The 122,379-nt window shown below is 43.7% G+C and overlaps 3 protein-coding genes, 2 long non-coding RNA genes and 2 other non-coding genes across 16 annotated transcripts; 3 read left to right on the forward strand and 4 right to left on the reverse strand.

Annotated features, from left to right (window-relative positions):
- Nucleotides 1–6,901: 6,901 nt before the first annotated feature.
- On the reverse strand, nt 6,902–48,736 carry LOC140689425 (uncharacterized). Its single transcript, XR_012064358.1, has 2 exons — nt 48,657–48,736; nt 6,902–7,421 (listed from the first exon to the last, which is right to left on the reverse strand). It is a non-coding gene; the product is annotated as an uncharacterized lncRNA (long non-coding RNA).
- LOC140689424 (uncharacterized) lies at nt 21,592–24,257 on the forward strand. Its single transcript, XR_012064356.1, has 2 exons — nt 21,592–21,686; nt 23,910–24,257. It is a non-coding gene; the product is annotated as an uncharacterized lncRNA (long non-coding RNA).
- A 10,293-nt stretch (nt 48,737–59,029) lies between the features above and the next one.
- GNPDA1 (glucosamine-6-phosphate deaminase 1) lies at nt 59,030–69,914 on the forward strand. 4 transcript variants are annotated; one of them, XM_072955870.1, is made up of 8 exons: nt 59,199–59,609; nt 59,677–59,716; nt 60,021–60,150; nt 63,091–63,192; nt 64,555–64,737; nt 65,721–65,905; nt 67,591–67,765; nt 68,420–69,914. In XM_072955870.1, exons 2-8 carry the CDS (start codon nt 59,708–59,710, stop codon nt 68,518–68,520), a joined length of 885 nt encoding a protein of 294 aa, XP_072811971.1. In that variant the 5' UTR covers nt 59,199–59,609; nt 59,677–59,707; the 3' UTR covers nt 68,521–69,914. The 4 variants fall into 4 exon arrangements, with proteins under 4 accessions (XP_072811976.1, XP_072811971.1, XP_072811979.1 ...); XM_072955875.1 differs by lacking the exons at nt 59,199–59,609; nt 59,677–59,716 and adding an exon at nt 59,030–59,172; XM_072955878.1 differs by lacking the exon at nt 59,677–59,716 and having other exon boundaries at nt 59,199–59,595.
- Nucleotides 63,761–63,832, reverse strand: TRNAT-GGU (transfer RNA threonine (anticodon GGU)). Its single transcript has one exon. It is a non-coding gene; the product is annotated as a tRNA-Thr (tRNA).
- A 1,772-nt stretch (nt 69,915–71,686) lies between the features above and the next one.
- Nucleotides 71,687–71,759, reverse strand: TRNAD-AUC (transfer RNA aspartic acid (anticodon AUC)). The gene has a single exon. It is a non-coding gene; the product is annotated as a tRNA-Asp (tRNA).
- Nucleotides 71,760–78,394: 6,635 nt separating this feature from the next.
- On the reverse strand, nt 78,395–95,225 carry RNF14 (ring finger protein 14). Of its 7 annotated transcripts, none has more exons than XM_015239447.3 (10): nt 95,114–95,225; nt 94,440–94,498; nt 92,381–92,556; nt 90,963–91,124; nt 89,763–89,914; nt 86,451–86,978; nt 85,570–85,798; nt 82,526–82,698; nt 81,428–81,558; nt 78,395–79,843 (listed from the first exon to the last, which is right to left on the reverse strand). In XM_015239447.3, the coding sequence occupies exons 4-10, from the start codon at nt 91,114–91,116 to the stop codon at nt 79,786–79,788; spliced, it is 1,425 nt and encodes a 474-aa protein (XP_015094933.1). In that variant the 5' UTR covers nt 91,117–91,124; nt 92,381–92,556; nt 94,440–94,498; nt 95,114–95,225; the 3' UTR covers nt 78,395–79,785. The 7 variants fall into 7 exon arrangements, with proteins under 7 accessions (XP_015094933.1, XP_031527880.1, XP_006204575.1 ...); XM_031672020.2 differs by lacking the exon at nt 95,114–95,225 and adding an exon at nt 94,812–95,107; XM_006204513.4 differs by lacking the exon at nt 94,440–94,498 and having other exon boundaries at nt 95,114–95,223.
- Nucleotides 95,226–107,357: 12,132 nt separating this feature from the next.
- PCDH12 (protocadherin 12) lies at nt 107,358–120,424 on the forward strand. The gene is made up of 4 exons (XM_006204514.4): nt 107,358–110,819; nt 114,147–114,244; nt 116,183–116,334; nt 119,589–120,424. The coding sequence occupies exons 1-4, from the start codon at nt 107,940–107,942 to the stop codon at nt 120,059–120,061; spliced, it is 3,603 nt and encodes a 1,200-aa protein (XP_006204576.1). The 5' UTR covers nt 107,358–107,939; the 3' UTR covers nt 120,062–120,424.
- Nucleotides 120,425–122,379: the final 1,955 nt, after the last annotated feature.

Here is a 122,379-nt window from a genome sequence, read left to right on the forward strand (position 1 = left end):
ATCAAGGGTCTGTCCACTACATGGCAGAGGCCAAAGCTGGGCCAGTGGCCATAGAAAGTATGTGATATTAAAATTTCTGTGTCCAAAACTTAAGTTTTATTGGAACATAGCAGCTCCTATTTGTTTAGTATGGCGTGCAAACCCTATATTACTTGTTCTCTGACCCTTTAGAGAAAAAGTTTGCTGACCTTATATCCTAGTGAACCCCTTGAACTCAACGCCTATTTAGAGTGGCTGATAATACTAGAACCGTCATTTTCATGCAGTCCTTTTATAGTTTTAACAACCTCATCCGTGGATACAGACACGGTATTTTATGAACCAAAGCTCTCTGAGGAGGTGACATGAAAGGCGAAACTTCAAAAGACATAGCCATGCTAAGAGCTTTCCAGGTGACAGGAACATGTATGCAAAGAGGGTGAGGAAAGTGAGAGCTTGCCTTGTGGAAGGAAAGAGAGGCAGCATTAAGAGCCATATAGGAGATACAATTATTGATGTTTCACAGATGAGGAAGTTATGCCTGAAGAGATGAAATATCTTACCCGAGAACACAGAGCTTTAAGGGGGAAAGCTGGAATGTAAACTCATCAAGCTGGCTTTCTTAACCATTATCATGCAACTAAATTATCCACTTTGTGAAGATGAGAGTAATTGTCTTTAAAATATTTTGATATCTCCCATTGCATCTAGCACAGTCTAGCTATCTGCACTGTAGCAGGCTTTTGAGGTCTGCTGTTTCTTTCTGTCATACCCAGCCATCTGTAATTGCTTCTACCCACATGGCCAATACAGGAAAAAAAAAAAAAAAAAAACCTTGATCTCTGAAGCTTGTCGCCATTCCCATTTCTTGATTGCCATTCCAAGTTGGTAGTCTAGAGTTGGCGTTAATACGATGATTGTTTTATCTTCTAAATTTCAAGTTTAGTTCACTATATCTTTTAAACCTTAGCTGTGTTTTGAACTTACCCTGAGGTTTCTGTATATAGGAGCCAATTGTAATCAACAAGAATTCTGTATGTTTCTCTTCCTCACTTCGAGTTCTCTACCAGTATCCAAACTCCAACATGTCTGTCCCTATTGCCAAGCACTGGGCTCATGTATTTCCCCTGTAGGAGAGTGAACAAATCCAGCCACGTGCCCATCTGAGCGTTTCTAAGTGGTCTGCTCCTTAGTCGGTCCTGCAGTTGTTCTTTTTAATCCAAAAAAACAAACTTTACATTTAATAAGGTACAGCGAGTCACTCCAAACATATTATCCTCCCGTGTGGTCTTATATAAGGGGGAAAAAAGTCTAATTTCAAATGTTAAGAAAATCTCATCAATGGAAAGTAGAAATCCAGACTCCTTTGCCCAGATTATCTAAATTTACGGGTAAGAAAGAATAAAAAAAGAAGACGTCTGTGCTGAAACATACGGCTCTTGGAGCAACAGCTGCTGCCTTCATGCATGTCTGCAGCACTTCTGTGGCTTTTGTGGAAAAGAAGTTGCTGTCTTTCCCATCTACTTCTTTCCTAAATTGCTTTCTCCCTCAATAGCTACTCCCTGCATGTGGACATACATATTAATCATAATATAAATACGGGGCTTTCTCATAGGAATATTTTCTCTCAAAAGAAAAAAAAAAAGTTGATCTCCAGTTTCTAATCTCCCTTTCCTATTCCTTTTCTGATGTCCTGAATAAGAATGTTTTGTGTTAATAGTAAAGATTTGTTCTTTTTTTTTTCCCCTTTGAGTTCTCCCAAAGCCTTAAATAAGTAAATCGAAATGGTTTGTGTTGATTCAATGGCTGGGTAAACTGGAGAACTGAGAAACTGAGTCACTGTGGCAAAAGGTGTCCGGATGGCAAGCAAATTGTACAGTGAAGGGGAAACCTCTGAATTTCTGGCTCACAGATCCATGCCTGCTGCAAGCCAAGCAGACAGAGAAGATAATCCAAGCCTATAAAAATTGCACTCTTTGGCTTCATCTTGAGATGTTGTCAAGAGAGTTTCCACAGAGAAAGTTATTAATTTCAGATTGCTACACTTAGAAGCTTATTTCCCCACAGAACAGCAGTAATACTTTCCATGTGCAATACTTTTTATGAGAATTGCTGACTCTGAATCATCCATCCTGAGAAGAGAAAGATTATGGACAAGTAAGAGCATAGCTCATATCTGCTTCCCCATCCCTTCCCCCAATTTAGACAAAAGTCTCCTCCAGGATAGGTGTGGTCTTCTGTCTTTCACATCACCCAAGGCCTGTCCTAGGCAGTACTGAGCTCAATAAGTAACCAAGAAGGGTTGGTTAAATTTTAAACAAAGCCTCATTGGTCTGATATCTCATTTCAGGCCTTGAATGTCTCCAGCTAACCTTTACAGGGCTCCAGCTGAACCACGCATTTCCGTTTCTACTGACTTACTATTTCTTAAATTCCCCTTACATTACTAGGACTTTCATTAAGGGCAAAGGTTATGTCTTCCTATGGCAAAGAAAGAAATTATCCACTGATAATTACTACTGTTTGTAGAGCACCTCCCGGGTCTTGGACTCTCATATATCATCTCCTTAATCTTCATAACAAAACCATTCTGCAGATGAAGAGATTCAGGAAATGTATATCACTTGCTCAGCTAGTGAGTGGTGGAACCAACATACAAACTTAGATCTGTCTGACAACTTTGTGTGGAGGGAAATAGAGGGCACAGAAGAAATATGGAGACTTCACACCGAAATGGAGACGATAATAAACACAGATTCCGGACATACTTTTAAATATAAAAATTGTAAGTTAATTATAATTGTGTTGGGTTATATTAAATAATACCAAGAGGTGGTGAAGAGAATTCTGTGGCCAGGTGTGATAATCAGGTGAGGATAGAGGAGGAAGGGTTTTGAATGAGAAAAAAGCTCTGTCACGATGGGAAGAGAGGAAGGCATAGCAAGTCATGAATATGCTTGTATCAAAGCTTAGAAGAGGGATCCACAAACTCTTATATAAGGGGATAGATAGCAAATATTTGGTGCTTTGTGGGCCACAAGCTTTCTGTCATAGATACTCCACTCTGTCATTGTATCATGAACACAGCCATGGACAATACCAGACAAACTGGCACAGCTGTGTTCCAATTATTTATGGACACTAAAATTTGAACTTCTTGTCATTTTCACATTATGAAATAATACTCTTTTAATGTTTTTCATCTCTTTAAAAATGTAAAAACTATTCTTAATGCAGATCGTACAAAAACAGGTGGTGGGCTGGATTTGGCCCCCAGGCAGTAGTTTGCCAATCCCTAGTTTCACAGAGGAACAAAAAAAGTTTATATGCTAAGAGCCTGAGTAGGAAGTTTAAACCACAGAATAATGAAGAAGGCCTGCCTAATGGGGAGGGAAGGAAAAGAGTGAAGAGGATGGGAATTTATAAAAGCTCTTAAAACATAAATGGCTTGTGCGAAAAAGTATGTCAGAGGAAAAGGATTAGTCAAGTAGGAATCCAGCATGAGGTTCTTGACTCCTTGGTTTGCCTTCTTGCCACCAGAATGCAGCTGATTCTTTAATTGAGCACATATTAATTTAGCACAATCAAATATGTGCTAAATTGTGGCTTTCTGCCTAGAAGCTGAAACTATGAAAGAATAATTTCTCATTTATTCTCCAAAATGAAATTGAGAAATGCTAAGGGTGGTTACTTGTTTTAGTTAACATATCTAAAGGTTTTGTGTTATGGCTTTATTTTCATAAATTTCTAAGGATTTTCTAATTTCCTATATGAGTTTTTGGACCCATTGGTTACTGAGCAGGGTGTGGTTTAACTTCCTCATACGTGTTCACGTTCCCAATTTCTTTCAATTGATTGCTAATTTCATTCCATTGTAGTTGGAGAACATACTCTGTATTATTTCAATCCTTTTAAATTTATTAAGTTTGCTTTATGGTCCAGCATATGGTCTATCCTGGAGAATGCTCCATGTCTACTTGAAAAGAATGTATATTCTGCTGTTGTTCGGTGGAGTGTTCTGTGGGTGTCTATTATATCTAGTTGGCTTATGGTGTGACTCAGATCTTCTGTTTCCTTGTTGATCTTCTGCCCAGTTGTTCTAGCCATTATTGAAAGTGTATTGTTGAAGCCTCCAATTATTATTGTTGAACTGTCTATTTCTCTCTTTAGTTATGTCAGTTTTGCTTCATGTATTATAGTGCTTTACTTTTAGATGCATATGTTAACAGTATTTGCTTATCCTATACACTGTCTTCATCCAAAAAGGATTTAAGTGGTTACAGTATAGCCAGAAATCACAGCTTAAAGTAGATGAGAAAGAAAAAGCAAAAACAAGAGTAGCAACGAACATGAAACAGACTTTGTCTTCTTGTTCACTATCATCTCTGTGCGAAGAGCCTGACACATAGCCGGCCCTTGTAGGATTGCAATAACATTAGGAATGAGGTTAACACAAAAATGAAGTTACACATATTTCAAGTGCATCATAAATTTGGCATCCAATTAAAGTAAAGACCTGTTTGGTTATAAAACTGATAGTGAACCCGAGCTAAGTAAAACAAGAGAAGATACCAAAACCAATGGAGAAATTTCTTCCAAGAGTCTTCGGCAATATTTAATTATAAAGATGCTAAACTGACCCCTCTCTCCTAAACAGAATATATGCTTTAAGTTTTGGGAATCCTCGCTGTCAGGAGTGATGCTACAGCTGGTCCATTTACTGCCATATTTGATTGTGCAAATTACACATTGCCCCACTCCAGGAACAGCCATGACACATGACACCCACCCCCTGCATCTGGGCAATATATGATCTGTGTGACCATAGGAGGTGACCCCGTAATACCTTTGAGTGATTGCTCCCTTAAAAAAATGGCTCATAATTTATTTAGGGGCATTATGGGTGGCAAAGAACAGCAAAACGTCCACAAGGAAATCGAATGACTGACCCTCATCATTGGACACTATGTACCAGCCAACTGCATTAACTAGTTCCTTGAAAAAAAGAACGAGGTGATTAGAGAAAAATACTTAAATCTCCAACCCTCAGGCTGATTAGAAGGGTAAGAAAAGGGTTTCTCACATTTCCCAGGAGGGTAGTTTTCTTACTGTGTTTAGGGAGAATCATAAGGAACACAATTACACGCGGGAAATACTAAAGCTCGGAGCTTGCACTGCCGTGGTGTGTCAGGGGAGAAACAATTTGTGCTAATTATGACACAAAAGAGAAGCGACCCTCAGGGGCCCTCCCAGTGGAAGAAGCTGATGTTGGCTTAAACTCAGCAGCAGCTTGTGGGCATGCATGCTGGCTCCTATAGGTCTTCAGGGAACCGTTCCCAGATGACTCAGAGCAGGCCTCAGGCAAAGTATAAGAGAGAATCTCTAGTTCTCAATGAGATTCCATACCTGGAAATAATACCTTAGTTTTTAAGCAGTGCTGACACCCTGGCCAAATCATTCAGGAACTCCTCTCTCACAGGTCTCACCCTCATCACCACATCTTCAGTAACTAAAGGCCATAGATGGAGCAAAGACAAGCCCCTCCCCCTCCCGGGTGCCAGTTCCTTCCCTCGAGTCAGCGGTGCTGTAACAGGGCGGGGATACTAGGTGAGAAAGCATCCTGGGAACACTGGCCTTTCCCAGAGTTGGTTGTGACAAAATAGGATGCAAAACCCCAGATTTTGATTTTAAATTGTGTAACTGGGTACTCACGTGGTGGTGGGCTGAGTGGAAGCTGCGTTGTTGAAACACCAAACATCCTCTTGCCTTGTTTTTCCTTTACCTGTTAAGCCTTTGTCACTCTGTACGCAAGGATGGACAGTATCCTCATCTACACATCATCCAGAATACCAGCTTAAAATCCCACTGATGTTTGTCACCATAAAAAGTTTGAAGGCACACCTTTCATTGTCCACTGCCCCAACAAAGGTGCCTCTGATGGCACTGGCCCCAAGAACAGTGCTTTAATAACTCACACACACTGAGCACTTACTTTATGCGGGGGGCTGTGCCAAGTAATTTACATTTATTATCTTTTTTTGTTTTACCACTCACAGTAGATACACGAGACAGAGTCCATTTCGATCTCTGTTCTATGGATGAGGGAACAAGTGACATGAAAGTTAAGTATCTCGCCTGTGTGTATGTGTCATAGAAAATTGGGGCTAAAAGGACTTTAGAAATCATTTTATTTGATCCTTCGCTTTACAGATGAGGTAAGTGAGCTCAGAGAGTTTAAGTCCCAAGCCAATGATCTCACAGCCAGGAAGTGGCAGAGCTGACACCTAACACAAGGTTCCTTCCATCCTTGAAGTACGCCATCTGCAATTTTGGGTTAACACATCACCCTGGCCTCCTGTTCTCTGTGAATCTGCAGCCCAGTCTTTTATGACTTGAGAATTCATGCCGTCCCCTAGTGTACTGTCATCACGCAACCAAATATGATTCAAAACAAGGCCGGGGGCGGGGTGGGGGTGGGGGCATATTGTGTCCTCTCTGCATCAGTGATGACGAAGTCAAACTTCATGACTCAGAACACGCAGAAGCCCTCCAGACCTGAACAACTTTCCCCACAGGAAACCCGCCAGGTGCTTAGTTACCTTTTGAGCTCTTTGTGGGTGGCAGAGAACGCTTCCAAAAATAGATCTGTCCTCAGCTCTCCCAGAAGAGGCTTGCAGCCTAAAAATGTCACTCCCTTCTCCCTTCCAAAACACAGACATCACTGCCCAGGGTGTAGTCCTTCCTTACTAACCTAGCCAGCAGCCTAAAGATAAGCCTTCCTCCCACCTGGAGTCCTTATCAGGGTAGGGAGAAAAGTGTCTCTTGCCAGCAGGAAAAAAAAAAAAAAAAAAAAACCCTTCCGTATGAATTTTGGCAAAAATTGCTCTTCCAAAGCAGATAGATTTCAAGGAAAAAGATGTGGTCTCTGGCTTACTTTTATTTCCTGAAGATCAACTAAATGGGACTGGGTGTGTAAAAGGACTTTGTAAACTGCAAATACCAGGAACTATCACACGCCTCTGTGCACGTGTTCCCCGCATTTCAAAATTGCAGCAAGTGCGAGGGATGACTTCTCCAGCGATACCTCTGCAGACACAGATCTTCCAACCACAGAGACCCAGGGAGTTTTCCTGGCCTGGGCTTTCCGTGGGTGAGCTGAGACGAAATGAGCACCACTGCTAAAAGGAGTCCTCAGGCAGGGATGCAGTGTGCTGGAATGAGTAGGCATGAGTTTCAACTTGAAGACAGAACTGAGGAGACTGGGAGAGAGCCTTGTTCAGCTGTGAGTGGACCTCCAAACTGAGTCTCAGCCGCTGTGTTAACCTGGAGTTGGTTTTAATATAAAGACACGACTGCTAGCTTCTTGCCAGGGGCATGTGATGCTTGAGCTCCATGGAACACCTCGTCTTGTTAGAGCTGTTTTCAGTTCTTTTATTTTATTCCTGTGTTCATTCATTCAGTAAATAGATTGTTAATTCTAACTCCATGGCCAGCTTTCTCTGTCCCAACAAACCCCTCCATTTTCTACCCACGAACAAAGCCCACACACAGTGAGTATAGTTTGAAGGTAAACAGGTTTTGTTTCAATAAGAAAAGTAAAGATGTGCCTGTTTCCAGGGCACCCAGTCCCTGCCACCCACCTGGCCCCACACCGTAAACTAGAGGTCACTTCGGGGATATTTTCTGTGTTTGGGAACCATTCTGCTCCTGGGAAGCACTAGTTTCAGAATGCCATCGTTCTGTTTTTAGAGTATTTTTATAGCACCATTACCGTATTTATTGGGCACTCTTGTACATAGCTCCACAAGAGATTCTGGGGGAATATAAAAGCAGTAACGACAGTAGCAACACAAACATATCATTAAGAACAAGAAGTGCAAGACGTGGTCCCTGGGCTTCAGGTACTTATAAAGGGATGCCCATAGGCAGAGGAAACCCATATAACTCGTGCTACCTCCCCCAGGCCTCGGACAGACAGCAATAATCCAGCACAACCCTCCCACTGAGGTCAACGCAGCTCAGCATCCTTCTCAACACAGTGCTCTGAGTCACCACTGCCAGTTGTCTGGGATCGGTGGGTAAAATGCAATCCATCCACCTCCTCTTTCCATCCCTGTATTTTTGACTAAGTCCAGCAGAAGTTCGAGAAAGGAAGAAATGGTCATATGTGTTGGGGTGGTTGGGAAAGATGCCACAGGGGAGGGCAATTTTAGCTCTACCCTGAAAAAATGATCAAATTTGAGTAGAATGAGTAGAGGAGAGAGGAAGGATATTTACTGTATTGAAGTTTTTTACATTAAAAAAATTTAGTCAAATATATGGCTGTGTCTTTTTTTTTTTTTAACTTCTTGCTTTAATTTAGGAAGATCTTTCTCATCCTGCAGATCATTAAAACACTCGCCTATATTTTCTTCAAGTAGTGTTATGGCTTTCTTTTTTTTACAAAAAAGACATTTTTGATCCAGTTCAATTTACTTGGGGACAAAGAGTATGGTAGGAATTCAGGTTTTTGGGTTTTTTTTTTTAATAACTAACTTCATCTCATACCATTTGCTGAATAATCATTTTAAAAGTCTCCTTTATACACAATATCACCTTAAATACATGTGCTTATTTCTGGATCCCTGATTCTTTTTCACTTTTCTGTTCATTTATCGTGAGTCCTGCATTGCAGAAAATTTAATTCACAAAATCCTCAGCATACAAATCAGATAAACTAAGGAGATAGGATTCTTCAAGAGACAGATAGCAAGCTGCCCCAACCATCCCTGAAATGACTCAATTTTTCATAAGCTTAAATGTATGCATGTCTTTTTTTTTAATAGAACACCTTTATTGGCATACAACTCTCATATAATTCATCAATTTAATATGCACAATTCAGTGGCCTTCAGGATACTTGCAGTGTGGAACAATTTTAGAACATTTTCATCACTCCAAAAAGAAAGCCTGTATCCATTAGCAGTTACTCCCCATTCCCCCTAAATCTCCAGTCCTATGCAACCATTATCTATTTTCTGTCTCTATGGATTTGTCTATTCTGGATATTTCATTATAAATGGAATCCATACAATATGTGTCAAGCTCTTTTCACTTAGCATAATGTTTTCAAAGTTCATCCATATTATAGCGTGTGTATCCACACTTCATTTCTTGTTGTTGAATATTCCATGGCACGGCTCTACTACACTTGGTTTATCCATTCATCAGTTATGGACATTTTGGTCATTTCCACTTTTTGGCTATTACGAATAATGTTGCCATGAACAACCATGTATATATTTTTGTGTGAACAATACATTTCCTTTAAATAGAGCATTTTTTTAACATCTTTATTGTGGTATGATTCCTGTACAGTAAACCACACATATTTCAGATGTACAATCTGATGAATTTTGGTGGATGTATACTCCAGGGAAATCACCACCACAATCAAGAGAGCTAACATTTCCATCATCCCCAAGAGGTGCAAAATTTGAATTCCCAATTTATCCCTTCTCACCAAAAGATAAAAGGAACATTATCTTTTGTATAAAGTCATGTACTTCTTTGCAATACCAATCCTGTGAGCCATCTTTTCCAAGGATTAAAAAGTTTATTTGTTCACAGCCTTGCTTCTTTTATTTATTTACTTTATTTATTTTAACAGAGGTACGGGAGGTTGAACCCAGGACCTCGTGCATGCTAAGCACATGCTCTACCACTGAGCTGTACCCTCCCCCTAGCCTTGTTTCTTTAAAGGCAAATGTAATTTCATTTGTGGAGGCCTTAGGCTTATCCTCTCAGTCTATGCTAATTTGAACCACCGCTAAGTAGAGTAAATTAGGAAATTAATTACTTAAGAAACCTGCAGCCTGGTGAAGGACATGGCTAGCTAGGTGGGTGCTCAAAGGAATCCAGTGAGGATCCACGGCAGGCAGGCCCTAAGCAGAATTAGCTGGACGCTGAAGGAGTGGACTTGAGTTTTTGATGTGTCCAGACCAACATTTTTACTACCGGGTATAGGTTTTTAATCTATGGATGGCTTGCTTGGGGTGCAGATTTCGGAGACCTTTTGTATAAAGGTGGGAAGAGATGGGTTGCTATGAGGCATGAAATAAGGAATTTTAAGCAAAGGCAGACCTTCTGTAACTGTAAGATTTCCAGGGCATTTACGACAGCAGCTGGTCATGCAGCTTCCCAGTTGAGGGGCAGCTGAATGGATGCTCATAGGACAGCGAGCAAACAACTTTCCATTCTAACAAATATTTATAAACCATCAAAAAAAAAAAGAAGACAGTGATAAAAAGGTGGGTGGTCTTGAAGCACAGTGTACAAACTCACCAATGCTAACTTTTTAAGCTTTTTTCTTTGCAAGAATAGGATGCAGGTAACTTCACTCATTCATTTATGTACCAGAGGTTCAAATTTTAAACTAGCTTAAACCCTTAATAGGTTTTGCCCATTAATCCTGCCCTTAACAGGATTGCCACAGTCAAGGTTCAATAAAAGAAATCAAAGAAGCCAAACAAAGGCGGATAGTTTTTTAACAGACCGAAGTCCCCTAGGAGACTCGAAGGTCTTCAAAACGAGACTGGCATCTTTGTGGTAGGAGCACCGTAAGTATACTGCATTTGTTAAATAAAAGAATGCCAGCAAGTGTGTCTAGAATCAGATTTCTAGCCTCTGCCCCTACTCACCTACCCCCATTCTGTTGTTTATAAGACCCCAGTTTCACCCAATTCTAAGGGACAAATCATGGTTTATCTAAGGTAGAGTAGTCAGAAGACTGTCTTCAGCATTTTAGGGAGGAGAGAGGGCATCCACAGCAGAAAACCAAATGTTCCTGTTCGGTCATATCCTTCACCTGCCAGCTTTGAAAGGAGAGCCATTGCTTTATACCTGGCAGTTTGTACTGAGAAACAAAAATAGAAACAAAAGCAAAGGAAAAAGGATTGAAATACTGAATCAAATCGACTTGACCAAATCCCAAAGGTGGCCGTGGAGGGGAACAGACCTAGCACTGTAAGCCCCCAGTCCTCCTCCCACGGCTCCCTGACCCCTCGGTGTTGGCTAATTGCAGCTCTGGGAGAAACAGAATAAACAGACTGTTCAATGCTGCTATTTTAAGCAGCACCAAGTCCGATTAGTCAATGCTGGCAGCAGACAATGTGCAAGAAGCACCTTTGTGGACCAGAAGCCATGTACTTGGCCAGACACGCTGAAGACAAGCTGCAGGGAAGCCCAAAAAGGCCCTTGTGGGAAAAAGCCTCTTTGACCCTTGTTGGTTACACCTTGGCGGATGCCCCAGGCCAGAGGTGACGTCTACCTGGAAGTGCCTGAAAAATCCCATGGTGCCCAGGCTCGAAGCAGCAGTAGGTACGTGCCAGTGGCTGGCTTCTTTGTATTACTTGGCAATCAGGTCAGGTGTCACCTCCTCAGAGGGGCTACCTTGGTGCCTCACAAAGACCTGGAGACCCTAGAGATGAAATCATTGTTGCTCTCAGCCTGCACAGAGCCCTAGTTCTGTCTCTTTCTTGGCCACAGAAGCTCACTAAGGGTGAGGGGTGGCACAGCCAGCTTCTGAAAGGGTGGTGGCCCTTTTGATTAGTTGTTACGCAGTTTTTCTCTGGCTTTAGTGCCTATTCGGATGAAATAATGGTGATTTCCCCCTTGTCCCAGAACAAAGAGAGCTGTGACTTATGTCTCCCAGTATTCACTGCTAATTTCATGCATCATCAGTTTTCGTGTTCTCTCGTGTTTCCATTAAACCCGGTCTCCCCCTCTGGGATGTTGGCATCTTATGGGGAGCACACTGTGATCGGCTGGCATGTTGGGAGTTAGGAAGAAGCTGGAACTAACTTGGGGGAGAACATGTGCCTTGGCGACACCCACCCACATGAATCTTGCCCGCCATACCCCCACCCTCACCCCCAGGGCAGCCATGGCTCACCCGTCACAGCCAAGCCCGCAAGTGGCCTCTGGGTTCTTCTCCACAGCACCGCAGGCAGCCACAACCACTGAACTTAATGGACAGTGTTTGGCAGTCCTGCTTGTTATTACAATAAAATTGGAAAAGAAAAAATAAATCTGTCCCCCAAACTGAATTCAGTTACACTGCTGCCCAGATCGTGTTCCCTTGTGCTGTTTCACAAATTTTGCCATCACCAAAAGTCTATAAGGTGAGAGGGTCCCTTGTTTTTTTTAAGGAGGAAGGAAATCTCTCTGAAAACATCTTTTAAAAATAAGTTTGAGAAAGGGGTGGGTATAGCACGCACAAGGTTTTGGTTTCAATCCCCAGTACCTCCATTAAACACATAAATAAATAAACCTAATTAACTGCCCCCGCCTCAAAAAAAAAACAAAAACTTGAATATGTTTTTAAGTATGGAGAAGTACAGAGAGGAAAACATATAACGGCCCCTATTTTCATTGCCCAGATCACTCTTGTTGATATCAGATAATTATTATAACGTTAGAATAGTAATACACGCATAAGGTTTGAAATTTCAAACCTTAAAGTATAAAATAATATAAAAGTATAAAAATATAAAATAAAGCATAAAATAAGTGATAACTTCTGTTCCTGCCCTTCCTAATGGTAACAACTATTATTTGTTAATAATTTTTTATGAGTCCTTCAAGAAGAAGCCGTATACACACACACACACACACACACACACATCTTTTAAAATTTACAGAAAAACGGAGAGAGATCATGCTCTGCGTTATATTCTGTATCTTTCTTTTTTCCTTCTTACTAAATAATACATCATGGCATTCTTTCCTGATTCACCTCATTCATTTTACCAGCGCATGGTTTTCCAACATACAGATATTCTGTCATATAATCTGTACCCTATTAATGCCAAAACATCTTTTAAAGACTTCAGCGGGCTCCTTGGCAGCTGATATGCTATTCGTCAATAAGAGAGGAGGGACCCCTAGTTCATTAATTCACTCAAACTCCTATAGCTCTGAAGATTATTCAGCTTGGTTCACAACATTCGGCAAATGCAACTGCAAAGCAAAGCATCCGCAGAGCTGGGGACTGGGGAGTGGCATGAAAAAAAGCCATTTGTAATGCACCAGAGTGAATATCACTTGCACACACCACAAGCGGTAAACGTTGACAGTCTTAGAAAATTCAGTCATGGGACAAGGCCAGGTAGTCTTGCTCTGGGTGACGTCAGTGCAGCCCTGCTTCACATAGACTTCAGAATCACAATGTCTCAGAAGCCTTAGGCACTGAAAATACTTTATTTCATTCACAATGGGTTATTCACTACTGCTGCTCAGTCCACTGAGCCAGCCGTGCCTTCTTATCTCCAAGATGCCTTGATGGTAGGACTGTCTGTATGTCTGTCTGACTATTTTTTTAATTCAGGGAAGGAGACACTTGCTTTGTCAGTTCTAATTCTGCTGGGGATTTGAGGTGACAGGTTCAGGTAAAATTGAAACTAGCTTCACTTTATCACTTGTTAACTATGTGTCCTGGGGCACGTCACATAATCATTCTAAGCCTATGAAATGGAGACAATATAGCTACCCCACAGAGCTGTTGGGATGATCAGCTGGGACAATTTATGTCTACAGAAGAACATATGGTTCTTGTATGTATATCTGCTCCCACTTAGATATGTAAACATGCCCCTTATGTGTGAATCTGCAAAGAGAGATGTTTGGGAAGATGTTTACCAGTATATTAACCTTGGTTTTCTCTGGGGGGTGGGATTTCGGGGAGTTTTTTTTTCCTTCATTTTTTTCCACACTGCTAGGGCTTCTTTGTTTATGGGATTTAACATTAAAAAAAATAATGATTAGGCATGATGTATATGAAAAACATAAAGCCATTTTCAAAATGAGATAATGCATATAAAAATCACATACAGTAAATGCTTAATCAATAGTATTTGTTATTACTGTGAAAAGCTAACTGGAAAAGATGGCTTATTTGATTCCAGAAAAATCACAATTTAACTATATTTAAGTCCCAGGAAGGCCAATTTTTAAGATATCGGGCTTTGGAATCAGATAGTCCTGGGTTTAAATCTCAGTTCTATAAATTCTTCCTCCTCTCAGTCTTTTCTAGACACTGTATCTTGAGCAAAACACTTCATCACTTACAGCCTTGTTTCCTCCATCTGTAAAATAAAAAGCTTCTTCCCTATCCAATCATCTAAAATCCTGCACAACCGTCAGTGCATTCGGTGTTTCCAGTTACCCAGAATACACAGAATCCTGAGGGTACCTGTGACTTTGTCACTCTTTAGGGTGCTGGACACAATAATAGATCCTAGTCATGTCAACATAGCTAATTCCCCATGCAATCTCTACTTTCTTTCTCTTTACCAACAGAACTTGGATTTTACGCAGGGCAGCAATGTGCCCAATTGAAAATACTCACCTCCCAGACTTCCATGCAGTTAGGGATAGCCATGTGACCCAGTTTGACCAATGAGATGTAAGCAGTACTCTGATCTATTTCTTAGACATCACAAGGGGCTTCCAAGAAAATTGGCGTATACCCGACCAAAAGGGAGAGACGCAGCTGGTGTATATTCTTTGCCCTTAACTCTTCTCCCTATTCCCACCTGAAGCAAGAACATGACATTTAGAGGAGCAGTAGCCATCTTTGCCGCTATAAAAGAGCCACACACTAAGAATGACAGAGCAGAAGAAACCAGGTCCCTGATGACTTCATGGAGATGCTGTCCAAATCCTGGACTACATACTCTAGATTTCATGCTAACATGAGAAAAATAAACCTTTAGTGGGTTAAGCCACAGTTGTCAGGATTCAGTTACATGCAACCAACTGTAGTCCCGAGTGAGCTCACACCTTATAGGGTTCCTGGGAAGAGTCCAATAAGATAATGTTTGTCAAGTACTTAGCCCAGGGTCTGAAACACTGGCATCACTTAATAAATATTTGTTGATGAGTTCCAATTTTCTTCCCAGTAAGAGGGGATTAAGGATTGAATATCTGTCATAGAACATGATTTCCTAATAGCAAGTTAGGAACTTTATTTATTCATTCATTTGTAAAGTTCTTAGAATGACCCCTGCACACAAGAAGCACTTTATAAATATTTGGTAAATAAATACAATCCTAACAAATGTCTACTGAATGCCTACAATGTGCCAGGCACTGTTCTAGATGCTTGGGAATTCAGGAGTGAAGAAGACAGACAGTATTCCTGCCCTTATGGTACTTTCATTTCAGAAGGAGTAGGAGGACAGGAACACTAAGCAAATAAACAAGAAACTGTCATGAAAATAAAACAGGCTGGTGTGATAGAGATACAAGAGCTCCTCGGGGAGGGTATACAGGGAAGGCCTCTTGCAGGCGGTCACATTGAAAGTAAAACCTGATTCGTAAGAAGGAGCCCACTCTGTCAAGGTCTGGGGGAAAAACAGGTAGAGGGAGGCTTGTCAAAGCCCTAAGGTAGTTGTGAGTCTGGTGTTATGGAGGAAGAGTCTTCCCAGAATCACCCCAGGTTTGCATTTGCAACCACAGAGAGGAATGCACACTCAGGGCAAATCCACATTTTATACTGTCTACAGCAGACAATTTGGGGGTCCCTCTTTAAGAAAAAAAAATACAAAAGTAAAAACATAAAATAGGGCTTTGGAAGGGGCCTTTGCAAGTGAGTGGCTCTAAAGCTTACTTCCATGAACTTTATGGAAAATTTATTTCTGCTTAGACCTGAGGCAATAAAAGTAGATTTGAAGGATGACTTATTCAGACTCCTTTGGTAGTCAGAAAAAAAATCTGGTATTTATGATAAGGATGCAGGATGACAGAACCCAAGGATGAGAATCTCACTGGGCCAAATCTGCCTTGTAACCAGACTCAAACACCAGCAGGACTCCTGGGCCTCCCCTACCTCTCTAAACCTACACGTGCTCTTCATTCTTATCTTCTTTTGGAAGATGAGCTCCATCTGCTTTTCTGACCCAGGGAGCAGAAAACCACGGCCACCCATGTTACATGGTAACCACGTAACTACCTGTTCCTAATCCAACTTCCCAGGGAAGCTCTCTGACAGCCTAGAGTCAAGCATCCATCCTCGGGTCAAAGAACAGTACCATGGCTACTGGGAGGCCGCTCAACCCTGAGATCAAGACAAAGGCAGTCACCCGAAGAAGAAGAATCACTGTGAGCCAGGGGGCAAACCCAGGAGGCATCTGCCTCACCTGCAGAGCAGCTTTGATCAATAAAAATATAAAGGAGGACACAAATGTAAACCACATATGCCATTTCCAGTTTTCTAGCAGACCCATTCAAGTACGAAAAAAAAGGATGAGATTAATTTCGATAATATATTTTATTTAACCCAACTTATCCCAAATGTGATTACTTTAACATACACAATACAAAAATGTTTTACATTCTTTTTTACATATCAAGTCTCCAAAACCCAGTGCCCGTTTTACACTGTCAGCACACCCCAATTCAAACTAGCCATGTTGCAAATGCTCGATAGCCATTGGTGGCTGGTGGCTGTCACAGCGGACGTGCAAGTCGGGATTTCTGGGCTGAGAGCTGGTGGATGCTGCTACCCGTGTACATGACAGCAGGCCCAAGGCTGTAGTGCTCAAACACAACCTTCTCTCGCCTGGTGTGGTTGTCATGACTGCATGTCTGCTCTTGGGCTCAGGGTAAATGTGCGGGATTAATCATCACTGGCTCTCAGAGTGCACACAGCACAAGCGCATTTGCTGCCAGACTGCAATTACAGAGTTCTTTCTTTGATGGATTCAGACTTAATGTTTTTGCACTTCCTTTATTCCAGAAGTGAAATGAAAGCCACACACACACACACACACACACACACACATACACAAAGGCCCACAGCACCCTGCAGCCCCATCAGCAAATTGTTCAGCCTTGGTAGGAAGGTCATTAGACTGGTTTCAGATAGAGCCCTTAAAGCATCAGGAAAACAGATAAATGTCAGGATACTGGTTGCTCAGCTGTACGTCAGTTCAGCCTCCTAATGGTAATAAATGCATCTCTCCAAAGTGTGTCTGCTTTCTCCTCAATCTGCTGCATCTGGGCACCATAAGGTATACTCCTTCTTCAATACTTCTCCTCAAGTTTTAGCCAACACAGATGTATATAGGTCAGATTGGCTCCATGCCACTTTGACAGGGTGGTTTCTCTTCTATCTATGGATCTGTCAGGCGCGTTTAGTTGAAGAGACTGGATGTGACTTAGAAGCCTCTTATTTTTCTGCCTGGAGGCAGTTTGTAAAAGTGGCCTAATAATTAGGTAGCAAGTATTATACACCCAGTTGTATGCTAAGTATTTACAGACATGATGTCATTTAATTTCTACAACGTCACCATACGTAAGTACTGTTATTAACACACCCCCACTTTACAGAGGAGGAAACAGGTTTGAGGAAGGTTAAGTGCCTTGTCTGAAGTCATACGGCTACCGCGCAACAAAGCCAAGGTTTGTGCCCAAATTGCCTGACTCCACAGCTTCAGCTGTTGATGTCTGCACAGCACCTGAGCATGATTTTTGGAACAAAAGGCCATCAAGTCTTGCTTTCAGGGGCCAGCAGTTTCACCAAAGGGCATCTCTGAGGCAGGGTGTCTGAGAAGCGAGGACAGTCGGAATGAGGTCACCAGTGGGCAGGACTAGAAGGTGGCAAAATGAACCTCCTCTTCCGTGGGAACAATGAAGATAGATACATAACCAGAAATAGACTCACAGACGCAGAAAACAAACTGCGGTTACCAGAGGGAAACGGGGTGGGGGAATGGGATAGATTAGGAATTTGGGACTAACAGATTCACGTTACTATATATTAAATAGATAAACAACAAGGACCTACTGTATAGCACAGGGAACTATATTCAATTTCTTGTAATGAGCCATAATGGAAAAGAAACTGAAATTATATATATATGTATGTATGTATATGTATAACTGAATTGCTTTGCCGGACACCTGAAACTAACATTGTAAATCAACTATACTTCTATAAAAACTAAGAATGAAAAAAATAAATAAAAACAGATGTGCAAATGTCTGGGAAGAGGGCAGTTGACCAATCCTGCCACAGAAGGACTGGGCTCCAGTCTCCGCTGCCATTGTAAGGCAGCTCTGTACCTTACTCTGCGGCCTTGAGCAAGCCACCTGGCTCCCAGCGATGTAAAGATAATGGCGCTACCAGGCCTCCCTGAGGGCCCATTTGGATCAACTAGTTAATGGTTATATACTAGTTTGAATTGACAAAGGGCCCCAGGAAATCTCTACTCAGGCCTTTATAGCACAGTACTGAGCCCCTGTTGATAACAAATGTTAAAGGAAGGTTAAGCTCTCTTTAGTTTTATGGCTTCTATGGAGCCATTTGGCAGCACTAGGCCAGACAAGAAAATAACAGCATACCCACATTAATTAGCCCACTTGACTCTGAGACCACACCAGTCATGTTCTCCGAACCTGTATTTAATACCAGTAACTTCAGATGGAGGGCAGGCATTGGATAAATATTTGTCAAATGACTAACGGCAAGGCTCTGATGTTTATTCAAGCACCTACTATGTGTCAAAGAGTGGATTACAACATCCGGTTTTAAAAAGCCACCTCTGATGTCAGTATTGTGCCTGGAGGTTAACCTCCCCTCCCTCCTCAAAAATATATTTTGCCTGGAGGTTAGGAATATTACCACCTCAGTCTAACTGCGGATTTCTCCATCAGTAAGTGCGCAACCTAAAGTAAAGCAAAGCAGCAAACTAGAGGACAGTCTTGCTTGATAGCAAACCATCAAACAATTGCCCAGAGCAAAGAGAAATTGAAAAATTCGACAGTAGCCTTCTTGGCAGAATGGCCCTAGAAGACAGAAATCTTTATTTGCCAAACACAGGGTAAATAATAGAATTTCAGGAGCTATTTTGATAACAAATATAAATTGAAAAATATGCAGAAGAGTTTCATCCTTTAAAGGAACTTATCTACTCAGAATTCCACCAGGTAAGATTAAGTAAATTCCCAGTTAGAGGTGAAAGTCACATCTCAGCCACATAACAGCCTCCCCACCCACCGAACTCAACTGTTTGGAAAAATGTGAAATGTTCAAGTTTCCATAGAAATGAGCAGGCAATTGTCCAGCTGGTCTCAAAAGTGGCCAGACCCTGTTAATCATTTAATGCCTTACCTCATGTGAGATAAACACAAGAGAAGTCATTGCCAGGCTACCACATTTTTCTCAAACCATGATTTATTTATTCATTCATTCTTCTGTTCATTCAACTGAAATAAACTGAGGGCCTACTGTACGCCAGGCACTGTTCTAGGCATCAGTGAAACATGAATAACACAAAGCCCACCTATCTTCCTACAATTTACATGTTAGCAACTACTTTCAATTCACCACCAGAGCCCAAGGACGCTTCAGTTTGTAGTTTAACAAAACGAAATAGCCTTTTGGGCTAGTACTTGGATTATCTCATGTAGATGCATTCTTTCAGCAAATATTTACTCAGTAACTACTAGGCTACTCTGGAGCAATGCAAATGTGTATGAAGACAGAGCTCACTGTCTAGACGGAAACATAAAGCATTTACAGAAAAAAACCACTATGACAAGGTGTGAAATGTCATAAGCAAAACAGATAGAATGTTGTGAAAATTCCGAGAAGAAAATTCAGCTTCGTGGAGGAGGTAACTAGGTGGCATCTGAATTAGGATTTAAATGATGAGTATGATTTGCACGCATAAAACAAGAGGAGGGTGGGCCATACTAGGGTGAAGGACAGTCCGTAATTGACCAAAAGTAACAGCTCTTATTTTCTAATATATATGTTGGTAAAGCAAGGTATGAAAGCTGCTAGGGACTGAATGTTTGTGTCCTCCCCCACAACCACCAATTCATATGTTGAAGCTCTAATCCCCAGTGAGATGTTACCTGGAGGTGGGGCCTTTGGGAAGTAATGAGGTCATGAGGGTGGAGCCCTCATGAAGGGATTAGTGCCCTTATAAGAAGAATCATGAGAGGTACACCTCTGTCTCTGTCATATGAGAATACTGCATCTGTAAGCCAAGAAGAGAGCCGGACCATTCTGGAACCCTGGTCTTGGACTTGCAGCCTCCAGAACTGTGAGAAATGTTTGTTGTTTAAGTCACCCAGTCTACAGTATCTTAGTTTGACTAAGCAGTTGTATAGCTGCCCAAAGTGACTAAGACAAAAGCAAAGATTCCAGCCTTGCTTTAAAACTTCTTTATCCAAATGAAGTTTTAGAGCAACTGTTGTCCTCAATTCAGTTGAACACTCAAGGTCAACCTACAATGAAAAGTCAAAAAAGAGTAGAAAATTGATTTCATCTCACATGCCCACTGTGGAACCGGCTGCTAGAAGTGTTACATTACAAATACTTCTGAGGCTTTACTAAGGTTCATTAGAAACCTGTGATTGATTAGTGATGTCTGCCACAGGCAAAAGATTCTGTTATGGTGGTTGATTTATTTGCCACCCCTGGGTTAGGGCAGGTATCTGAATGCCCAATAAGAATGCTGCGCAATAGAGATTTTAAAACTGTTTTAGCACCAGAACCCTTTGGGCTGCCTTGAAACAGGGAAGGGAGAGGTCTAGAGCCCCACCTACTCTTCCTCCTCCTCACTCATCAGAGTGGCACCTGGAAAACAGCCTGAAACATCATTTTACAAGGCTGTGGCTTTCTTTGTTGCAAGAACAGCATTTCATAATTTTTCATGTTAAATTCCACAAGAGGGATGATAATCACCATTTTACAGATGCAGAAACTGAGGTCCAAAGAGGTTAAGTGCTAAGCCTCAGGCACATCCCTCTTACTCAGGCCGGGGTGTCACATGTCTGTAGCACAGCAGCTCCAGCAAAGCTTGTCTCCCGAAGAAGAGAGCTGAGCTGAGGTGAAGTAAACGCAAGGAAAAAAGGGGATGGTCCTGCCTCTCTGCATGAAATTCTGTCTCACTCTGCCTTCACCTGCGATCACTTCCACAAGCCCCTCTTCAGGGACTCATTAGAGGTCTGCACTCTGAGCAGCTCAGGGCTCCAGCACGACTCAAGTTTCCTCCTCCCATCAGGAGCCGAGGCAACGTGAGCCGCTCTTCCTCGTCTCTCCTCAGCTGTTCCTAAGGAGAGCCTGTCACCTCTGCCTGGACCAGAGTGTGGGGTGGAGCTGTAGAGGGCTGACACAGGGTGGGCACAGTGAGTCCCCGCGGAAAGCGTTTACAAATCACAAAGCACGTTTATTATCTCACCACGCCCACCCTCTCACCATCAACCGCCATCACTTCCAGCCTAGACCACTGCGGCAGCCTCCCCTCCCACCTCTTCTCCCCTCACCCACTCTGGCCTCCCTTCCATTTTCCACACTGTAGGCAGAGACCTTTTAATAATGCAAATTTGACTGGGTCACTCCTTTGCTCAAAAGCTTTTAACAGCTTCCCGTTGTCCTTGGAACCCTGTGGGAAGAGCACTTACTTATGAGAAACATGCGTGTGTGCATGTATGCATGTACACCCTTGCAAAGGAGGGTGTTTTACGATATTGAAACTGGAACACGATAGTAGTATAGGCTCCATTTGATACACAGCAGGGTATACGTATTTATTCATGTATCTTTATTTAGGTCCTGCCTCATTCCGCAAAGGCACTGGAATGGCTGGGTGTACCATACGCTTCCCGGGCAGGCAACAACAGGAAGCTACAATTTTGGAAACTTCAATCCAATGGTATAGGGGGAGAGAAATAGCCCAGTGGTAGAGCACATGCTTAGCACGCGTGAGGTCCTGGGTTCAATCCCCAGTACCTCCATTAAAAAAAAAGAAAAAGAGAAACAAAATTATTTAAAAAAATCCTGTGGTATGAACCAACTAAAGTGTAAAATATAATAAATTAGCATTTTGTTATCCTAAAAACTTCAAGAGGAAACTAAGAAACAAGATGCCTGCAGAGGTGCTCTATCACAGCACCAAGATGATTTCTGGATCACCAAAAGGGCATTCGGAGGTGCATCAAGAGAAACTGAGTCATTACCTAAGACAGTAGCCTGCATGTCAATATCATCTTAGCGGTGGCCCCTAGGTTCCCTAAGTCAAGGAGACATCCCTCAACAATGTCTCTCACAATTTGGAAAAGGGTCCTTTCTCATAGCTTTCCCCTGATGGCTATATATATATATATATATATGTACTTTAATTTTTTAAAGCGTACTTATTTTAAGTTAGGCAACACACATTTCACAAGTGTGTCTGTAAGAAAGGCTCTTTGTCACTTCTGTCTTTCAGCCACCCTGTTACCCTTTCCAGAAGCAATCACTGTTACCAGAAATAGTCTATGCATACACAAGTCTGCATAGTAGCAGTTTTTATTTTAATTCAAGCAGTGGAATTCTATTCACAACGTCCTGTGCCTTGCTTTTTGTCCCCCCACCTTGCTTTTTCACTCAACCATTTATCTTAAGGCCCAGCATCATTGCATGTGACCATCATGAACTGTGACAGGGCTGTGACCTTGGGATTTTTCATGGGCCGAAACCATCTGACTTGGGGCTGGGGAACTGGGCCCGCACTTAGGCTGATCCTGGAGCTCGTCATCTGGAGATGCTGGGGCAGGTCTGGGTACAACAGCGCCCACCGGGGTGAGGTGATCAGCACCAGCCCTCCTCTGCCCATCACTCAGGGACACTTGTTTATTTTTAGAGCTTTTTCATCATTTTTAATTACACAGGAAATACACTGTTGGGGAGGGGGAAATTTCCCTTTCTACCCTCCCTGAGTTCTCGTGGCTGGACTAATAATAAAATTGACACACGACAGGAGGAAAAGAAACACATTTTAATTCATGCACAAGGAGGTCCCATAGAAACGGGACCTCAGAAGTGGCCAAAGCAGCCATGTGAGGAGTTGACAGGACAAAGAAACCTAGGTTTTGGGTGACCAATTAGTGAGGAATCTAGAGTTTGTGCTTGGAGTAGGAAATGAAAGAAGTAACAAGATTTGTTTATATAGGCTCCTTGGTCTGAATCCCTATCTTTGGCGATAAGGGAGTCCTTCTGCCTCCAGGTGCAGGGAGGGCACCTTTCACAGGAGAGATTTACTTCCTGCTTTCAAGGAGACAGAGAGGCAGGGTGTCCCCTCTGGCTTTGGCTGTTTCTTAAGTAACTTTAATTCCAAATCATCAGTATGCCATTGAGGCACATTTGAAGGTAGCCTACCCTGGGCCCCAACAACACAAATAAATTTCTGCTGGAAAAAAGGCCAAACAATATCCACGCTCTCCTCAGAAGTACCCTCTACAGCCAATTTGGCATTTTGTGCATCCTGAGCCTTTTGCTTTGTGGGGAAGGTCGTTTCTCTTGTTTCCCTACACGGGATCACAGTCTATGGACTCTACAACTTGCTCTTCTCATTTAACACTTTGTCCTGGCCTTATTTCCATTTCAGGGTCTATAGACCTTTGTTCTCTGTAACCATATTACGGCTCCACTGTATGGATGCACCATAGTTTATGTAACAACTTTCCCCTTGATGAACGTTTAGGTTATTCATGATTTTTTGTTATTACACCCCCACGCTGTATACAAAAACTAGGCACAGGTAAAAATAATTCCTCTAAGATAGAAAAGAGGAATTTTTTTGAAGTAAAGCATATGCACGTTTAAAGTGTGAAGAGATACTCTCAAATTACCTTCCAAAAAGAAAGTTCAGGGATCTCCACTAGGCAGTGACATGGTAAGTGGTACAGGGCTGCTGTGTATGTACCCTTAGAGATTGTGACCTAAGACTGACAGAGTGTTCACAAACAAAAAGAGGCATGCAAATCCACAGGATAGTGCAAACTCTAAAAAAAACACATAAAACACCATTTGCACTGTCATCAGGGATTGGGGGCGGAGAACGGTGAGCATGAAGGACGTGTCAGGAGAGCCCTTTCCTCACTCTTCCCCCTTCTAGGTCCCTGTCCTCTTCCTCCCCAGCCTCCGGTTGAATAAAGCAGTACGGCAACACCGATGGGAGAGAGAGGGGCCTTCGGGGGAGTGATGTAGGGCAAAAACTGGCATGTGCTTTAACACAGGCTTCAGGGTGCTGCCACCACCAGCCCCCGCGAGCGAACTGCTGATGGTTAATTGCACTGACTCACATGCAAGTTTGCATCCCCTGGGCTTCTTTCTGGACAAGCTCTGCTCCTCAATTTGTGATGTTATAAAATCATGAGCGGCTTGATTTCCCCAATCTCCCACTCTTCAGATATTATCTTTTCCTTCGATAACCAAATAAAATGGCTGCTTTTCCTGCTTCACAACCTACGGCAAGGCCATCTCCCTCCCCAGGATTTCTGCAGATGCCAGGATTGCTTACGTTGTCCTGGTCACTTCCTGTCCCCATCCTGTTCCTGAATCTGCTGTTGGCCTCTCTGTTCTCACACCTCTCTCCATATTCATCACCACTGCTGTTCCTTCTTTAATTCTCCCAAACATCAACGTTTTCTGAGGTCTGTGGGTAAAGGAGAGGTGTCACAACATAGTGCCGGACAGAAAACGTCATGATGAATAGCAGGCACCACGCTTCCGAACCCCTCCTTGACCACTGTACCCTGGTGGGGAGCTGCGGGCCAAACTTCTCAGACCCTGGCCTCATGGCAACCTGCCAGGTCACCTCCCCTCTCCCAAGAGCCCTCTGCCATCTCCCCAGATTTCTTCCAATTTCACTGTCCAGGGAACAGCTCCTCAATTCCCTTTCCTTTATTCTTATTCAGCCCAGCAGTTGACCTCACTTGGTCTTGCAGAGCGCTTGACAGGCCCCATCTATTCAAATCCAGGCTCTGCTACTGCTGCCTGTGTGGCCTTTAGTATGAGACTCGGCCCCTCTCAGCTCCAGTTTCTCAATAAGTGACAGCGGTCACATCAGAAGCACTAAGCACAGTCCCTGGTACATTAGTTCTAGGTATCCGTGAGGACGCCACCGCTCACGCCAGGACATGACCTGTCAAGGCCTTCACCTCTCAAGAGAGCTGTTATTGCCCTAAGTTCTGCCACCACCCTAGGAAAGCTTCCTCTCAGCCCAGTTCCTTGGAGATGTTACTTATGAAATGCACTAGTTCTCAGGGGTCACGTGGTGATGGAGAAAGAAGTTCCGGGGCAACTTAAATGCCCTTCCTGCGGCTGTGATACTGAGATTCAGTGCAACCCTCCCCTTTGCACTCTGCCACCCCTCCCTTCACAGATGGCAGCTGCACCTCCCCCGCTCAAGGCAGACACTTGGGAGTCATCTGTGAACCCACCTTTCCATCATCCCCCACCCTCAGCCCCCCAGAAAGCCCTGCAAGTTTTCTACACAGCCACCAGGCCAAGCCCATGCGCCTGGGCCACCCCAGCAGTCTCTCTGCTGGCTGCCCTGCTTCCCCCAGTCCCTCGTCCAGCAGACTAGCAGAGCCATTTAGAAAGACAGGTCAGTTTCCTCTCCTGCGTAAAACCCATCAGTGCTTCCTATTGCCTTTAGAGTAAAATCCAGACTCCTTGGCGAGGCCGAACTCCAATGCTGCCTCTCCAGCTTCACTTCCTGCTGTCCTCACCAACTCCCCTCCTTTCTCCTCCATATCCACGTCCCTGGAACACCCCTCACACCCGCAGCAATTCCCTGGCTCCTTCTTAGCTTGCCAGTTTCGGCGCAGAAAGACCTTCCCTGACCACCCACTCTCTCCAGTTTCTCGGCATCATCCCACCCTATTTACCACCTTCCGAGTTTCTCTCTACTCATCTGTTTACTGACTTCTCCCCCCAAAACTGTGAGCTCCCTGAGGGCGGGGGCTCTGTCTATCTTGTCTGGTCCACTGTTCTGCCCCCCCCCAGTGCCTCACATAGTAGGCTCACAGTATATACTTGTTGAATGAATGAGCAAACGAATGAACACGTCAACCAGGAAAATGAAAAGGACACCTCCTGGGGAAGCTGTGATCTGGGAAGACGCTCCAAGGGAGAGGTCCCCAGGGAGCTCTCTCTCCACATAGGAGCTTGGTTCCTCACTGTGAGACAGGTGTAGACTGGAACAGGAGTGACAGCCCTGAAGCCCCAGGAGCCTCCTCCAGTTTCCCAAGATGGGAGAGGGAACGTCTCTCCATCACTCAGAAATGCCTGGACTCTCGCAGCAAAAGGGCAGAGCTGCTGCCTCCAATGCTGATTTCCACACAGCGGATGCCTTCTTCCACCCACAAGAGAGCCCACTGAGTTGCCATAGCAACAGAGGACTGCGCCAGAGTCCAAATAGGAATGTCTGCATCTCTCAGCACGTCTTCTGGGGAGGGCGGAGGGTGGGGGTCAGTCCCCAGTCACGCCCTGCCTCTGTCTGCCTCTGGCCTGTCCTAGTCTCTAAGCAAAACACCTCCTCTGCCCCTCGCCCCCACCTCCCTTGAACATCTGAGGAAGCACTCCCTTCAGAGCCTTCTCCTCTGTTTTCTCTCTCCTGCTGTGGAAGGCGAGGGGAGGGATGGCCTCATCTTTGTATCCTGTCCAGGCCCACAAATTGGCCGGAAGAACAAAGGAGAAGGGCTCTCTGATGGCTCACTGCTCTCAAGACTGCCTTAAGAATGTTTGCTTTTTAAATATCACTTTGTTGATCTAACTGGTCGCCTCCTGGGTTTTTTGGGGGTTTTTTTTTGTTTTTTTGAGGCTCTGCTGGCGGCCTTTTTCATATTCCTAAAGAAGCAACACCTGGCTTTTACTCCCCAGGAGCTAAGCACCCTTTGGGAGAGCTGCTGAGAAGCAGTTTGTGTCATTTGTTTAAAGAGTGACAGTAGTATCTACCAGTCACTAAGGGAGTGTGTGACACTCATCACTTGTCTCAATCCTTACAACCACCCTGGAGAAAAGGCAGTATAGTCCCTCTTTACAGGAAAGGACACTGAGGCTCCCTCATTCCTGAGGGTCACACGGCTGCTAAGAGGCCACACATCGATCTGTACCCTGCACCCTGAGACTCTGAAACCCAAGCCGTTGGCCACTGCTCTATATCGGGAGGTAAAAGGAGCTACAGGGAATGACCACAGTGAGCTTCTCCAGCCCCAGCCAGCCCCCTGGGGTCCTCACGTGGCCCCATCTTGACCACAGTGGTCAGCACTTGTTGGCTCAGGCCCTAAGCCGCATCACCCCCGCAGGGATCTGACGGCAACTCGCTCAGAGTGGGAACAAAGGCAGCTTTTTCAGCCTCTTCTTTAGAAACCTTGACTCATCGCCACAGAAGAGGCCCCTCGGATTGGCTGCTACCATGACAACTGGCTGCCGATCGCTGTCCAATTATGTCAGCCCCGAACTGCAGTGCCTCCGTGTCCATTTCCTGTCTGAGCGCCCCAGCCCGCCAGCCCAGCCCCTGTGACCTCCAGGCAGCTCTGAATGCCTCCGCCTTCTAATTACAGCTGCCTTTCAGTTCGCTAGTCCTGCCGGAAACCTTTGTAATCTGCATTGAATTTCTCCTCTCAAGAGCCCATTTGTCATACCCAGCCTCTGGCTCTTTATCTGTGGTTTAGGGAGCACTGATTGTGTTATCCAGCCTCGTCCCGGCACACTCACTCACCTGATGCTCAGGGAGCTTGGACACACAAATTTTCAAACATCCGGAACTTAGTGTCTGGCACAAATCTGCTGCAATTGTGACCTTGTCTGAGGTTTACCGTGGCCTGACTTCAAGCCTGATTTCTTTGTTCAGTCATTTATTCATTAAATGACTTATGAGCATCTACTTGGTTCCAAGCACTAGGGACACCACGTCAAACAAGACAGAATGGAACTTTACATTTCTCCAGGAGAGAGGGGGTATAAATAAACAGGAAAACATACAAATAAACATAATTTGCTGTAGTGGTAAGTGTGGTGCAGATAAAGGAACTGAGGGGCGCTGACCCAGGGCTGGATGTCTTCCCCTGTGCTCATCTAAGCTCCCCACTTGGAGAGGGAGGGATACACCAAATGAGGGTTGAGGAGATGGTGCTTGGTGTCCAGTGACCACTTTGGGGTGCAAGTGGCAGAGACCAAACTTAGGGAGGAGTGTTCTTAAGGCAGTGACGCAGCTGGGGAGGTGAGGCCCAAAAGTCATCAGGACTCCACCCCCATCTCGTGCCCCTCTCCTTCATCATCAGCATCCTTCTTTCTCCTTGCAGTGGCTTCTCTTTACAAGGCAGGAGGCGTGGCTGCTGACAGATCCTATGAATTCTACTTTTCACAGCCTCAGTCATTGAAGACAGCCTGATCTCAAGCACTCTCCTATTTCAAGACCAAAATGCCAAGGGAAGAGGCTCGTTGGGCCAGGTGGGAGGTTCCCAGGCCTGGACTGACCATTGAAGGTCAAGGACAGGATCAGAGTCCTGACAAGGAGACTCCCAAGTTTCCAGTGGAAGGAACAGACCACCCCAGGTCTAGACCGTTCTTACAGAGTGAGGCCCATGGCACTGGGTGCCCCTGCTATGCCCTCGTCCCCACTCCACTCCACCCCTACATCTGCTTTCTTACTTTTATGGTCTCACTTCTGTTTCAGAGAGGCAGCCTTGGGGCTTTTTCCTCAGTTCCATCCCAGCTCTTAAGGTCACCCTCTGTTCTGGGGGCTTCTCTGCCCGCCTCACCCTGTGTCGCCCTCATGTAGAGCCCCACCCATTTCATGCATGAGCCCAAATCACCACCAGCACTGGGAGATTGTGTACAGCAGGTTTACTGAAGGTCTGGGGGTGATGGATGGGGAACATTTTGTAGCTCAGAACAAGACCAACTTGTGGGCTGATTCTCACTGTCTTCTATCCTTAGAGCTCACACTAGAGATCTTATCTGGTTTCCCTCCCTCCTGACCTCATGCCCTGCCCCCAGTTCCCAGCAGCCACCGGCAAATTCTTTGTTACTTTCTGCTGCAGAGGTATTCAGCTGTCCGCCTCCACTCAAATCAGGTTCCTGTGCCAACCCCAGCATATTCTAAAAACACATTAAGGAGCTTTGCTAAACAAAAGAATCTTCATCCTGAGCCTGCAAAGGATAGGAGAAAGCCTTGGAACAGTAGTTAACTGGTTTAACTTATCCCACTCTCAAATTCTGAGGGCTCCGGTTCCCAGGGACCAGAGCAAGGACAGGAAGTTGGCTGGAGGAGTTCACGCAGAGACTCTGGTTTACCCAGGATGAAACACTGTCCTCCTCCGTGCAGAGCTCCCGTAAGGCTGACTGGGACAACTTACACACGGTACACCCCCCTACACCTACTTTGAGGTTATATGGGGGTCACGTGCTTGGATTCCTGAGACTTCCTTCAGGGGAGGGGCTCAGCAGGTCCCACACTAGCCCAACCCCCTGAGGGTGACACAGAGGAAGAACGAATGGCTCCCAGACTGCAGAGGTTGGGGACACCTCAGCAAGGGACAGCAGATTCCATTCAGGGAAGACAAAGGGTAACATGGACCTGCTCTCCCACCGGCAGTTACATATTCCAGCTGAAGAAGTTCAAGTCCGTGCTTGCCTTTCCAATGCCTGCCCTTTTCACTCGCAGCGCTGCGGGGCTCAGCAAAGGCTAGAATCCTAACTGAGTTGCCTCCTCTGGGTCTCTCTACGGGATGCGTGAAGATTAAAAGATGACAGTCATCTGGAAGCTGTGCCCTGACACATCTCCAGCTGCCTGAAGCTATTTCTGTGAATAACCAGAGCCCTCTCGATGACCTCAACCTGTATGGAGGTAGACTGCTCACACGGCCCCTCCTGTCTTCTGGTGCCTTGACTTAGAGGCCATGTTTAATCTTCTGGAGGGATGGGGGACAGGGATGGGGAAACCAGCTGTCTGTTCTAATTCTGTCCTCCTCCCCCTGAGAGATTTCACATGAGGAGAGTTACCAAGACCTTGGTGCTCGCTCCTTCCTTAGAAGGTTGGTTCCTTTCCCTTAACTCAGATTTCCTGGAGCCTGGTCCTATTACGGACTTTGTGGTCTGGGCAAACTGCAGGCGATTTCTGCAAATGCATTTGACTTTGAACCTAGGACTAGGCTACATGGCCTTGAGATCACTCTCTCTCCTTACAAGAGGGACGAGCAGGTTAGGGGAATGAGTACTGGGTCAGGAACCAGGGAACTTTGATAATCTGGTCCTGACTCTGAGGAAGTCTGACTGTGAGCAGGTGACACGCATTTCGGGGCCGTGGTTTCCTCACCTGTCAGATGCACGGTTCAACAGTTTTCTAAACCACAGTCACTCATCTCCACCTTCATACTTTTTGTCATACCTGTGGATCACCTGTCCTATTACATACTTAATACTTTTCTGAAAATTGATTTATCTTTATAACTTGGCTCCATGCTAAGCAATGTGTCCATGAAATCACATATTTAATGGCTAGTTTTATTTTTTCGACTATGTGCTAACAAATACCTAGTTTTAATCATACTCATCTGTATAATCCCTAAAACCACCCTGAGTACCAAAACACATGCACCACCCTTTGGAAACGCTGGATTAGAGCATCATGTGAGCTCCCAATGTCTTCAGCCCTACTGTGAAATTCTAATAATCCCCAAAAGGAAAAGTAGTTTCAGAAAGAAAAAATACATTATTCCTGAGCCAACAGCTTGCATGACCCCTGGAACAAAATTGTTGTGTTTGGACAACTTTTTCTCTCCCATCATAGTTTACAGCCCTCAACTCAGACTCCAGTTTCCAGAGCCTGAGGAGTAAGCGGGGTCTTGGCCCCTGCACTTCTCTTGGAGTTTCACATGCTCCACTGAAGGCCTCAGTCCCAAAATGCCCCACTTGTGTCAGGTGGAGGGACTGCTGCGGCCCAGGAGGAAAGGGTCAACCCCTTCCCACCTTCCCACCAACCCCTCAGGTGGCTGGAGTGGTGGCCTTTCAGCCTGAGTTCAGCAATCTCAAGGTTAAAGCAAGTCTTTGTTGGGCTGGCAGCCTTATCTGGTTCCCTTCACGCCCCCAATGCTTCCTGGAACTATTTGGATGATACAATCTGAGATACTCATGGGGATCCTTGGCTGGGAACTCTCTTCTCTGCTAAGAAATTGGCAAGCGAGGGAGAGGAGAGTTGAGCAGCTGCAGGGTTGGGCCGGGGGAGGGGACAAAAGATGTTTCCCTGGTGGAAGAAGTCATCCCTGACACCTGCACAGCGAAACAAAAGCTGAACAAATCACCAGCCAAATCATCAATGCTGGTCTTTCGCTACCTCAGGGGTTCCCAAATCTGGCTGATCACCAAAATCACTTGAAGGGATTTAAAAATAAAGTAAAACAGAAAGTTAAATGCTGTGATTCCAGCCCTAGGTGTTTACCCGTGATAAAGGAAAATATATTGATAGCAGCTTTATTCACAAGAGCCAGAAGCAATCCTAAAAGACCCCCCAGTAGGTGAAGAGAGAAACAAACTGAGGCAGAGCCATGTGGTGGAGTACCACTCAGCAACAGAAAGGAATGAAGGTGATGTGATATGTGCAGCAACATGGATGGAGCTGAAGAACATCATGAGAAGCAAAAAAAAAAAAAAAAACAAAAACAAAACAAAACCAGACACAAAAAAAGTGAGTACCGTACGATTCCGCGGATGTTCAAGAACAGGCAAAACCCACCTATGGTGATGGAATCAGAACACTGGCAGTCCACGCAGGGTGGGGATGGATTTAATTTTCTGGGGCTATGGAAGTGTTCTATACCTACACATTTGTCAAAACTCATCCAACTGTACCCTGAAGATCGGTGTATTTCACTGCAGGTAAATTTTACCTTAATTTAAAAACAACTGAAAAATATATCCGCTGACCCCATCCCATTCCTACTGGATCAGAATCTCCAGAGGCAGAATCTGGAAAATGGTATTTTAAAAAACTGCCCAGGTGATCCTGCTGCACAGCCAGACACAGGAACTTTTGGCCCTAGAAAGCTTTGGTTGACACTGTTTGCCAGATCTGAGAAAGTTCTAGGGCTGCTACTAGGAAGAAAGACCGTGAAAATAGCTACTGCTTACTGAGCACTTATAATCTCAAATTCTCCCAATAACCTAGCAAAGCAGGTATTATTCTCCCCATTTTACAGATTAAAAAACTGAGAGCAAGATCTTTGCCCGAATCACACAGCTGGTAAGCAGCAAAACCACTTAGCCCAAGCCTTCTTTACTACAAATAGCTCATCCTTTCCACCATTTGTTCATTCAAACAATCAAAAACAAATAAGCACTGAGTGCCTTCCCAGAACCGAGCCATCTGTGGGTCCCAATGTTGTACCAACCACCCTGAGACGACTCGAAGGAGGAGTGATGGGCGAGCGAGATGAAGTCTGTGAGGCAGCATTGCCCTTAGCTTCGTCGACTTGAGGAGGAAAAGGGATCCCGGGCCTCTTTTGATTTTAATTATTCAGGTGGTTTGGGGAAAGGCAGGAGGTTTGTGGTTATATAAGCAGAGCTAAAGGAAGCCTCTGTGTTGCTTACTTTGGGAACTTTCCAGAAGCTAACACCAACAGCAGGTCATGTTCCAAATGGGTTAAAATCATTATCAGATTATGAATAATTCACAAGGCACCCCCTGTTACCCATTACATTTTGTTCTACATAATTGCCTTCTGGAAATCTGCTCCCAGTGCAGGGAATTGGGAGCAGGCATGAAATTGAGTATTTCTGCCTTTGACAAGTAAATTTAAACAAAATTGTGAATTAGTTTCAGTCCACTGCTGCCTGTCCCCTTTGACGTGATAGGACTGGTCTTGTACCCCAGCAAAATAACTGAGCAAGAGGAAAAGGATCTAGCTTCCTTACAAGGGAAGTCAGCCTAAGCTCCTGTTCATACCAGGCAGTGTCCCAAGGGTTCTAACTATCGTGAAGGAATCAGGGTGGGATAGAGAGCTGGAGGGGGGAAGTCTAGGGGAGAATCAGAGTCAAATCACAACATGTACTCTGGACGGCATGACATAAAGATGGGAATGACCAGGATGATAAGAGTAATTTTTTAAAAATTGAGATTTAATTCACCCTTTTAAAGTATATAAGTCATTGTACCCCAGCCTCTGGCAACCATTAACCTACTTTCTGTCTATAAATTTGCCCGTTCTGAATATTTCATATAAATGGAATCACAGAATATGTGGCCTTTTGTGACAAGCTCCTTCAACTTAACATACTATTTTCAAAGTTCACCCATGTTGTAGCATGGATCAGAACTTCGGTCCTTTTTATTGCTGAATAATATTCCATTGTGTGAGTATATTATACTTTGTTTACCCATCCATCACTTAGTGGAAATTGGTTTGTTTCCCCTTTTTTGATTATTATGAGTAATGTGGCTATGAACATTCATGTACAGGTTTTTATGTGAATGTATGTTTTCAGTTCCCTTGGGCATATACATAGGAAAAGAACTGCTGGGTCGTAGGATAACATATGTTCAACTTTTCGAGGAAATGCCCAACTGTTTTCCACTATGGCCGCACCACTTTATGATACTCCCCCCAGCAATGTACAAGGTTCTGCCCTTTGCTAGCAACACCTTTCTTTCCCCAGCAATACCCTTGCTTTATCTGCCTGGTATCTGTTCTATGTACCAGTCACAGCTTCTCTGAAAACCTAATCTACATTACTGGTTTCCTGTGTCATCCCTCTGGATAACACATTCACAATTTAAGAAGAGCTTCCCGAAGATACAATAATACATTATTCAGGACACGTCCCAATTCAAAGCATCTGAAGCAGAAAGAGGATTTATTTACTTATGTAGCTGGGAAGATAGTGGGTAGCTTACAGAATCTAATGGAAGTTACAGGAATCAAAGCTTCAGCTTCAAGGTGAATCAATCTCTCTCTCTCTCTCTCTCTCTCTCTCTCTCATCACCCCCATCTTTTCTGAATCTCCCTCTTGTTTCTTTGGTTCCCTCCTCCCATGACAGTCTCTCCATATCTCATCTCTGGAGCCTCAGCTTGGCCTCATTCCACGTCAGGTTCTTTCCATGCACAAGGATGATGGCTGCCAGCAGCTCAGACTTCCATCCTCCCAGGTAAGCAGCCCCAGGGATAGTTTCAGGTCTAGGGACAGGGACCTTCTCTCTCCTAGCATCATGTATGTCATGTCCATCTGGATCAATCATGGGTCCAGGAAAATGAAGTCTAATGTTTGGCTTACACTGGCTCCTACAGCTGTGGCCAGATCAGAAGAAGGGGAATGGAGGTACTAGGGGAGGCGATGGAAGAGACATGCTGGACAACCCAAAATAACCACTGCCGAAGACCTTATTCAAAGGGGAAGCGCTCATGTTAGAAATCTCTGACATTGTGGAAATTCCAAAATCATAGACAGAGAGAAGGCTATTGTGGGGCAGGAAGGGCCTGAAAGAAAAAAAAAAAAAACCCTTAGCTTCTTCTGTCTGGGTCTGGAGCCAACCTGGTCTGGAGGTCTGCACAATCTCCCCAAGTAACAGAGGATACTAAGTCCCTGGAAACCCAACAGGCACTTTTCAAATTATAGGGCAGCAGCATCACCGCAGCACACGTGGAGACCGGAGCAGACCCACACATAACCTGATTACTGCCTCCTCAGTCATTTCACTCGGTTGCAATTTTGCTTTTTCCAAATGAGTGGAATGGAATCTTTTTTAGAAAATGGAAGGATAAACTTCAGTAATTGAAAGCATTTTCTGTTTTACTCTCAGTGGGTTCTAAAATCTCAGAAGGACTCTCAAAGGACTTCCAAAACTTCTCAAATAAGGTTAAATGGTTATTAGAGCCCACATGTTCAATAGAGAAAATGAGCTGAATCCTTAGATGTTAGAGTTGGAAGACCCTGTGGGGACCACCTAGTCCCCCCACTTGTTTGCCACAGGGAGCAGTTGAGGCCCAGAGCTGGAAGGGACGTGTCTGGTGGTGCAGATAAAAGTGGCAGAGCTGGCATTAAATCCAGCTCTCCCAGTTCATGCTCCCTCTTTTTTTTCTTTCTTTAAATTCTTATTTTCACTGAAGTGTAGTCAATTTACAATGTTAGTTTCAGATGTACAGCAAAGCAATTCAGATGTATATATATTATATTATATTATATTATATTATATTATATTATATTATATTATATACATATATATATATTATTCAGATTCTTTTCCATTACAGCTCATTACCAGAAACTGAATACAGTTCTCTGTGCTATACAGTAGGTCCTTGTTGTTTATCTATTTTATATATAGTAATGTAGATCTGTTAATCCCAAACTCCTACTAATCTATTTCCTTCTTCTTGACCAAGGCCTCTTCTTGTCTGCACTCTCCCTATGAGTACAAACTTAGATTAAAAAACAAATAAATATGGCTCCAGATACATAGTACGGGCATAAAAAGGAGGTGCTCAATGGTTGCAAAGACTTTCCGTTTTAAGTCACTCTTTGGGCATTGCAGGAACCCAGTCTATGCCTGGGGGAGGATTTCTTGCTGAAATCAGCACTGCGGGCGCCATAATCCAGCTGTGAGTCACAAACTGCACAGAAAGCATCCTAATGAGGTTTCTTTTTTCTTTTCTTTCTTTCTTTTTTTTTTTTTTTTTTTTTTGAGTGAGAGAGGAGAGTCCTTAGGGGTGAGAACGGAAAGAGGGGCAGACATTTTGGAGCTGCTGCACTGAAGAGCTGAAATCAACAGACGCCATCTGAGTACTGGCTGTGCGTAAGGTTCTGTGGGCAGAACAAAGACATTTCACATCCAATTCTAGTCCAGTCACCCAGGAGAGGAGACACGCTTCTGGGATGTGTTTTGGGGGGTCTATTTGTGTCTGTGCGCATGCGTGCATGAATTTATAAGCTCTCTTCCTGCTAAGAGATTAGTTCTTGTCTGTCTCATAAGTTGCAAATATCTCTCTGCAGCTTTCATTTGTCTTTCGGTTTGTTTTTCCCTTCTGAAGCACATTTCATATCCATATGTGACCATATCCATCAATCATTTCTTTTTTATTTTTAATACAGTGTCTTTTTTTGGCAGGGGGGAGGTAATTAGATTTATTTATTTATTTTAACTGAGGTTCTGGGGAATGAACCCAGGACATACAGCTTTCCCTTCCCTGTTCCAAGTATCTCTTCCTTGGGAAACCCAACAGCACCCGCTCTGCCCCGGAGGAACACAGTCTGCTTGTGCTTTTGCATTACGGATGACCCAGCACGCTTACGGAAGTGGTGACTTCCGCACTTCAGACCTCAGAAGGGGTAGCTCTGTGTTCTAGAGAGCATTCTCTTCCCTCTAGCCTTCAAACCAGCCTGCACTGGGAAGAGTTAGGTTTTTGTTGTCAGGGATGGGGAGGGAGCTGCTTAAGGGGACAGTTTGGCAGCCTTCAAATCCTGCATACCAACCTTTTAACAAGCAACTCCATAGTCGGAAATTTTTAAAGGCCACGAGCAAAGATTTAATAGCAAGCGGGTGTATTATTATCATTTTCAATTCAAATATAGTTGATTTACAATATTGTGTTAGTTTCAGGTTGACAGCATAGTAATTTATTGCGCTTTTTTCCTTTTTCTTTTTTGCAGATTGTATTCCATTATAGGCTATTATAAGATATTGAGTATAATTCCCTGTGCTGTACAGTAAATCCTTATTGCTTATCTATTTTATATTTTATGTATAGTAGTTTGTATCTATTAATTCCATACTCCTAATTTGTCCTTCCCCAACTCCCTCTCTCCTTTGGTAACCTTAAGTTTGTGTTTTCTATGCCTGAGAGTTAATTTCTGTTTTGTATATAAATTCATTTCTATTAATTTTTAGATTCCACAGATAAGTGATATCATATAATATTTGTCTTTCTCTGTCTTCTTTCATTAAGCATAATATTCTCTAGGCCAAAGATGCACTTATAGCATAGTTTAGGATAGTGAAAAATTGGCAATAGCCTAAATGCTCAAGAGTAATGAGACTGGTTAAATTATGGCACATCCATAAAATGGAACATTATTTAGCTTTTAAAACTTTGTAGCGGGGGCAGGGTACAGGTCAGTGTAGAGAGCATGTTTAGCATGCACAAGGTCCTGGATTCAATCCCTAGAACCTCCATTAAAAAAAATACATATTTATATATAAATTTAAAAAAATTAAAACCAAAAACCCAATTACCTCTCCCCCCCAAAAAAGGAAAAAAAAAACTGTACTGTAGATGAATACTCATAGACATGGACAGACGGTCATGGTAAATTGTTAGAAAAAATATTATTCTAGTAGGACACCATTTCTGTCAGATACACACAGATAAATGGATGGATGAATATATGTGTATCAAATTTTAACAGTAGTTGACTTAAGGTGGTAGGTATTTTTACACTCTTTATTTTGCCTATGTGTAGATTCTACACATCTTCTAGGTGGGGGTCTGTTACTTTGTAGAAAGAAGAAAATGGTAAAAATTATTTTCAATTCAAAACTTGACTACCTTTCTACTGGACTGGCTAAAATAAAAAAGACTGGCAATGCCATGTGTTGGCGAGGATGTGAAGCAATCAGGACTTTCTCTCCACTGTAACAACCACTTTGGAAAACCATTGGGCAGTATTACTAGAGCAAAACATACATCTACCCCATGCCCCAGCAGTTCCCTTTCTGGGCATATATCAAGGGAATACGAGTATTCATGCACACCCAAGTACATATACAAAACCATTCATTAGAGCTTTATTAACCACAGCCAAACTCTAGAAACAACACCAATATTCATCCGCAATAGCATAGGTAAAATAAATTGTTGCCTATTCATGTCACAGAATACTACAGAATAGTGAAAAAGAACAAACTACAACATGCTGCAGGATGGATGAATTTCACAAATTTACTGTTGAGTGAAAGAAGCCTGATGCTAAAAAATACATACTATGTTATTCCACTTACATGAAGGTCAAGAACAGGCCAACCGAATCTATGACGATAGAGATCAGAAGAGGAGTCACTTTTAGGGGTGATACTGACAAAAAAGGAACATGAGGAAGACTTCTAGGGTGCTGGGAACATTTGCTATCAGCACTGTTCAAAAGAAATATAATGCAAGCTGCATATGTAATTTAACATTTTAAGAAACGGTGAAATTAATTTTAAGGATTTCTTTTTATTTAATGTAACATCCAAGATGTTGTCATGTGGGCATTTAGTCACTATTAACAAACTATCAATGATGTATGTTCCCTTTTGTTGTACTAAGTTGTATATGTTCCCTTTTTTTGTACTAAGCTGTCGGAAGTGTATTTTACACTCACAGCACTTCTCAGTTCCAACCAGATCCACTGAACTGCTCAAAAGACACAGTGGCTGGTAGCTACCGTATCGAATGGCAAAAGACTGTATCTTGATTTGATTGGTGGCTTCATGGGTGGATAAAAATTCATCAGGCTGTAAGATATTTAAAGTACACTTCAATAAAACTAATTTTGAAATAAACTTCTTAAAAAGAGGGTTAGGAGATATATCAAGCAAGGAACGCAGGCTCTGCTTACTCAGCTGAGCTGACCAGCCCTCTGTGGGACTGAAGATACCAGTCAGAGTTCCAGGGGCCACCCCTCAAGTCAGCAATTTGCCTGCACAGCAGAGGCTCAGCCCAGGGTGTGGTGGAGTAGAGCAATACCAGCTCCACTAAAAGAAGGAAGAGCAGAAACTGGGGGAATACGCCCTAATGCTAGTAGGAGTGTGGAGTGATTCCAGAGGTTTACACACCAACGTCTAGCTGTGTTTGCCCCCAGAGATGAAGAGAATGTCCCAGGACTCATGCAGAGAAGAGAGAGGTGAGAGCCCAGCCCACTGGCCCAGAAGGTTCCCACGGCCACAGCTGAGCCACGCTCCACACAAGCCCAAGAGAACCTACCTCCACAGGTCTCCTCTAAGCACCACAGGTCAAGCCAGTGTTCCCGAGGTGGAGTACAGGCACCTGATGATTTTAGTGGTATGCCAGTAAATTTCTTTTTACTAGTTATGCATTTATTTAGAATAGAATTGTGAGCGTGTAAGTACATGTATGTGTATAATGGACCATCCATGGGTTCATAGGTAACAATTGGTTAGGGTAATGCCAAAGTTTAAAAGATGACTCTAAAGAAAAATATTAAAGTAAGCAATAACACAGATGGTACACGGATATAGCAACAACAACAACAAATCATGAAGTGGTATGCAAATATGCGCATTTTAGAAAACAGTGGTGGTTACACCACCCTCCCTCCATGAAATAATCCTGGAGACCCAGGCTTTTAGGGGTGGGGTAGGGGGAGGTGCTTAAGGGACTGGTCCATGTGGGTCCATGTGGGAGGAAAAGAAGATCAGCAATTAGCTCAGAATCCCTCCAAGAGGCATCAGAAATTGCCTGGCTGGAAGTCAAGAGGGCATTTGCTAGTGGTGTTGAGAAAGCTGGACAGCCACATGTAAATCAGTGTAGTTAGAACACTCCCTCACACCATGTACAAAAACAAACTCAAAACGGCTTAAAGACTTAACATTAGATAGGATACCATAAATCTCCTAGAAGAGAACTTAGGCAATACATTTTCTGACATAAATTGTAGCAATGTTTTCCTAGGTCAGTCTCCCAAGGCAATAGAAATAAAAGCAAAAGTAAACAAATGGGACCTAATTAAACTTACAAGCTTTTGCACAGCAGAGGAAACCATAAACAAAACGAAAAGACAATCTATGGACTGGGAGAAAACATGTGCAAATGATGCAACTGACAGGGACTCATTTCCAGAATATACAAACATCTCATACAACTCAACAACAACAAAAAAAAAACCAAACAACCGAATCCAAAAATGGGCAGAAGACCTAAACAAGCAATTCTCCAATGAAAACATACAAATGGCCAATAGGCACATAAAAAGATGCTCAATATCACTAATTATCAGAGAAATGCAAATCAAAACTACAATGAGGTATCAAATCACACTGGTCACAATGGCCATCATTAAAAAGTCCACAAACGATAAATGCTGAAGAGGGTGTGGAGAAAAGGGAACCCTCCTACACTGTTGGTGGGAATGTATTTTAGTGCAGCCACTATGGCAAATAGCACGGCGATTCCTTAAAAGAATAAAAATAGAGTTACCACATGATCCAGTAATCTCACTCTTAGGCGTATATCCAGAGAAAACTCTAATTGAAAACATACCTGCACCCCAATGTTCACAGCAGCACTATTTACAATAGCCAAGACATGGAAGCAACTTAAATGTCCATCAACAGATGATTGGATAAAGATGTGGTATTTATACTACTCAGCCATAAAAAAGAATGAAATAATGCCATTTGCAGTAAAATAGATGGACCTAGAGATTATCATAGTAAGTGAAGTAAGTCAGAGAAAGACAAATACCATATGATATTACATATATGTAGAATCTAAAAAAGTGAGACAAATGAACTTATTTACAAAATAGAAACAGACTCACAGACATAGAAAAAAACTAATGGTTACCAAAGGGGAAAGGGGAGGAGGGATAATTAGGGGTTTGGGATTAGCAGATACAAACTACTATGTACAGAACACATGAACAGCAACGTCCTACAATAGCACAGGGAACTATGTTCAATAGTTTGTAAAAAGAATATGAAAAAGAACATACATATATATGTATAACTGAATCACTATGCTGTACCAGAAACTAACATAACATTGTAAATCAACTACACTTCAATTGAAAAAAGGGGGGGCATTTGCTAAGAAAACCAAGATCTCAGCGAAAACACAATACAGGTTTCTCCAAAGGGTCTTACATATTGTGGTCACAATAGAGATGCTTCTCCTTTGCAGGCAGTCTCCTCAGAGCCATGTGCTTCCTGGTCAGCAGATCTCCACGGGGGCACATCTTATCTGTGCGGCCACAGACACATGACAGCCCGCAGGACTGACCAAAAGTTGGCACAGCTGCCAGGCTGAAGGACTGGAGAGGGAAGTCGTGGGGAGGTGCACATCCGTAAATACTGAATTTGTTGAACAAATAAAGATATGGCCCAGTCCCCTAACTTTGGGTCCCCTAACTCTTTCCTAAGTCGATGAGTAGATTCATTTTGGGAATTTATCTTTCCTATCAATATTCTGGGAATCTTTCTTCTCTTTTTTCTGTATCTGACCAGAATACTTCCCAACTCGAATAGAATGACCTTTGGATGCCAGAACTAACGGTCAGGGTCCAGCCAGGGAAGCAGGAAGTAAGGGCTTTGTCTGCCCTTGACTTCCTGGGGCCTCAGCGCCTGCGGAACAGAAGCCGTACACACCTCCCCACCCAGAAAGCACATGGGGTTTCCTACTATTTCCTCTGGGCCCTTGAAGCCTAAAGCTTTGTGTGTGGCAGCTGTGGAGGGGACACAAAGATGTCACCATCTTGTTCTTAATGCACTCAGTCCAACTGGGAGCAGAGAGGAACAAAAACACACTGAAAAGGCAGAAGGAAGCCAAGAACGGGGGATGCCTAGAAGTGGGCCGAGGGAGGAACAAGCCAGACTCACAGGACAGGGTGGGGGTGAATTATATCCCTCCTCAGAGCTCCCCGCCACATGGATGGGCCACGATGGTGCTGAGAATTGTTTCTATTGATGGACAGGTTACCGGGGGCCAGCCCGGTGCCAAACACTCTTGGTGCAAGACCTCACTGGCAGAGCAGTCGAGAGCACAGGCTCCGGAGCTCCTCATCCGGTTAGCACGTTTTAGTAAGAGTGTACTACGTGCCAGGTGCTGTTCTAGGTCCTGGAGAAACAGCAGTGCCAAGTCTAAGCCCTGCTCTAAGAAGTCACGTACTCCAGAGGCTTCACTTGGACCAGATTTGGGTTTTAAACCTACCTCTGCCTTATACTAGATGACTGACCAGTAGGCCCTGTGGACCTTAGTCTATCCAACTGTGAAATAAAATTCACGTTTTATGGCAAGAAAAGAAAAATTTAAACATAATAAACTCTTCTCTGCCCTTTGGCCTCCTCTCTCCCCACACTGTGCACTGTGTATCTGCATTCTGCATCAACCAAGCCTCCCTCACCGGCAGGAACACCTACCGGCTCAACCATAAGGAGCAACATTCTCCTAGCATCAACAAGAGACTCCTTAAAAGATAACATTCCTTCCTGAGCTTGTAAGGGGTCACGTGACCCACCAGGATGACGCTGAAATCTGGATCATGTAAACTGTCAACAATACCTCATTTGATGGACAGCCCTCTGGCTCAAAAAACTTACATAACCGTGCCTTGACTTCTAACAAGCAGAGAAGTTCTCAGAGCTTTCTGAGAGGCTCTTCCTGGGTTATAATCCTCAAATCTGGCTCAAATAAATTTTTCCATTTCTTTCTTAGACTGACTGATTTTTTGACACAGCTAGGACATTTAAAAAAATTTACCTTAAAGGTTTGTACGAGGGTTAAATGAAACAAGATGTGTAAAATTCTTAGAGCAGTGCCCAGCACCCAGTAAAGGCTTGATAAATATTGACTGTTATTTACAATGCTTGAGGGAGGTACCCGTCCTGTCCCCATTCTTTCTGTTGCATGATGGTAAAATATACATAATACAAAATTTACAATTTTAACCATTTTAGTTAAGTAGGTAGCATTAAGTACATTCATACTGGTGAGCAACCATCAGCACCTCCATCTCCAGATTTTTTTCCATCTTCTCATAGGCATTAAAATGAAATTCCATTCCCATTAAAAATAACTCTCCATTTCTCCCTTCCTCTGGCCCCTGACAACCACCATTCTACTTTCTGTCTATGAATTTGACTACTCTAAGTACCTAATATAAAGAGAGTCAGACAGTATCTAGCCTTTTGTGACTGGCTTATTTCACTTAGCGTAATATCCTCAAGGCTTACCCACATTGTAGCGTGTGTCAGAATTTCTTTCCTTTTTCGGGGTGAATAATATCCCATTGTATATCTATATTGATCTAGTTTATCAGTTGACACTTGGGTAGTTTCCACCTTTTGACCATTGTGAATAATGCTGCTACAAACATAGGTGTACAATTATCTTTTTGAGTCCCTTCATTTAAATCTTTTGGCCAGACACCCAGAAGTGGAATTGCCGGTTTGTATGGGAATACCATTTTTAATATTTTGAGGAACTGCCATACCATTTTCCATCACAATGCACCATTTTTACATTCCCAGCAGCAGTGCACAAGAGTTCCAATTTCTCCATATCTTCACCAACCCTTATTTTCTGCTTTTTTTTTTTTTATATAATAGCCATCCTAATGGGTACGAGGTGGAATCTCATGATGGTTTTGATTTGCATTTCCCTACTGGTCAGTGATACTGACCACCTTTTCATGTGCTTATTGGCCCATTGTGTATCTTCCTTGGAGAATGTATATCTAAGTCCTTTGCCCATTTTTGAATTTGAGCTGTTTGTGCTGTTGCAGCAAGGTGATTTACATACATCTATTCCTTTCTTCCCACAATGCTCCTAGAGCCTCCTCTTAATGCCCCAGCCAAGCACAACTCAGACCCTGCCTCCTCTGCTGGCATCACCAATGCACCTCATACTGATAAGTGAAACTTGCAGCAGCAGCTAGAGACCAGCAACAAACCAGTGCAGAAAGGAGGGAGGGGAAAGCCGCCCAAGAGGATAAACAGACAGGCTTCAGTTCTCTCAGTCCCGTCCTTACTAAATTGGGCACAAAGTATCAGTGCCTCAAATCCAAAAGTGAAGTGATTCCTATGAATGTCATCTTTGAACTTGTCAAAGGGGATGGGTCTTTGCACATTCTTGGAGCACCCTCCTTGCCTCCCCCACAATGGAACAGCAGCAGCAAGGACCAGAAGAAACAAGAAAAAGAGTGAGGGGCCTGGAAAGCTGTTAGGTTCTGAGCAAGCAGCCCTCAGGAAGCAGAAGCGTGTCTAGGGGGAGAAGCACGAAGAGTGGTTGCTCCCCCATCACTTCCCCAGAGGTGGCATCATACGACAAGAGTATAATAAGTAAGTTGACGTTAATGAGCCAAATGCAGCCATGATGAAAAGCTGTGTAGGGAAGTCACATGAGAGTGAAGTCAGGAGACGCTCTATAATGTCAGCCCTCCACATCCACGAGGCACTTTTTAAACATCCATCCTTGCTCCTCTGACAGTGACCCTATCCCTGGCCCAGGGTCCTTCCCCTACCTATTAGAATAAGACCATAGCTCTTCACCAGAAAACATGCTAAATGCAGTTCCCCTGGCACTACCTCCAGAGATACGGCCCCAGTGGGCCTGGGTGGGGCCTGGGAACCTGCATTGTGGCCCACTGCCCACAATGACAGCAGTGCCAATCACCGGTGCCCATACCTTGAGCCCTTCTGGCTACTCTCAGCAGCAGAGACCCGCCCTAGGGTGTCCCAGATCTGTGGGACAGCCATGATAGTCTCTGTTCCTCTGTCACTCCCTAAATCCTAGAGGGTGGATTTCTGACACGATGCACAGAAAAATCAGGGGGCGATGACTTATTTACCCCATGACAACAGGATTTTTTCCCTGCCAAAAGAATTAGCTAAGAGATGCTTTCATTTTTCAGGTGTTTGCCCTTAAGGATCTGTTTGCCAGATTAAGTGTGAGAAGTCTGGCAGATGGCATTCAGGGGAGAGGTGCAGAGCATTCAAGAGCCACGGCAAACATAGAATAGATAAACAAGATTACACTGTATAGCACAGGGAAATATACACAAAATGTTATGACAAATCACAGAGAAAAAAATGTGACAATGAGTGTGTATATGTCCATGAATGACTGAAAAATTGTGCTGAACACTGGAATTTGGACACAACACTGTAAAATGATTATGAATCAATAAAAAATGTAAAAAAAAAAAAAGCCACGGCAAACAGAACATCACTGAGTAATGAAGATAAAATGAGAATCGTAAGCTACAGCTACAGAGAGAATAGGATTTAGTTGACACACTTGTCAAAGAACACAGCCATTTGTAACTGTAATAATGATGACTCACGTGCCAGGCCCTGTGCTAGTGCTGCATTCATTCATTCATTTAAAAATACATTTACATACGAACAAGTACATACAGAAACAAGTACAAAACTATAAACAGAGGCCGCATTCACAGGGGGTCCCAGGTCAGGCAAGCAATGCAGCTGTGTGTTTTAGCACGTGGGTTCTAGACGGCCTCAGGTTCGGGTCCTGGCGCCATCATTCACCAACCACGTGACCTTAGCAAGGCCCACCTCCAGCCTCAGCATGCTCATCTGTCAGATAAGGAAGCACGTACCTCACAGGGCTGTCCAGCTGATTAAATGAGATGACACACACACAGCTCTGAACAGTCCCCGGCATGTGGTGAAACAGCTCACGAGTGTTTTGCGTGTGTGTGTGTGTGTGTGTGTGTGTGTGTTTTGGTTTTTGGGGTTTTTTGCTCATGAGTGTTTTTAAAGGTTGGTATGATCATTATCGCTGCCGGAGCGGAGTTTGAGTCCCCTGTCCTGAAGGAGGGCGGGAGTTGGGTCTATAGCCACTTTTGACTTCACACATTCCGACCAAGATGCAGAGGGATCCAGGGGACGCTGCTAGGCCACAGTCGCCGAGGTGGTACTCAGAACTAGAAGTAACCTGCCACCAGCAGCGACGCCAGGTAATTCTCCCTGCACAGAGAGTACGACCCAGAAACTGCAGAGATCTGTAAGGCTGGTGTGAGGTCACTTTAAGAATGAAATGAGGTAGTAGGCAAACAGTGGCTGGCACACAGCAGACATTCCATCATTATTAGGCCTTGTTACTATCCATAACTTTGTAAGATATTTATAACAATTAGCATTAATTGAACCTCTACTCCAAGAGCCATCTCTTGGGTCTGCATGCCCAGTACCTTCGCCTTTTCCTGATGACAACATCTCCCTTTCCTCTGGGGAATGTCCCCGCTCCAACCTATGGTCCTAGTGGCGCTGCCATCACTGAAGTCCTGTGTGCCAGCCCCTGACAGCTGTTACTAAATCATTCCAGCCTAATCAGCCAGAGGCCGACAAGAGCGAGCCTGTGGTCTGACAGAATCAGATTTCCTGGTTTCAAGCAGTGAGGTGGGGCACTCCAGAGGACCCGTGGAAGGAAGGCAGCTCACTTGTAAATTCTAGTGTCTAGCTCAAGGATTCCAAGGAGAGTCGAAGAGAAGCAGGAATCAATTCTGGGCTGGTTGCTGTTTTGGACTCAGGATTGAGAAAAGCAGAAATTAACTAGGGACAGAGTGCTGTCACTGAGGTTATCCTCAGTAACACATGAGAAGAGCAAAGCAGGCCTTTGCTTTTGCCTTTTGTCATAGGTCAGAAAGCAACGGTCACCCAAAGAGGGGTCCCTATGGCATTTCACAGCTGCTGTCTGACTGTGAGAGAAACAGTGTTTCCTGTTGGCTTTGCAGCTGGCTTTATCTCCTCTGCTGCCAGCCAGCTTTTTTTCTTTTGCAGTTCAAGCTGATTTTCACTTTCAGCTCCAACTGCGGCTCTATACAAAGATACCTTCCTGAAGACACTTTATTGTATTTGCTCAAAAATTGTCCTAATGAGAAATCAAACCTCTGATGACTATGGCATGAAGGAAGAACCCCCGCCCTCGGGCACAGCCCAACCTGCAGTGATAGGCAGCATCTTGGAGTCAGGCGCTCTCAGGTGGAGACAGAGGTCGGAGCCGGGCCATCCAAAGCAGAGCCCCAGGGGAGGCCCAGCTAGAAGCTAATGGTGCTGGGGAGCCCATCACTGCCTGGCCTCTTCACGGATCCCAGAGGACTGATTGTTTAGCTATTCTTTCAATTCCGGGAGCTATCTCAATCCTTTTCATGTAATCTTTGTTAAACCAAGCCATGGAGTTTCTGCTGCTGTACACCCCAGAACCCCAAATGACCTCTTTCTTTCTGGAGGCCCTGGGTTGGCTGCTGGGGAAAGAAAGGAAAGACACATGCGCATCTGGACTTGTTCACTGACTACTTGTGTAAAGGGAGTGATTACTCTTATGACAAAAAGATTCTTCCCTTGCAAAATTATTCCCTCCCGGGTCCTCCCTCCCTCCCAGGACGGCTTGCTCTATCCCCAGGTCCTGGCCCACAATAAGCCCTCAACAGAGTCACCGAATGATTAGATGGATGGCGTGATCGTCTCCACTTCTACAGATACGGAAAGGAGGCTTATAACTGGCTGACACAGGTGCTGTCAACAAGCGGGAGGACACAGATCCAAAACCAGGTCAGCCTGTGTCTTCCTTCCACTGTATCACACTATGCTTGTCTTATTCACGCCAAAAAGGAGCTTTCCTTTTCTTGCACAGGAGAAAGCCAAACTACCAAGGGAAGATTCTAATATTCTGATTTGGCAGATCCTCTAAAAGTTAAACGGAATTACCGTATGACCAAACAATCTACTCCTAGGTATCTACCCAAAGGACAGAAAACAGGTACGCAGGTAAGTACCTGTACAAACATGTTCACAGCCACACTATAGCCACAAGGTGGGAGGAGCCCAAACGTCCATCAGTGAATGGATGGAGAAACACGTTGTGGTTGGTGCACACAATGGAAAGTTATTCAGCCATGACCAAGAATACAGGTAACCTAATACAGCTTACAATGTGGATAAGCCTCAAAAACATTATGCTACGGGAAAGAAGCCACACACAAAAGATCACATGCTGTACAATTCGATTTATATGAAATATCCAGAAGAGGTAAATCCACAGAGACAGAACACAGATTTGGTGGTTATCAAGGGTTGAGAGGAGAGATGAATGGAGAGAAACTGCTTAATGGGCAGGGGGTTTCCTTTTGGGGTTAGGAAAATGTTTTGGAACTAAATAGAAGTGATGATTATACAACACTGTGAGTGTACTAAATGTCACTGCATTGTTCACTGTAAGATGGTTACTTTTATGGTATGTGAATTTCACCTCAGTTTAAAAAAAAATTACAGTCCAGGAGCTATGCTGGTACTCAGGAACACCACATGTTTCCATGGCAACTATGCTTGCTGCTGTTCATTGATTTTTAGGCTGTGCTGGGAGAAGCCCTCTTTCTGAGGCAGTATGATCAAATGGCCAGGAGTATAGACAGCCTTGGTTCAAACCCCAGATCAGCTACTTACGTGACCTTGGGTGAATTTCTAAACCACTGGATACTAGTTTCCTCATCAGTAAAACTGGAACAAATGTATCTACCTCATAGCATTGTTTTAAGGACTAAACGAGATTACAATGTTTGCAAAGCACTTGGGACAGTTCCTGGGACGTGATAAGTGCTCAGCAAGTATTAGCTGCTAGAATGATGATACTTTTCTGCTAGAGTGGGTTCACTGCTTCCAATCCCTCTGTTTTCAAAAGTTTTTGTCCTGCTCTCTCTGTAATACATTTTGTGCTGCAGAGATCTGTTTTTGCCAGGAAAACAAGCTATACTCCTCAAAGCAGACTAACTCCCCAATGAGGAGGCCTTCAGTGATAAATTCCAAGGATGCTTTGGAGGACCCTCCTTGGTTTTTATCTCCATCGGCAGCAGAGAGCTCCCAGGAAGTGAACTAGACGTCAGAGCTTTTTTTTGTCCCCAGTAATTGGTGCTTAAATCACTTAATGGGCATCACTAGCTAAAAAGCACATCTCCACAAATAAAGACCCAGACAGCCTCTTATGGTCTCCTGCAGGTTTGGCTGAGGGAAATAAAAGGGGAGACTGGGAATGAAAGGTACTTATTTTCATATGCAGGAAAGAAAAACATTGTTCTTTGGCCAAAGTCCCAACTCGTGAACAGGAACCACCGTAAATTAGAAGTAACTTACGTTTTTTGTTCTGAAAATCAGCCAATCAGCGATACTTTCATCCCAGTAACTATGCTTCTGAAAACCAGCACATCCTTGCCAGGCTCAAGCCTCTGAAAGTAAGCCAATCAATGACTACCCCAGACTCCTAGACGACAGCCAATCAGCAAGTGCCTCACTCCGTGGGCCACTAGAAAGCCAGCGAATGAACGGCAGCCTTGCTCCAGGGAGTCACTAACACAGCTGAAAAGTCCTTACGCCCCTGAATCTTTCCTGTTCTGGAAGTCCCCCAGCCCCTGCGCCCAGGCTCTCCAAATCTTACATAAAATAAGTTCAGGCTTTGTTGGGGAGGCTTTGCTGTAAAAGTACAGCTCTCTCTTTCAGGCTAACAGGAAGGGTTCTTTTTTTGTTTTGTTTTTTTGTTTTTGTTTTTTGGGTTTTTTTGCATCAGATGTCAAGTTCAATTTGTGTTAGTTTGCAAATTTGCAGCCCTTTTAACAGTTGGGCCCCTGTTTATAGTCAGTCATGAGTTTGAATTTGTGAATGACAGATGCACTCTTGCAGCTGTGAGATTATCACCTTCGATCTCTTTGATTCTTAGTGGTTTCTATTACCTTTTTTTTTTTTTAAACCTTCCTGCCATATTTCTTTCATTGAGGTATAACAGACATATTAGTTTCAGGTGAACAACATAATCTGTTATTTTTACCTATTGCAAAATGATCACTGCAATCAGTCCAGTTAACATCTGTCACCATAGTTACAAAATTTTTTTTCTTGCGATGTGGACTTTTCAGATCTACTCTCTTAACAGCTCTCAAAGATGCAATGTAGTTTAAGTTGCATGTACAGTCACTATGCTGTACATTACATCTCCATGACATTTATTTTATAGCTGGGAGTTTGTACCTTAGGGCTCCCTTCACCCATTTCCCCTACCCCTCATCCCTCCCACCTCTGGAAACCACCTATCTGTTCTCTGTATCTATGAACTTGTTTTTTTGTTGTTGTTTTAAATTCCACATATAAGTGAGCTCATATGCTATTTTGTCTTTCCTTTCTCTGTCTTATTTCACTTAGCACAATGGCATAATGCCCTTGAGATCCATCCAAGTTGTTGCCAATGGCAAGATTTCATTCTTTCTCATGGCTCCATAAGATGTCATTCTTTTATAGTACTCTGTTGTGTGTGTGTGTGTGTGTGTGTGTGTAGATATATATACCACACCTTCTTTATCCATTCATCCATTGATAGACAGGTTTTTTCCATATCTTAGCTATTGTAAATAATGCTGCAATAAACATGGGGGTACATACATCTTTTTGAATTAGTGCTTTTGTTTTCATCAGATAAATACGCAGAAGCGGAATTACTGGATCATACGGCAGTTCTATGATCCAGTAATTTCTTTAGGAACCTCCAAACTCTTTTCCATTGTGGCTGTACCAATTTACATTTCCACCAATGGTGCACAAGTGTTCCCTTTTCTCCACATCATCGCCAACACTTGTTATTTCCTGGGATAATACCCATTCTGACAGGTGTGAGATGATAGCTCACTGTGCTTTTGATTTGCATTTCCTGATGATTATTGATGTTGAATATCTTTTCAAGTACCTGTTGGCCATCGGTATATCTTCTTTGGAAAAAAGTCTATTCAGATCCTTTACCTACTTTCAAATGGTTTTGTTTATTTTTTGCTAATAGGTTGCAAGAGTTCCTAATATATTTTGTATTAACTCTTTATCAGATATCCATTTGTCATGTATATATGAACCCCCAAATATAAAAAGCAAGTGTAAATTTTGTGCTGAACTTTCTGAATAGTGAACATTTATTAAATAAGAAAAAATTCCCTTTGAAGGTTTCTGCAGTATGCAGTTGTTCATTTACCATTAAAAGATGATGGAGAATCAGCTGTAAACCAGCATATATTAAGGGCTAAGCATAAGAGATGTATGATTTCCTCTAGTACTAAGGAAAGAGATAAGCTAACCATTTTTTGATTAAGAAAAATTCAGATTAAGAAGATAAAATAATCGCAAGGGAAATGTAAGGGTCTTCCACAATTGTATACCATCATCACTCTTTCAGCTCAAGTAAGTCTTTGGATATACTACTACAGTTCCAAAACTGCAAGCACATTTTCAAATGCTAGGATGAAATCTACTGCCATAATAATAATATAATAGCTCCATTTGTTACTAGAGAAATTATCAAACATCTAAATGTCTCACCTTTTTATGGCAAAGCCACAATGCAGAAACCATTTTTCCCTCGTGCTGTACTTTTCTTCTGAAAAAGGCTTTCATATAATGCTATTGGAAGTAGAATCCCTTCCAGATGAGACTTCAGGAACAGTAGCAAATCTGTACACAGACTCTCTCACTGACTGAAGATTTAATCATAAACACACACACACCCCAAAAACAAAAATAAAGGCACACAGGAAACTTTTGGAGGTGAATATATCTATTACCTTGATTGTGGCGATTGTTTACCAAGGTATGCATACATCCATATTTATCCAGTTATACACATGAAATTATGTAGTTTTTGTATATGTAAACAAGACTTAATAATGCAAAACAAAACCACAATGAGTTATCATCTCACACTTATCAAAATGGCTATTACTAAAAAGACAACAAATAACAAGGCAAGGATGTTGGCAAGGATGCGGAGAAAAGGGAACACTTGTGCACTGTTGGTAGGAATGTAAGTTGGCGAAGGCACTATGAAAATTCCTCACAAAATTAAAAAGAGAACTATCAGACAATCCAGCAATTCCACTCTTAGGTATTTATCTGAAGAAAACAAAAACACTAATTTGAAAAGATCTATACACCCCCTTGTTCACTGCAGCATTATTTGCAATATCCAAGATATGAAAGCAACCTAGGTGCCCACTGATAGATGAATGGATAAAGAAGATGTGGAATTATTCATAAAAAAGAATGAAATCTTACCACTGGTGACAACATGGATGGACCTGGACGGTATTATGCTGAGTGAAATAAGTCAGACAGAGAAAGGCAAATACCGTATGATTTCAACTTATGTGGAATCTAAAAAAAGAAATGAACAAACATAACAAAACAGAAACAGAGTCATAGATACAGAGAACAAACAGGTGGTTTCCAGAGGGGAGAGTGGTGGGAGGATGAAACAGGTGAGGGAGATTGAGAGGTACAAATTTCCAGTTACAAAGTAAATGAGTCACGGGGTATGAGATGTATAGTGTGAGGAATATGGTCAATAACACTGTAATATCTTTCTATGATGACAGGTGGTAACTAGAGTTATCATGGTGATCATTTTGAAAGGTACAGGAATGCCAAATCACTATGTTGTGTACCAGGAACTAACATAGTGTTGTAGGTCAATTATACTTCAAAAACAAACTCATAGGAAAGAACTCAGTTTCTGCTTTGTGCCTACCAGAGGCGAGGGGTAGCAGGGAGAGGGAGTTGGATGAAGGCGGTCAAAAGATACAAACTTCCAGTTATAAGATAAATAAGTACTAGAGATGTAATGTATAACATGGTAAATATAACTCATACTGCTGCATGTTATAAATGGAAGCTGTTAAAGAGTGAATCCTGTGAGTTCCTATCACAGGGAAAAACATTGTTTTCTTTTATTTTGCATCTATGAGATGATGGATGGTCACTAACTTATTGTGGTAATCATTTCATGATGTATGTAAGTCAAATCATTACACTGTACACATTAAACTTAGCTGTATTATAGATAGATAGATAGATAGATAGATAGATAGATAGATAGATAGATAGATAGATAGATTTTTTTTTAATGGAGGTACTGGAGATAGAACCCAGGACCTTGTGCATGCTAAGCATGTGCTCTACCACTGAGCTATTTCCCTCCCTGCCTTTTTAAAATCAATTGTATCTTCATAAAACTGGAAAGAAAAAAATTTTTCCCATATAAGTGCACACATTTTGGTTGAGTAACTGAATGCTTATATCAGAATTTGACCAAAGTCAAGGTCAAGATGGAGTATTATCATTACCGAGGGAACTTCTTGGATATCAGAATAGAGCCAAAGTTTTATTTTTTTTTTAAAAACAGTTAATGAGAAATTTTTACTACTTCTGTTGGAGGCAATACAAATATACCTTTTGGTGGATGTCTGCATAAAGGTACAAACAATGTTTATTTCAAGTTGGAAGAAAGTGTGAACAATTCTATGGAAGGTGCTGGTGGTCCTGCTCATGTTCTGCTTGACACCCCTCAAGAGTATCTGATGTCTTTTGTGTTGGGACTGAAGTCACTGTCCTGAAGTGTTCTCCTACTTCAGCATTTATACTGTTAGATTGAAGACTTTTTGTGATTCTATTGGCCTTCCGTTACTTTTTATTTCTCCCACATTCAAAACCCACTAGCTCTCTAAACACCATAGCTGAGAGAATCCTCCACTTATTTGAAGCACTGACATTATGCTTCAATTCTCAGGAAAGGGACCCCCAAATTCTCGCTGACTCTTAAAATAATGCGTTGAATGAAGTCTATGTATTTCTTCTTCCTCCTATTCAATGTTAATTAAGCGATATGATTATGCAGTGGAAAGAGGAGTGAACCATGTTTCTGTAGTGCTTTGGTCCTTAAAGGAATGTGTTGAATGCATTGAAGAATCAATGGAAAATGTACCCCTTTTACTATCAAAGCTATTCTTAAAAGGGACAATATTATGTATGAACAGGAAAATAAATTTTAGCCCAAAGTGGATAATTATTGCAGAACTTGCTAAGCCTATCTTTTAAAATGAATTTCACCCACTGAAAAATTCAATTCTTTTACATGGATGTTACTAAATACTCTTTCGGCGTGGAAATGGGTGGAATCATCATGCGTAATGATGAAGGAAAAAAGGAATAAAAATCGATAACAATGTTCCTTTTTGTTTGTGGACATTTAGAAGAGTTATTGATCAAGAGATGCAGTGTAACCCTGAAGAGTGGGAAAAGCAAGCTATGCTAGGAAAGATGGGATTATGGGCTTCAGCCAATGAAGTCTGAAGAGCAATTCTCGGAGCAGTTAACTTTATGCCAGTATATGCTGGCGCCCAGTGCTAACGCTGAGCACCATTTCTCATTAGTGAATGCTCAATGGCCAAGAACAAAATAACTTGGATGTGACCACTAAAGAAATCATATTAAAATGTAAATTCAACATAGACTTAACTTCAAGGAATTTTATAAGCAAATTCTGTGAAACATGGAACTATTAAGAGGAGCCAAATCACCAGGGAAATATAAAGAGAGGAGTTAGACACTTACCATTTATTTCAGATAAACAAAAATATCCTTTTAGAGTATGTCTCATGCAATATTTTTCTTTCCTCTCAAAGTACCTATGCATAGGAAATTAGAAATAATTCAGATTTAACTGGGTGTCCTGTGTTTTTATTTCTTAGATCTGGAAATGACGACCCCAGCCTCTGTGCCTCCATGCCTTTGATCATCCCTGTGTGTAATGCCTCCCTCCTACTCTTCAATGACCAAATCCTAACTCAAGGACCATCTCAAAACCCTAGTAAGAATTATAACGTTCCTTCAGTGACAACTAACTCAGTGCCAGGTTGTTCTAAGTGCCTTACATATATTAAATCATTTATTCCTCCCTGAGGTAATTACTCTTGGCAGGAACAGTACACACTATAAAGAAGGTGTTATTTTTCCTATTTCATGGATGAAGCAATCAGGGCATAAAGAAATTAAGTGACTTCCCAGAAGTTACCCAATCAGTAAGTGGTAAAGCTGGGAATCAAAGCCAAACATACAGAGTGGCTCTGGCATCCGTTCCTGGATATGCCACCCAAGCTCTGATCTGTGTGGCTCTCCTAGGGCTCAGACCTGCTTTCCCATTTACTGTTTGAACCATGCAATTACACAGTTTACTGTCTTTCCCTTGTGAAGGAGCCTGAAATCCCCAAATTTGTTCACATTTCCCCTTTGAATGGGGATATGCTATAGCCAAGAGGTGGAAGCAACCCAGTGTCCATGGACAGATGAATGGATTTTAAAAATATGGTTTATATGTATTATACTGTTATATATATATAATACCATCATACATATACATATTACACATGTACAAAGACACAACGGAGTAATTTCCAACCTTTAACGCAAATTTAAGGAAAATTCCAATACATGCTATAACATGAATGGAACTTGAGGACATTATGCTAAGTGAAGCCAGTCAGTTGCAAAAAGACAGAAACCGTATGATTCCACGTATATGAGGCACCCAGAGCAATAAAATTCATAGGGTCAGAGAGTAGAACAGCAGTTGCAGGGGCTGGGGGCACGAGGAGATGAGGTGGTTGTTTAAAGGGTAGAGAGTTGCAGTTTTGCAACGAAAAAATTGTGGAGATGGGTTGCACAACAATGTGAGTGTACTCTACTGAACGGTACACTCAGAAATGGTTAAGATGGTAAACTTCATGTTACGTGTCTTTGCCGCCATGAAAATTTCTTAAAAAGAAAAAAGGAATTTCCTCTCCCCTCCCTTCTGCTCCCTAAGAAGCCAGTTTTCGGCACTACCACATCTGGGTTTTTGAATGAGAGAGAGGAAAAGAGAGACAACCAGGACAACAAACCCAGGGATCTGCATCAAAAAGGACTGGGAGAAATTCACTAAGAGGAAGAGGTGAACAAAGGCAAGTTGAAGGAAGGGCAGGCAGTCACCCACTCTGGCTGGCTATGAGAGGTGGGCTTGTTGGGGCAGAGATTTTTTTTTGTTGTTGGGAGGTTAGAATGAGTGGTAGAGAAAGGTTTCCTGGTAGCAGTAAAAGGAATGAAGGAAGAATTTTAAGATGTGCTCTGAGTTCTCATTTGGATTCTCTTTGACGTTATTCTAGAGCCATTAGTAACAATTTTGGTTGGTTACTGGACTGTTTCTTCAAATATAACTCTGGTCAAAGATACTATTACTAGGTTAAAATACATGACATTGCCAATATTTAGTTTTTTGACCCAGAAAAATGACAACTTTATATGATTCAACCTAATAACTGATATTTATGGAGTAGTTGCCATGCATCAGGCATGGTTCCAAATGCTTTACTTGTGTCAACATATTTTAATCCTCACTACAACCCTATGAAATAGTTACTATTATTTCCCCTATTTTACATTTAAGGAAACTGAGGCGCAGAGAGGTTAAGAAAGTTCTCCAGCTAATACATCAGTGATCTAGAATCGGAACCACGGAGCTCCAGAGCCAATGCTCTGACACATGCAGGACTTTGGCTTTTATGTGCAAGGTCCTGAGTGAGGTGGTACGGGAAATGCAAAGATCAGTGAGATACAGCTGTCGGTAATAGAGGTAAGACATGTCCTCAGATAATGAGAAGGCAGAAGACACCAAGTAACAGGAAGAAAGCCTCAGCAGAAGCCTGGGCAGGAGAGTCCCCCAACTCGGCAGAGGGCCGCACAATGTGGGAATGTGTGCGTGAGGATGGAGACTCTGGTGGGTCAGATGATGCATCTCCAAGCACAGGGGAGAGAAACAGGCCTTGCTTGAATCCCCTGCTCCAAACCTTCCCCACCTATGGAATTTTTCTGAATGTGTTAGGTTTCTATTGCTGCATTAACAAATTACTTCATAATTTAGCAGCTTAAAACCACAAATGTTTATTATCTCACAGCTTCTGTGGGTCAGGAATTCAGGACTGACTTAGCTGAGTGATTCTGGTTCAGGGTCTCTCAAGAGATTTCACTCAATATACTGACCAGAGTGGTATACTTGTTACTACTGATGAACCAACACGTTATAATCACCCAAAGTTCATCGCTTACATCAGAGTTCATTCTTGTACACACCACAGTTTTAGACAAATGTATAGCGACTTGTATCCACCACTATAGTATCATACACAATAGTTTCGCTATCCGGTAACCTCCATGCTCTACCTGTTCATCCCACCCTCTCCCATAACTCCTGGCAACCATCGTGGTACTGTCTCTACAGTTATGCCTTTTCTGGAATGTCATATGGTTGGAATAGTACAACGTATAGCCTTTTAAGATTGGCTTCTCTCACTCAGTAATACACATGTAAGTTTTCTCCATGTCTTTGCACGGCTTGATAGCACCTTTCTTTTTAGCCCTTATTGCAATTATTGTTGTCAGCCATTAAGTTTTGGGGTGATCTGCTATGCCACAAAAGATAACTCAGTATCCTTCCAGAGTTTCTTCTAACTAGCCTCAGGGGAAAAAAGATATTTATTTTTGTATTCACTCATTTATTCACCCAACTGTTAAACCCAACAGAGGATATTCGGCTTTGGACATGGCTAGATCTAGGCAGCTCAAATGACACCGCAGAGCTCTGTACCTCTTTTCTATTGGTTCTATTTTCTTTACTGGCAGTTCTAAGCTTTCCTAGATTTTATAGCTCAAGATTCTTGTAGAAGAAAGATATCTCTCCAAAATACCAACAAAACCCCAAGGAAGACCTGAGTCATCTGCTGTAACAGTGAGTCATGTTTTTAATCTCAAGTCACAGAAAACTCTACCAACAGTGGCTATTCATTATTTCCTTAGAGGAAGTCCAGAAGTAGGAGGACTCGCACTGGTCAAACATCAAGGACTTAAGTTCTTTCTATCCTCCACTCTATCTTCATGCTTGTTGCCCCATAGTTATAATATAGCTTCCCCAGCTCCAGCCATCACATCTGTCTTCAAGACAGGAAGGAAAGAGAATACACAGAGACTATATAGATAACTGACATACAAAAAAATTTGAGGGGAACTCAGAATTCTTTTAATTAATCAACTTTAGTTCCAAAGCAAGAGGATGGGTGGATGAGTGTGGGTAACAGTTGAAACCCAGGGATGGAGTGTGAGGAGCATGAGGAGGGCAGAAGGTTAGGGAAGAGAGCATTTCAGGGTTAGAGAGAGGCCTGTGAGGCGGATAGGAGGAAATCAGAGGTAACCAAGGCTAGCCATGAATGCCAAGCTGTGCTAATACAGTCAGCCTTCAGTATTGCCCGGGGATTGGCTCCAGGACCCCTGCAGATGCCAAAATCCACGTATGCTCAAGTCTCTTACATAAAGTAACACAGTATTTGTATAATCTACACGCATCCTCTCGTACACTTTAAATCATCACTAGATTATTAATAATACCTAATAAAACATAAATGCTATGTGAAGAGTTGCAAGAGCATAGCAAATTCAAGTTTAGGTCTTTTGGAACTTTCAGGAATGTTTTTTCGACTATTTTCCATCTGAGGTTGGTTCCTCTGTACATTCAGAACCAAGGATACGGAGGGCCCACTGTATTTCACTTACTGCTCACAACAGCCACATGAGGTCAGTATTTCTTGATTTCTACTCAATGCCCGTGTTCCAGACAAGGAAGTTAAGAGCTGGAGAAGCTGAGTAATTTGCTTGAGTCACTCACTCAAGAAGTGGATAGCGGCCAAACCAGAATTCAAACCCAGATCTTTCTGATTAGTCCCCAGGCTGACTCCAGAGCCTTCAGGCTTAACAGACACCTGCACTGATTCCCTACAGAAAGGGTAACTCAGGGGAAACAGGCCCAATTAAGGTCACATGAAGTCACTTCTGGGAAGATCTGAAGTCAACTGCTGTGGGCCAGGCCCGTGTTGTCTCATGTATCTGGAGGCTGGGGTGGGAACCTCACTGAGAAACATCTGCAATCCTCAGGCTGAGATGAGATTTCTACCTGAATTTAAAAAACAAGAAAACAAAACCCCCAAACCTACACCAACACTGAAGCCCAAGAACGTGACCCTCGAAGTGTACAGGTATTAGCTCCACGGCTGGGTCTCACCAGACGAAGCCCAGGCTCTCAAGGGGCGGGGCCGGCCGAATCGAGGGAACCGCACGGTGTGACCGCCCAGCTGACTGTAGTGTGTTCTCCTTTCTGTAAAATACGATGGAAGGATAGTCACAAAAAACTACTTTAACCTAAACTGTTAGCAATGGTTATATCTCGGGGTAGGGAGTAAGTAGAGACCAGGGACCTAGCTTTTTCTCTAGTTTATACTGCTGCAAAGATTGACCTTTTAAAAAAAAAGGTCAAGAAAAAATCCATTTTATTTAAAAGAAAAAAAGGAGTAATATCTCGGTAAATGACACGAAAATAATAATAATAATAATAAACTGAGGGCAGAGCCAAGCCCAACCCTAAAGGAAGAGATTCTGCTCTTTCTCCCCCGCCCCACCCCAAGCACTGAAAACCCGGCCTCAGCCGGCGGCCCCGAGAACTGCATTCCTGGGACCCCCAAGTCACTCTCCTCCGCCAAACCAGTCTCCCGGCCCCGCCCCCCACGGCTGCTCCCGGGCCTGCGCGGCCCCGAGCGGAGATGAGAGGGTGGGCGGCCCCTGGCCCTCCGGGCAGAGCCCTCCCCGCAGCCGCAGCCCCTCGGAGTCTGCCCCGCGGGTGGAGCGCGGCGCCGCGTGACCCGCAGCCACGTGACCCGCGCGGGGCGGGGTCGCCGGCGTAGTCGCCACAGCAGCCGCGGGAGGTGTACGTGTAAGTGGGGAGTGGGGTCCTCGGGGACCCTCCTCGCGGGCGGGGGTCCGGTGCTGCCCCAGCCTCTGGCACCCCGGGGCCGGGACCTCAGCGATCCGCTCGGATCCCGGGAGGGAGGGGCGGTGGGCAGCCATCCGGGTGGGGAGAACACTCCTTTGCCCCCCGGACCGCGAAACCGGTCAGCTCCGCCTCGGGCCTTCCCACTCTGATTTGACCGCAGTGCGGGGGAGGGGGCCGGGGGCAGCAAACGCCCACCTTCCGGGGCAGCTACCTTTACCCCGTGTTCTTCGGGGGAAACTGAAGATCCACAGAGCAAGGCCGGCAAGTGGGAGCACCTATCTGGTACTGAAAGAGAGCACACGTCTCCAGGCCCCCAGCTGCTCTAGGATGATCCCATGAGCCCTCTGTGAGGGCAAGTCGTGGGTAGAGTATCCAGCCAGGCTGGGGTAGAAGGGTGGGGAAGGGGCCCAACATATCGAATGAATACTACGTGTGGTTTACGTGCACTTTCTCAGTTAACATTCAGCGTCATGAAATGTGTCAGGTAGGTGTTGCTGTCCCCATTTTTACCTAAGAGAAAACAGACTCAGAGACCTTGGCTCCTTTAATCAAGGTCCTGCAGTTGATAAATGAAGGAACCAGAATTAGAACCCAGGTCCGTCCTACAGCGGCACCTCCCGATGGGTGGTGGAGACGCTTGGCCCAGTGTGTTAATGCTCTGTGAACTGAAGGGGGCTTTCTTTTCTCTTGGCTCAGACAGCAAGAGTCCTCTCCCCTCCACCCCAACCACCTCCACCCTTTTCTCCCCATCCTTTACCACCCATTCCTTTTGTCACCTGCCCCTGCAGGCCAAGATGAAGCTCATCATCCTGGACCACTATTCTCAGGCCAGTGAGTGGGCGGCCAAGTACATCAGGAACCGCATCATCCAGTTTAACTCAGGGCCAGACAAGTACTTCACCCTGGGGCTCCCCACCGGTGCGTTGTGGGATGGGGAGGGTGGGCATGGGCATTAGGAGCTTTTAAGGGGCCAGGTTGGTAGGCTCCTTCAGCCTGGGGACTTCAAGGAGAGCTCTGAGGTACTGGCCCTATGAGTGAACAACTCCCCTGCCCCCTGGACATAGAACTCCAAGGACGCAGTTTCCTCCGTGGGTTGGTTCCATTGCTGCTTGCTCCTAAAAAGTCCTGGAGTAGAAGGGATCTTGGTTAGGCAGGAAAGACTTTCTGAGTTTAAAGCTATATCCTAAGTCAGCCCTATCAACCAGGTTTCCTTAACACAATTAAGTCGAAATACCTGAAGGCATACATTTTGTGTAATGAACTAATTTCTCTTCTCTGCATATAGAGTGCTCCTAGCTAAGCAACATCCTTGACAGAATTGAGAAGAGAGTCACTCAAAGCATTTCTCTAAGGCTTAATTAAACACAGGACCTAAGTGAAAAACACTCCCAGTTTCTCTGGGAAAATATCAAAATGTTGCCTTCATGGGAAGATACTTTGACCCCAGCTTGTCAAGGCTAATGTTCTAATTACTTCTTTCAGAAGTGGGGTGGACTTGCCTCAGTGGCCCATCCACTACAGCAGGAGTCTTCAGACTTTCTGTATATGGCCAAACAGTAAATATTTTATGCTTTACTGGCCAGACAGCTTCTGTTGCTACTACTAAGCTCTGCCCTTGTAGCTCGAAAGCAGCCATACACAATACACAAATGGGCGTGGCTGTCTGCCTGTGAAACTTGACTGACTCTGAAATTTGAGTACACATAATTTTCACACATCATAAAATAATATTTTGAGTTTTAAAAACTTTAAAAATGTAAAAACTATTCTTAATTCATGAGCTGTACAAAAATAGGCAGCAGGCTAGATCTGGCCTGTGGGCTGAAGGTTCCTGACTTCTGCTCTGGAGGTTTGTGGGAGCAGTATCTGCACATGCCTGTGAAACCACCGTCTCAGGTTATGTCTAACACCCTGTCTACTAACTGTGGCGTGACCTTGGGTCACAGTCTAGGTGTCTGCTGAAACCCCTCCCTAGTTCCCCATCATCTGCAGAATTAGATCCAAGACCCTCAAAGTGGTATTCAGGGCCCTCCAAGAATACCTGGCCTCTTCTTGACTGTCACGCTTGAACCAGCACAGCATTTGCATGTGGGTTGCTTGGCCCATGGCTTCTGTTAGATGAAGCGCCAGTCAGGGTTCTGGGTGGAAGCCACTGAAACTGACTCTGGCTAACTTAAGCAGAAAAAGAGTTTATTGGCTAGATTCTGGGGGGCTTGCAGAATTGATGGGAATGCTGGAAGGTTGGAAAATGGACATGATGAAGCTCAGGGAAAGAACAGGAATGCTGTGTGGCTCAGGCATGGCTAAGGCTGTATTACAGGGACAGGCTGATAATTTTGTGTGGATGGGGCTGCCACTGTCATTCATTCAGCAGATACTCACTGAACACCTACAGTATGCCAACCTGCTCTAGGTGCCAGGGATATAGCAGTGAGTAAAAAGAACACACCCCCCTGCATTCCTAAAGCTTAAATTGTGGTGGGCAAGACAATAAACAAGGGAATTGGCAAAATATAGAGTATGCTAGGTGATGATAGGAGGGAAGCAGAAAAATGAAGCAGGGAAAGAGGGGAGTGTTCAGGCGGGGAGGAGGGGATTAGTGTTGGATGTGGGGGCAGGGATGGTCTCTCTGAGAAAGTGACATTTGTAAAGGCCTAAAGAGGTGAGTTAGCTGTGCAGTTCCTGAAGGAGAGCATTGCTGGCAAAGGCAACAAACACCATGTGCAAAGACCCTGAGGTAGAACTGCTTGGAGCAGGATTCCTAAGGAGGAGAGAGGTAGCCAGGGGCCAGATTATGTACGGCCTTTGTTAAGACTGTCCATTACTCAGAGTGAAATGAGAGGCCATTAGTGTGTTATGAGAAGAATGATCTGATTTGGGTGGGGCTCTTTTATTTCCATCTTTTTATTTTTAAATGTTTCAAATATTCAGAAAAGCAGAAAGAAGAGTACAGTACCATTTACCTAGATTCACCAATTGTTAACATTCTGCCACATTTGCTTTCATCTCTTGTGCTCATGTCCTGTCTGTACACACATACACACACATTTTTTTTATGAGCCACTTGAAAGTAAGTTCCAGACATCCTAACACTTTACCTCTAAATCCTTGAGCACATATCTCCTCAGAATAGACACATTCTCTTACATAATCACAGTATTATTATCATTAAGAAAATTAAAAATAATTCCACAACATCATCTAATATAAATTATATTAAAATTTTCCCTAATTGTCCACATTTATCTTTTATAGTTTTTTAAATTAATCCAGTGTCTAGTCAGGCTTTTTAAAATCTGCAGCCATCCTCCTGCCTTTTATATGGATTTTATAACTGACTTTTTAATGAGACTGAGGAGTTTGCTGCTCCACAGGGATGTCTTCCCCGGCCCAGAGGAGGACCTGTGCACAGCTGACATTACTGCTTCACGTCCCCACTCCTAGACAGTGAGCTCTCCCAAGGTAGCTGCTGTGTCCCTCAGTTCTCTGGGTGACCTTGTGCCTCTCACATACTGGTTGCTCAGGGAATATCATGTCAGTAGTTAAGTCTGATGTTCACTTGCGTGCTAATCATAGTCATTTCGATCATCAGTGTGCTGAGTGCTAGAGATTGGGCAGTGAACAAGACAGACACAGCCCCACTCTCCTGGAGCTTACAGTCTAGGAGGGGAAGAGGCATTAAACAAGCAATGGATGGCAGTTGGGATTGGAGCACTGGGTAGGACTCAAGATCTGACTTGTTTCTCTCAGATCTGACAGTTTCTCCTGGTGATGCAGCCCTGACTCATTCCTGAGTACCCTCTGGGCTTCCAGGAACTGGGGGCTGAAGGGGTTCATAGCTGTGGCCTCTCTTGGCAGGGAGCACCCCGCTTGGCTGCTACAAGAAGCTGATTGAGTACTATAAGAATGGAGACCTGTCCTTCAAATATGTGAAGACTTTCAACATGGATGAGTATGTGGGTGAGTCTTTGTATTTTGAGGTCTTACCTGGTTCCAGAAGAGTTGACTCCTCCTCTCACAGGATCAGCTCAGAAGAGGATCCAGGATGTCTCAGGAAACCAGTGACGTTGGCGGTAGGCTCAGTTGATGATACCTGTATCTTCCAGGCCTTGGTTTACCCAGCTATGATATGAGGGTAATAAAGCTGACCTCATAGGCTGCAAGCATTAAGTGATATAACAGAAGTGGAAGCTTCTTATACAGAGCAAGTGCTTAATAAATATTAGTGTATCTCCTCCTCTGCCTCCTCCCCAACTCCATGCCGTTTCTTTCTGGAACAAATGATTACAAATGGGATCTGGAGTCCTATGGCTGGGATGTGTTCCCCCCAGTGTCTGTGCTGGACTGTCTCTCCACTGTTCACCTTCCAGTTCCCCTTCCTGCCAAGTGCCCTGGGAGGGGAGCTGAGACTGGTGTCCTTTTCTATTGCTGAAAAGTGGCACCTTGGGCTTCTGTTACCCTCCCCACCTACCAGCATCATTTTGTAATGGCTTCACTTTATTCTTGTTTTTTTTTTTTTCCCGTTTTACAGAGGCACTGGGGATTGAACCCAGGACCTTGTGCATACCAAGCACATGGTCTACCACTGAGCTATACCCCCTACCCACATGGTTTCACTTTAAACATTCTTTTTTTTTTTTTTAATTGTGGTAAAATACACATAAAGTTTACCATCTTAACCATTTTTACGAGTACTGTTCAGCAGCATTAAGCAAGTTCACAGTGTTGTGCAACAAATCTCCAGAACTCTTTTCATCTTGCAAAATTGAAACTCTCTACCCGTTAAATACTTACTACCCATTTCCCCACTCCCCCAGCCCCTGAAACATGCATTTTAAACATTCTTTTTCTTCTTGACTGAAAAAAAACCTTTTGGGGAAGCCCTGAAATAATTCTCTCCAACCTCCTGGTGTTCAAGTTGGGGTTCAGGCTAAGCAGGGTATAACTAGGGGTGAGTGATGGGGTGAGAGGCACAGGGAAAGGGGCGTGCTTGCTTCTTTGCCCAGATGGGCCCAGCCTAACCGCAGGAGGCTAGCCCACCTCCAGAGGGCCAGAGTGGCCCTGGCCTCCAGTCATTCCCTGTGAAAAGGAATCAGAATGAGGGGATTCCTCAGGTCCCCGGTGTGTAGCTCCTGTGGCTCAGTTCCACGGCCGCGGGCCATGGTGGTGGGTAGACGGGCACAGCAGCCCAGCCTCTCCCGCGCGACTGAGGGTGCGAGGGCTGGCTCCCTGATGAGCACTTCCCTGGAAGTGCCTCCCAGGGTCTGGGGGTATCCCAGCTGTGCCTCTGCCTGGCCTGACCGTGCGGCCGCGGCTCCACAGGCCTTCCTCGAGACCACCCGGAGAGCTACCACTCCTTCATGTGGAACAACTTCTTCAAGCACATTGACATCCACCCAGAAAACACCCACATTCTAGACGGGAACGCAGCTGACCTGCAGGCCGAGTGTGACGCCTTTGAAGAGAAGATCAAGGCTGCGGGTGGGATTGAGCTGTTTGTTGGAGGTGAGCTCAACACTGCAGTGCCCAGCGCGGGCCCAGTGCAGCTGGGACATAGGGGAAGGAGGACAAGACCCACACCTGTCTCCACACAGCTTCCTCTCTCTGCATGGCTGACAGTGCGGGCCATTTCTTAGCCTGAGGCAGCAGGGCAGGCACAGAATAGGAGCCCTGATTTTGGGCATCTCCTCTTTCTGCATTTGTCTGTCTTATCTGTCAATTGAGGTGTTTGGATTTGGACTCAAGAGTCTATTCCCCAGTGAAGGTTTTATGATCAGTCCTGGGGCTTAGTTAAACATTCAAAATCACAGCCTCATATAGCTTCAGAAGATTCTACCATCAGCCTCTGCATGCTCTAGATAGCATTGAACCCCAGAGACATTTTGTGACTTGTCCAGGGTCAGCCGGTTAGAGCGGTGGAGAGAGGGTGGGACCTCTGGTGCCTCCCTGTCAGGTCTGTGCTGGTTCCTACCCTGAGCTGCCCTCTTACATTTCCATCTGTCACTGCCTCTGGGGTTACCCACACGGGTATGCAGTTGAACAGTCTCTCTGTTGCTCCAAATTTAACCCTTCTTTACTTCAAGGTGGGGAGGAAGAGGCTAGGAGTGCTCATGTTCTGAGATTTTATAAACTTGGCAGTCCCTTTCCAGGCCCTGTGTTTTGTTCGCTGCAACTTTATCCCAGGGGTGGGACCCCTGACTACTGGCAGGAGAGAAAGAAGTTACACTTGGATGATGTGGGGAGGCAGAAGCTTTCTGGATTGCTCCCTGCTTAGCTTTCTAAGGGTGGTAGCAAGTTAACAATGTCTATGTGTGCCTCAGATGGAAATGAGAGAAGATCATATGCTTAAAGTCTACCTGCCCATGGGGTGAATGAGGCAAGAGAGACAGTTTTTTTCAGACCCCAAGTCGGGAAGAAGAGATTATTCATTCTTGAAATCTTGGATCCCTGGGACTGACAGGGCTGCATTGACTGTCTCTCCTGGGCAGGCATTGGCCCTGATGGACACATTGCCTTCAATGAACCGGGCTCCAGTCTGGTGTCCAGGACCCGTGTGAAGACGCTGGCTATGGACACCATCCTCGCCAACGCTAGGTTCTTTGATGGAGATCTCACCAAGGTGCCCACCATGGCCCTGACAGTAGGCGTGGGCACTGTCATGGATGCTAGAGAGGTAAGGATCAGGGGATCCACAGGCCTTTACTGGGGGGCTGGACTTACCTTTTTGCTATTAAATGATACAGTTACCACCTGAATACATGTTTGTTAAAAATAAAGACATTCTAAAATAAGGCTAAAATTCCAAGTGACCCTATCACTGATCTCCTTCCTCTGTGGAGGTAACCATGGTTCCCAGTGTAAGCTGAAACCTTTCAGCACTGACTGCCCAGGAGGCCCCAGGCTCCTGGTCTCTACTTACTTACCTACCCCTTTCCAGTTGTCACAGGCAATAGGAGCCCCACTCCACTAATGTCAGAATGTGACTTGTACCTGCTCAGATACTGAGAGGAGCCCTCTGGTTCTCTGCAGTGGTGGTCACTGAAGGGAGCTCCCCTTGCAACTGCAGGAGGCTTGTGGTTGTAGCTCTGTGCTCAGATTCATAAATGTGGACAAGTGTGATAGATATGTAAGTGTCTTGAGTTGAATTTAGTGAGTCTTTCCATAGAAAGTTAGGTATTATTTGAATTTTTTGTGGTTCCAGTTTCCTTACTTGCATTAGAAGAATTTTCTCTTTATTTCTGGGATATATTCAGTGGAAAGCAGCTACAGACATTTTAGATTCAGGTTTCTTTGCCCAAGTCTGTAAATAAACATGTAAATCAGTGAAAATGATTCCCAGTCTAAAGTGACTTTTGTGAAATGAGCAATAGCACCAGATTTCTGTTGGGCGATTTTGAGTCAGTACCTAGGGAGGTCACTGTTTTTGGCCTTGCAGCCTGTAAACACTACATCTAAGGGCTTTTCCTGTTCTGTGTGGTGTACCTTGATCTGGGAAAGGACCTGGGGCTGGGAATTATGAAATTCTCTTTTCTAAAATGAGTTCTGGGGTCCTGAGCAGAATCACATTTTCTCTATGCCTCTGTTTTCTCATCTTTCAAGAAAGGAACAGCAAATCCTGCTCACAATCCATGGTACAAGTGAATTCCAGTGAAAGGGTATCTGCAGAGCTGAATTCTTTCTAATCACTTTCCAGCACTTACATGTCCTGATACTTTAACTGCTGAGACGAGTTTGTGCGTTTTGTTTAGACAAAAAGCATTACTCTAAGTCACATGAGTAGGTCTGATACTCTGAACTGAAAGTGACCAGTTTAAGGGGCAGCCTTGTTGAGGTCTGACCTTAGTAGCCACACAGGTAACTTCCAAGGCCTCCTTGTAGGTGGTGCAGATTGGGTCCCCTCTTTTATCATTTATGACTGTGAAAACTCACCTAGCCTAGGAGCCCCTGAGCCCAGGATCGGAACTGCTGGGATAAGGAGTGGGCCTTTGTATGGCGCATCTGTTATGGGGCACTTTCACAGTCATCGTCAAAGGTGCCAGGAGGCAGTAATAACGTGGCAGTCAAGAACATGGAGTCTGAGTCAGAAACAACCTGGGGCAAGTTACTTAACCCCCTGTCACAGAGCCTACTTCCTTATCCTAGGACATGGGGATAAGGGTGCTCCCCACCTCAGGCTACTTGTTTGATAAAGCACACAGAGCATGGAGCACAGTGTGCCGCATGCTAACTACTTACAGCGGTATATAAAAACAACAGTCCTTACGATCGTTTTGGGTGGCCAGACTAGAATGCAGGTGTCTGGATGCCCAGCTCCGCTGCTCCTTCTCCTCCATCACAGACTTGTTTTCCAATCCCCAGGTGATGATCCTCATCACAGGTGCTCACAAGGCCTTTGCTCTGTACAAGGCCATTGAGGAGGGGGTGAACCACATGTGGACCGTGTCTGCCTTCCAGCAGCATCCCCGCACGGTGTTTGTGTGCGACGAGGATGCCACCCTGGAGTTGAAAGTGAAGACCGTCAAGTATTTCAAAGGTGACAGAGGAGTGGGCTGGGCTGGTGGCCAAGTTCAGGTGTGCCAGGAGTGAGGCATGAGTCTAGCTTGCATGCTTTGGCCACTTTAACTAGACAGCTCTGATTTTAATAAAAATCAAACCCTACCCTCAGAACACAGCTTTCTCTTCCATCTATGACTGCAAGGGTCCATTTCTGGAGGCCTGTTTGCTCTGAAGAGAAGGGAAGAAAGTGAAATGAAAAGTCATAGTTTCAAGAGCTATTTGGTAATCTCCTTGCAGCGATACTGAGCTTCAGGTTTTTCAGTCTTTCTAGAACTCGTACGGGCCTTTTCCTTCTAGGCAAGGCACTGAACTGTCAGGAAGATTTTTTCCCTTCCCTTTAAAAGGACACTCACATTTAGTGAGCAGGCAAATTAGGGATTTGTTCTTTGGTGAAAAGATTAACCTTTTAATGGCCAACTCTTCTAGAGGCTGAATTAATAAAGGCCACATGGATTCTAGCATTCATTAGCAGTAACAACTTCTTTTCCTGTTCTTAGAGTGTTTATCATTTGGGGCCACAGAGGAAAGATGATGAGTCAGTTCTGGGACAAAATTTGAGAGCTCCTGGATGTTAGTGCTGATACTCTGCCTCTGCCTGCATTAACGACTTTTTGTTTTTAATTTTTTGTAGGTTTAATGCTTGTTCATAACAAGTTGGTGGACCCCTTGTACAGTATCAAAGAGAAAGAAACAGAGAAAAGCCAGTCTTCTAAGAAACCATACAGTGATTAGCCTGTGCTAATCCTAGTGTCAAGTACCTCATTGGGACAGGCGGGTCTTTCTGGAAATTGTCTTTGGGAGGACAGAATTATATTTCTTTAATCTAGTATGGTTACTCCAGATAAGTGGGTGAACTTACTGTTCTTAGCTCTGCAGTGTGGAGTCCAGTCCTGGAGTTTAGCTACTTGTTTGTAACTTACTCTTAATCAGAAAAAAAGAAAAAAAATCACTCCATAATTTTGATGTCGCCCCACCGACTAGGGGTTTTCAGCTTTTTATCCTGCCTCTGACACTGTTCACATGTGCAGTACTCTCCTGTTAGGACTTTCTATCATTCTGGGCACTGACTGTCAGCTGAGAGGGAGTTAGGAGCTTATGTACATTGGACAAAACCTCTTTGGAGAATCTTAAGAGCCCCCCTGAAGCAGGCTTGTCCCTTATTTGAAAATCACTGTTCCCGATTGAGGAACGAACACTCTCAATGTCTAACATCAGTGTAGGGAAGCCGTCCCTCTGGTCAGTAACAAGCGCTGTGGGAAGGAAACTGTCCCTTACTTTCTTTCCCCAGTTGTTTTTTCCTGCTGTCTCATTTGGCCTTTCCGTGAACTCAGAGGACTCCTTGGGTGGGTGGAGCTAAAGAGAAAGCTTTTGCTGATAAAACCCAGAGCCTCAAAGGGCCCAGCCAGGTCAAACTCCCCTCCCTCAGGGGCCCTCCAGCACCGGGAGGGAGGCGGAAACCTTTTTCCCACCAGAGCCCTGTGTTTTGTTCCAAGGTCTCAGTGTGGCGCCTCTGACATACTCACTCATACGTAGGCAGTCCACTGGGGCAACAGACACCGCCAGGATTCACTGTTCTGTTCAACGAGGTTATGGGGCCAGGGCAAGCAGCTCGATGATTAGTTTAGAAACTACACACAAATCACAAGTTCTCCTGTGTCCCTGAGAGTTGAGTGCCAAAAACATACCAACTGCTTCTGAGGCCGCTTACTATCCTTTCCCCACTTAAAATACCCTGCCCTCCTTACCCTCCCGGGTTCACGTGGCAAGGTCTGATGTTCCCTAGACATCAGGAAATACACTGCTTTTGCCCTTTTATTGGCCCCTCACCCTTTGTTCACAAAATGAGTTTATTGCTCTGCCTTCCTTTTACTCTTATGCCTGGATGGTGTGGATGCTGCCTCCTCCTTCCTATTTTTTGTGCCTGTTCGAAGCTGCTGCTGCTTCTATTTCTAGGAAAGACCTTTCAGAGCCTGGCTTAGGCCTCTCTGTAAGTGCTGTGTCTGGTACCAGCGTTTCATCTTTAGCTTTTATACGTGATTGTGCTATCATGCTGTTTTAAGCTAATGGATCAGTGGACTTGTTTACAATGTGATATTTTCTATTAAATCCAGTATTTTCAAGTAAAATGTGTCATTTATGGACTTCTACCCCCAAAGGTCAGAAGTTGGTTTAGGTTGATGTTTACGTATTTTGGGAAAAGCTAGTGAGCAAAGCTTCACACTCACTCCTCACAGTGGCACGGCAGAAGTCACAGTCACAGCAACTGTTGGTCTCTTCTTCAGTCACCAGAGGGGGAAATAATCAAAATATTTCATAGAAGGGAAGCGCCTGTGTGAAAAAATGGTAGGAATGAAGAGATGAGCAATAAATTGTCATGTTCTGGGTCTGCTTGGTATCCAAACAAGGATACAGCTATTAAAAAGAATAAGGCAGATTTGTGACCAGGAGGGGTCTATAAACTACAAGTTATGGAAAATAAGGGTTTTTTTTTTTAGTTAATAAAGTCAATATAGTGGAACATCTTGGATCAGTATAACCATCTGAGATTCAAGTAGAAGTTGGAAGAAGGGTTTAATTTTTTAACAATCGTATTAAGATAATTTACATGCCGATAAAATTGACCTGTTTTAAATGTAAGTTTATGATTTTGACTGGGTTTATGGAGTTGTACAATTCCTCACCACAATCCCTCTCATCCCCTACTCCGATCCCAGCCCGGGTGACCACTGATCTGCTTTGTCTCTAAAGATTTATCTTTGGTGGACAAATGGAACCATACAGCATTACATCTTTTGGGTCTGGCTTCTTTCACTAAGCATGTTTTTGAGGTTTATCCACATAACATGTAGCGAGCAGCCCATTCTTTTTTATTGCTGCAGAGTATTCCATTGTGGATGTACCTCATTTTGTTTATCCAGTAACAAAGGAATTAAACTTTAAGTAGATGTGTTGTAAGACAAAAATCGTTTTAGAATGAAGTGAGAAAGGACTTAGTGATGACAGCTAAACTGGAGATGTCTGTTAAAGGAGAGACCTTAAAGAGATTTGTCTCTTAGGCCTGTGTTTCCCTTGTAGCCCAAGAGCAGTGTCATCCTGCCACGACTAGTTCTTAATGTGAATCAAGTGGGCTGTATACTCCTGAGCCAGACTGGGCCTCTGATACTACTCAGGGCTTCTTGGAGAGGAGCAATTATATGTTTAGGGGCAGGGATAAGAGTGGGCCTAGAATATTTTGTTGCCAGAAAACAAAGATGCTTTAAGAAAATGTCCAAGCCAGTACTGAGAGGGCAAAGCATCCAGTTTAATGAGGCTCCCATTGGCCAGGCTGTGACAATTTCATCAATAAAGAAACACTAAGTACAGCTAGGTGGAACAGGTTCAATCTATCTATAAAACCTCAAGTGTGATACTCAAAAAGGTAACATTAAGTATATATGGAGTTGTATTTCAGGAAGAGTGGATGGGATGTACTTCAAGTTTCATCATTTAGTAAAAAGTAGCAGCATGTTGACATAAAAATGGACATCACCTCTCCCATTCAATACGTCTATTTATAAAGTAGACATGGATACAAGAGCCTGGCCTCCTAGCCCCACCCCAGATAAATCTATGCCTTACTCCCTTACTTCCTCAGGTCTCTGCTCAAATGTCATTTATCTGAGCTCATTCCTGACCCTCCAACATAAAGCAGCCATCCTGATTTCCCATCCCTCTTTGGGATATTTTCTGATGCCTCTTTTCTGGAAACCAGAACTGTGATGACATGCTAATAAAGCATGCTTAAATTTTCAGTAAGACATACTGTGACAGAATCCTGAGTTACGAAATAATAGGTAAATAAAACCAAACAATAATTTGTTGGGGGAGAGGTAATTATGTTTACTTATTTATTTTTTAATGGAGGTACTGGGGATTGAACCCAGGACCTCATGAATGATAAGCACGTACTCTACCACTGAGCTATACCCTCCTCCCCAAAACAAAACAGTAATTTGGACCTTGAGGGTGCCCTTAACACCAACTATTTCCCCTAGTCCATTCAATCTCCTTAAAGACTAATTTATCCCAATGTTCTACACCAGAACTATTTACAATAGTCAAGACATGGAAGCAACATAAGTGTCCATCAACAGATGACTGGATAAAGAAGTTGTGGTATACATATACAACAGAAAACTACTCAGCCATGAAAAAGAATTAAATAATGCCATTTGCAGCAACATGGATGGACCTAGAGATTATCATATGAAGTGAAGGCAGACAGAGAAAGACAAATATGGTATCACTTACATGTGACATCCACAAAAATGACACAAATGAACTTATTTACAAAACAGAAACAGACTCACAGACATAAAAAACCTATGGTTACCAAAAGGGAAAGTGGGGAGGGATAAATTAGGAGTTTGGGATTAGCAGATACAAACTACTATACACAAATTAGATAAACAACAAGATCCTACTATATAGCACAGGGAACTATATTCAACAGATTGTAATAACCTATAGTGAAAAAAATTTATATATATATATATATATGTGTGTGTGTGTATAAATGAACCACTCCATTGTATACCAGAAACTAATACCACATTGTAAACCAACTATACTTCATTAAATCAAAAAAAAAAAAAACTAATTCATAAGATCTCAAGCCTCCAATCCCTTTTTCTCCAGCTTTTCTCTCAGCTGATAGCCTTGAAAACAGAAGCAATCAGGAAAGAACTTCCACAAGTTCCCTCCCTCACATATACCTGCCTGCCAGCCCTGCCCTCGCTGTTTGCCTTCTTCCTGTCACTTGCTCCTTGGTCACTCCCTCTACTTGTGCACCAGATCCCATCTCTTCCTGCCTCCTTGAGGGCAATGCTCCAGCAAGACCCTCTCTCAACTGCAGCATCAAACTGTCCTTTCCCAGATCACCCCCGTCAGAATACAAAACAAGCTTTAAAAACACAACTCTTCACCCTGTTTGTCCCCTTCTATAATAGCCTCATTCTCTGATCCCCTTTGCAATAAGCAAAATTTCTGGAGTTACCTCTACTCTGGCTCTAATCTCTCTCCCTCCATTCTCTCTTTCTTCTGGTATTCCCCTTGTGCACATGTTAACACACCTTTTGCAACTGTCTCACAGTTCTTAGATACCCTGTACCCTTTTTCTTTCATTTCTTTTTCTCTTTACCTTTCAGTTTGGGACGTTTCCACTGACAGATCTTCAAGTTCAACAATTCTTTTCTCAGCTGTGCTTTGCCTACTGATGAGCCCATCAAAGGCATTCATTTCTGTTACGGTGTTTTTATTTCTAGCATTTCTTTTTGATTCTTTGAGTTTCCATCTTTTGCTTATACTACTCCTCTGTTCTTGCATGTTGTCCACTTTTTCCATCAGAGATCTTAGCATGTTAATCATAGTTATTTTAAATTCCCAGTGTGATAATTCTAAAATCTCTGCCCTATCTGAGTCTGATTCTGGTGCTTGCTTTATGTCTTCAGACTCTTTTCCCCTGCCTCTTAGCATCCCTGTGATTTTTTTTACTGAAAGTTGGGTATGAGGTACTGGGTAATAGGAACTGAGATAAACAGGTCGTTAATGTGAGGCTTTATGTTTATGTGGCTAGCAGCTAGGCTGTGTTTTAATGTTTGTTGGAGGTGTCAGAGGCTTCAGTTTCCTTCAGTGTCCTTTATTTTTGTCTCCCCTGTTGTCTCTGGATTTCCCTAGAAACTCCTTCTTAAAATAGAGGCTGTGACTTGCTACTCTTTCAAAAGCTGTAATCCATTGCTATGATACTGGAGCCCTGTAGATGTTAAGGTATTAGGGAGAGGCATTCTATAATCTTGTGATTAAATCTGTTTTACTTTACTGGGCTAGAATCTCTGGGCTGAGACCTACAGAAGTTTCTTAGCCTTTCTTTTTCCCCCCTCTTATGTGAGACAGGAAGGCTAAAGGGGGCTCCAGCCATTCAACTGTCCTTCCTTGAGGTCACAGAGGACTCCAGCAAAGTAGTTTTCCCTGAGGGCAGGCTCTGCCATGGAAACAGAAAGCTCTGGGTGTATTTCAGGACGGCCACTTCCCGGCTCCCCTCTGCACAAGGTGGTTTCTCTGCCATCTTCCCAGTGAGAACCTGACAGAGCTCCTGAAAGTAAAACCCCTCAGACTAGCTCCAAGGAATTTTTTTTTAAGTTGTAATAACATTGGATACTTGTTGCAGATTGCTCTCTAGAGTTTTAAACTCTCAAGTGAGTCCACATTCAGCCCCCTAGCAATTCATTTAAATCCTGATTATTGCCTCCAGCAGCTTCTACCTTGGGTGAACAGATTTGTATTTTCAGCATTTTCCTGCCTTTCTAGTTTTTGTGGACATTTGCCCTGTGACCTCAATAATCTGTTGGATCTAAGAAAGCTGATTTTCAGTTTGTTCACTTTTTTCTTGTCATAGGGTGCCCCATTCGTTCTCAAACACTCCAGACTTTCACCTCCCCTCCACTGAAACAGCACTTGTCAAAATCACCAATGACCTCTACAGTGATTGCCAAGTCAGTTCTTAGAGCTCATATTACTTGACTTATTTGCAGTATCTGACACAGCTGACCACTCCTTCTTTCAAATCTGAAGTGGCTTCCACGATATCACACTTTGCTGGTTTTCTTACCTTACTGGCCACACTCAGTCTCCTTTGCTAGTTCCTTCTCATCCCCTGAGTTCTTAGCATTTAAAAGTGTCCCAAAATTCAGTCTTTGGACCTCCTCTCATAAAACTGACTCTCTTCGTAATTTCATCCAGTCTGATGGCTTTAAATACCATCTATTCATTGACTCTCATATGTGAATCTCCAGCCCAAATCTGTCCCTTGAACTCGACTAGAATATCCAACTGCCTACAACATCTGCATTGCGACAACTATCAGACGTCTCAAAGTCACCGATCTACAACTAAAGTCCTGCTCTTCATTGGCCAGTCAGTGCTACCTATTGGGTTGTCACCGATCTACAACTAAAGTCCTGCTCTTCATTGGCCAGTCAGTGCTACCTATTGGTTTCTCCATCTCAACTACTCAAAAAGACCTAGAAATCAACTCTGATGCCTCACTTTCTCACATTATACATCCAATCTGTCAGCAAATCCTATTAGTTTTACCTTCAAGGAAAGTGCAGAATCTGACCATTTCTCAAGATTCCAAGTGCTGGCCCACTGGTCCACGCCACCTGCACTTCTCACCTCAGTTACTGCAGTAGTCTCCTAACTGATCTGTTTCTGCCCTGGCTTCCCCTGCTCACCTAAATCATAAGTCAGACCCTATCACATTCCTGCTCAAAGCCCTCCAAAGGCTGCCATCTCAGGGTAGAAGCCAAAGTTCACCCAAGGCCCAGAGCAGTCGGCAGCACTCCCTACTCCCACCCCACCTTTCAAAATTTTCCCTTCCTCAGTTTGCCTAAGTCCTTACTGGCTACCATGGAGCCTTCTAACATGCTCCAACCCCAAGAGCCTTTACCCCTGCTATTCCCTCTGCCTGGACTCCCTTCTCACAGGTGTCCACAGGTCTTCACTCCCGGGCTGCCAAGCCTTTGTTCAGGTGCCATCTTGATGAAGTCCTCTCCACTCTTTAAAATTCCAGCACCACTCTGCCTCCTCTAGCTCCCTATTCCCTCTCTCAACTTCTCTCCAAAGCACTTATCTTCTGATAAACCATACAATTTGCTCAGTGTCTGTCTCCTTCCACCAGAATTTAAGTTCCAAAAGGACAGCGAGATTTATATGTTTTAATCACTGTTACACTCTCAGCACTTCGAAAAATAGTAAGGCTCATAGTGAGGTATTCAATAAATATTTGTTAAATGAGTGAATGAATACTAGGAAATACAGTAGGTTGCAAGAAATGGAATGGGATTGAGAATAAGACAATCACTTTTTAAATTTATATGCATTTGTGTTGTATTAATATTAGTTTAGTTTGTCAACTCAATGGGGAAAAAAAAAGAGCAAAGTAAGGAAAAGAAATAACTGTGCTGACTTTCTACTTATCAACTTGGCATCAGAATCTCACTAAATTTTCAATGTGCACAATCTTCTCCAAAGCATCCTCTGGCTCAGAGACACATGGGACTACTTGGAGTGGTAAACATTCATGCTACCTGAATAACTGCAAAGTCTAGACTATGGTGCTGAAAGTTGATAATTATCATAAACAGCTTTCTGACCACAAACCCTTAACTTGGTCGGGTGGCCGATTTTGTTTTTAATTGAGCCAAAGTTCAGAGAAGAGACTGTTTGGCTACTCTTATCAGTATTAGAGGGCACCCCAGTGTTACAATTCCTTGGTCTTACTTAGTGGTTTCAGCTATAACTTCTTTTCTTTACTTCACTGGTTGCAGGCAAGTGCTATTCTCAGGAGTGACACTTCAATGTCACTTCATAATTGGACGTCAACTATGGTTCAAGAACAGTTCTGAGTGGCCTTACAGTTTTTGGTAATACTGCTGTTCTCGCCTTGGTATCATTAAATGCATAAAAGTATATAACAGACTATGATGAAACACAATGAGGAAAATTAAAATTCCAGAAATGCACCTGCTTCTGTAACAAAATACTACTGTCATAACCAGTTTTTGCATTTGTAACATGGGAATTGCTGCCACCTGCTGGTAGTGCTTATGACAAAGTTAATACTTGGACTTTCCAAAATAATAGTCCAAATTTTAAATTTTCCTTCTAAAGCAGGAAACCACATGAATGGCTTTATAATTAGCATATATCTGATTAACTCTAATTTTCTCTTAACAACAACAAAAAATAAGTATATTAATGGATTTCTAATGTAAACTAGAACCCTCTACTACAAAAAAATGACCTTGCTGCCAGTGCTATAGGTCTGGGAATATGGCTGCCAAAGGTTTTCTCCCTTATCAATCTCCTCAACAGGAAGGGATGTAGACACGAGATGCTCACTTGCTGGGTTCAGCACTGAGCTGAGGTGGCAGGCTAATCCTCTCACACAAGTGCAGAGCCTTGTGAGTCCAGATGACCCATAAGTCTGATCAACTTGTCCAGTGCTTAATGATTTCCTCGTGAAGCTGAGTAGAAAAATGACCATAACAGACACAGAGCCTACAACTCTATGTACACCCAGTGTCTTTAGAAATAACTGATTTAAAGCAACAAAAAGACCAATCAGAAAAGAATTTCACTGATTTGCTGAGCCTGCTAGGATTAGGTAATCAGTCTCCAAGAAAAGGTTTTTGGCTCCTGACCAATACAAATGCATCAAGATATAATGTTTATGCACTACTACTAATAAACATATGATGGCCAAGGGGAGCCCAAGGAGACATGATGACTGCAAGTAATATGTGGTGTCCTGGATGGGATCCTGGAACAGATAAAGGTAATTAGGGAAAAACAAAGGAAATATGAATAAAGTATAGACTCTAGTTAATAATGTATCAATGTATCAATATTTGTTCATTAACTATGACAAATGTATCACACTAACATGTTAGTAATAAGGAGATGGGTTTAGGGTGTATATGGGAACTTGCTGTTTTGCCCAAGTTTCCTGTAAATCTAACACTATTGTAAAACAAAAAGTTTACTTAAAAAAATGAATGGGACAAGATTCATCCCAATTGGCGAAGGCAGGCCCTGAAGTTAGTTCAATCCCAAGCTTAAAAAGTCACAAAACTTCTATATTGACTTCAAAAGTTATTCAGCAGGTTATTTTCATTTATCAGTTCTAGGTCCAAACCTTTCATATAAAATCAAGACATGCACCCTCTTCAAGCAGGTTTTGGCAAATTGCAAAGGGACCCTCTGCCTCTTCACTTCCACCAAAAGGACCCATAAGGTTCATGTCAATTTATGACAAATCTCAGCCTATTTGTGAAAAAAGCCTTCATGAACTTAAGCTAGATACACACAATTCTTTGTTCACTCATATACCTAGCTGATAAACCAATATTCCACAAACTCATTTATTTCACAGGTCTTATGGGGGGTTATCCCAATCTTATATTTTACTCAGAGACAAAAGTACTCTACCCAAAACTATACCACCTTAAAATTAGTTCATAACTCATGACTCAAAAATAAAACTTGACAAGCCCTATTATTTTTGTGAAAATTGAGGGGTGAAGATTTTGTATGGAAGATGAAACACAAAGTTAAGACTTCTCTCCTACTTCCACTACCTCATCAACAAAATGTGCAACAGCCTAAAATAAAATAATCTCTAACAAATATCAACTAGCCCTGAGCCAAACAGCTTCTGAGTGGTCACTAGAGAAAGATATGAACTGAACTCCTATTCAGCCACTGAGAAGAGCCACTCTTCTCAAGCAGTACTACATAATTGTCTTAATTTCCATTTCTAATCTTCAACTTATTCTTTAGGTTAACTTTAGTTCTTACATAAAGTGTGCTGAATCGAAGTCCATAAAACTATGTGGTTTAAACAAAACATTGGCCCTAAAATCTAAGTTCAGTCACAAGCCCAGGCAGAGGAGGAGGCACCATTCCATGCTTTTTTCTGCTCACTTTAAGAATATGTGTTATACACTGCATAGTTTTTAAATGTGATCAGTTGCCTTGGTGACAGAACACATAGCAGCAACTCTGCTCTCATTATAAGACAATTTTTAAATAATTTTTATTTTTAAGATTAAGCATCCTCATTAACAATCCAGAAACAGTCCGTGCTCTTTGGATACACACACATAAAATGGTTATAAGTGATTTCCCAATTTTCAATGACAAGGTAGGAAAAAAGAACATGTTCACACCTGCAACTGAATTCCTCTGTCCTTTTTCCCCCAAAATCTTATTTTGCTACCAAGCCACTCACCAAACCATAAGGAAAGACAATTTTTTTAAAAGCCAACAAAACCCAGAAACAGGGATCTAGGTATCAAGCCAAAATTATCCCCCCAAACAGTGCTGTTGCAAAAAAAAAAATGGATAGGAAGACAAATTTCCATAGCTCATTAGAGAAGAGCTTTAAAAAGAATTCAGAAAGTTAGGACGGGAACTATGGTAGTGTAGTGTTCAAAAAGCAAAGATAATGAAAGTTCAGCTGGTTTAGCTTGGGAATATATTAGGCTTTCTCCTATCTCAGCAGAGGAAATAAAAATATTAGCTGCTGGAGCTAATAGTAAAACTGTCCCTACCAATGAAAGGTAGGGTGAGCGTCAATGGAGAGAAAGGAGAACAAAAGGTAGCAAAGACAAGTTGTTTTGAATCTAGGCTCTACTGCCTAGAAGACAGAGGAAAGCTGAATACGGCTGAAATTCCTCTGAGCCAGTACCAATAAACTATAGACTTGGCTCAAAACCAGTGGACTATATGCCACGAAGAAATATATCTTGTGACCCATACTGCTTATGGTATTAAAAATAGTTTAATAATTATCTATAAATTTCTATTCTGAAAAGCAGTAGATCAAAATGACAGTGGGTCATCCAATCAGTTATAGAGAGCAAAGAGCTTCCTCCAAAGAAAACTAATGTAGCAGAAATTCAGGTTGGAAGGAATGTAACATGGAGTAAATGGGATCAGGCTCTCAGGACAGTTTAATAAGGCGCCTACCCACCCCAGCTATCAGGAGTATACTGAGGGAGCTCCCTTAGATGTCTTAGCAGGATGCTTCTCAGAATAAAAAGGTCTGTAAGTTTAACTCTTGACCCCTCTCTCCTTACCTAAAGCTTGGGGAAGAAAATAAATATTTACTTTTTAACTATTCAAAGCTTCAGCACATTATAATATTTAATATTTTCTAGTTTCCATTTTCTGAACCTTTGGCTTAATATTTCCTCAATTATGTTACAATGAAAAATGTACGAATGTGCCTTAATCAGTAGTACCACATGAAAATATAAACTTTGTTCTTCCATATCTTCTGCATAGGAAGAGTGAATGAATGGTACCCTAAATATCCTGCAAAGTTACTTTGTGTACTTGACAAAAGATTAGGGCAAACCATTCCACGTCCGTATCTTGAGCAGCAGGAGTTAACTAGTCTTCAACCTCATCTTCCCAAATATCTCCATTAACATCCACAGCATGGAACAACCTGGAAGCAGAAAATAAGGTACACTTTAATACACCTGATAGAAATGGAATAAAATTTCTTTCCTGTTTTCAAAAATACTTTCTGTACTCTTCTGATAACATCTTTGCATATCTTTCCCTCTTTAAACATTCCACTGGGGAGGGCTGAAATATGGGTCCCTCTGAATAAGCTGCCTTAAAGTTTATAAGAATAGCCCTTTTAGGATTCAGACAACTCTCCAGGGCCAAAGATAAACTATAACAGGAGACAGGTATCACAAAACTGATACTCAGTGTGGTACAATATCCGGAATAAGCCACACCTGGGATAGTCAGGCAACCTAGAACCTGAACTCCTTCAAAGCACTGTAACTCTGTTACATGCTAACCACTCCGCTCTCTCCGTCTTCACTTGCACTCTCCGTCTGTAGAACGTTTTACAGTTGCCAATGTCTTTTTTCCTTCCCTTATGTTACTTAACATTTATGCAATTTTCAACACTACATTCCCAACGGTTCATGGGCAGTGCTTGTTTCTTCAATTTATAGTCTGATAACACCAATGATTGTAGGTACTCCACAGAGGCCTGTTAGCAAAGAGTATCAACTGCTGCTGAAATTGGAGCTGCTGGAGAATAGGTTATTCATACCGTGTCAAGGCATCACCCTACAGACCACTTACTAATGACAAAAAGAAAACTTATTTTTACGATGGAGCAAATGATAGAACTGAGCATCACACCAACAGCAGAAAGCCTGACACTATGGATCTGATGTGATACTATATGAAGTACATCACCCTTCATTAAGTACTCGTGCCAAAAATGCTACTCTAAATCTAGTCAAACTTCAGTCCAGATTTAACTTCCACTGACAGGAAACAGAAAGGATACAGAAGCAAACTAAAAGACTCCATGGAGAACCAAAATCCAGAAGGTAAGAGGTTATAGAGTGTAACAGCCTGGACTCTTCAAAGTCAATGTTCCCCCTCAACACATACAAAGAAAAAGTGGACAAAACTTTTCTCTATTAAACTAAAGAGATGGAATCAAAGAAAATGGTTGAACTCAATTAGATCCTGGTTCAATGAAACAGGTTTAAAAGATATTTTTAGGGATAATGGAGAAGCTTTAAGTATTTTATTAGATGACAGTATGCCATCACTGTCAAATTTTTTAAAGCATTTTGTTATGTAGAAGAATTTTCTTATCTTAGGAAAGACCTGTGGAAATATACAGAGATGAAGCATCTTATCTCCAACTTAGGGTCAAATAGTTCAGCAATAATTTAGTAAACAAATACGGCAAAATATCACCGATCGTTCATTTGGGTGGAAGGTATCCTACTAATCATAGTCCTATCCTTTCAACTCTTCTCTATGTTTGGAAATTTTCACTATAAAAAGTTGAGGAGGATAAGAAATAAAATTCCCAGATAGTATATTTTCATCATGAAACTCATTTTCAAGAAAGTCTCATACATAGGGGAAAATACATAAGAGAATTCTCTAAATAGTCAGAGTACTTAAGTAAAATTAACTGGACTCATGGTCTGCAAATCAAGTACCAAAAATTGCTACTGAGACTAGGGGTTTTGTGTGTACGTACCGGTTAAAACATGGGGAAGCAGGATCAGTGAAATGTTTATAAGGGTTTGCTCTAGAGAGCGAACCCATGCAAATCCAGCAGAAATACTGCATACAGCCAGTACATGTCATCTTGTTACATCCGTCTAATTTCTGGTGGGAGAGACAGAAAGAGAAATGCACGTGCCAAAATGCTACAGTACAACATTCTCCTAGTCTTCCCCGCTTTCCAGGGCAGGGTTGAGATATACAGATGACACACTGATAACTGTTGAAGTCTAATTCTTTATCATTACAAGTAAAACATAGAAAATATTTAGCAGGTGTTCCTACAACTAGATACTTAGCAAAATCTCTTCCGATGAACAGCAGACTCAAGACAAACACGTACACTCCAAGTGAAACATGTAGTTAGATTAATATTAAAACGTTTGGGTTTAATACATGGGCTTTTATATTCTCTACATCAATCTAAGTAAACAGTACCAAGTCCCCCACTCTATCACAGAGCTGAGGCACGTCAGAAGTGGTTAAACAGAACGCCTGTGTCCTTAACAGAGTAACAGGCATCACCACCAGGGCCAATTCAGACATAACGGGTTGGGACAATAAATTAAATGCAAAGATACATTTTGATTTTAAAATATATTAAGATTTTGTCAAGAAGCAATAGATTTATCTGTCTATTTTGACTCAGATTGATGGGAAAATTCTCTATTTCTTAAGTAGGTACTTGTTAAATAAGTGCGCTAAATTCCAGGATAAGCAGTTCTGAGAAGTCAGGCTTGAGGTTTTTTGTTTTGTTTTGTTTTTTCAACTCACACAGATGAGTTAAGAGTTGATTGTAGCTCTAGTATGGCCTCCTCATAACCCATTCAATTTTGAAATGGCTATAATGTGAGAACAATTGTCACTGTATGAAAGCACTTTGAAAAGGGAGGTCTACATACATTTAAGGTCAATATCAGTATTTCCAGTAAACTTGCATCTTCCAAGTAAGAAGGTTTAATAAATACCAAAGTGTGTTTTCTTCATTAGTCACAAAATCAAAGGGTTTCTTGGGGAAATTATAACATGCTCGCAAGTAGGTTTGCCTCCAAGTCTGTCCCCAAACCTTTACCTCGATAGGAGTCCCACAGCACGGGCAGCTCTTCGAGTTCTTTTCTAGCCACTCCTTACTTTCCATCTCTTCCAGTGCCTTCTGAATCACCCTCTTACCATATCTCTGTTCCAAAAATCTTTTATTGGCCTCATCTGCTTGCAGGTACTCATTTCGTAAGTCTATTAATTTCTCTAGAAAGTGAAACAGAAAATTAACTTTTATACAATTTTGTAATGCTGATTAAAACCATTAAAAATGGCCATACCCTTTGACTACTCAATAATGTTATTTCTGGGACTCCATCATAAGAAATTAATCCAAAGAAAAGTTTATATGCACAGAGATGCGTGTAACAATGGCAAACAAATTAAATGACCAAGGGAATAATTATGTGCGAAAGAGCCACTTAATGACATTAATATTTAGTTATTAGGATGGTTATAACTCAATTAAAATACTCATTACAGAATCCAGAAAAAATGTGCACATTTAAGTTGTAAGTAGGTAAAAATTACACATGCACAAATGACAGAGAATGGAAAGGAATCAAAAGCTGGACTTGTTACAGGTGACAGAATAATAGCTTATATTTTTCTTTTGATCTTCACTTATTAATGTTGATATGTTTGTGCAACTAGTAGTATACAGTGAAAGATTAACTTCTCTAAATGATACAAAGGGTGAAACAGAGCTGATTTTCCACGAAATCGGCATCATCCACCATTTGATTACATGACCTACCAAATTAAACAACAGCACTTTCGGTTTAAGGGCAAAGACCAATTGTTCAATACTCCATATTAAAAAAAGCCAGTGAATAAAATTGACCACCCGTACATACTGAAAAACTCCTCCTGTCAACTTTTCCCCTTGATACTCCTCAATCTCGTTTCTACTGCTTTATCACTTAACTCAAATGGAATGGGCAGCCATTCTCAAAGGCTTTATTTACAGACAAAGGCTTTTGCTCACGATTCTATTACCTTAATTTTTCAACACAACTAATTAAAGACCTCCCTCAACAATGTTCTAGTTATTTTATTAATTTACTTTCCTCACATTATTTAGAGCTTTGTCTCCCTTTTGATGCAGTGGACATCTTCTGAGGCAGAACTCTATCTGCACTTTTCCTTCACCTGTGAATCCTTTCTCTGTTTTGCTCATTCCCATGGCTTCATCACTTCTACTTAGATGTAGCAGACATGTATTCTTTTTATCCTGTCACTTTTATCCCCTCTGCTAATTTAAAGCATTTTTTGTGTTCCTAGACATCTTAAGGACGAAGGTTACTGCTTTAATGCTCTCAAAATAATTAAACTATGTATATCACATATTTCAAATGGTCATATCCAATACAGAGATATAGACAGAGATTGCTAATTTTGCTGAAGCTCCCAAGCCTATCTTCTATTTCTTCCCCAAATACTGTGAAACATCTGAAATGTACTTCAGCCTCTCAATGATAAGGATACAGAGGTCTAAAGTAAAAGCTTATACTCTGGTGAGTTCCCCATCCTAGCTGCCTATGGACTACAAGACCTGCTCTAGGCAACTGGAAGTACTGTATTTACTCATTCTCCTCTCAGGGTACTTTCTTGGAGATAATGACACTCTGCTAACCATTAGTAACTATAGTAATACTGGTATTAACACTTACCATTTTGCATTTTACATGTATTTTGCATCCATTCTCAAACTATCTATGGTGAAGGACCAATTTTTTTTCCCCCACCCTGTCAAGGACCAATACTTTTTGGAAATATAATCAAATGAATTATTAGAAAAATGAAAACAATGTGACAATGAATATACATATATGTTCATGTATAATTGAAAAATTGTGCTCTACACTGGAATTTGACACAACATTGTAAAATGATTATAAATCAATAAAAAATGTTAAAAAAAAAAAGAAAAAAGAAAAATGAAAGTAAGCTGAAATTTTTATTAGATCTGATATAAAATTACTCTCTGAAATCATTATTAAAGTTTCAAACACTGACTCTCAGTTCCTGTATTTATCTTGTCACAGACCACTATAACAAGTATAACAACTTTAAAATAGCACTCCAACAGGTCATCTGAACCTTATAACAACCTTAAAAAGTAGCTATTGTTATCATCCTTGTTAGTGTGAGAAAGACTAAGTCACCAAAGTTTAGTTATATTGATGAAGAGGGCCTGATTTCTCAATTCTTATCAAGGTCAGAAATGGCTAACAGGTTTCACCTCCTGTGCCTACCTTAAGAGAGGGTGGCTTTCACTCTTTTTTTTTTAATTAAAAAAAAATTTTTATTGAAGTGTAGTTGATTTACAATGTTAGTTTCAGGTGTACAGCAAAGTGATTCAGTTATACATATATATATTTTTTCTTTCCAGATTCTTTTCCATTATATGTGATTACAAGAAATTGAATATAGTTCCATGTGCTATACAAGGACCTACATATATACAATGTGTGTCTATTAATCCCCACAGAGGATGGCTTTCTTAAATGCTCTGTTGAGGAAGATTCTGAGGCCTCCCTGGGCTCAAGGAGAAAGCACCTGATGATTGATCAGACATGTATACCATGGAAACGAGTGGCAGCTTAGACGCTATGATTTGCCAACCAGGATCTACCTTATTCCCTATTCACAGATGGAAATTACCTTGTCATCCCTTCCCTGGAATGCACCCCCTTGATATGTGCATGGCTTGTTTCCTGCCTTCCTTCAAGTCTTTACTCAAACCACTTTGCCAGCGAGGTCTCCCTCTGGTTTTTCTAAATAAAATCCCAAGCCCCTACCCTTTCAGAACATTTTATATCCTGTCCTTTTATTTTTTTTCTCTACAGCATTTACCATCATCTAATATTCTTACTTATTTTGTTTGCCTATCTCTCCGATTAGAATGTAAGTCCCATGAGGCCGTTTAGTCCCTGCTATGTCTCCAGAACCTAGGACAGTAACTGACAAAAATATCTGTTGAACAAACACTTCCAAGTTGAAGGACTGAAATTATAGGCTTTTTTAGGGGGTTGGGGGGCACTGGGAGACTGAGGTCACACGGTTACAACTTACCTGCAGTCACCTTACATGGAGACACCCCATGGTAGGTCAATCTGCACAAAGTACAGAAGGCAAAATTGCAGCTGGAGCAGATGCCCATTGTGCAGCCAGGCTCCTGCATCACAGGCAACTGGCAGCATGGGCGCGGGCAGTAAACCACATCTGCCATCAGGTCCAAGGTGGACTGGAGGAGAAGGCGGTCGTAACGGGCAAATAATTCTGCTTCCACTAGCTCTTTGACCTGAAGTTAAAAATATAAGATACCACAGGTTTGATGATTTCCCAACCAGTCCTAACCCTGAGGAGATCCTTAGGATGCTGGTGTAAACCAGATGCACATAAATTAAAACACTCAACCTTACTTCAAAATCAAACCCAGGAGGGGAAGTCTTTATCTTCCCTGAAATGACATGATCACATGAGCCTACCATTTATCAAAACAAAGCAAACTATAAACTTTAAATGAGTACACTTATGCCTTAATAAAGTTGATTTAAAAAAGAAAAAAAAGAAACCAAGCAGGCTGTCTTTACATTAAAGTTTGTAAACATTTGGTTAACCATTCCAAGTGATAAACCCTTCAGATTCAACCTCACACAAAGATAAGGTAGTAATTCCCCCATCTAGCAGATATACAGAGTAAATCACCAGAACTACTTAATTTTTTTAACACTCATCCTGGCCAAGGACTGCCCATTTCAAAGCCAGCAAAGGAAGCATTTATATCTGCTTAACAGGGAAAGTTAAGACCATGGCATTCTTGATGGATACAATGAAACACTTTGTGGGCTGGCTCCAAGGCTTAAGACAGCCCTGATGAGCCTTATCAAGGAAGTTCCTGAGGTGTCTCCTTTTGTGAAAGAGAATTAGGGGGCAGCACAATAAAAAGTTACCTGACCAGGAGTGGCCACTGAAGGGCACTTGGGTTCTGGGCAGTTGAGGCATTGAACTTGGCCATCTCTGATCTGGATTTCAAAGTAGTCCTTGAGACAGGCTTTGCAGTACACGTGCCTGCACTCCAAGAAGTACATGCATTCACTACCTAGCTTCTCACAGAAACAGATATTGCACAGGAACAATTTACTATTAAAGCATTTTATCTGCTGAGCTTGATCAAAGTCCAAGATCTCCTGGATCAGACTCGACAACGACTCCACATCCTGCACAGCTCTCTCGTCCACAACTTCCTCTTGGTCTGCATCAGATCCGGCAGCTCCTCCAAAATCTAGTTCTGTGTTGGGAGAGGCCTGAGCCATCCTTCTCTGTACTTTTTTCTGAGAACCCATCTTGAGTTCCAAAGGAGAGACAATATTCAAGTACGCTAAGGTCTCTTCCTTAAGAAACTGCATCCAGGCAAATAGTACCACACTGCCACGGTGTTCTTCCCACAGGTTGTCTAAGTGCTTGCAGAGAGCAGACAGCTAGGAAAAAACACATAAGGATGCTGATGAGTTTGGAAAGATGATGATGCTGTCAACTCCTGATTTCCCTTGAAATCTTTTTAACTTTTAAATTAGGCTTTTACACTTCCTAACATGATTTTTTTACTGCTGTGTTAAACTGTGCTGCAAAACAGCACCAGTCTAATCTAAGCACTTCTTAAAATACTCAGCAACACGAGCCACAGTAAAGCACAAAGTCAGAAGATATAAGTACCATGAAAACAAGAGAAATGGCAAGACCCTGCCAGATGCAGAATTAGCTTTACATATGAGCCACTGAAATGAAGGACTTTTCTATTCTTTATTTTTCTCCGTTTCAGCATTGCTATCTATCTCACGTAGGAGAAGAGCTCTAGTTCTGAAATGAACCACTTCTATTCCTTTGGAGTCCTAGCCCTGTAGGTACTCTGCAATAATGACAAGAAAAATAGTAGTTTAAAAATACCCTCCAAGTTTTAAAGTTAATTCTTTCAGTCCTAGCAAGAAGCCAACTTGTGTGAAAGAATCACAAACAGAATCTAACCTCAGGGTCCTTGTTATTCAGATTTACAAGCTGATTTTAACTAAGCAATCTGGGCTTACACCAGATCCTGACTAACAGAAGAAGGCAGACCGATCCTGAACCTGGACAAGATTACAAGCCCTCAACAATGGTTTGGCTGCCATAGGGAAAGCTTACATTTCCTAAGCTAAGGAACCAAAGTATTTCAACTTTTCCTCCTTAAAACTGGTCTGCTCAATTTGAAAGGCAAATATAAGAAGATTTGCCATTAGAAATGTGGAATACTTGTAAGTAGAGCTCAGGAATCATAAGCAGCTTTTCTTTTTAGGTAAACACCAAAAAATGAGCCTTCCAGATGCAAATAAATTTTGTAAATTTAAGTATCAAGTGAAAAAGGACCATATTCTCTCTTCCTTACGCCGCAAACTGCTGCTCACTAAATCCTCTACATACACAAACTTAAAACACTTATTGACCAGTTCAAGATTAGACAACTGATGTTTTTCTACATTTGCATGAATATGCTTATATGATCCACCAGAAACATGCTGAAATCTGTAAAATGTAATAGATACTAAAAGGGAAGGCAGCTCCGAGTGTTTCTTGAGCCACCAAGTCCAATGAAGAAGCCATTCTCCTCCATCCTTTTCTTCTCCAGCCCCTTCTCAAAAGAGGCATCTGGGATGTACATAAATGTACATCAAAAAGACTGTAAAAATATTATAAGAGAAATAGTGTAAAATACTAGAAAACTAAACCCACTTCTATCCACCAACTCAGCTCAGTCAATGCGGCAACTTCACTATCAACAGGTAAAATTCACAATGCCAAGGACTCAAGGCCCAGCAACAAACAAGAACTGAACCAAGGAACATAAGAGACTAACTAAAAATGTCAACTAGATGGGCAAAAATGTATCTGCAGACAGTCCTACGGTAATTTTAGCTGCGTCCTAACATAAAATAATGAACAACCCTCTTCTCTCCACATCCCAAAAGCCAGCATCAGGTGTATGCTATTTGGGTAGAATCTGTAATTATAACCACACACCCAGTTAATCTGTCCTTGTTTTGTGCAAGCACGTGTGTATACCGGTACACGTGTGGACATGAAGTATCAAGAGCTCTCTGGAGAAATGAGACTATAAATATCTAAATAATTCAGTCAACTCTCGGTGATCTAAACATCAAACATCCTTGATATTCTTGGGCACATAATCCACTGTCTTGCATGTATTGTCTCTGGCACAGATACTAAAACATAAGGTAAAATTCCCTCTTATTCTACATGTATTATCCTTTTTTAAAGTTTAATTTTGTTTTAAAACTGTAAGTTCAATTTTACAAAAGTACTCTCATCTAAAGATTAGACTCTCATCTAAAGATTAGCAGGGTGGAGAATGAAAATCACAAGATCAAAAAGGAAAAACTGACAAGCTGTTCCATGAGGTCAAGTAGCTCTGACAGCTTTTGTCTTAATACATCAGCCTATCAATCTCCATCCTGACTTCTAAAAAGCTGCTGCTATTGATCCATTATCTATCCTGGAATGCTTCATATTAGCTTCAAGTCATTTTCATGTCTCAATCAAGAGCTGAGGTTGTTACTAGAAAGGATCTCTAACCCAGAGGAAATGAAGGCTCATAATATAAGGTCTCAATCCTTCATGAGACAGCTACAGCAACCATATGCATTTCTACTTGTGTGTGTTTACATCAGTGAGACCAGTCAACAACTCTTTGTTATTAGTATACAGGCCTTTAAAAATAAAAGCATTTTTATGTTTTCTGAGGAAATTTGTTTATTATAACTACATTAGCTCAATTTTAGTCCTCCTAATTATAATTAAATCTTTATTTTAAGGAATGGATAAGAAACTAAAAAAAAAGAGAATAAATAAAAAGCAATAGCAACATCTAAGGAAAAAGAGAAAATGAGGAGGACGAGGACCTTAGTCTCCATTACAATCCAGACTAAATGGGAAAATAGCAAGACCAGAAAAGAAACAATACGCTTGATTAGAAATTACTCCTACGTAATTCATAATGATTAATCATTCTAATTATTGTCATTTCTTTCTGAAACACCAAACATTTTCAATTCATTAACATTAGGATTCTGTAGGCAAGGGAAAAAAAATTACAAAATCAAAGCCGTTTGTTTTTCATGCACTGAATTCAAGATCATTGAGGTAGTCTTCAATTAAAGATGATTTTTTAAGTTTCTAAAAATGGATAGGAGAAATTAAGTTTCGGGTCTAACCTGAGTTGGTGACAGCCATTTGCCACTAAGTGTGAATGAAGGTGGGGAGGAGGATGGATAATCTGGTGGCAGTTCAAAGTTCAGCACAAGTGGAGGCAGAAAGCAAATGGTGTATTCAAAGCCACTATTCTGGAGACACTCATTGGAATTGCCTGAACCAAAAACAAAGGTTAGAAAGGATCAGCTGGTCAGCACTTGAGTGTCCATTACTTTGAGCAGTGCTCAAGAAAAACTTAACGCTTTAGTTGAGGGGATAAAATCCCTCCTCCAAAGCACTTTCTGTTCCCTAATTTTACTTCATAGCCGCCACCTTAAAAAAAAAAATCCGTAAGCCCTTAAAAAATCTACTACGCAGTATGAAATTTAAAACAAAGATACACAACTTATTCTTGGATACACTTTTGAGTATAATTCCTAACACTAATGAGCAAGTAATACACAATGTTTTCTTTTGTTGTTGTTTTACAGTAGATAATTAAAGACACAATCTAGAGAAAAGGACATTTATTTCTATCAAAGAGCCATGACCTACTTAGACCGGCATGTGCCAACTACCCATGAATCATAGAGAATTTGTGCCAATCCAGTGATCTCAGGCTTAAGGGCAAGAAACAACACATAACACTCTCACAATCAACGTTTCATTTTAAATTATCACACTTACTTCCTTTACTCAAAGCTTTTATAGTAGAAACATTCTGAGAAAGAATGCATCAATCTGAATGTTTGTATCAAAGGTAACAGTTTTTAATTTTTTTCTGAAGCAAAAGGTCATAGAATAGCAGCATGTGTCATATGTTTATGGTGGCTGAAATGATTCTGGAAACTGAATAGTATTAACAACCACTATGGTACTTTAACTCTTCCCAAGGGTTTTCACATGTATTATCTCATTTTCTCTTTTATTATCCCTATTTAACAGCCAATGACTCATGGCTGATGAACTGCTTGTTAGACGATTAGGATGCATGAAATATGCAGGATAATATCCCAATTCAGAGGTCAAAAAGGCGGAATCAAATTGAAAACTGTTTACCCCCAGTCCAATTTTCAACTACAACAGAAATATGCATTAAATCTGTAATACTACCATCTATCACTACTGCCCGTAAACACAAGATGATTAATAATTTAGGGCACGCTAAGAAATTGAGAATAACCTTTATTTAGAAAAACACGTTTAAGAGAATATTAACTAACCGCTCACAAATATCTTGAAATTTTGTGGTAAGTCCAAATAGATCCTGGTTTCTCCACCTTGGACAGACTCTGCTTTTCTAAATTCGTCTCCATCATAAATACTTGCCAGGGCCAGCAATTCATCCTCCTGAGCTTCTCGGTCCTCTGACGACATTTAATTTTCTGGGAGTTGAAGATAATCATTAAAAACAGTTAAGAACAGAAAAGGCAGAGTTTGGAAAAGACTAGTGGCACTCTCCTCCCCCCAGTTCCCCCCCAAAAAGAAAGTTCCTCACCGACAACTGTAAAGAACTAGTCAGTATTCTCACTTTTCCGTCAAACTAAAAATGAAAGAAACTAAAAACTAAGAAACTAAAAAAAGATATCTAGTATTCCAGTAGCTCTGCAAGAGTAACAGCTTTTTTCAAAAAGGATGGCTGTGGTGCTTCTAATTGCCAACTTCATTAGTCACGGATGATTTAGGAATAAATGCATAATCAAAAACATTTTTTAAAAGGACAAATCACAAATTACTTTGACTTGCCTACTAAACCTAGCAATTGCCTTGCTACCAAAAGTAGTCAAAGTATATCTGATATACTACTTAAAAATAAATGAATTTTTTAAATTCACGGGAATCTCCAGGGCAGGTTTTTTCAACTTCAGCTACTGACATTTTGAAACAAACAATTCTTTGTTGTGGAAGGCAGTCCTGTGCATTATAGGATGTGTAACAGCATCCCTGGGTTCAACCTACTACATGCCAACAGTGTCCCTTTCCCTCAAGAGTTGTGACAATCAAAAATATCTCCAGATATTTAGCCAACTATCCTCTGCTGTGGAGGGGGAAGAAAACTGCTCCCAGTTGGGAACACCCTACCCTAGAGAATGTTACAGGGACAGGTATGATATCAGACAGATAACTGGGGAAGCAGCAAAATAACATTAAATTTTTGAAATAATGACAAATTCTGTCAAATCAATTTAAAGATTTACCATTACTCAGGTAATACCAACAACGAAAATATGCTGCAATTAAAGTATGAATCAATGCTCTTTAACTGCAGCAACTGAAAGATGCACCACAATATCAGATAATCTAAATGTGAAAAAAATATGTAATGCAGATCTATGAAATAATACTTTAATAAAACAAAAACCAAATATTACCATTTTGTCAATTAAAATGTTGGACTATAACTGCATTTGCAGATATGTTCCCTCTCCAGAGAAATCTTTTTTTAAATTGAAATGCACAAAACTGAAACATAAGGACATGGTTTGTCACATTATAAAAGGTGACATGTCAAAACTGACAAATTCATTTAAAATGATTTCATTTTCAAAAAGCAATTTTTTTCCCAGCAAATAATGGTTCTGCTTAAGCTGTGCTGTTATCTAAGACACAGTGATATATTCTATTTTAGGTCAGTTAGTACCTGTTAATAATAACCAGAAGAAAAGGATATTAGCACCGCAATCCGTATGTCAGCTCAGAGTTTGGAATTCATGCAAATCTCATTTATTCTCCATCTGATGGAGGTGAGACTGCTGAAGCTGGATAAGAGGCCAAGATGTGGAACTCATACTAGATATACTATAGAAATCCTGCCATCTGCAGAAAAAAATACAAAAGATGGTGTTAAGACACGCTCCAGATTGAAATTCTGAATTTTCATTACCACCACTTAAATCAAACACATCCTAACACAGTCAATCCTAATCTACAGCTGCATGTTACTCTCCTAGCACAGCCTGAGCCATGTGGTTGAAGGGACATCTGCATGTTCCCAGCAATGAGAGTGCCTTCAGCCCTGGGAGGAGCTAAGGAGAAACACCAAGGACATATGAAAGGACAGCACACCGTGCCCCTAACAAACAACTTCCTGGTGCTGTTTTTGTTTTTGTTTTTCCTTTCCTCTTCTGCTTCCTCTACTCCTTCATTTCCTATCTTCCTCCAGTTTTTCCTCTCGCCTGCTAATGAATTAATCCTGCCAGGGACACTCAACATTAGGCTAATTTAAGCATGATAGCAAGATTTTTTTTTTGTAGTTGATAAATAGTATTATATAAATTACAGGTGTACAATATAGTGATTCACAGTTTTTAAAGGTTATATTCTACTTATAGCTATTATAAAATAATGGCTATATTCTCCATGTTGTACAATATATCCCTGTAGCTGATTTTATACAAAATAGTTTGTATTTCTTAATCCCCATTGCCCCTCCCCCCTTTCCTCTCCCCAATAGCAGGATATTTAAAAACAAAACAACAAAAGCAGTCTCACACACACACACACACACACGCATTTTTAAGTCATGGTCTACATGCTTTAGAATCAGGCTTCCTAACTGGGAATGAAGAAGGGGAGGGCAGTTCATAGATAGGTTTTGGAGAATCCTACCAACACCCTTAAATTATACTCAAAAATATGATATAAAACCATAACTTTTAAACCAGATTCTCAGATGTGTGACTCCCAAGTAAGCTAAGAATGAAATACTTTTATTGAGCCCCTACTACTATGTACTGTATTGTCTTTTCACATTACCTTACTTAAACAATTTTACCAGGTGTAGTATATGGTGATAATTTAATTAAGCTTTGTGTTTCTTCCTGTTTAAACACTATAAACGGGGTGAGATGAGTTTATAGTTTCTAGTTTTAGGTTAGTGTTTCCCATCTAGTACACACGTTAGAATCACCCAAGGAGCTGCTTTTTAAAATCTCAATACCCAAGCCGTACCCCAGAGCAATTAAATTAGGCATCAGCAGTTACACAAGCTCTCCACCTGATTCTAATGCATAGCCAGGATTGAGAAGCTCTACCCCAAGCAGTGTGTGCCATCACCAACTCCTCATAATCTACCCCACCAGACTCCAGCTTCTGAAGCCGCCGCCAGGTCCCAGTCCCTTAATTCAGGTTGCTGACCTAAATTTCCTTCTGATTCTATCCATTTAGCCTTTAAGATCCGCCTCCAAAGCCCCTATTCCAACTAGACGTCATGACTTTCTTTAAAAATCCAGCAAACTTTTTTTCTGTTAACTTTCCTATGACACTGTCACCTCCCACCTTGCATTACAGTTCTTCCTCTGAACTTGCATTTCCTCTCCTACCAGACTGCATTAGTGACTTAAGGTGAGGATCAAGTCTTTTGCATCTGTGTATTTTGTTCTCAGCATCTAGCAGTACCTTGCCTTAGACACTGGAAAAAACTAGAACTGAATTGGGGTGAGATGCAGCGTGCTGAAATGGGGGACTAGAATCATAAGGCTCAGTGCCTACGCTGCCACATCCCACCAGAAGCAGGAGGTTGGGTAGGTCGTCACAATCACAGCAAGGAAAGTAACTTAGTGAGCTCTTACCGTGTGTCAGGCATTGCACTAAGCCCTTCAGATGCATTAACTCCTGTTCGTTCTCCACAACCCCATGAAGCAAGTCCTATTACTATTTCCACGACACACAGAAAAATGGCATCTTGAGTCCTTGCTTACCTAAGGTCACACAGCTAATATAGAACTAAACCTTGATGCAGACCACCCAGTTTCTTCACCTGTAACACAGGAACGAGAATAAACCCGGGGCCAGAAGACGAGAGAGAATTCAAGTTTAACATTAGTTTGGTGCAAACCGGAAACCGCTACACCAGCGGGGGAAGCCCCTCCTCTCCCGGGTTCCCCTCGGGCCTGGGAAAACCCTACTCATTCTCCCAGGCCACACCGTGCGGGCTCCGGCCCTGGGGTCAGCCCTGGCCCCGGGGTCAGCACGCCGCTGCCGGTGTCTTCACCGCTCACCGCCGGGCCTGCTGAGTCGTTGCTTGCACGACTCACCTACAACTGCGGGCAGGCCCAAGCCCTGCTACCTACCCCGGCGGCTGGACACAGAGGGCGCTGTGCGGCTGTGCGAGGTGTGGGCCGACCCCGGGCGTCCCGAACGAGCAGGGCCCGGACCTTCCCTTTCCTCCTCTGAGTGCCCGGAGGTCTTAGCCGGGCCGGGCTGGAGGCGCCCCGTCCCGGGTCTGGGGAGCTGAGGCCAGCTGAGCTGTCCCGGCCCGGCCGCCCTTCTGCGCCTCGCGCGCCCGGAGCGCTGTCCCCACCGTACCTTCCGGCCGCCCCGCCGTGCCGGGCCCGAAAGTTCCGCCCTCCACCCTAGCTCTGGGTCCCCTCACCTCCACTCGCCGGCCCTGCCTGGAAACGCCCGGCTCAACCTGCGCACCGCCTCTTCCGTCTTCGGAGCTGTCAGCTGAGCCCGGCGGATCTGGCTGGTGCAGCCCCCGGCGTGAGAAAAGCTCTGCGCAGCCGCCGTGACCGCCCCGGCCCCTTGGCCGCCCCCCGCAGGTCAAAGGCGGCGCTGCAGGTGCGACCACCGTCACCCCTACCGCGGCCCTGCACACTTAAGTTTCTGGAGAAGGTGATACAAATGCAGTTTCTGAAGGCCCCGTGCCTAGGGGGCGCCTTTCTGTAGCTCTGGGATAGGGCCCGGGAATTAGAATTTTTTACTAATCCCTAGAGGTGATCATGAGACAGCGGTCTACCTGGGGCAGACACTCCTGTAACAGTCCCAGACCTGCTTCCCCCGTAGGCTAAGCCTCTTCTCCCTCCCGGGATCCCAACAGCCGTCTCAGAAAAGCTGTCCATCTTTCTGACACCTCCACTATGAAGGCATTCACTCATTGCATTATAACAGTAATGACTACCAGGTTTATTGGGCAATTAGGATGCTTCAAGCCCTTTGCTAAGTGCTTTATGTAAAATTTCTCTTTATCTTCACTATAACCTTATTATTTAGGTTCTGTTTGTTATTCCCACTTCATAAATGAGAAAATTGAAACTTAAGTTCAAGAACTTACCAAAGAGTACACGATTATTAAGAGGCTGAATAGGAATTAAAATTACATGCCCCAACCTCATGCCTTATGCAAAATTTAACTCAAAATGGATCGAAGACCTAAATGTAAGAGTTAAAACTAAAAAACTCTTAGAACTGGAGTAAATCTTCATGAGCTTGGATTAAGGAAAAGTTCTTAGATATGACCAAAAACACAAGAACAAAAGAAAAAGTAGATAAATTGGATTCATCAATATTAAAAACCTTTGTGCTTCAAAGGACACTGTCAAGAAAGTAAAAAGACAATTCACAGAATAGGAGAACATATTTGCAAATCACATATCTGATAAAGGTTTAATATCCAGAATATTTAAAGAACTCCTACAACTCAACAACAGAAAGACCAATAATACCTCAGTTTTAAAATACGCAAAGGATCTGAATAGACATTTCGCAAAAAAGAGATATACAAATGATCAGTAAGCATGTGAAAAAATGCTCAACATCATTATTGTCATTAGGGAAATGCGAATCATGGGTGAGTTGTATCCCATTTTATATATATATATATATATATATATATATATATATATATATGCTGCATCTTCATTATCTATTCAATTATTGATGCACACTTAGGATGCTTCCATATCTTGGCAATTATAAATAATATTGCTGTTAATAGTAGGGTGTATATATCTTTTTGAATTAATTCTTGTTTTGTGGTTGGCTCTATTCCTTTGATAACTATGTAAGTTTAAAAAGCTAAAGCTCTAAAGCGTTCTCAGAAACAATGAACTGTACATATATGTAAATTAAAAAATGTATGTGCGGTAAAAAAAATGATCAAGCCATGAAAGACATGGAAGAAACTTAAAAGACATATTACTAAGTGAAAGAAGCCAGTCTGAAAAGGCTACAAACTGTATGATTCCAACCAAATGACATTCTGCAAAAGGCACAGCTACAGAAACAATAAAAAGATCGTGGTTTCCAGGGGTTTGGGGAGAGGGAGGGAGGGAGGGATGAACAGATGGAGCACAAGGGATTTTTTAGGGCAATGAAATTATTCTGTATGATACTATAGTGGCTACATGTCATTATGCCTTTGTCAAAACCCATAGAATATATAACATCACGAGTGAACCCTAATGTAAACTATGGACTTTGGTTGATAATAATGTGCCCATGTTGGTTCATCGATTCTACCAAATAAGCCACACTGATGAGGGATGTGGAGGGGAGGGGAGGGCTTTGTGCAAATTCTCGGTATTTTCTGCTCAATTCTGTTGTGAACCTGAAACTGCTCTAAGAAGAGCCACTTCACACTCACTAGGACTGCTATAATAAAAAGAAAAATTAAAGAGAAAAAAATAAGCTCATAGATGCAGTGAACAGTTTGGTGGTTGCCAGAGGTTGAGGGGAGGGGTAGCAAAATGGGTGGAGATACAAACTTTCAGTTATAAAATAAATAGGTCAAGGGAATGTTATGTACACCATGGTGACTATAGTTAATAATACTCTATTGTATATTGAAAGTTGCTAAGAGAATAAATCTTAAAATTTTTCATCACAAGAAAAAAAATCTATGTATGGTGACAGATGTTAACTAGACTTATTGTGGAAATCATTCCTCAATACATACAAATATCAAATCATTATGTTGTATACATGAAACTAATATAATGTTGTATGTCAATTATACCTCAATAAAATGTTTTAAAAAGACAGATAGTAAGTGTTGGTGCAGATTTGGAGAAATTGGAACCCTCATATATTGCCTGTGGAAATGTAAAATGGTATAGCCACTTTGGAAAACACCTTGACAGTTCCTCAAAAAGTATCTTACAAGAAGACTCAGAAATTCTACTCCCAGGTGTCTATCCGAGAGAGTTGACAACACTTGTTTGCACAAAAACTTGTACACAAATACAGTTACATTTGTATATACTTATTGGTATGCAGTGTACACAGATGTACACTACAGCAGCAGTAGTCACAATAGCCAAAAGGCACAAACAACCTAAATGTCCACCAATGGATGAATGGATAAACAAAATGTGGCATGTCCATACAATGAAATATTACTCAGCTATAAAAAGGAATGAAGTACTAATAACATGCTACAACATGGATGACCCTTGAAAACATTATGCTGAGTGAAAGGAGTCAGACACAAAAGGCCACATACTACATGATTCCATATCTATGAAATGTCCAGAACAAGCAAATCCCTAGGGACAGAAAGTAGATTAATGGCTGCCAGGGGCTCGGGCAAGAGGGAATGGGAAGTGATTGCTAATGGGTACGGAGGTTCTTTGGGAGGATATGAATATTGTGGAACCAGATGGTGGTGATGGTTGTTCAACTTTGTGAGTATATTAGACACCATTGGATTGTACACTTTTAAAGGGTGAATTTTATCTTATGTGAATTATATCTCAAGAAAAAAATTTTAGATACAAAGTACTATTCTCAGGACTTAAGTGGGATGCTGAAATGTTGGTTCCTACTCCTGGGAACCATCAAAATAGTATGACCCTAACAATCTAATAAGCTCCTGTGTCTTCATATACCTCTTCCCCCAAAAAAACAATTTGCAGAACTAGGCCTGTAACTAAAACCTATGACATTCTTAAGGTCTTAACCACTGCTGTCTCCCAAACATGATTGGCTTCATGGGCCAGCTAGCTGTGCAGTCACTCTGGACCCTGTGCTCGGGAGGGCCTCAGGCTTAGAAGACATAGAATCTTGAAATTCTTTAAAAAAGAATTATTCTTGAAATAATTTTCAGAGGCTCTGCATTTTTATTTTGCACTGGGCTTTGTAAATTACGTTGCTGGTCCTGTACCTGGCAGAGAAGAAAAGCCAAGTGGGAAAACGGTGGCACTGGAAGGGCTTACCCGACTGCCACAGGAGGTACATTTTTGAAATGCAGATAATCAGTCCTAATTTTCTGTACTGTAAATCTTGGCTGCTATGGAACAGAAACCTAACTACCCCTGTAATGGATACCAAAACCAGAACCGTACTCCTTAAAAATGCAAAGGAAGGAAGAAGAATCTCTGAAGCCATTCACTAATATCATGATTTATGTTTAGTCCAAGGAAATAAAACCAAGAGCAAAATGCATGGCAACTCTACTGCGGAGTGCTCCGAGCCGAGACCATGAACGCCACCAGAGACCTCCCAGGTGCAAAAAGGAAGGGAGCCAAAGAAACAGCTAGGGAACTTCTCACAAAGGCGGAGTGGGAGGTGAATTGTGACATCACATTGTGACCTCATGTCAGAGGTCACAGGATGGAGGGAGTAGAAGAGAGAATTTCAAAGCATCGTCAATAATTTGGATGAAGGTTTAAAGAGAACTAAGTATTCAGAGTCCAGTTTAGATGTTAGGATTGGATAAAGAGAGTTTTCTACTAAACTTTGTTTTTAAGACTCCATAAAAATAACACATTTTTGTTGGTTTTACGTGCCTGGTTAGTCTTTTACATTGAGCTTTCACCACGTGCACAGCCCTCCACCGTGCTAAGCACTTTACATGATTTATCTCTTTTAAACACCCAGGACCCCATGACTGAGGCAATTTTATCTCCCCATTTCACAGATGAGGGAATTGAGGCACTAAGAGGTGAAGTGATTTTTACCAGTGTCATTCAGTGATGACATATAGTATTAGGACCAATTCCTCATCAGCCTGACCCTCTCTTATAGTCTGCAAAAAATTAGGGTTTGTTGAAACCAATATACAGACAGAATAAAATTATTCTGGCTTTAAAAATGAAAAGGGACACAGAGTATAGGGAACCTCCTTGGTTGGGTTTATTTGTAGGGATTTGGTTGTTTTTGATGTAATGGAAATGTTTGTGCCAGTTATAAAATTCTGGTTTTTGAAGTGAAAAAAAAAGTGAATGAAGGGCCACAAAAGGCAAAATATCCTTCTTTCTTATGGGTGAGTTGTATACCACTACATATATATATATGCTGGACCTCCATTCTCTATTCAACTATTGATGTGCACTTAGGATGCTTCCATATCTTGGCAATTGTAAATAATTTTGCTGTTAATAGCAGGGTGTATGTATCTTTTTGAATTAATTCTTATTTTGTGGTTGGCTGTATTCCTTTGGTAACTATGTAAGTTTAAAAAGCTAAAGCTCTAAACATTCTTGGAAACAGTGAACAGTACATATATGTAAATTAAAAAAATGTATGTGTAGTAAAAAAAAATGATCTATCAAGCCATGAAAGACATAGAAGAAACTTAAAAGACATATTATGAAATGAAGGAAGCCAGTCTGAAAAGGCTACAAACTGTATGATTCCATCCAAATGACATTCTGCAAAAGGCACAGCTACAGAAACAATAAAAAGATCATGGTTTCCAGGGGTTTGGGGAGCAGGAGGGAGGGGGGGATGAATTGATGGAGCACAAGGACTTTTAGGACAATGAAATTATTCTGTATGATATTATAGTCGTGGTTACATGTCATTATGCATTTGTCAAAACCCACAGAATGTACAACATCAAGAGTGAACCCGAATGTAAACTATGGACTTTGGTTGATAATAATGTGCCCATGTTGGTTCATCGATTGTACCAAATATGCCACCCTGATGAGGGATGTGGAAGGTAGGGGAGTATGTATGTGTGGGTGGGAGGGCTATGTGCAAACTCTGTATTTTCTGCTTAATTCTGTTGTGAACCCAAAATTGCTCTAAAAGAATAAAGTCTATTAAAAAGAAAAAAAAGAATGAACAGGGACAGATACTAACTACTATATAGAAAATAGATAAACAACAAACTTCTTCTGTATAGCACAGGGAACTATATTCAATATCTTGTAGAAACTTGAAAAAGAATATGAAAAGGAATTATATATATACACACACATATGTATGACTGAAACATTATGCTGTACACCAGAAATTGACACAACATTATAAACTGACTGTATTTCAACTTAAAAAAATGAAGAGAAGGCCCTAGGGAAGTCAGGATTATGATTTATGATGTAATGACAGGTGAGAGTGAGAATGCAGAGAGAGAGAAAGAGACCTAACTCCATACCCCGCCCCAGGGACTCCAGATGATGGAGTCTAGGGCTAGGTGAGGATAGGGTGCGTAACCTAGACCAGAGGTCAAGACCCAAGCCATTGGGTAGAGATGCAGCAGTGAATCATATAATACGTCTGGTCCTATAGGGACCAGCAGGCTTTCCATCAGGACCTGCACTTGTTTCCATCCAGCACTGGCATCCAATGGTGTCCAGAGACTTTGCTGAGCTCATCCCACCAGCCCCGGGACAGGGGGGCAGCCTCCTTTTCAAAGGCCACTCACGAGCACCCCTGAAACAAGCCTTGACGTATAGAGGGGCAGCAGTGTGGAAGGGAAAGCCCTCCCCCAACTCTGGGACAGGACTGGACAGTGGTGAGTCCCACCCCAGTACAGAAGTATTACTGAGTTCCTGCTGGTCTCCTGTTGTATTGGCTCACACTCTGTAGAACTCAAAAATTTTACTGCTATCACTGAGGAATCTGAAAAATTGGTGTTTCTTTAAAATTGAGGCTTCGTCCTCAAAAAAAAAAAAACCTGAGAGCTACTACACTAAAGGTGTGATTATAAGCAATTAACGATTAGAACACTACTCATATCCCATGCCCCGCTACTAAGCTAAACCTGATAGCAACCCTATAACATATTACACCATCCTTATTTTAAAGTTAAAGAGACTGATCACAGAGAACTTAAGTGGCTTGCCACTGTCACATAGATGGTAAATTACAAAGCCAGTCTTTGAACCCAGGAAATTGGAGTCCTGAGCCCACATCATTTACCCTAATGCTCAGCTTAGATCAAGTTAACACTTCACTCAAGGAAAGTACTCAGTTAGGTCTGTAAGGAGAAATAGCCAGACCACCCGTGTGGCCAGCTTCCCTGGTCAGTGCAGCTTAAACAATACCTCCGGTCATCCCAGGGTTATATAAAAAAGACACTCCTAAAAAGGCTTGTGGTGGCTGACAGTATAAAATGTTTTCTGTGCTTCTGATGCAAGGTAAAATTTGATTTACAATAATAGGCACAGAATGATCATGTTTATACTTGCAACCTGGCACTTTATTATTATTCCCCTGAATAACAGTGAACAGAGTTTTGTAACCCCAAGGTAACATGGCTCTGTAAGAAGGAAAGAGGGGTGAGATTTAGCAGCAGCTGCCATCATAAATCAGTGTGTGGCTGTTTCTCTCGGAGCTCGGAGCTCCAGGCTCAACTCCTGGCTGTCATAAACTTATAAAGGGAAGCCCCATGAGAATTTATGTAATGATGGGAAGACTCATTTTCCTTCCTGCAAGAACCTTTCTGAAGCAAGGTGAGAATTAGGCTGATTAGATTCTATGTGAAGAAAGAAAACCAAACCAATGGTTTAGAGGAAGGGAAAATGTGGGTCAACTTCAGTTACTTCCCTTGCCAAAAAAAAAAAAGACCTTGTAAATGGAGAAGAATATGCTGAATTCCACCAAATAAATGAGTAAGTGGATGACCGAATAAATTAGTGAATGAGTGTGATCCCAGCTTCCTCTGGGGTGGTTCTTTCAGTGTGAGAACAGTTCGATCCTGGAGTTACCCAGAAATGCTGAATACGTAACAAGGCCAATCAACAGAGTCAGCCTCTGAATATTCATGCACAGATGATGCTCAAAGTCAATGTGTTTGATTTTTGTGTTTACTGATAGATTTTCCAATTCACTGTGTAAACCAAAATTCTAAAAATAAAAAAGAAGAGGAGAAGAGAAAACAGAAAAGAAATGTGTGTTGAGATCATACATTACTTCTGGATAGAATTCCAGATAAAAATACTTATTCTAAAATTTTTGCATTGTTTACCTGAAAGTCAAATTTAACTGAGCATTGTTTTTATCTGTTAAATCTGGCAACCTACTTCTGTACTCATAACCCCACGTAGAAGAGAGTGCTGAAGATAGTACTGGGGAATAAGCCCACAGCTGGGAGTTAAAAGGAAGGAAAACCAAAGGAGGAAGGAAAGAAGGAGACAGAAGAGTCTGCAGAAAAATGGAGGAAGAACTGGGTGTGCGCAGAGCTTCTAGGGAGCAGTGATACAGGCACGGAGGAGTGGTGGGGACCAGGAGGATGCTCAGTAAGAAAGGCCTGATGTCTGTAGAGTTTGGTCCTTACAAGGTTGTTGGTGCTTCTGAGAAGTTCTGTGTGAGTGGATCTCAGTGAGGTTGGGGTGGGAAGGGGTGGGTGGCAGAACGACCTGTAGTGCATCAGAACTGAAATCTACATGTTGGAAGTCGCCCACAGCAGACCCGGGGGAGAGACACAATGCATGTGAAACCCTTATCAACTCAGAATTGATCTGGTCCAGTTTTGGGAGCCATGTTGTGCTTACTAAAACATAAGATAAATTATAAGTCTTTTCTTGCATTTTTCCTGAGAATCGTAAAGGATCTCCATAGGTTACAACAATCCATTGGAAAGTCCCTATCTACAATCTACTTCATTCATATTCTCTGCTGTGCTCTAGGGTACCCTCCCCTGACAATTCCCTCAACCTTCAGCAGTTTCCCTCCCCCCATCTATTTTTCCTTTTGTTATGTAGATCAATTAGGCCTCTCTTTCAAGCAAAAAGGCCCAATCAACTTCCCCAACCTGGTCTCAAATGACCTGAAAGATGAAGACTTTTCAAAGAAAGGGAAATAGAGCTGGCAATTAGAAAATTCTCCTTGGCAGGCTGGGAGAGAGAAAAGTATGAATTTTCTGGCCCTGTCCCCGGTATTTTGAAAAGCCTTTCAAGTGATTGTGCTATCTGGGCCCTTTTGAGAGATACCACTCTTAATCAAGATATAAACCTTTTTTCATTTTTTGAAAAGTTCTATATCTTGGCAAATCTCTCCCTTCAAAGTACGTCTTCTTTCTGCATGGGGCTCAGAAAGAGGTGCCATTGTGTGGGAGTGGACATCTGTTGTCTGTCCCAACAAAGACCACAAAGGGCTGTGCCAGGAGTAGGTGACCCGGAACATCTACTTGAGTCTCCCAGTCAAGGTTCCTGGCTAGACTGGCTCTAACTTCAACAAGGTTTTGCTAAAAAAAAAAATTAAAAAGAGGCAGAACTTAGTCACTTCCCCAACCAAAATGATCTGGAGGATGAAGCTTCCCCGCTCTACCAAAGCTGCCTTGCTGGTTGTGACTGTGGCAGCTGCTGGGCAGATTCACAGAGGAACCCTGGGGTGGGCAGCCATCCTGCATGATATTCACAGTATGGGGTGTAACCTTAGCCTTCATCCAACGTGTCTGTGAATCCGCCAAGGGTCAGAATCCCTCCCACCCCTGCTGGTATGACTCCTCAAGGTTCCTCAGGACCCCAGGGTTTTAAAGAGATCCTCTGACTACCCTCCGCCTTCCCACTTAATCTCCCATCCCCTCCCTATAGCAACAGACTCAAGTGTGAGCAACCCCAAGGCAGGTGGTGAGCAAGGCCTCCAAGCACCAACCCCAAGTCTGCCCTCTTTTAAAAAATGGTTCAGTCTCAGCTATCTCTAATCTATTTCAGAGGACCTCTGCTCCTTCAAAGCTATTTTCAAAATTCAGGGTGATGAAGTCTTTCCAGACAAACTCCAGTTTCACCCTCTGACATATGGCTGCAAAAGATCAACAGACCCTGCAGCCAGAAAAGGGGAAAAATATGACTAAATGGGGACCTCACTCCCAGAGGTAACAGCCTTCAAAGAGTCTGATGCCTTGTTTGCTGGCTTTGGACTCGTAAAGGATTGTTTCAGCTTCATGCCCCTGGTGTGAGTAAAACAAACAACAATAATAAAACCACCTACAAAAGCCAAATTCAAACTTTTTCAGATCTGTGAATCCATTTTTGGCATCCCTGGTTCCCAGTCAAGGCCACACACACACACACACACACACACGCATCAATGCCCTTTCAAGAATATAAATGTTAACACATGTAGAATCAAGAATTTCATAATTCCTCCTGTGGGCACTGGGTCACACTAGGTTTCCCATTAAGAGAAATGATTGTCTTCTGGGTCCAGCTCTTCCCGTTGTGTTCCCCACGGCTCAGGAACACAGGCCTGGTGCTGTAGACATTTGTGAACCGCAGCCACCCACCTCCCTGCCTCAGTGCCTGTCTCTCCGCCTTTGGCCACCAGATGGCATTCTGAAAGCATTCTCAGCACCCCGGTTTCCTGCACCAAAGCTCCCCTGCATTACTCGCAACTGGCCCTCTTCCCTTCCCCTTCTCCGTTCCCTTACAATCCATTTCCCAGAATGCAGCTGCAGGGGCTTTCTGGAGGGTAAATCTGCGTTATCTTAGCCAAGTTACCCAGCCCTCTGTGCTAGGCTTCTTCACCCCCCTGGCATGGTTGTGAGGGTGGCCTGGGAAGATGAAGTAAAGCACTCAGCTGCTGTTCTCCTCATCCTGCTCAGAACCCTTCCAGAGCTCCCCATGGCCTTCAGTACAAGGTCCAAGTCCTTAGCATGGGGCCCCAGGCCTTCATTATCTGGCGGCCCCTGCTGACATTCCAGCGCACTTCCAACCCCCACTCCACAGATCCTCCTATAGGAATATAAGGAGCCAGCTCACCCACCTCCAGCCTCTGTCCATTCTGCTCCCTCCACCTGCTTTGCCACTCCCTCCCCCCACACACCCACCCTCCCGTGGCTCACTCCTTCATGTCCTTCAGGTTTATCCTCAAGCAGGAGCCCCCCAGGCCCCTGCCCCGGCCTGGACCACAGCCACTCCACTGGACCCACCTCCTTCATCCCCCTTCACCGGAGACTGCAAGTCCCTTGGGGTCACTTTGTCTTGCTCACTGCCATGCACGTAGTAGGATGAGTGAGGGCCAGACCGTGAGACCCCTATGTGGCTGATCAGAGGGCAATGAGCTTCCCGCACGTCTCTGAGCTCGGAGGGGCTACTTGGCAGCTGGGAGCCTGGGGCCTGCTCTGGCTCCCCCCAAAGCACAGGCAGCACCAGACCCACACCCCGGCTTAGGGGGCCCTGGGAAATGAGCCTTGCTGGCCAAGAAGGCAGAGAAAAAAGTGAAGGGATCAATGCAAGACCGTTATACCGTTTTCATTCAAGGTATAAAACCTGGAAAATAATCCAAGGTAAAAGTTGCACATAATGAGCGCTTTCTCTGAACCAGGTACTGTGCCGAGCCCTCGAGTACCATCTCATCAAATCCTTACCGTAAACTCTGAGACGGGGGTCAGCCACTTTCTACAGAGAAGGAAACTGAGGCACAGAGAGGTCAGGTGACTTGTGCGATGTCTCCGAGCTAGTGAGTGTTCTGTCTGTGTGTCTCCAGCGCGATGCTGTAGGAACTGGCCTGTGGATTCAGGACCCTTGCTGTGTTTCGACAGGCTTCAGCTAGATGGTTGGGAAACCTCCATGAGTAGAATATGAAAGGATAGGGTGTGGAAAAGAAAACACAGCGGGGAAGGGAGGGAGTGCAGGTGGTGCTTAGGCCAGGGAGGTCCTCAGTTGCCCCATCCTAATGGCCACAGGCCTCCAGGCCAATGGGCCTTATTGGAGTCACTTGTGTCCCAACAGGCACATCCGGCCCCAAGTACTGAGCTGCAAACACCCATCTAGGGGAAGCTGGCCCTTCATTCCCATCACTTCAAATGCTTTACAACCCTCTGGACTCAGCCTCAAGATAAAGTGCAAGTCTGGGAGAATGGTGGGGACAGCAGATGGAGCAGGAGAATGAAAAGTGGCCAGCCACCTCAAGGCCACCCACGCCAACCGCCCACTCACCCCTTCCTGGGCCTCATCACTGCGATAGGACGCTCAGTCATGAACAGCAGTGGGGAGGGAAGAATTGGAGGAAGGGAGGGCAAGGGAGAGGAAGGTGTGGGAGAGGGAAAAGTATAAAAACCCCCGAGACTGAGGAGCAGAAGGCTGGGGGATTCCCCTGGACAGGGGCTCGGGCTGGACCAGATGCAGAGAACAATGGCTGCGAGAGACTGGGGAGCCGGAAGGGAGAGGGGAGGGAGGCCACTCAGTCAGGTCAGAGAGGTCTTTGTGCTTCAGGAGCCAAGGCCAAGAGCACCCTAATGGGTCCGTGTGGGCTGGGACTGCCCAAGGGCCAGTGTAGGAGCCAGAGGCAGCCACAAGGTGGGCAGATCGTAACACTCACCGCTGGTAACAGCATCACCGCCTATGACTCTGGGCCAGGCCCTTCACGCGTGTTTCACCCCGTCCGCACCATTTCCTGCTCAGAGGGCTACTGTTCTTATTCTCACCCACACTGTAAAGATGGGGGGGTGGAGGCCCAGAGACACTGAGTGACTTGTTCCAAGAGACCCAGCTGGGAAATTGCGGAGTCAGGATTTGAACCCAGGCAGTATGGCTCTGATGGCTGCTCTCTTAATCAGCGCTGCTTCCCATGAGACAACAATGAATGATGGGGCAGAGTCAAGACTCAGAGGTAGATGAGTGTGGGAAAAAGCGGAAAGGGAGAGGAATGACGGAGAGATGACGGAAACAAGCAGACACAAGGAAGGGAAGGGAGACAGGGGGCGTGACTTGCCCAGGAGGAGCTCGGGCTCTCAGCCCACTTGGCCACAGCAGGGGCTCCCTTCCCCTCATCGGGCGCCTTGCTGCATGGACGGCACCTTCCCATCCGGCCTGTCCCCGGCCGCATCCTCCTCAGCGGCAAGCCACTCAGCTTCACGGAAACTCTCTTTCTCTAATTGGCATCGACACTCACAGCCCTCCCTTTTCCTGTAGGTGGGGTTTCCATAGGAAAAAGCTGCTTCTCTGTTTCCCCAGCCTAGCAACTGTTTGGAAGTCAGATCCCCACATCCTGCTCTCCTGGATCAAGTCCCTCTTGGAACGGCTCTACCTATCATTTGCTGACGGGGACCAACGGGTGTCCCGTGCAAGGCCTTCCCCGGCAATTTCACTTTGTCGGTCCTTGGACCTCTCCGATCTCTTCTGATGAAGATGGCCTTGCCTGGGAACTCTGCTAGTTCCATCATCTAATTATGGGACGAGGCTGTGCCAGCAGGTCTGGGGGCAGGAGAACGGGGCTAATCAAGCCCCCCAGGAAACACTGGAGGACTTGCCCAGCCTTTGAAGAACTCTAGCGGTTTCTGGATCTAGCCCACTCTGGCGGTAAGCATGATGCGACTTCTGCCACTTCTGCTGGGACTTTTGGGGCCAGGTGGCTACTTGTTCCTTTCAGGGGATGGTCAGGAGGTGGCCACTCTCACTGTGAAATACCAAGTGTCAGAGGAAGTACCACCTGGCACGGTGATAGGAAAGCTGTCTCGGGAACTGGGCCAGGAGGAGAGGCCCAGGCAAGTGGGGGCTACCTTCCAGATCCTGCAGCTGCCTCAGAAGCTCCCCATCCAGGTGGACCCTGAGGATGGCCTGCTGAGTACAGGGAGGCGGCTGGACCGAGAACAGCTTTGCCGGCAGCAGGATCCCTGCCTGGTTTCCTTTGATGTGCTTGCCACAGGGGATTTGGCTCTAATCCACGTGGAGATCCAGGTGCTGGACATCAATGACCACCAGCCACAGTTTCCCAAAGGCGAGCAGGAGCTAGAAATCTCTGAGAGTGCCTCCCTGCGCACCCGGATCCCCTTGGACAGAGCTCTGGACCCAGACACCGGCCCCAACACCCTGCACTCCTACACACTGTCTCCCAGCGAGCACTTTGCCCTGGATGTCATCGTGGGACCTGATGAAACCAAACACGCGGAACTCGTGGTGGTGAAGGAGTTGGACCGGGAAATCCATTCATTTTTTGACCTGGTGTTAACTGCCTATGACAATGGGAACCCCCCTAAGTCGGGCACCAGCTTAGTCAAGGTCAACGTCCTGGACTCCAATGACAATAGCCCCATGTTTGCTGAGAGCTCCCTGGCACTAGAAATCCAAGAAGATGCCACCCCTGGTACTCTCCTCATAAACTTGACCGCCACAGACCCTGACCAAGGCCCCAATGGGGAGGTGGAATTCTTCCTCAGTAAGCACGTGCCTCCAGAGGTGCTGGACACCTTCAGTGTTGATGCCAAGACAGGCCAGGTGATTCTGCGCCAGCCCCTAGACTATGAGAAGAACCCTGCCTACGAGGTGGATGTCCAGGCAAGGGACCTGGGTCCCAATCCCATCCCAGCCCATTGCAAAATTCTCATCAAGGTTCTGGATGTCAATGACAACATCCCAAGCATCCACATCACGTGGGCCTCCCAGCCATCACTGGTGTCAGAAGCTCTTCCCAAGGACAGTTTCATTGCTCTCATCATGGCAAATGACCTGGACTCGGGAAACAATGGCCTGGTCCACTGTTGGCTGAGCCAAGAGCTGGGTCACTTCAGGCTGAAAAGGACCAATGGCAACACATACATGCTGCTAACCAATGCCACGCTGGACAGAGAGCAGTGGCCCAAATATACCCTCACTCTATTGGCCCAAGACCAAGGACCCCAGCCCTTATCAGCCAAGCAGCAGCTCAGCATTCAGATCAGTGATGCCAATGACAACGCACCTGTGTTTGAGAAGAGCAGGTACCAGGTCTCCACTCGGGAAAACAACCTACCCTCTCTTCACCTCATTACAGTCAAGGCCCATGACGCAGACTTGGGCTTTAATGGGAAAATCTCGTACCGCATCCAGGATTCCCCGGTTTCTCACTTGGTAGCTATTGACTCAGACACTGGAGAGGTCACTGCTCAGAGGTCACTGGACTATGAACAGATGGCCAGCTTTGAGTTCCTGGTGATTGCAGAGGACAGGGGGCAGCCTCAGCTTGCATCCAGTGTCTCTGTGTGGGTCAGCCTTCTGGATGCCAATGATAATGCCCCAGAGGTGATTCACCCCATACTGAGTGATGGAAAAGCTAGCCTCTCGGTGCTTGTAAATGCCTCCACAGGTCACCTGCTGGTGCCCATTGAGACTCCCAATGGCTTGGGTCCAGCAGGCCCTGACACATCACCACAGGCCACCCCTAGCTCCTGGCCATTCCTTTTGACAACCATTGTAGCGAGAGATGCAGACTCGGGGGCAAATGGAGAGCTCCTCTACAGTATTGAGAGTGGGAACGAAGCCCACCTCTTTGTCCTCAGCTCCCACCTGGGGCAGCTTTTCATCAACGTCACCAATGCCAGCAGCCTCATTGGGAGTGAGTGGGAACTGGAGATCGTGGTGGAAGACTGTGGCAGCCCCTCCTTGCAGACCCGAGCCCTGCTAAGGGTCTTGTTCGTCACCAGTGTGGACCACTTGAGGAACTCAGCCCGTGAGCCCAGGGCCCTGAGTGCATCCATGCTCACAGTGATTTGCCTGGTCGTACTGCTGGCCATCTTTGGGTTAATCCTGGCTCTGATCATGTCCATCTGCCGGACAGAGAAGAAGGACAACAGGGCCTACAACTGTCGGGAGGCCGAGTCCACCTACCGCCATCAGCCCAAGAGGCCCCAGAAACACATTCAGAAGGCGGACATCCACCTCGTGCCTATGCTCAGGGGCCAGATGGATGAGCCTGGGGAAGTCGGGCAGTCCCCCAAGCATGTGGACAAGGAGACAATGATGGAAGCAGGCTGGGACGCCTGCCTACAGGCCCCCTATCACCTCACGCCGACTCTGTACAGGACCCTGCGTAACCAAGGCAACCAGGGAACGCTGGCCGAGAGCCGAGAGGTGCTACAGGACACTGTCAACCTCCTTTTTAACCATCCCAGGCAGAGGAACGCCTCCCGCGAGAACCTGAACCTTCCTGAGCCCCAGCCTGCCATGGGCCAGCCCCGCTCAAGGCCCCTGAAGGTTACAGGCAGCCCCACAGGGAGGATGCCTGGAGACCAGGGCAGTGAGGAGGTCCCCCTGAGCCCATCGGCCTCCTCTGCAACCCTGAGACGGCAGAGGCATCTCAACAGCAAAGTGGTCCCAGAGAAAGAGTCAGGGCCCCATCAGATCCTGCGAAGCCTGGTCCGGCTGTCTGTCGCTGCCTTTGCGGAGCGGAACCCGGTAGAGGAGCTCACTGTGGATTCACCTCCTGTTCAGGTACCTTTCTGTGGGCGGCTTTCTCTCTGGTCACCCCTGGACCACCACCAATAGCATCAGACCCCATCACCATCACATTCCTCACATTCATCCTGTGGGCACACTGAGCACTTTAGGATGCACTGGGTGCAGTGGTTCAGAACACAGCTCTGAGGTCAACAGAATTTAGCTGTGTGATCCTGGGGAAGTGACTTACTGTCTCTGAGCCTTATTTCTCTTATCTATAAAACAGGAATGACAGTAAGAGCGTCTGCCTCACAGACTTGTCCTAAGTTTTTGATCAGCTAATTCCTATATGAGTACTTACTCAAAGCGCCTGGCACAAGGAGACACTCAGCAAAGGTAGTGATTAAGAGTCCAAGCTTTGGAACAAGGCTGCCTGGGTTCAAATCCTGACTTCACTTCTTCCAAGCTGTGAACCGCAGGGAAGTTACTCAGCTGCTCTGTTGAAGGTGTCCAAGTTAACAGCACCCATCTCCCAAGTTTCCTTGAAAATAAAATGAATGTACTTAAAGCCTCCAGAACAGTGTCTGGCATGTAGTCAGTACTCAGAAAATGATTAGGATGATTTTTGCAAAGCTCTTCTCCATTTCACCTGCCCTCCTCTCATCTGGGCAACCTCTCTGGGAAGCAGGCCGGCACAGGCATCCTGGCCCCTGGGCTCAGGGGAAGCATTTAACTTGCCTGAGACCCCAGAGTTTGCCCACCGGCTGGGCCTTCAAAACAGGGCAGTGGAAACAACCTTGGAATTTGGGAGTTAGGCAGATCCAGGTTCAAATTTCAGCACAGCCTCTTAGGAACAACATTAACATCTGAACCTCATTTTCTTCATCTATAAAATGGGGTTTGTGATGCCGAACTTACCCTGTGTCTACCTCCCAGGGGGCTGAGGATTAAATGGGATGATGAATGGCCGTGTCATCTAGTGACCTAGGACTTACTGGACCCAAAGGGGAAACCTGATCTGGGATGGTGCCTGATCTCACCATATCTACTCTGAAGCCCAGATCATTTACCCTGTGCCAGGCTGCCCACCCAAGGCACACTTCTGTTTGGCCAGACCGTCAGCTTGTGCTTCCTGTGGAGCAAGGACACGGCTTCCTTCCCCCACCCCCTCCCCAGGAAGCCACCTGGAGAGGGCCCAGCTGCTCTCTTAGGAGTCCTGCCCTGGGCCTCTATGCAGCCCCAGAAATTGCCCACAGCCATTCATTCACTCATTCACTCATTCATTCATCAAATGCTTACTGAAAGAGTTCTTTGTACTAAACACTGTGCTGGCTGTTGGTGAACAGAAAGCAGAGCAGGCCTTGTGGGTGACCCCACTGGGTGAAAGAAAGAAGGGTGCCCAAGTGGGATTAACTTGAGGGTAAGAAGCAACTTGCCTAATGCTTATGTCTTTCCAGCATCTTAGGGCCACAGTGGAGTCAGATCCTGCTTCAAATTCCAGGCCTGCCACTAATTGTCGTGTAGCGCCTGTGAGCCTCAGGGGCCACATCTGCAAAGCGGGTGTAATGGTATCTCTTTCCTTGGGTTCCTGAAGAATGACACGAGATATACACCACTGGAAAGTTATTAAATGTTTATCATAAGGTCTATTACTAAGCAGTCTATATACTTTCACTCATTTAATCCTCATAACCATAACCACAACCAACTCATGACCTGGGTCTCATTATTATTTTTTACTGCTGAGGAAACTGAGGCTCAGAATGCATAAGTAATTCCTCAAGGCCACACGGATGGGAAGTGGGACGGGGAAGATTTAGGATGTGAACCCCAATCTGGCTCTAACTGTGAAATGACCCTGAATGACAGCTCACAGCTTAGGGACTGGCACTCAGGGAGTGTCCCTGAAATATCAGCTGGCACTCAGAGCAGGTGCCTTAGGAGGGCTTCTGGGCCTGGGCCAGGAGGTAGGATCTGCCCTGAGGCAGGCAATGGGACCCTGACCCTCCCAAATCACAGAGAAACCCCAGTCCTGGCCAGCACCCCTTCCAACTCTCCTCTGAGGTTGGCACTTTCTGTCTTGAGCTTCCCCAAGGGCAGAGTGGGCCTCCTCAGGGAGGGTGGGGGCTGGGCCCAGGAGGCAGAGGCAGCATTTCTACGAGTAACAACCCCAAACCCTCAAATTTGCAGGGCATTTTTAACTTTCAAACCACCTAACTAATCCTGACAACCCTGTGAAGAAGGCTGGGCGGCTATTTTTAGATCGACCTTAGAGACGAGGAAACTGAGGTCTGAGTATGTATAAAAACCTGGTGGACATCACACAAGTTGGAATGACCTTGAACTCGAACTCAGCCTCCCAAGACTTGGTCTATTGCCTTTTCTCTCACAAGGGCCTGCAGGGTCTGGCCCTGACATCTCACCTGCTCCCTGCCCCATTCACTTCTGAAACTCCACTGTCTCCTCTGGCCTTTCAGCTTGCAGTGCCTTCTGTCAGCAACTCCCTTCACCCCTCACCCAGATCCTCACTTTCTCTCCACTTGCCAAACTCCGATGGAACTTTTGGGTTTTCGCAGAGGTGCCTGACATGTAGTATGGACTCAGAAAACATTTGAGAACATAAATGAGTTGCTTCCCTCTGTACTCCACTCTCAACTGCTTCCTCGCTTCCAGTTGGGTGAGGGGCCCTCGTCTGCGTCCACAGACCCCCATCCTTTCCCAACCTCGACACGACCCCCTGTAGTAACTGCCCTGGCCCGACCTCCCAGACTGTCCACCCTGGCGGACTGCAAGCTCCGTGCAGGCAGTGACTGGTCCTCGTTCTCATTCTTACTCCCTAGCAAGCAAGGGCCGGGCACAAACAGCGCTTATTAAATACTTGTCGAGTGAATGAAAGGATGCATAAATGAATGATTCAAAGATACCCCTTTGCCTTCTCTACAGCACAGTCTTACATCTGGCCCACTAACACTGGCTGAGTGTTTGAATATTGCTGAAGCCGGGGAAATAACACTTTCAGATAATCCTTATCGAAGTAATGATACATTTGCAGTCAGGAAATGTCTTTTTCACCTCCACCCCACTGCTTCCACAAGGAGCAGGTCTCTTGGGGGAATGAGAGTGAGAGGCTGGGCCCCGAGGATCCTCATTCTCTCTCTCAGACACCCAGGTCCCAGGGTGATACGGCCGAGCAGGGAAGCTGCCTGCACACATCCCTGCCTCCGTCACTGGCACCGCTCACCATCCCCCATCTGATCCACAAACATCTGAAGCTGGAGGAAAGACTATAAAAAGAAAGCGCCGGCATTGAGGGAAACATCCGGTGAGGAAGTGTGCTGGGTCGGAATTGTGTGGAGTCAACAGATTTTTCCTGTCTTGTAGCAAATCTCCCAGCTGCTGTCCTTGCTGCATCAGGGCCAATTCCAGCCCAAACCAAACCACCGGGGAAATAAGTACTTGGCCAAGCCCGGCAGCGGCAGGTAAGCGGCACGTAGCCCCCACTGACTTCTCAAGCCCCTGCACCGGCCTGCCCTCACCCCTGCAGCCTCTGTGACACGGGGAAGGGTGAGCCCATCCCAGAGGCTACTTCCCTGGGAGACTGCAGCCACCAGCTTCCATCCCCCAACCCAGGCAGCTTGGTCCTGGAGCAACTGTATTTATAGTATTTACAGGACCCAGAGTCACTAAGGAAATGACTTCATCCCTGAGGCTCTGACTGTCTGTCCCCTCACTGCAGAGGTGCCGGGCTCTGGACTTTTAAATCTGTAACATTCAGCCTTCTTTCTCTTGACCCTTAAACATAATATGAAGTCTCCTAGCTAAGGATGCGGGTGTGTGGGTGTGTTCCTTTGAGCTGTCCTAGAATTAAAGAGACCTCAAGAGGACATCTAATTTAACTTCCTCTTTTTACAGATGGAGAAAGTGAGGCTCTAAGTGGTTTGATCCAGCCCAGTTATCTAAACGTGAGCAAGTCACATCAAGCCTCCAGGGCTGTAGTGTCTCATCTATGAAACACAGCTCCCCACACTTCCTTGTAGTGAGGGGGTAAGGATTTGATGATCACATGTATTCTAAGCCCGTGACCCAGTGCCTGGCACAAAGGAGATACACAAGCAATGCTAAGTCCTTTCCCCTTAAAGTGACTTTGCTCAAGGTCAAATAGCCAGTGAGTGGCAAAGCAGGGACCAGCTCTCAGGACTTCTGGTTTGGTACTCTTGCCGTGACAACTTAAAAAAAAAACAAAACTTTTTTTTTATTGCAAAGACAGTGAGAGGTAGTGTAGGGTAGGGGTGAGTACACACACGCTAGGGTCACATCAGCCTGGATTTGAATTTTTGCTTTATCACTTAGTCTGTGCAAACCTTGGGCAAACTGCATAATCTTTACAAGTCTTGGTCTTGTTTGTAAAATGAGGATGATAATCAGAGAACCCCTTACGGATGTGAAAGGTTTGATGAGAAGGTATATATAACTTGCAAAGCATAGGCCTGACTCAGCGTGATCACTCATTAAACATTAGTTGCTATCATTACTTGCAAACTTGCCACCTCCCTGCTGATCCCTTCATAGGAGCAATAATGGCCACAGAAGGAAAACAGCAAGGACTCCCGGGCCTCAAAGACCCTCAGGGAGCCTTCCCACCTGCTGGGATGAGGGGACAGGCCTGTCCCCACCATTCTGAGGCAGTCCCAGGAACTGACCTCCCCTAGCTGATAGGGAGGGGCCATGGGAGGGAGGGGCCAGGGTGGAGACAGCAAGAGACACATAGTAGATTCTGAGTAGCTTTTGGATGCCTCAGCTCAGCTGCATCCTCTGTTGATCTGCTCTTCTGGGGTTTAGCCTCCAGTAGGGAGGAGGGAGCATGCAGTCACTCAGTCCACAAAGTATTTCTTAGGCACCTGCCTGTGTACCAACCCTTGTTCTGAGCACTGGTGAGAGAGCAGGGACTGAAGCAGACAAAAATCCCTGCCCTCACTGGAGCTCAAACTCAGATAGAGGGATGGAAGATGGAAGGATGACTGCATTGGATCAACCGAAGTTTACTAAACTCCTACCCTGTGCCAGGTAATGAGAAGGAATGCAGAGACAATGGGCAGAAATGTCAATATATTCACAGTCCTCTGTTTGCTGGGTGCTTACAACACTGTGCTAAGTTCTTTCCATGCAACACCTCAGTTTATCCCCACAACGCCCCATGAAGTGGGTGTTATTTATTGCTCCCATTTTACAGATGAGGAAACAGACTCAGAGTAGAGTAGGCAGGAGGGCTGGGATCAAGTCTCCCAGGCTGGTCTGACTCTGAAGGTTGGGCTATGGACCCAGTTCCCTATGAATGAAAGAAAGCTGGTGTGAATATTCATGAGAAGGACTGAACGAATCTATGTGTCAATTTCCTCACTCACGGACTTCCTCTGCAGGAGCGCCACCCCAGACACAGATAGCCCAGGTGCCAGAGTTGGTGGTCAGACAGAACCGGATCAGGAGGAAGGGCCCTTGGACCCCGAAGAGGACCTCTCTGTGAAGCAGCTGTTAGAAGAAGAGCTGTCAAGCCTGCTGGACCCCAACACAGGTAGGGGCTCCCCAGGTGACCCTGCTTCTGCCCCTACTGTCCCCTCATGTGCCCAGGCTTCAGAGTTCTGCTCCAATCCACTGCAGGGAAACACAGCCATTCTATTTCTAGAGAGGAATATCAGTAATATTTTATTTGCCCTGAAGCTTCAGAAGGTCTTCCTTTGATTATTCATTTGAAAAATCATCATAAGAAGAGTGAACAATTACTGAGCTCTTGGTGAGTGCCAGGTACCAAGGAAGCACCTTATATACATTATCTCAGTTAAGCTTCCAGACAGTTATCTGAGGTAGAGATTATGAGCTCCAATTTAGAGATAAGCAAACTGAGGCTCAGAGAGGTAACACAGTCCACTCAGAGTCACCTAGCTCATCAGTAACTGAAGGGAAGCCAGCCAGGGCCAACCTGCCAATAAGGGACCTCCCTTTACCTCCTAAACCACTCATCTGCATGTCGTTGGGGTGTTTAAATATCCTTTTACCCTGAGAACTCAAGAATCTGCTAGCTCCCCGCCCCACACACATACCAGTCAGCCTCCTTCAGGTAACATTTGGTCCATCCAACCCATGTGGTTTTCTGTTTTTGCAGTTAATAATCTGTTTCTCATCTGGACATATCCTGTGTGCTGAAGGCATGGCAGGGACTTCCCTTTCCTTGGTTAAAAAAATATAGTTAATGTTTATTGAAGGCTTTCTATGTGCTCATCCTGTTCTAAGTACCTCATGAGAAAATCTTATGAGATAGGGACTAGTCATTATCCCCATCTCATAAAGGAAAAAAACCGAGGGGCCAGAGTGTTTAATATTTTCCCCAAGGTTGTGCAGCCAGTGGTTATTAACCCTGGCATTGTGGCTGTAAATTAAAATTAAGTAAAATGAAATCTAATTAAAATTAAGTAAAATGAAAAATTCAGTTCCTCGGTCATACCAGCCACAGTTCAAGTGCTCAACAGCTACACGTGGCTAATGGATATTGCTTTGGACAACACTTACATAGAAAGTTTTATAGGTCAGCATTGTCTAGAGTGTAGAGATCTAAGGTCCAATACAGTAGCCACTAGCTACATGTGAAAATGACGAGTCCAAATTGAGGTGTGCTATAAGTATAAAATATACTCCAGATTTTGAAGACTTAGTATGAAAAAAGAATGGAAACTATATCATTAATACTTTTAAAAATATATTGATTACTTGATAAAATGATGCTATTAAGTATAAAAAAAAACAAATTCACTTTACCTTTTCTTTTCCTTTTACTTTTTTTTAATGTGGCTACCAGAAAATTTCAGATGACTTCAATGGCTCATGTTGTATCTGTATTAGCCAGCTCTGTGCTGGATCCTGTGGGCTCATTTCCCACACAGCCCTGCTTTCGCACAACACAGAGGGCTGGACTGTGATGGGGCTGCTAGTGAGGGTGCCTGACACTGGGGTCTTGGCTGCATCAGATAAAAGCCCCACCTGAGTGTGTGCAGATGACCATATTTTACCAGTTGCGTGAGCTCAATGAATGCTCGCAGCAACCCGACAAGAGTACTCCTATTTCACCACTTTATGAGAGGAAAAAGGAGGCTCAGAGAGGTTGAGCAAGTTTTCCAAGGTCACACTGCTCATAAGCTGCAAAGCTGGGAAATCAAACCCAGGTCTGCCGGGTGCCCAGCTGCTGCAAAGTGAATCCATCATTGCTTTTCAGCCATTCTACAACCCGCTGATTTTCTCATTCCAAGCTTCATTCCTTCCAAAGCTCTCTGACCCTTGTACAAGGAAAGGCCTGATTCTGTAACACCAAAAGAGTTCCAACCTTATTACCCCAGAGTCTCAGGGAACTAAGGTTTACATTTCCCAAATGTCCAGGGTTAATATTTATGTTCATTCAACCATTCAGTAAACATTCACTAAGTCCCAGGCGTGGGCTGGACCAGCCCAGGAGGGGCCTGACCCTGCCTCACAGGCTGCACAGTCCTGCCTGACAAGGCAAGACCAAGACTCATTTATCAGCAGAAACAGCATTTAGCTGTATTTTGGAATAACTTTTCAAAATTACAAAAGTAATATTTGGTTAATGTAGACAAATGTAGATAAACAAAAAGAGAGTAAATCATTCCGCCCAGGGGTAATTTCAGTTAATACTTTGATGTATTCCCTTCCAGTCCTTCATTCTATGCACAGATTTTAGAGCAGCTCACCTTAAGCAAACATTACATACATGGTAAAGTAGATGTTGTACCTTTTTTTTTTTTTTAAAGACAGTTTTCGAACCACAAGGCCTATACTTTCTTTCCTCTGGCTATGCCTCTATCATCGGGCCTGGGACTAGTTTTCTGTTGAAGAGATGGGAAAAGGAGAAGTGTAATGATGGCATCTGGGATCTGGGAGACATTTTTTCACTGCTCCTGTCCCTTTCCTAGGACAGCCCTTAGGCAGCCAACCCCTTCACAGGGTTTCCTGCAGCTTGAGAGGTGAAGGTTGAGGAGTTGAAAGCATGGGGCCAGGTGGTGGCAGTACAGACCTTATGGGGCCTTATGGGAAATTCCAGAACCACAGGTGGGCATCTGGAGCATCCAGGGAGAAGGGCCACCTCTTCAGAGAGTGGGTGGGGTGATGCAATCAAAGGGGGCTTTGAAGTCATCAGACCTGGGAATCAAATATCGGTTTGGTTGCCTAGTAGGTGTCTGACTTAACTTCTTGGAACTTCAGTTTCCTCATCCATAAAATACTCTTGACTTCAAAGGTTTATGTGGAACTTAAATGAGATAACTATGTAAATTGCTTGGCACAGCAGTACTTAATAAGTGGTCATTATTACTATGAATAGGAAGGCAGCACCAAGCCAGGAACTCTAGAATTGGCAAAAAAAAGAGAGAGAGAGAGAGATTTCCTTCCTTAAGCCCCATCCTCAGCTAGTGGTACCCCGAGGGACTGAAAAGGCTGCACAGGAATGGATGAAGTACGCCTAGACCTGAAACGCACAGCGGATCGCGAGATTCTTAAGAAACAGGCCAATTTCTAATTCCCGGCCTGCCTCCTCCCCCTGCCGAGTCCTCACTCAGCTCATGAGCAGACTTCAGTTGCTGCCTTCCTGCCCAGCGCGCTTCCCTGTCAGGGCCCCTTCCTTCCCTCCCCTCTCCCTTCGCCGTCTCCCCCCTCCCCCACTACTTCCCTTCCCTCCTTTGTCCGCTGCCCCCGCACCGCCCACGGCCCCACCCTCGCCCGCCCTGGGCCCCGCCCTCACCGAGTCCCCTCCTCCCCCTGCAGGCCTGGCCCTGGACCGGCTGAGCGTCCCCGACCCGGCCTGGATGGCCAGGCTCTCTTTGCCCCTCGCCACCAACTACCGTGACAACGTGTCCTCCCCGGACGCTGCGGCCTCGGAGGAGCCCAGGACCTTCCAGACGTTCGGCAAGGCGCCGGGGCCCGAGCTGAGCCCGACGGGCACGCGGCTGGCCAGCACCTTCCTGTCGGAGATGAGCTCGCTGTTGGAGATGCTGCTGGAGCAGCGCTCAGCGGTGCCGGTGGAGGCCGCCTCCGAGGCGCTGCGGCGGCTCTCCGTCTGCGGGAGGACCCTTAGTCTAGACCTGGCCACCAGCGGGGCCTCTGGCTCTGAAGTGCCCGGAGGCCCAGGTGGAAAGAAGGGGGCCGAGGGCAGGACCAGCAGCGGCGGCAGCAGCAGCAGGAGCCTGTGGATCCAGGAACCAGGGGCCCCGGGAGATGTGAGGAAGCCCAGGCCCTGAGGATCCTGGGACATGAGCTGGTTTCTCTGATCTTTGAACTCACTGACCAGAGGTGGCTGAGGCTGCCCCATAGAGGAGGCAGGGGCCCAAGGACAAACAGCTGGATGACCAAAGCAGCCCCTTATTAGGGGCTGCCTTTGCCTGTGAATTTTTTGGAGGAGGGAAAGAGTTTGCGGAGAAGATTAAGTGTTTGCTGGCAAAACACATGTAGCACAGAAGGTTTGTCCTCCTGCAGAACAGATGCCAAGGAATGTCACAAGCAGGAAAGGATGGCCTTGATGCACACTGGAGTGGGGGGCTGGATCCTGGGGCACCAGGCAGAACTCTCGGACCTACTAATAAAGGAAAAACAGTGGCTCATTATCCTATTTGGACCTGTCAAGAGGGAGGAGGGAAGAACAAGAGTGAGGGCTCTGTCATCCAGCCCCTGGCCAGGGTCATGCTGGGCCTGGACAGGAGGGTGCACAGTTAGGGAGGCAATGATGGACATGTGTACTCTTGACCCCCCTCCTCTAGTGCTACATTATCAAATGATCTGCTTCTCAGCTGGAAAATTGGGGCTAAGAAAAGCATGAGTATTTATAGAGCTTTAATGCAGCCAGGCACCTTTCTTTACAATAGGATTCAATTTAATTTCCCCACAACCCTGGTGGGGAGGTGTATTATCCCCATTTCACAGACAAGGCCATGAGGCTTGGAGAGGCTAAGTGTCTTGCTCAAGATCAAGCAGAGAGTAGAGGGAGAGCCACGAATTGGAACCAGGCTTATCTAATACCAAACCCATGACCTTGACTTGACACTAGACTGCCAGCCAACGAAAGGAAAGGAAAAGCCCCCATTGGTGAGCTTTTGCCAGGAGCGTACTTGCCTGAAATCCCCTCAAGAAACACTGGTGGAAAGAACATTTCCAAAGCCGTTCAGGCTTCGGCATCTCTGCTCTCCCAAGCTCAGAGTGAGAGGGGCTTGGATCTGACCGGATGCAGGCTGAGCCTCTGCAGACTCCTGTCCTTTCCCAGCAAGCAGCCCTTCAGGTACAGACCCACCATTTGTGGGTAAATTTTCCTCTGTCACAGCACTGAATTCAGGCCCTAGAGGACAGTGTGTGAATTGGATCTATGAAATTGACACTGACAGCAGGAAACTGTCCAGGGGAAGGAGTAAAAAAAAAAAAAAAGTACATATTTTCCCAAGGCTCGGCCTTATCATTTTCCTGGAAATTTCCAAGCAGTAATTCAGCTTCTCTATAGCATGGGGGCTCTCCTGGACAATGAAAGCAAAAATTCCTTTCTGTGCCTCTCCTTTTGTCTTTTTTTTGGAGCTCAGTACTCATGTTCACTGTCCACAGAAATAGGCCAATCATACTCCCAACTAGGGATAATGAAAATCTTCCACACCTGGAAGGCAGTGAGTCATCAGTATTGTTTTCCCATTTTACAGATGAGGAAAATGAGGCCTCCAACAGTTAAGTGCTTCAGGAGCGAGGTCTCCAGGTGTCTGATCATGTCACTCCAGGTCAGAGGAATCTCTTTACAAGATCTGTGATTTTCAAGCTGTTGGGTTCCCCAAGTCAATGAAACGGGCCGGGGGAGACTAAGCAGGTGGGGTCTCCAGCCTGACCAGCCAGGTACCTGGCACAAGGCAACACTTGATGAATACTTGTTGAATGGAGGAACAAATGAATAAATAGGTAAAATAAATTTTACAGGGTAAATCGGTAAATAAATTTTCTCTATATTGGAGCTCCAGGTAAGACTTTAGTAGAAAAAAAAAGAAAAAAAGATTCCATTTTGTAAAAGCAAAGTCTGAAAACCATAGCACTAGAGTAGAGTGCCGACCACCCTCCCCCTACCAATTACTGGTAGGTTTCCAGTGCAGAGCTGATGTTGGGAGGTGAGGGAAGAAGAGATGGGGAGAGGACGCAATCGCAGGAAACTGAATCAGGGCTGGCAACCAGGTCACTGCCTGAACCTAGTTCAAAAGTCCTAAATCTGCAGTCTTTGGACCCTCTGAATACCAGGCAAAACTTTGTGTCCAGGCATTCTTCCAGGTAGAAGATCCAGAGTCATCAGATTTTTCCAAGGAACATGTGACCTATAAAAAGTTAAGCAGCACTGCTCTAAGTCACTATCTAAACCTCCACAGACACGGGCAATTTTAGTCACAAGGAGCCTGAACATTTTATAACCAAGGAAATGGCAAAACAACAAGGGCTGACTGGCCCAGAGCCACATGGCAGGCTGGTGGCAGGGCTGGGATCTGCATCTGAGATTCAGTATGATGTTCTTTCTAATGTATCAAGGATTCTTAGCCCAGGGTCC

The sequence above is a fragment of the Vicugna pacos genome, chromosome 3 (assembly GCF_048564905.1).
Source record: "Vicugna pacos chromosome 3, VicPac4, whole genome shotgun sequence".
NCBI classification, from domain to species: Eukaryota; Metazoa; Chordata; class Mammalia; order Artiodactyla; family Camelidae; genus Vicugna; species Vicugna pacos.

What these genes read in the sequence shown, in the direction of transcription:
- GNPDA1 (XM_072955870.1), top strand. An exon ending in CACCCTGGGGCTCCCCACCG is followed by an intron (nt 60,151 to 63,090) that starts GTGCGTTGTGGG and finishes CTCTCTTGGCAG; the next exon opens with GGAGCACCCCGCTTGGCTGC. An exon ending in CTGTCATGGATGCTAGAGAG is followed by an intron (nt 65,906 to 67,590) that starts GTAAGGATCAGG and finishes TCCAATCCCCAG; the next exon opens with GTGATGATCCTCATCACAGG.
- PCDH12 (XM_006204514.4), top strand. Translation starts at nt 107,940, where the DNA reads ATGATGCGACTTCTGCCACTTCTGCTGGGACTTTTGGGGCCAGGTGGC. An exon ending in TGGATTCACCTCCTGTTCAG is followed by an intron (nt 110,820 to 114,146) that starts GTACCTTTCTGT and finishes CCTGTCTTGTAG; the next exon opens with CAAATCTCCCAGCTGCTGTC. An exon ending in GCCAAGCCCGGCAGCGGCAG is followed by an intron (nt 114,245 to 116,182) that starts GTAAGCGGCACG and finishes CTTCCTCTGCAG; the next exon opens with GAGCGCCACCCCAGACACAG.
- RNF14 (XM_015239447.3), bottom strand. Translation starts at nt 91,116, where the DNA reads ATGTCGTCAGAGGACCGAGAAGCTCAGGAGGATGAATTGCTGGCCCTG. An exon ending in AATGGCTGTCACCAACTCAG is followed by an intron (nt 86,979 to 89,762) that starts GTTAGACCCGAA and finishes GTTTTTTCCTAG; the next exon opens with CTGTCTGCTCTCTGCAAGCA. An exon ending in GCTTCCCCATGTTTTAACCG is followed by an intron (nt 79,844 to 81,427) that starts GTACGTACACAC and finishes TTCTGCTTCCAG; the next exon opens with GTTGTTCCATGCTGTGGATG.